This window comes from Alligator mississippiensis, chromosome 1 (genome assembly GCF_030867095.1).
Source record: "Alligator mississippiensis isolate rAllMis1 chromosome 1, rAllMis1, whole genome shotgun sequence".
In the NCBI taxonomy this organism is placed as follows: Eukaryota; Metazoa; Chordata; order Crocodylia; family Alligatoridae; genus Alligator; species Alligator mississippiensis.
This window is the reverse complement of record NC_081824.1, coordinates 411,662,095-411,783,990: the sequence shown is the minus strand read 5'-3', so window position 1 is coordinate 411,783,990 and position 121,896 is coordinate 411,662,095. Positions and strand designations below refer to the sequence as shown.

General features: G+C 43.0%; 2 protein-coding genes across 9 annotated transcripts; both read left to right on the top strand.

Moving 5' to 3' along the window:
* The first annotated feature begins 2,117 nt into the window (after positions 1-2,117).
* On the top strand, positions 2,118-40,472 carry CPB2 (carboxypeptidase B2). The gene is made up of 11 exons (XM_014608367.3): positions 2,118-2,236; positions 22,094-22,169; positions 26,680-26,804; positions 26,896-27,004; positions 30,585-30,686; positions 31,030-31,134; positions 32,147-32,257; positions 33,457-33,559; positions 35,929-36,131; positions 39,972-40,056; positions 40,181-40,472. Exons 1-11 carry the CDS (start codon positions 2,166-2,168, stop codon positions 40,363-40,365), a joined length of 1,275 nt encoding a protein of 424 aa, XP_014463853.1. The 5' UTR covers positions 2,118-2,165; the 3' UTR covers positions 40,366-40,472.
* A 2,222-nt stretch (positions 40,473-42,694) lies between these two features.
* Positions 42,695-108,129, top strand: ZC3H13 (zinc finger CCCH-type containing 13). 8 transcript variants are annotated; one of them, XM_006275998.4, is made up of 21 exons: positions 42,695-42,988; positions 49,280-49,406; positions 50,354-50,476; positions 50,895-51,004; positions 58,195-58,306; positions 66,884-66,992; positions 70,525-70,664; positions 71,431-71,591; positions 72,976-73,173; positions 79,154-79,327; positions 81,230-81,540; positions 83,337-83,801; positions 85,229-85,411; positions 88,459-89,008; positions 90,424-90,527; positions 90,956-91,981; positions 95,729-96,238; positions 100,489-100,632; positions 101,733-101,933; positions 106,882-107,045; positions 107,641-108,129. In XM_006275998.4, the coding sequence occupies exons 1-21, from the start codon at positions 42,705-42,707 to the stop codon at positions 107,809-107,811; spliced, it is 5,367 nt and encodes a 1,788-aa protein (XP_006276060.2). In that variant the 5' UTR covers positions 42,695-42,704; the 3' UTR covers positions 107,812-108,129. The 8 variants fall into 8 exon arrangements, with proteins under 8 accessions (XP_006276060.2, XP_059583352.1, XP_059583409.1 ...); XM_059727369.1 differs by having other exon boundaries at positions 100,486-100,632; XM_059727426.1 differs by lacking the exon at positions 79,154-79,327 and having other exon boundaries at positions 100,486-100,632.
* The last annotated feature ends 13,767 nt before the right edge of the window (positions 108,130-121,896 follow it).

Below are 121,896 nucleotides of genomic sequence, written 5' to 3'. Positions count from 1 at the left end.
TCAACAGAGAATTGCTGAAGAATGTGGATCACTTTGCCTATCTTGGAAGCCATCTTTCATCAAAGGCAGACATCGACACAGAAATACAGCACTGCTTAAAATATGTGATCACAGCCTTTGGATGTCTGAGTAAGAGAGTTTTCTAAAATCATGACATCCTTGCTGCAACAAAGTTCTTGGTTTATCGAGCCATTGTCATTCCAACTCTCCTGTATGGCTCAGAAACTTGGACCACATACAGAAGACATCTCAAGAGCTTGGAAAAGTACCAACAATGGTGCCTTTGCAAGATCCTTTGGATTAACTGGGAGGATAGATACACAAACATCAACGTCTTGGCTGAAGCAAATTCCAACAGCATTGAGGGCATGATCATCCAAAACCAACTTTGATGGACAGGTCGTGTTGTTCATATGCCTGACTCCCATTTTCCAAAGAGAATCTTTTTCTCACAGCTGAAAGAAAGTCAGCATAGTAGTGGAGGGCAAAGAAAGTGCTTCAAAGACACCCTGAAGGCAAACATGAAAAGGTGTAACATCACCATCAACATTTGGGAGACCCTTGCTCAGGACTGACCAAAATGGAGGAAGTCTCTTTGGGAGGGACCTCAACACTTTGAGACAGCTTGTCAACAGGTAGAAGAGGAAAAGAGGAACAGGTGAAAAGAACATCAGAACATCCAATGCAGCAACACAGAGGCCATCCCTCCTGGAAACACCTGTCTTTACTGTGACAAGACATGTGGATCTAGAATTGGGCTATGGAGCCACGTGCAGACTCACTATTAAGATCCAATCGTACTTGTTCATGAGTGATCGCCCATCATCTTACTTAAAATATTATATGCAGAAATGGAGAGAGAAAAAGGACATAATTTTATTCTAATTTTTCCTCCTCAGTCTCTCACACTCACAGCCCTACTGACAGAATGTATAACCAGGAAGCTTCCGTGTTTCCCTGTGGAATTGCAAAAGAAGAAGAATCATATGTAAGAAAGTCAGTACCTTTCAACACCAAGTTAAAAATCTAGAGAAAAACAAACCACTTCTAGGTCCCGAATTCCAGGACACAGTCCCAGGTCCTAGACAGATGCAACAACCATTACATACCTCAGGAAGCAGAAGTAATCTATGCCTCTTCTAGTCCTAGGTAGTGTAGCTGTCTTAGTGCAGCACTGTGACCGAGCTAATTAGTTCTGTCTGTGACTAATTATCCTGGATGCAGCATTTTATGAGCTAATTAGCTTACATGGAACATCATGGCAACCAAGCAAGGTACTGTTTGGCATTACAGGAATGTTTGAGAAGGGTTTGTTCAATTTGGGGATAAAACTCACTTCAGGGACTCTGTGGAGACACCAGGACACAGCTCTGAAATTTGAGACAGTCTGGAAAATTCACAATAGTAATTCAGGTTAATGAAGCTCTCAGTTCATTGTGTGTCTTCCAAGGGCACACTGAGGAAGGAGAGAGGGGCAGCAATGGGAAGCTGGCCTAGAATAGGAGTATAGTAATAAAATCCATCCCTAGTCCTCTCTTTGCTGGAGTTGGCTAAAGCATCCCCCAAAGTAGGCAGAGCCAGGGAATAGGCTCCAGTTTGAAATGAAGGATTCACTCCTAGTACTGGGAAAATAAACTGACTCCTCTTATGCCAGATAATATGACTTCTCTTTGTCCTTGCTTCCTCTATTGGGAAAAAAGTGAAGGTGCCACCCATAACCATGCTGTGGACTTCTATGTATGTCTACACAGAGCAGTCCTCCTGTTTCACATTAGGCCATGTTTTTTTCTAGGTCATAATACAAGGCATCATTCATACTACAGGGTGATGATAAAAAGAACTTAAGTATCAGTGTGCTGTTGTGTTTAGTCCTGAGGTCTGTAGCCACAATAAAGTAATATAAGAGCTCAGAAGATAAAGTGACCTGTCAATATGAGAAGACTAAAATGTGCCATGCCCCTTCCAGGATTTGCTTCATCAATATGAACAGACTCTCCCACAGGAGTTAAGTCATATTGACTTAGCCACAGGGAGGAGGGGACGGTGGCAAGAGATTGTATTAAATTTTAACCAGTCTTTAAATAATGGTTTTTGAAATCAATAATATAGGTCCTGAACCCTTGGCTTCTTTAATTGCACTTGGTTCCACTGCAGACACTGTTGAGATGAAGCTTTACCTCTTTGCTTTTACCCTAGCTTTATACATTCAGCAGAAATATGTCCTCACTCTTCAAAGGTAACCAATTTACTGCTGCTATTTGTATGCTAGTGTGAGGGGCAGGGAAGACTTCCTGACTGAAGCAAGATAACTGGGAGTGCTATTAACAAACATTTGACGAAGGTCTTCAATTATTTATTGCTTTTGTAATTGGATATGTAATTCAATATAATATATAGATGATGTATGCAATGAAATTATTATAGGTTTTCTTTGTGACGATAAATCTTATGTTTTTAATCATATTAAGATATTCTTTTTGAGCTAAGTGCAAATCAATTCTGTTCATTTGATGCTTTGGAATGCCAATAAATGGCATCCTAAATCAGAAAAATAATTTGCTCTGTTTGCCTTAAAACAAGGCCTTAAATGAATTACTTCTTGAAGTGGAGATAGAAACCATTTCTGAAAGTGCTAACAATCTGTTGTCTTTCTGAAACTGTTTTTATGATTGTTTTTCCTGCCATAATTCATTTTAAAAATAACAATTCGTACTTGTACAATGTCTTAAAAGCCACTTTATTGTCACCTATTGATAAGCTTCAGAAATGCCTAGAAACTAAAAAGCTTTGTTAAAAACATGAAAACATGTGCCATGAAAGGAGACAAAGAGTCTGTATTTTCTAATAATCATTAGATTTTAAAATCTGAAATGTGGTAATAAAAGATAGAAAGTGTTGTAACAATGTTGAACAAACCCAGGGACAACCATAATAATGAATATATAGTACCTACTATTGTTGGATCCCCAACCATTACAGAAAGATGAACTAAGCTTATTATGTGGCTTGCTCAGATACACACATAAGTCAGTGGTAGAACTGAGTTCAGAATTGAGTCCAGTTTATTTAGGTCTCTAAACACTTGGACGTATGTTTTAAACAGAGGATTGTTTATCTTGTATTTTAATCAGATTTTGCAAGTTACCAAAATACAGATTAGCTTTGTGTAAAATAGGGAGAGAGAGAGGAATGGATTCATATAAATAAACTTTGGGGAATTAAGTGGAGCGATACTGATTTACACCAGTTGAAAATTTGTCTTTTAATATTTAAACAAAACATTTAGGATTTGACCTGGTCAGCAGAAATGCCATATTGCCAGCTCCAAGCAAGCAAAAAACCACAAGTCAGCCTTCCCACCTAAAGTCAAAAGATTGGCTCATGACAAAATCATGAGATTGGCTGAAAAATCAAAAAGCTAATAAATTTGCACCAGTATTTGACTATTAGCGCTGAAGCAATCAGGATACATGATTACAACATTCTTTCTGCAGCTACAAAGACTATATAGCATTTGATGAAGCAAGCTCTTGCTCACAAAAGCTTATGAATCTCTGATTCAGCTAGTCTATAAGGTGCCTCTCTGCCCTGCCTTCTATGAAGACTGTAAGTTAAATCCAGCATCTATAAGAATAATATAATTTATTGCAAAAGTCTGAATAAAGTTGTGAGGCTTGGTAAGGCTTATCAAACCATTTAAGAAAAGGGAGAAGGCTTACAAGTGGGGAACAGACTCCTCTACTTGTAACTCTTGTTCTCCACCCACATGGAACCTTAAACATCATGGTTTCTTGTCATGGAGAAAAGTTTGATGTGCTAAGGGAAAAGCTATGAAGAGTGATGGAAAGAAAGGCACACGTTGAATGGAACTAAGGGCATTCATAGCTTCCAGAAAGAATCAGTAACAAATTCCAGGTCACTATTATTATTATTATTGTTGTTGTTATTATTATTTTAAAATACATTTTGCAATACCCTGCCAACTGGGAGCCCTGGTCATAGCAGGACCCCATTGAAATAGGAGCTGTACAAACATACAACAAAAGCCTGTCCCTGTCCTGGATGGCTTTACAATCTAAGTATCAGCAAGAGAATACAGACAGATACAGACAGGTACACAGAGGAATTTGAGGAAACAACAAAACAGGATTGGTCAGCATGACAAGCATAAGAACAGTATGTGTCAAAGGCAGTTGACAGGTCAAGAAGGTTGAAGATGGCATGGTGGCCCTGAGATTGGGTTAAAAAGGACCGTTAGAGCCTTTAGTAAAAAAGAAGCTCAGTGAAGTGCGAAGGTCAGAAGCTACATTGGAGAGGATGAAAGACTGAATTGGGAGACAGAAACAGAGAGTGAGCAGCACAGGCATCACTATGTTGCAGACCATGGCATCTCAAACTTGGTTGCTGTAGGAGATACAGAACTCAGTTTTCCTGCTTATCAAGGTAAAGCACCTCTGAAGTAAGTTATAACAGAATCCCACTGAACTTGAGGCTTTGTTACTGACTACTGCATATCAAAATGACACTGTTATGCATATGCTACTGTATTTTAAAGTACTATCAAGAGTCAAACTACAACAACAAATTACCAAAATTAATTCTGTGATGCACTAGCATTGGGTTGGTTTGTTTTCTTTTTCTTGAGTGTGAGATGCCTGCAGGTAAAAGCGCTGGTCAACCTGGTACTGGCAGCAGGGGATGACCTAATCAGCAACCTAACAATCGAAGGGAAGCTAGGTGACAGTGACCACGAGCTGATCACCTTCACCATCTGCCGGTAAGCTGGCAAGTCACTCAGTAATACAGAAGTCCTCAACTTCAGGAAAGCTGACTCTGACAAGCTCACAAGGCTTGTCAGTAAGGCCCCAAAGGACCACAACCCAAAGGGGAGGGGAGTTCAGGATGAGTGGCTGCTCCTCAAGGGAGCGATCCTGGATGCACAAGCTAAGTCTATTCCATCTTGGAGGAAAGGCAGCAAAAGGGCACAGCAGCCCCCTTGGCTCTGCAGGGAATTAGCAGACCTCCTGCATCTAAAAAGAAAGGCCTACAAAGGATGGAGGACGGGATCCACCTCCAAGGAGGAATATTCTGCACTGGTCCAGACCTGCAGAGAGCAAACCAGGAAAGCCAGGGCTGCAACTGAACTCCAACTAGCTACAAGTATCAAGGACAATAAAAAGTCCTTTTTTAGATATGTGGGGAGCCAGAGGAAAAGCAAGAGTAACATTGGACCCCTGCTAAACCAGATGGGACAACTGACAACCAACACTCAGGAAAAAGCCAACTTGCTAAATGGGTACTTTGCATCAGTCTTTCATCAGTCCCAAGGGACGCCCCTGCCCATTATGGGACAGGAAAGCCTGGGTGGGGGAGATTCCTTACCCTCCATCAATGCTGACCTTGTGAAGGAACACCTTGGGAGGCTGGATACCTTCAAGTCAGCCGGCCCTGACAGTTTACACCCCAGGGTACTCAAGGAACTGGCAAGCATCATAGCCCAGCCCCTGGCACGGATCTTCAAGAACTCGTGGTGCTCAGGTGAAGTGCCCAAAGATTGGAAGGAGGCCAGTGTCGTGCCAATCTTCAAGAAAAGGAGGAAAGTAGATCTGGCAAACTACAGGCCCATCAGCCTGACCTCTATCCTGGGGAAGGTCTTGGAAAAGATTATCAAAGGGGCCATCCTTAACAGACTAGCTGATGGCAATATCCTGAGAGATAGCCAGCATGGTTTGTTGCAGGTAGGTCATGCTTGACCAAACTTATTTCCTTTTATGACCAGGTGACCTATCACCTGGACAAGGGAGAGGAGATTAATGTCATATATTTTGACTTTAAAAAAGCCTTCAATCTGGTATCCCATGATCACCTCTTAGCAAAACTGGCCAACTGTGGCCTCAGCTTCACCACAATCTGCTGGCTGGGGAATTGGCTCCGGGGCCGGGCCCAGAAGGTGGTAGTTGATGGAAGTCAATCATCGTGGTGCGCTGTGACTAGTGGGGTCCATCAAGGCTCTGTCCTTGGGCCTATATTATTCAACATCTTCATTAATGATGTGGACAATGGAGTCAGAAGTGGACTGGCCAAGTTTGCTGATGACACCAAACTTTGGGGTAAAGCGTCCACACCTGAGGACAGGAAGGCAATCCAGGCTGGCCTTGACAGGCTCAGGAAATGGGCATTTGAGAACCTGATGGTGTTTAACACCGAAAAATGCAAGGTTCTCTACCTTAGGAAGAAAAACCTGCAGCATGCTTATAGGCTCGGCAGTGCTACGCTGGCTAGCACTAAGGATGAAAGGGATTTGGGGGTCATGATTGACCACAAGATGAACATGAGCCATCAGTGTGATGCTGCAGCTAGTAAAGCGAGCAAACTGCTGGCTTGCATCCATAGATGCTTCTCAAGCAAATCCCGGGACGTCATTCTCCCATTGTACTCAGCCTTGGTGAGGCTGCAGCTGGAGTACTGCGACCAGTTTTGGGCTTCACAATTCAAAAAAGATGTGGAGAAGCTTGAGAGAGTCCAGAGAGCCCCACACATGATCAGAGGTCAGGAAAACATACCTTATGATGAGAAGCTGAGAGCTATGGGACTCTTCAGCCTGGAAAAGCACAGGCTCAGGGGCAATCTGATGGCTGCCTATAAGTTTATAAGGGGTACTTACCAGGATCTGGGGAAACGTCTGTTCACCAGAGCACCCTAAGGGATGACAAGGTCAAATGGTCACAAACTCCTCCAGGCCCATTTCAGGCTGGATATACGGAAGAACTTCTTTACTGTCCGAGCCCCCAAGGTCTGGAATAGACTGCCGCTGTAGGTGGTTCAAGTACCTACTTTGAACACCTTCAAGAGACATTTGGATGTTTATCTTGCTGGGATCCTATGACCCCTGCTGAGTTCCTGCCCCTGGGGCAGGGGGCTGGACTCAAAGATCTTCCAAGGTCCCTTCCAGCCTAATGTCTACGAAATCTATGAAATCTCTGATCACTTCACCTGCACTGGGCCAATTAATCCTTTTTAGTTCAACATCGGATACTCAAACAAGAAATCAAAAAGAAGTAGAAATGGGAAAGAAAGTGTAAAGGAACACTAGTTTCAGAGTGACAAGGCTAAGAATACTGATACCAAGCTGGACCAGAAATCATGGAAAGCCAAAACAGATTAGGACCAGAGTCTTAAAGTGTTTACCCAGGTTGTGACAGGTGGTGACTCCCAAGCCTGGTCTCAATACTGGCCCACCCACCCGTCTGTGGAAAAACTGCCGACCTAACTCACCTGCTGTGCCTGGTTTTTAGATAAGTACATAGATGGTATTAGGCAGGAGGCTGCCCTTTGAGCACCCTGATAACAAAGGGCGGTTTTTACATGACTCCAGCCTACCCTTATCATGTCCCATGCCTTGCAGGTATCGTCCAGTTTGTTACCACTCTGGCTTGAAGTCAGGCCAAGCTCAGATCATAGTTAGGCCTCTTGCATACTACCCTGTTCGGGGCCTCACACACTCTGTCCCTCTCTCACAGGGGCCTCTAACATTCAGCCCACTCTCACCAGGACTCTGTCATTCTGCCCATTCCTGGGCCACACACACACCACCCTGCTCCCTTGAGTGACCACGAAGGCCATCAGGTTTATCTCTATACTCCTTGGCCAGGCCTGGTGCAGCCTTTTGGGTCTCTCCCATGACACTCAACTGCATGGTGGGTGGGCAGTTAGCCAAACTGTGGACTGACTTTGCCCCTAGCCCCTCACCAGGCAACTAATCAGTCTCTCCCCCCCCCCCCCCCCATTTTGGGCCAACGCTCCACCCCTTATGCTGGGGCTCTGCGGTCTTCCACCCCTATGGGTTCAGGTGCCTCCACTCGACGTGCCTGGCCTGCCACTCTGCCCTCTCAATTAAGGCCTGAGTTCTTACACCCCTGTGGGCTCAGGTGCCTCTACCTGGTGTTCCTGGCCCACCACTCCAAGGTCCAACACCCCTATAGAGCTCAGGTGCTTTTGTAAGCATGCCTGGCCCTACCTTGCTCTCTCAATAACTTACCAAATGGTGGGGGCTGGGGTTAAGGTGCCCCTACCCGTCTTTCACCGGGGTGTTGTGGGGGGAAGTGGGCACGCTAGAAGGGAGGAACAGGCTGCAATCGGACCTAGACAGGTTACAGGGGTGGGCGGATGAGAACAGGATGGGTTTCAGCACTGACAAGTACAAGGTACTGCACCTGGGGGGGGGAAGAACCAGCAGCATACCTCCAGGCTGGGGAACTCCTTTCTCATCAGTGCAGAGGCAGAAAAGGATCTTGGAGTCATTATTGATGCCAAAATGAATATGGGCTGACAGTGTGGGGACGCGGTCAGGAAGACCAACCATACCTTGTCATGCATCCACAGATGCATCTCAAGCAGGTCCAAGGAGTTGATCTTCCCCCTCTATGCGACACTGGTCAGGCCGCAGTTGGAGTACTGTGTCCAGTTCTGGGCACTGCACTTCAGGAGGGATGTTGTCGTGGAAACACACACAGAGTACTTTTGGGTCAGGTCAGCAGAAGCTTTTATTCAAAAGAAACTACAGCTGTAGGGGGAGTTCCAAAGTGACATGGATTTCCCAAGCACTTGGAAGGGGTCCCCCCCCAAGAGCAAAATCAGGAGGCTTATATACTTTTTAACAGTCGCTTACAACTCACGTGATCATATAGTGAAATTAGCATGAAAAGCAGCTATAATATTACTTCATTATTTCTTTGCTGTTATCAGGATGGGAATTATGGGGGAGATAGGGTTAGTTCACAAACCTCCTTCTTGCACCTGGAAATCTACTTTGTACATACTTTTTTTTTTTTACCTTCAAGGCCGCGGTAAGCGAAGCATTTGCAGAAGAGTTACAAAGAACAAACACTTGCCCTTATCTGTTCTACTGTACCGAGCCAGCAATTCTACACAAAGCGGTTATGTCATCTTATAACTAAAATAATCAAAGTTTAAGGCATATATTTTTTCTGATTCCACAGCCCCCCCCTTTGAGACTATTTAGTCTCACTTTAGCCTTAAATTTCCATTCTCATGAGCCCCTCTATTTCATCATGCAGCCTTTCATGTTTTCTTTCAATCTGCTCACACTTTTGTAACACCATTATTCTAGACTCTGCTGTGGGTTTTCTTGCCTTGCTAAAGCTTCCCCTGCTGGCTTTCACGCAGCAGAGGATCAGTTGCATTAAGACATAGAACATTATCAGAACTATCAAGACAAACAATATTCCATACAGGATTTTCTTGCCAAGGGCCCCGAAATCTGGGAGCCAGGAGGTTAGCCAAGACCACATTTCTTCTAGACCCCAGTCAGTATTTTCTGAGGCCACTTGATGTAGGACCCTTAACTGATTTCGGATTTTGCGAATGTCAGTTTCGATTCGCATGTCCTGATTGACATAGACACAACAGGTGGAGTTTACTAAGGCACATACTCCTCCCTGGGATACCAATAGGTAATCTAGGGCTATGCGGTGTTGTATAGTTACTTGTGAGATCTGGGAGATCTCTTTTTGCAGAGCCTGAATTGCATCCGCAGTGGCATTTCCCATAGCTTCCATTGTGGCTGAAATGTTAATTATGGCTAGTTCCAATTCTCTTACTCCAAGCCACGGTATGAAGGTTCTCACAAATCGATGGAACCCTGTGTTTCTGGTAGCTAAGGGGTTAACCGCCCTTTTCATGTGATGGTTGAAATTTTTTACTTGTTCCAGATATATTGCACTATGCATTTCGAAACCAGGGATAACACGTCCAAGAGTGCATGCCCCCACCCAATTCCAGGGCAAGATTTTATGAGCCCTGTTTCCGCAGAGCCAGTAAAGGCCTGGGGCAGAAAGGGTACTCAAATCTCGACAGTTGTTGTGCCCTATTCGGCACTTTCGATTGATATGCATCGTATAGGACGGTCCACGTTCAGCTGTTATTCTGCTGGACCGAGATATATTACAAGAAGTAAAATTGGAGTGAATGTAAAATTCTGATCTGTTTGCAATGAGAGCAACATGAGGTTCCTTAGAAAAGTTGTAGACCATGAATCCTGTACAATTGAGAGAGGGTACGTTACCCAACAGGATTCCACTGGTGCTACTAGGGCTATAATCTAGAGTAGTTAGGCAATGAGGGTAGTGTCCTACAGGTGTGGCTTTATTATAAGCTCCAGTGTTGTTGGATCTGTAACAGAAAGGCGCCTCTACTCTTGGGGAGATTATCCAGTTAGCAGGGGCGGCCCTCCATTCTTTAGGAGCGGACCGATGGGCAGCTAACGAGTAGTGTCTAACGAAGCCGCCGTTTATTGTTCCCCATTGCTGGAGGGATATTGGTACTCCGATCATTGGGATTCCTTGGTGTAGGTGTGCTGGGCTGTGAGAGCATATCCAGCAGTCACTTTTATTTCCAGCTTGAGCCACCGCATGGGAGATCTGCAAATACAAATTTTTCTCCCACCCCCCTTGGGTGATACTGAGATACCCAAGTGTGATATATAAGGATATCAGTGCCATTTTTAGATACAGGAGGGACAAAGAATCTTAACAACAAACATAACCAGCACCAGTAAGAAAAAGAACACTACCAGCCAAACCCAGGATGGCAGCCAAAGTCTTTCTTCGTCCTCTGGGCTCAAGTTACCTAAAGGACTGATAATGTCGGCTCTTGGTCTTGATCGAAGTGGTGATCTTCCGAATGGGAGCGTTCACTTTCTTCGAGGCCGAAGATGATATCTTCGTTCTTCAACTGATGAATCCGGCTGGGCTGAGGTGTTGGGTGCAGGGGAGAGGTTACTAGCACTTGCACCCTGATGCTCCTCACTTGCCTGAGTGAGGTCCTGAGGGTCTTTGTCCTTGGCCTCAGGGAAAGATCCCAACCTTGGTTGGAATACAGCTGCTTCGGGGTCCAATGGAGGTGATACCTTCTTGCAGTGCGAGGCGTGAGTCCACGTTTGGTGACCTTGGCAACGAACAGCAGAATTAGTGGTTAGAAGTACCTGGAAAGGTCCTTTCCATCTGGGTTGAAGTGCGTTTTTCCGTTGATAGACCTTTACGTAGATCCAATCCCCTGGTTCGAGGTTGTGACAGGGAACATCCAGTGATTGAGGTAAGGCTTCTTGGACCTGTGAATGAACAGACCTGGCATACTTCATTAATGCCTTGCAATAATTTAGTACAGTTTCATCAGTTAATTGTAGGTCTGTTTGGTGAGGGGCAACAGGTGGTGTAGCTGGCATCCTCATGGGTCGTGCCATGAGTATTTCATAAGGGGTTAGGCCATGTTTTCTGTTAACAGTGTTTCTAATGTGCATAAGAGCAATGGGCAGTGCATCAGGCCATTTGAGGCCTGTTTCAGCACAAATCTTCGAAATGCGCGTTTTTAAATCAGAGTTTTTACGTTCTACAGCACCACTTGACTGTGGATGATAACTACAGTGTAGGTGTTGCTGTATGTTGAGTGCTTGGCAGATGTTTTTTACTATCTGTCCTGTGAAATGGGTGCCACGGTCACTATCTATTGTGAGAGGCAATCCAAATCTAGGGATGAATTCTTTGAGCAATTTCTTTGCTACAGTGATGGAATCAGCACGTACGCATGGGTAGGCTTCCACCCATCCAGAGAACACATCAATAATAACAAGAATGTATTCATAAGAACAGCACTTAGGTAGCTGCACAAAATCAATTTGCAGATTTACAAACGGTCCCCATGGAGGGGGATGGGCTGCGGGTGTCGTTTTTACCCGTTGCCCAATGTTGTGAGCTAAGCAGATGGGACAGGAGCTACAGTACTGTTGTGCCATGGAAGGAAAATTTGGGGCAAACCAATTTCTTTGTACTGTAGCAATCATTCCTCCTTTGCTCGTATGGGCCACAGAGTGGGTTAAACGAGCAAGATGTGGCAAAAGCTCTCTAGGCGCCACCAGGCGGCCGTCCGGGGAGCGCCAGAGAGAGTCGGGGTGCAGTGAACATCCTGCACGCAGCCAGTCATTTATTTCCTTTTTTGGGGCCTGATTTTGAAGAAGGGCCAGACTTGAAAGGCTAGCCAAAGGAGACTGGTCTGCTGAAAAACAAACAAAAACAGAGTTAGGAGCCTGTGGGCCAGAAAGGGCCGCATTTCTGGCAGAACGGTCTGCCAGATCATTTCCTCGTGTGACATCATCAAACGGTTTCTCATGAGCTTTACATTTAACAATAGGAATAGCAAGAGGCAATTGAACAGCTTCTAAGAGCGCTTTTACATAACAACCATGACTGATTTGGGTCCCTGATGAAGTGAGGAACCCTCTTTGTTTTCAGATTTGTCCAAAATCATGAACAACACCAAAAGCATACTTAGAGTCAGTATAAATGGTTGTGGTTTGATTTTTTGCAAGAATGCAAGCACGTGTTAAAAAAATGAGTTCAGCAACTTGAGCAGAACGAGCTTGGGGTAAAGAATAGGCTTCCAAAACAGCATACTGAGTGCATACTGCATATCCCGCAACTAATTTGCCTGCATCATTTCTAAGACAGGAACCATCAACAAACAAAACAAGGTCAGAGTTCGGGATAGGAATGTCCTTGAGGTCAGTTCGAGGGGTTAACAATTGAGTTGTGATAGACAGGCAATCATGAGGCTCACCATCAGAGGCAATAGGCAGAAGTGACGCAGGATTCAGAATTGAACAGCGATTTAAGGTTACATTTGCAGCTGACAGTAGAAGTTTCTCATATTTAGTAAGACGGGAATTGGAAATGTGCTGAGTTTTGCCCTTGAGCAGAAGGGCCATCACAGCATGTGGAACTGCAACTGTTAAAGAGTGTCCCAAAACTAGAGAATCTGCCTTTTCAACCAACAAGGCAGCAGCTGCAACTGAACGGAGGCAAGGAGGAAGTCCCGCAGCTACGGGATCAAGGGCAGAGCTGTAATATGCAATTGGGCGATGCTTTTCACCATGCAGCTGAGTGAGTACTCCTAAAGCGATTCCTTCCCGTTCATGACAAAACAAGGTAAAGGGTTTCTTATAATTAGGAAGTCCAAGAGCAGGAGCAAGAGTGAGGGCTTGCTTAAGGACCACAAATGCTTGTTCGGCTTCAGGAGTCCAAGGGAGGGGTTCCGGGGTGGTATCATGAGTGAATGCTTGCAAGGGTTTTGCGAAAGCAGCATAACCCAGGATCCACTGTCTACAATAACCCGTTGCACCTAAGAATCCCCTCATCTGTTTTCTAGTCATAGGTTTGGGAATGTTGAGGATAGCTTCAACTCTACTAGGGGAAAGGTGTCGTTCTCCTGCTGAGATATCATGCCCTAAATAATGTACCTTAGACTTGCAGAGCTGCAATTTAGATTTTGAGGCCTTGTGGCCTTTCTGAGCTAAAGCTGTGAGGAGTGTCAAAGTATCTTGCTCACAGGCCTCTAAAGTGGGTGAGGCTAACAATAGATCATCAACGTACTGAACAAGGGTGGACCCCCCTTTGAACGTGATAGGATCCAAATCTTTTTTTAGGATCTGGGAAAACAGGGTTGGGGACTCTGTATATCCCTGAGGGAGTCTTGTCCAGGTATATTGAAATCCCTGATAAGTAAATGCAAACAGATACTGGCTATCCTTATGAACGGGGATAGAGAAAAAAGCAGAACAAAGATCCACTACTGTGAAATATGTAGCATCTGAAGGGATACAGGAAAGAATAGTGGCAGGGTTAGGGACCACGGGGAAAGCGGGTAACACAGCGGCATTTACAGCTCGAAGATCTTGCACAAAGCGATACGTATCTTTACCAGGTTTTTTGACAGGTAGGATAGGTGTGTTGCAAGGGGAGCGTATTGGGACAATAATCCCTTGCTCAAGGAGTGAGGAAACGACAGGCTTGATCCCTTCCTCAGCTTCCTTTGAGATAGGGTACTGTGGGACACGAGGAAGTGGCTTGGCAGGGTTCAGGATGATACGCACTGGTTCAGCACTCAGCATGTGCCTCACTTCATTCGCATGGGTGGACCACAGCTGTGGAGGTACTCATGCCAACAGTTCCTCTTGCAAGAAGGAAGTGTCAGAATCAGAGTACTCCTGGGTTAGCAAAGCCACAAGCTCGGTTTCCCTATGTTCCGGTACCTCAAGGTAAACACCATCTGGGCTACAATAAATCACGCATCCCAGTTTACACAGCAAGTCCTTACCAAGAAGGTTGACAGGTGCACAGGGGCTAAGAAGAAAGGCATGATTTTCAGACAAAGGGCCAATAGAGATGGAGACAGGTTCAGAGACGGGATGTGGGATAGGTTGTCCGCCTATACCGACAGCATTTACAGTTTCAGGAGAATAAGGTAGAAAAGGAAACTCAGCAGCCTTTAGCGTGGAGCGGGACGCTCCGGTGTCGACAAGACAGGAGACAGGTTTACCAGAAATAAGGCATTCAACAAACGGACCAGATTGGTCAGTAGCAAGCAAAGGAGCAATGATGTCACTGTCCCTCAGGCTGTCCTATTCAACACTGGGAAAATTGACAGGAAGTGGAGGTGGGGGCTGGGGTCTGGGTCCTTGGCCGGGGCGGTTGGGGCATTCTGATTTCCAATGTCCTTCTTGCTTGCAATAATGACATTGGTTCCCATAGCCTGGGTTTTGTGGGCTCAAGGATCTATCTCTTCCCCTGAATCTACCCGGGCCTCCCCTTCCCCGTCCTCGTCCCCTTCCTCTACCTGGACCCTGCAACTGAGAAATCTGTAAGGCCATTAACTTAAACTCGGCACTGTCTTTAGACCGTTCCAATTTGTTATGAAAATGGTTAGCCGCAGCAAGGACTTCGGTCAAATCTTTAGTTTCCCAGCCAATAATTACTGTTTGAATTTTCTCAGCAATTTTAGGGTTAAGTCCCTGGACGAATGCTGCCACTATTGCTTGTTTAGCATTTCCGACTGGGTTATCCATTCCTGAGTATTGTTCAAATGCCTGTTTGAGGCGTTCTAAATAGTCACTGGGGTGTTCATTTTTGTTTTGTTTACAGGTATTTATTTTGGTCCAGTCTGCCTTTTTTGGGCAAATTGTGAGAACTGCCTGAACCAAAGCATTTCTCTTGTCAATAAAGTCTTGGCCAATCCCTGGGTTTTGATCTGGCCAAGTACAGGCAGCGTACAGACGTAGCATAGTCTCCTTGGGCAAAATGGATCGCATGAGCTGATTAATGTCAGCCCATGTTGGATTATAACAATTTATAACAGTCTGCAATTCTTCCTGAAATTTTTCTGGGTCTTCCCTGATTTTTGGGAACTTTTGAGTTAAATTGTAGAGATCACCTGGAGTCCAGGGTGCATGCACAGTTACTATATTTTGTCCATCGGTGCCAATGCCTGGCATTTGTCTTAGGGGGTAAACTTGTGCAGTTCGGGATCTCAGATTGATGGGAGATCTTTCCATGCCTATTCCCATTCTTCTAAATACACCTGTGGTGGGTTGTGACCCAGGAGTAAATTGCCACACTGGTGATGATTGAGTGGCAGATATGGTGGATGAGTCCGGACTATTAAGCTCCGTGGATGGATTTACTGAAGGAGCTTCAGCTAATGGGTCACTAGCCTGGGCTGCAGCCTGATGTTGAACCGGTTGTTGCTGATGTGGGAGTCCCAGGAGAGCGGGGTTCGAACAAAGGTCAAGGATATCCTCTGCTGGCTCCGGTGGTGGGGGCGCCCCGGGCAATGCTGGATACATTGGAGCGGTGGCCAGCGTGTAATTTGGGGGAGCAGCCAATTTCTCCCGAACAGCTTTTAACTGCTGTTTTAATTTTTCTTGAGAGTCTTTTAGGCTCCTAGTTTGAGATTCTGTCCGCCTTTTGGACATTTCATCATACCAATAAAAGAACGCGTCCCACTGGTTTTGTGGTGTTTTGGATCCACGGGACTCTAACGCCCCTCTCAAGTGCACTATTTTATCCTGATCAAATGTTCCTTCCTGTGGAAAATGTTTCACAGGATCATCCCTAGTATACCAGTTCCACTTATCCAGGTACTTGCAAGTCTCGGGAGAATAGTGTGTGTACATAAAGTACGCCGGAGTCCCCTTAGGGGGGACAGGAACCTGTTTAGACTGACTTGTTCCCATTTTCAGTCACACAGGGAGACGTAGGAGAGGCTTATTTAGGATGTCCGGGCCGCTCAGTGCCTTGCCCCGCAGTTTTTCACTGCCCAGACAAAAGGCTTCTGACCTGACACCGGCTCATAAAATGGAAATGGGGAGGGAAACACTAGAGGGATCCTTTCACTCCTGCTTTCGGCAGAAGCTACTGGGACGAGGGGTTTGGAAAAGACAAAATCACTCAGACGCCCTGTCCACTGGGTCACGAGGTTCCAGTTGGGTCCCCTTGCTTTCAAAACTGCCCTGTCAGGCAGAATTGGGGCGGCTGAACCCAACCGTAGTCTCAGTCCTGGTCAGTGGCTCATATTTCTAAATACACACACACATTCATTCAATAAGCCCTGTCCACTGGGTCACGAGGTTCCAGTTGGGCCCCCTTGCTTTCAAAACTGCCCTGTCAGGCAGAATTGGGGCGGCTGAGCCCAACCGTAGTCTCAGTCCTGGTCAGTGGCTCATATTTCTAAATACACACACACATGCACATTTATTCAGTCAGCCAAACCTCCTACCCCACACCGCCTTAGTTAATTAACTACAAGCCCGATGTGCTGTTGGATGAAGGTGCCTCAAACAGTTTCTCCCTAAAACGTACGTTACCAGACACAAAATGGGATCCTTTACCAGACAGAAAATTTTAGCCGGCAGTAAGGTTCAGACTGACCTGTTTTAACAAGGTTCAGATCCAGTTACCACGGCCAAGTTGGGAGCCTACAGGCAGTCCTCCTCCGAAACCCCAATAGAGATTTTGAATTAGGTCTCTTACCTCTCAAGTTTGGCGCCTCAGGGTTCGGGGGGGGGGTAGCCTGCGGTCCTCCTTCCTCAGCCTGTGTTCTGGATCCGAGTCACGGCACCAGGAATTGTCGTGGAAACACACACAGAGTACTTTTGGGTCAGGTCAGCAGAAGCTTTTATTCAAAAGAAACTACAGCTGTAGGGGGAGTTCCAAAGTGACATGGATTTCCCAAGCACTTGGAAGGGGTCCCCCCCCAAGAGCAAAATCAGGAGGCTTATATACTTTTTAACAGTCGCTTACAACTCACGTGATCATATAGTGAAATTAGCATGAAAAGCGGCTATAATATTACTTCATTATTTCTTTGCTGTTATCAGGATGGGAATTATGGGGGAGATAGGGTTAGTTCACAAACCTCCTTCTTGCACCTGGAAATCTACTTTGTACATACTTTTTTTTTTTTACCTTCAAGGCCGCGGTGAGCGAAGCATTTGCAGAAGAGTTACAAAGAACAAACACTTGCCCTTATCTGTTCTACTGTACCGAGCCAGCAATTCTACACAAAGCGGTTATGTCATCTTATAACTAAAATAATCAAAGTTTAAGGCATATATTTTTTCTGATTCCACAATGTGGACAACATGGAGAGGGTCCAGAGGAGGGCCACCCTCATGATCAGGGGGCAACAGGCCAGGCCCTACAAGGAGAGGCTAAGGGACCTGAACCTGTTCAGCCTCCACAAGAGAAGGCTGAGGGGGGATCTAGTGGCCGTTTACAAACTAGTCAGAGGGGACCAGCAGGCATTGGGGGAGTCCCTGTTCCCCCGAGCACTACCAGGAGTGACTAGAAATAACAGTCACAAGCTGGCAGAGGGTAGATTCAGACTAGACATCAGGAGGCGCTACTTCACTATCAGGGCGGCTAGGATCTGGAACTAACTTCCAAGAGAAGTGATGCTGGCTCCTACCCTGGGGGTCTTTAGATGTACACCTTGCCGGGGTCATTTGACCCCAGTACTCTTTGCTGCCATGGCAGGGGGTTGGACTTGATGATCTGCTCAGGTCCCTTCCGACCCCACCAACTATGAAACTATGAGGTAACTGGCATGGCATTTCTTGGGGACTCCCTTGCCACAAGGAGTCCCACCAGGTTGCCCTTCCCCAGCAGGGTGCAGTTTCCAGTCATACCCAGGACCAGGAGCCTCCTGACATCCCCATAGCCCCTGCCATTACTTCTAAGATGTTCCATGAGCAGTAGCTCTAATGTTACTCCCTCAATGGCTGGCAACAAACTGCTGCACCAGGCCAGGGGGCCAAACTCTAAAATGGCTGCCCTCATCAAGCACTTGCCGGCTGCCTCTTCCCAGCCCTCAAAGTGACAAGAACCCAAAAAGGTGCATTGTCACACAGGTGAACTCATAACTGCTGAAAATTATGGGAGACATGACAAAAACAAGATAAGTCAGGCAACAAAACTCTGAATAGAAAGCAATAACTTGAAGTAATGGGAAAACCAGTTACCTAAGAATTATAGGAAAAAGATAAAGTATCGAGAACATGACTAAAATTGCTGGCTGGTGAAAGAGAGGGGCCAAAGTCTAAAAATGTTACAACTATAGAATGGAGGTGTTTTGACAAGGGAAGATATTGTGAAAATGGCAACTGAAAAGACACCCCAAATTCCATGATGGAGAAATCATGGTAATAATAGGTAGGAAGCTGGAAGAAAAAGGAGGGAGTCAAGTGTATCAAACAGGCTAGGGACAGAAATTCCACATAAATCAGTATATATAATTGGAAACCGGTTCAAATTTGTAACACAACAGAAGTTCAGTGTACATAAACTGATTTAAAAATGGCTGAAACTGGTTTAAGATAAACCTGGATGGATGTACTATCTAACTTAACTGGTTTAGGTTAAATCAGCTTACTGAACTTCTGTCCCAGAACCCCTGCATATTCAAGTTAGCTCACAGTCCTCCAGCATCTCAGGATGCTTTGCACCTGCCCCATAATCCCCCCCACCCTCACCTCCCTTGCAGGGTGGGCAGGCTAGTTTTGGCCCAAGCTATCTGCTCCAGCCAAGCAGGGAGGTGTGCTCTAGCCCCCTCATCTTATGGCCTGGGTCACTGCAAGCATGTGGCTGCATTTCTAGAATCAAAAGTGAATGTGTGTTCAGTTGCTTATCGGTTCAATCTCTGCAGCTTAGACTAACCTGTGAAGATTGAATCAATTCATCCTTGGGCTTTTTGACCGGCTGTACTTAGTCTTAGTAACTGTTAGTAGTAATGCTTTGGTGGTGTCTCTGTTTAAATTCCCTGTCCTCAGAATGCAGCCAGGTCCAGCTGAACGCTTGCACAAAACTTTCTAATGGCAAAACTAATCCAATAACAAAAATGGGGGAAGTAACATTATGTTCTGAGAAAGGATCAATAGATTTAAAGGCCAGAAAGAATCACTGAGATTATTATGAAAGGAATTATATGACATGGGGTATGTGACAGCCTGGACTGAACTCGGTGACTGAAGAGGCCCTTTCTTTTCCTGTTTTCCTATTTCAGAGTACATCTGATTTCATGCAGCAGAAGGCAGGGGTACAAATACATGCTATCTGCTTCATTATAAATACTGTCTACTTGGGTGCATCTACACAAGACATTTACTGTGCAGTTAACTAATTAGCTATTCAGTTAACATCTTGGCCTCTACACATGCACCCCTATTAGGCTGGAGTAAACTAATTTACTCTGAGGCAGTACTTGTAAGTACAAGTACTATCCTGCTGCAGAGTAAAAAAACCTGTAGCACTGCACATGAAGATGCTGGAGGAGCTGGCTGGGGCATGAGGGTACTTCAGTGCAGGGGCAGCTTGCTGGCCCCCTGCACTGAAGCACCCTCATGCTCCATCCAGCCCGTCCACAGCAAATGAAGCTGGGAGGAGCAGCCCCTGGCTGGTAGGCTGACTCTGTGGGTCCTCTCATAGCCGGGCTGCTCTACCCTGGTTCAATGTGGTGACCATGAATAAACTGCAGAGTTTATTTCTCCAGAGATTATTGTTCCCAAACACACATTCAAATGATGTGCCCAGCAGCAATAAACTGCAGAGCAATAAGCTCTGTTGTTTACTCATGCACCATAACTGCATGTGTAGACATGCCCTTACAGGGCAATTGGAACCACAGGAGAAAATACATACAAAAGACCTGTCTGGACACCCTCCAAAGAGAATCCCCTTAGTGGATAGCAGCATGAAGAGACAAGCTCACTTTTTAAACAGCTCTAAACACAAGCTACATAGGTCATTTGCCTTGAGAAGCAAGTTGGTAGCCATGCTGCATATCTGATTGCTCTTTGATGCTCTGCAGTGTGATGGTGAAGGCAAAAATAAGACTACCAAGTTGTTGATTCTGCATGGAAAATAACACTGACTGTCTGGAATACAGCTAAAAGCAGTAAATATAAACTGTCTGGCTGCCAGCCTCTGTCAGACCTTTTCTAAGAATCAGTCACAACAATGAGTTGTGACAATCAGAATCCATACCTTGTAACTACCTGCTTTGAGAGTCATGTCTCTTTGGTTTTAAGGACAATCTTCTAAAATGGGGGGGGGGGGGGAATCAGGCTTGTTTTGTACTGTCAACAACTCCATGATATTTCTAAGCCAAGAGGTGCCCTGCCTTCCCATCTCCCCTCCAAGAAAAAGGGAATGGCCTGAGACATGCCTCCAGCTCCGTGCCATCTATTGATCTAAACACCCATACCATTTCAAGCTTTTCCTAACTCACTGACAAAAGTGTACTGAGACCAACACTGTTCTACATTCATGTAGGAGTCAAAATCTTAAATGGTAACTCCCAGTCAGCTATGTATTAGCAGTGTGCATCTCAGACCTGCGTCTCTTCCTTGGCCCTTTTCTACAGTTGTTAACAAGCACAAATTTAGGTGAAGTATAGGTTCAGAGGAGGATCACCTAGCACAAAGCAGAATACTTGGCAGACTGTTCTGCATGGCACTGCTTTGGCCATGTGTTTCAGGTGTAATGAAAAGTATCAGTAACTACAGAGAGAGGAGTGGGGTAGTAGTATATGGTGCTCCAAACCAGAAGCAGTTAGACAGCTGAGGTTTTAAGGACAATCTTCTAAAATGAGGAAAGGGAGGGAGAAGGTAAACCTTTGATATGTATAATAAAGGCATATTCATGTCTTACAGTCACCAAAGGGCTCAAGACCTGACACGTTTTACACCATTGTAACCAGAATCTGTAGTTAGGAAAGGCAGGAAGGAACAGGTGTTAACAGCAAAAGATGCTACTGATCAGATCCTTCTTCTGTAGAAGGAAGATCTGAGCAGTTTCCCTTACAGCTGAGTGAGAAGGAAGGAAGGAAGGAAAAAAGGAAGGAACAAAGGAAGGACAGATGGACCAAGCCTTTATACTGGTGTAGAAAAGGAACAAACACATTATGCCCAGACCTAAATCAGCAATTATACCTAGGGAAAAACCAAGGGTTAAGCAACAAGGTCATAAGATATATCAGTATGGTTGCTATCAGCTCAGTATAGTTGTCGGCAGTTTGATCAGGGCAAAGAGGATATTACCTGCTCCTTCACTACCATAGCAAGATGCAGTAACAACAGCTTACTGCTTCCAGCTACCCTGATATAGCCACTTATCTGTCTGCTTCAGATCTTAGTATGATTTATGTTAGCTTACAAAACTGATGTAAATGACACTGGTGTAAATGTGCTGTGCCCCAGGATGTGCAGTCAGAAGATCACTATATGTTCTCAACAGATAGGGAGAGAAGTGCAGCGTTTCTGTTGTGCTGTGCCCAGTGAATTTGGGGAACAGCAGCATGCCCACCATCTCCCTGACCTTGAGATAAGCTTTCATCAGCTCTGGATCATTTCTGAGTCCTTGGGGACTGCTCTAAAATATGCCAGGCAACTTACAATGTTACTCCCAATATATAGCGCATTCTAACATCAGAGCTGGCTGCTACAGCTCAATGCCTACTATTGGGCAAAGCAGTGCCTTTTCAGTGATGCAAAGGAGCCTAGACGAGGAGGGCTAGCTGATATGTGGCCCAGCATTTTAATTGCTCGTTCATCCTTTGTGTTCATTCCAGGTAAGTCAGAGGAGGCAGTTGAGACTTGGCCTGGCTCTCTAGGCTGGTATGATCTAGATTATTACTGTGTGTGCTCACTCACTCAGGCCTATGCTGTGTTTAAATATCTTATCCTTTCTAGTGACCAAGTTTTGTCAGCTCTCCCACGAACAGCAACACAAGTTGAATTCCTCCAGAATTTGACAACCAATTTTGAGGTAATTGATTCTCTATGAACTCTGGGTAACTTCTCACTACTGCAACTGTGCCATCACATTGGGAGGAAGATTTAGCCCAGTATGGCCACTTCTACACACAAACCAGCCCTGCCTGGTGGTAATGCCCTCAAACATGCTGTGCTACAGGTGGCTTTCTAAACCAGACACAGCGTAACTGTATCTACATGGCACCTCCATGTAGGCTAGTTAGCACTGCTGAGTGACAGGGCCATGCCCTGCCCCATGGTTATTAGAAGGGATCCTAGTTTTCTCTGTTTAAAAATTGCAAATTTTCTGATTAAAAAACCCAAATCTACTTTTTTCTGAAACACCACTCTATCTATCTATCTATCTATCTATCTATCTATCTATCTATCTATCTATCTATCTATCTATCTATCTATCTATCTATCTATCTATCTATCTATCTCAGTTGAACACAATGTTTTATTGATATATTTACCATTTTAAAGCAATTCGGAAGCCTACCAGTGCCTCAATCATTATAATAAAATACATTCTAAATACCTATATATTTTGACATTTGATTTTGGTTTTTTCATCATAGAAAATCAGAGCTCCCCCTGCTCTCTCTGCTCACCAGGATGTGGGTCCAGCCGCAGCTGTCCTCCCCACTGCCCTGATATGCTGGTTCTCTGCCTCTGCCCATGCTGGTGTCCCTCACTCCCAACCCACAGCTCCCTGGCCCTGCCAGTGCCCATCGCTCCTGATCCACAGCTCCCTGGCCCTACTGGTGCCCCTCACTCCCAACCTGCAGACCCCTGCCTCCATCCCAGCCCTGCCAGAGGGGGCCCCCAGCTGCCACGGCTATGGGATCAGGGTCAGAGCCCACAGCCTGATGCCTACCCCAGCAGTGCCTGAATCCAGCTGCTTCATGTGGAAGGCAGCACTTGATGCAGCCAGAATGGAGCAGGGGGGCATGCGGGCTGCCCACTAAGGGGCTTGGGGCTCCCTGCCCTGCTGCCCTCCGCCCTGGGTGCCTCTGTGGCCCAGCAGAGCCCTGCACCAGCTGCACTCCATCTTGAGGCACATGACTGGCAATGCATGCTGCAGGACGGGGGGTGCCTTGCCAAAGCAGTACAGGTAGTGCAGGGTTCCAGGCGGTGGCAGCAACACTGAGACTCTCTGTCCTGCCACGGTGGGTCCTGCTCTCTGGGCTGCAGAGGCCCTGGGAGGAAATCAGCAGAGTAGGGAGCCCTGAGCCTGCAGTGGGGAGCCCACATCCTCCCCTACCCTGCACACTAATCTGAGGAGGCACATGCTGCCCCATGCCTCCTTCCCTGGGAGTGTGCACAGCAGTGGGGAGCCATCTCCCACAGTTACTCCCCAGATGAGCCACCTATGGCTCCATCCTGCTCCCTGGACACCCCATGGCTGTACATTCCCACTCCAGCCCCAGGCACCACCCTGGCTGGGCAGCACCCTCAGCCCTAACCCCAGCCCCCAACCCTGCCCAACTCCCTCCATCACTGTAGGGTCCTCAATCCTCCCCCTAACCTACCTGCAGGCAGCTGCAGAAGCTCCTCTCCACTGCTGCCTGGCTGTATTACTGGCCACGTGCATGTGTGCGTGTGCACACTTACACCTGTCACCCCCCCGTGTCCTGCTTCCCCCCAGCCTCAAGCAGCCCCTTGCAGGCTGCAACTCTGCCAGTCTGCAAGGGGAAACCTGCTGTTTCCCACATTTTTCTTCATAAAAAGGAGAAAGGAGAAATCTCTTTTAAAGGAGAAAATCCACTTTTTTCTCCATTAAAGGAGAAAATCCATGTTTTTCCCTGTTTTTCTGCAGTGAATGGAAAACCCAGATTCCTGGTTATTAGCCTGCCCATTGCATCTCATGGATAGGGTCTCACTGTTTCTGGTTGAGGAAACTTCCTGCACAAAACAGCATGGTATAGTTGCAGGGTGTGAGTAGATGGTGCATCTGACATGTAGCCACAGCCTACGTTTCACTTTCATCTCCTAATACATAGCATATATACCTATATAGGTTATAGTGGCTTAGTAGAAGCTTTTCCCACCATTCTACTGATTTAGATGAGCAGATCCTTTAGATTGATAATATTTAATTGTTTTATACCAAGCAATCCAATTTAGAATTATGCAATAGATTTTGTGTATGAGAAACAACACAATAAAGGTGATAAAGTACTCACATGTGACATCTGGTTAACGTCCCAGGAGTTTAGACCTATGCAAGTGGTGTTTTTCTTAAGACAGGATTTAGATGATCAAAATCTCTTCAGCTATAACTAATAACTTTGTAGAACTCCAGTGGGATTTTGTGATGCCTATTTGTCATTAAAGGAAAAAAGCATTTAATTAAAGGAGAGCATCCATATTCATTTAAGAGCATTTCCCCCTCTTCTCCATCACACCTTAGTCTGAAGTCAGCTTTACAGTGAAAACTGGAACCATTCCTCCAACCAATACAATTGAAGAGATCGATTCTTGATGATGTGCCCCAGAGGACTGGGAGCCTCTGATTGGCTTTTGCCTGTGTCCTGTCTCTGTACCATTCTGCTACCATTCAACTTTTTCTCTCCTCAGTTCCTAACATCCTCCTCCTCTCTTCATTCCCCCGGCTCCTTCTCCCATCCTCCTATGTTCCTATATACCCTGCTAGCCCCCTCATCTTCTATTTATCCCCCATCAGCTCCTGTTTCTTCCTCCTCTTATTAATCCTCACCCTCAGTTCCAGATCACCTTCCCCAACACAGCTTGGCTCCTGTAACACATCTTATACTCTCACAACCCTCACACCTCTTGTGTGACTCATTCCTTCTTTCCTGCATGAGAACCAGTGTGGAACAGCGGGAAATCTCAGCCCAGCTAGGGACTGGCTGGAAGCTGCCCCAGAAGTGGGACAGCTCCTAGTCAGCCCCCAGCTGCATGGTGAAGCAAAGAGCTCCCCAGGCCTGATGCTGCTCGCCTCCTGGCTCCTGTAGGGGGCTGAGCAGAGCTGAGGCAGGTTGGGGTAGAGAGCTACCTCATTCCAGCACTGCTCAGCTCCCAGCTCCTGGTGGGAGCCGGAAGCTAAGCAGTGCCAGGACTGGCTAAGTTACCCATCCCTTGTGGCCCCCTGGTGTTAAGGCTGACTGGGAGCAAATTTGCACTACATATGCACTACTATGCAGAATCTACTGCAGTTAGTTTACTACCTGTATTTACAGGTAGTAGCTAACTGTGTAGTAGACTAATTTACCACACAGTAAATAGTGAGCACGTGTAGATGGTGACACTTTACTGCACAGTACATCAGTCTACTGTGCAGTAAAGCATCTCATGTAGAGACTCAGTGTGTTGCAGCCATACCCAAGGTAGTTTTAAAATAGCTGTCTTAGGTACTGGTAACAGTTACTCCAAAGGCAGCACAGACCTCATGAGTGGCTAATTTTGCAAGCATTTGTTGATTCTTTAGTAGATTTTATAGTTTGGTCTGAGCTCTGTGATACCATGGCTAGACTCCTACCATACCTGAAATAGCTATCTTATAAAGTAAGCTCAGGTACGTCTATAGTACATTACAATTCCAGTAACAACATATCATTAGGATAACTTTACCAGGGGGTATCGCTACACTGAATATTCCAAAGTCTTGGTTCAGAGCATCTGTAATATCTTGTTAGGATATTAGAGATGCCACCAACCTCAAAATTAATTGAAGAAAGATGGGGAGTTGATACATTTCTGGTAACATGGGGCCCAAAAACAAATACAGTATTCAAGGTAAATTGCACCAGAAGTAAGTAGAAAAGAAACGATTATCTTTGAGCAACTTCACAACACATCTCTTTAAGGATGCAGATAAAAATTACATTGGTCTTTTTCATGTTATTAATTCAGTTCTATTTTGCAATTCACTATCTCCTTTAGGTATTTTCAGCATTTTTGCTTCCCAAGTTTCAATCTTCCATTGACTACCAGGGTCTCAGATTATTTTAATGTATTAACTTTCATTTTACCAAGATCAATCTCATTTTGTTATTTTCTGTTCTTTTTGTAATCTTTCTAGGTCACTTTTTATTTTGGCTTCATCTTGACTTATCCCAAAATCCCTTTGGGCATTTATTTCTTCTCTGATACAAGCAATCACTGAATACAATAACTGCAAAGACTAGTCTGATCCTCATTAATTCCACATATGCCCTCAGGGAAAATAATGCTCCAGAGAGTTGAAAATTTGGATTGTAATAAACACCTAAACAGATAAACTAGTAATATTTTCTCAGGAAAGATTACATTTCTGCCTGTGTTCTTGATTTATGAATTTATACATAGCAGTTGTTATAAAAATGTTTAACTACATACCATTCATTTTCAGGAATATCATAAGGCTACATAGTTTAGGAAATCTAAACCTGCTTGTCACACATGGCTCATTAAACTGAAGAAATGCATTATATTTGGTTATTTTTAAAATAATGACTCACTGTTAACAAAGTATTTTTTCTTTCCTTGATGAAAAAATGTTCTTGGAAACTTTCTAGGTTGTCCTCTGGCAACCCGTTACAGCTGAAAACATCAAGAAAGACAAAGAAGTCCATTTTGTTGTCAATGCATCTATTATAAATGATGTGAAAGCTGAACTAAAACAATCCACCATCCGATATAAGTATGTTTTTTATTTCTTGTGAAAATCAGAAATTCAAGCAATTTGGTAACATTCTCATTTAAAAAGAGTTTATACTCTGTTTGTTGTTCAGAGTTTTGATGAACAATGTACAAGACCTTATTGAAGCACAAGCTGTCAATGACACAGCCCACCCACGCAGCTCTGTATCATATTATGAACAGTATCACTCTCTGAAAGAGGTAAGATACCTTATGTTGTTTCATGATCCTTTATAAATGATTTGTTATTATACTAATAAGAGATTTAAAATGATTAATTGCTGGTAATGGTGATATAGAGTAGCTGTTTGCATTATAGGCTGTTTTAGTAGAGACCCAGAAGGGGACAAAATTATATTTGTATTGCTTAATTAGTAATGCTTCATATTGCTATAATGCTCTTAATTAAGAAGGATTGCAACACATTACAAAACATATATATAGGAATACATATACATAGAATCCCTTTACTGATGGCAACATTTTTAGACAAGCTTTCAAAAATTAATCTAGGTAGACTAGGGGTGTTCAAGCCCTGGCCTACAGGTCAAATGCAGCCTAAGGAGCCATGACATCCAGCCCATGGAGCTCCCTACGAGTTGGGAATTTTGGTGGTAGGGGAGCAGTAGCAATTAATACTGCCCGCCCATCCCTGCTGCCAAATTATCTGGCCCCACACAACCGGGATGGGATCAGGCCACACCTTCTCCCCTCTACATGGCCAGGTTGGGGCTGGACCAAACCCCATTTACGTGTGCCGGATTGGACTGACCCATCGCATCTGGTCTGTGGAGGTACCAGGTACTGCCCATCCAACCCATGGGGCTGAAAATTTGAGCACCACTGAGGTACAGCATCACAGCTACAACATCACTCCAACACTACCACAACTTTCCTGTGCTTAGTACTTTTCGTTCTTTGCTACTACATAAAAATCTACTGGATGGTTTTATGGGTATTTCACATCCCTAGTTTTCCACTTTGGGTTTCTTTCATTCTAATTCTTATAATTCTAATAATTTTCAGTTAAAGCTCAACAGAAGCTGGTCTGTGTACAGGTGATTCTACAGTTGATTCTACTTTGCTGAATTTTTAAATGGATCTGAGCCAGCAACAAAATAAAATTAACTGTCCCATCAACCTTGTTAAATATGTCACAAAAATAGGCAGATGTTTCCTGAAAAATGTGTGTACAATTCCCCAGGCTTATCACTTTGTAAAATACAGAACAGACTAAAAGTAATTGATTAATGCAGGCCATTTTTAAATAAGGACAGAAATTAATTTTATACTTGGTCTGTGAGGACATCTGAGGATTTTCTCCTAAGATTTTGAGTGTGATCTGATGCAGTGCATATTGAAGCCAATGGAAATCAAAATGAGCTCCCTTGCACAGGTTGTACTGAATAGTTACATTGCGCAAAAATAAGTTCAGCATTAATCTTGCAGCGACCTTGCATTATTAATCTTGCAAGGCAAGGTCAAGTACTAAAAATGTAGGAAATGTTAGAATTAAGGTACCTATATAACTGTCATTTGTTCTCCTGGTACACATGCATTACAGGTCTCAGTCCCCTGGCACATGTTATATATACATGTTATATTTATGCTGCAGTTAACATGTTAATCACATCGTAAATGGCAATGGTGCTACATGTGTACCCAATTGAAGGTACTATAAAATAGCAAACCAGCCATTAAAAAAGATTTCTATGTAATGTTCTATATATAATGTAGAACACTTTTGTGGCTGGTTTGTGTAGCACCTTAAATTGAATATATGGCATAGCGCCTTACATTGAATATGTCGCATATCCACATGCCAGAGCTGTTGGTGTGTGTGTGTGGGGGGGAGGGATGTCTGACAATCTGCTGATTGAAAGAACCAGCCCTAAGGCAGCCCTGGATTTCCAACTGTCCCAGGCCTGCTCCAGGGCCAGTGCCAACTACAAGATTATCATCAGCACCTTCTCCCCCTCCCCCGCCCCCATTCGCCTCCTAGGCAGCCCTTGTCTCCAATTGGGCTCAGGACTGCCTTGCAGGCTTTCGGCAGAAGGAGCTGAGAGCTCCCCCACTGATGATTTTAAAAACCTGTGCCCAAACTCCCTCAAGCTGGGTAGCCTGGTGTGGAGAATGAGACTCCAGCAGGGCTTCCCCTGCTGGGGACTTTAAACCCCATGCCTGCAATTGAAACTCCTGGTGGGATAAGCCCTTTGTTTTTTCCCCTGAGGAGCCTATAATATCTCACACCCAGTAGCCCTACTGGAGTTGCCATGAGCCAGTTTAAACTCTCTGGGGGGAAGCTTTCAAACCAGACCAAGGCTGTCCCACACTGGTCCTAACAATTAAATAATTGTCAGCCTCAGTTGTTACAGCCCCAGGTCTCAAACTGTCCTGAGGCTGTCCTGGTGCTAGAGCCAACAAATAGCTAATTTTTGGCTCTGACCAGGACAGCCTCAGTTCTCAAAGCAGGCCAGGACTGTCCCAGGGCTGGGATGACAATCACTTGATTGTTGGCCCAGACCTGGACAGTTCCATGTCTCAAATGAGTCCTGGGGTTGTCCTAAGGCTGGGGTCAACAATCAGCTGATTGTCAGCCCCATTCACAGGATAGCCCTGGGTTGTGGGGGAGCTGCAAGCACCCAGCTTTCACCTTGATCATAAACCTGGACTTCCCCTACACTGGCAAGGAGAAAGAGTGTGATGTAGATCTGATCCCTGGTCCCAAAACCATGCCTTCTGCCATACATGCGTGTCATGGCAGGAGACACAATTGTTGGAGCTGGGGAGTAGATCCCATGACACTATTAAATGAATGTATGCCAGGGGCCTCAGTAATGGCTTCTCTTCACTGAGCTCCCAGCCCTTGTCTTGTGGCCCAAGCAGTCCCTGACTCCACACTGTTTCCTAACTCTCAGAGCAAGTCTCCTTACCCAGCCAGCTTAGTTCCACTCCCCCTCACCATCCTGCCAAATCCCAGTAACAATTTCTCTCCCATCCCAGTCCTTCCAGACCCAGTCTCACCAGACTCTATGTTCCAATTTACTCTTTTTCCTCCAACTGAGTTCATCTTTTGACTCTTCTACATTCTAGTCGGGCAGATGAGAGCAACAGTTACTGGGAAAGTTTGCCTTCAGGCTTGTAATCACAGGCTGAAATGTATACAGCTGTTCTATTTGGAAGGTATATGTGCAGTCTAGCCAGCACAGGGATCTGTGAAGGATGGAGAGGGCACCAGTGCAATTGAGTCACATACAAGAACTGTAAGGTGACATGCTTATAGGCTCTGAAGGGAGGATATGTGCACCATGGGCCAGCGATGGGGCTGAATAGCAGGCTGAGAACTAAAGCTGCTTCTCAGCTTTAATGCTGCGAAGCAAGAGTGAATTAGCCTAGGTGCAGCAAATGTGGCTATGCTACTTCTGGTTTGGGAGTCAAGTCATAAAATTTCATTTATGTGTGACATCTAATATATTCAGGGAAGAATGTATTATCTTTCATTTGTTGGTCCAGTTGTGTGAGATGACCTGGCTATGAGCTATTGATTGCAGGTGGAATCCCAATGAAATATGTGCTCCTAATATTACTTAGCTATTTGAGAAAATGTTGTGGTCCTAGGTTCTGGCCCCTGAGAAAATGTCACCCTGCCCTTCTCAAAGATGGAATAGTTCTTCCTGTTACTTCAATGGAGGTTATGCTTCTGCATTGTGCATTGAATGCAGGGGCAAAATGCTTTTAAAGTGAAACTGCATTTACTGACTGAACCACTACATTTTTGTAGATAAATTCTTGGATGGATTATATAACAGAACAAAATGCGGATATCCTCCAGAAAATATGCATTGGATCTTCATATGAGAAACGTCCACTTTATGTTTTGAAGGTACAGTTGTGATTTAATATGCAATCTTTTTGTAGACCTTAAGCTACAGGTGCCAGTCTTTGTCTGACAGATTTTTTTAAAAGAATCTGTATTATTTCTTGCTCACATTTTTTGAGTGTGATAAATAGGTAGAATGCTATTTATCCTTGGCATCTGCAATGGACTGTTTTTAGATGCACCATAGCAAGTTTGAGTTACTATAGCTTTAAAGTGATATAAATTAGTATATACTTCTTTCTCCTTGACAACTTTATCCAAGAGAGAAAGAGAACATTTTCTTCTCCCCTTTTGTTTCTAATTCTATTTCCACATGCCATTTCAACATGTGACTTCCTTTTGTCAGCTTTTTAAGAGAAATAAAACACCAAAAAATGCCATATGGATTGACTGTGGTATCCATGCTAGAGAATGGATTGCTCCTGCTTTCTGCATATGGCTTATAGGACATGTGAGTAAATAATATATTTTACTACAGTAGTTGAAGCAAAACAGAGTACTGTACCTTGATCTTATTTTCCTTCACTTGTAAAATGCTCTGATATCAGCAGTTTCCTAACCAATTCAGGATTGCTACACCAGAGTGAGGGGTATATGAGAGAGAGCGAGAAAGCAAGCAAGATTAAAGGGGCTGGGAACTGATCTCAGATACAAATATAAAATGTTTAAAGCACCAGCAGGAAGTTAGGCCAAGCATTTCAAATATTTGGAGGAGTGGTAAATATGGGTTATTGTATTTCAAACTAGGATTTTGAAATACAAGAAAGACAAATCTGAAAACACCTACACAGGAGCTGGAATATAGTTTATCCACCAAACAGCTGAATATGAGAAGCAGGATTTGTTCAGTAGTAACACCTGAGGTTTTCTGAGGAAGTTATGCCTGAAAGTTTGTCTAGGAGCTCTCCCAACTATATAGTTGGTCAAAAAAAGATACTGCCAAACAAATCCAGCTTCTCAACTATTCCTTGAACTATTATGGCTACAATGGTATAACATTACTACAGGGAGTTGAATGACATATATAGACCATGGACGAGTTTTACATTTTTGTTGGAACAGGCATTACATTTGTCCTGGGGCTGCTTAAGTGGTGGCATCAATTCCCACTGCTGTCTGAACAGTCCTGGAGAATCCTGCCCAGTGTCCCAGAGCCTTATAGGGACCTTACTACCATGGCCACTTAACCATTGCTGGGACTCTCCAATTTCCATTGCCCTTTAACAGTCAGTCTCTCTGGACTGAAGAAGCCAGTGGGAGTAAGCAAGCTGAACCAGTGAGAAGAGCATGGCTCTGCCAAGAACAGTGTCCTAGGCTCTGGCCCCTGTTGTCAGTGTTATTTATCCAATGACTGTGAAAGGGAGAAACACCACTGGCAGCAGGTACAATAGCCAGGGGGCAGGTTGGTGAGGAAAATACTACTAAAAACACTCTGAATAAATTGTTGTGTCTGTGTTTTCTAGGCAGCCCATTTCCGTGACAGAGACCAGACCTTTTCAAGACTTCTGGAACATTTTGATTTTTATGTTATGCCAGTGATGAATGTGGATGGCTATGAGTACACGTGGATGTCTGTATGTATGGGGTTTATACATATACAGCAGAATATTACAGCATGTTCTGCAAGAATCATGAGAGCTATCCTAAAAAGCATTTTAAAGGGGTTACTTTTCAAAGTGTCATGCTGGAGATTTGAACTCAAACCTGTTAAGTAGGGTATGGAATTTCTGTATCTTTGTCCCTTCATAGATCAACATAGTTACTGTAAATAGGCCGATTTAATCCACTGAACACAAAGATTTTCCATCATGCCTAGTCAAACCAGTGCTTAAGTATGTTACAGCATTACCCCTTGCAGACATAACTCTTTTAGGTGTCAGGTGATATCCACGTAAAGCTTCATCAGTGAACTACAAATACCATGATAGTTCACCACAAGGCAGAAATGTCTAAGCCAGTAACTTATTCCTTCTTACTGTGGTCTAAGGCCAAACAGCATAGTTTTGCAATCATTTTTTAAATTTTGGGTAAATGAATGTGCAGCAGGAAAGATCAGATACTTTATTGATTATAGGTTACCTAATGCACATAGCATTCATAGACTGTCCGCATGCTATGATCAATGGGGCTCAACTAGGACTTGCAAAAGAATATTGTGTGTGAAAATTCTAGATTGGCATATGCCAAATAGGTAACAAAAAATATTTTCAGTTACCTTGGACAGCACAATTGAAGTCAACAAAGTGCCAAGAAAATTTGGGTCATGGAACCAAATCCTAAAGTATTTACTCATATTTAGGAAGTTTGTCTGACTGAGGCTATGAAAAATAATCACAACTTGGTTTGTAGTATGCAAAAAGTACACACACACACACACACACGCACACACAAACAAATTATTTCTGGGAAACCTTTATCTAAATCAATATCTTCCAAAGTTCTGTTAATTATCTCCCTCTGAAATATTCAGCAAAACCATTCATTATTTTGGCTTACATCTGCCAACTTGGGTACTTGGAGAAACTATGCAGTCCAGTTCTATTCAGCTAAGAATAATCAGACCTGCCCAGGCTTTCCAGTATGCAACATCTTATTTTGTTACGTAGCTTGCTGATAATTAGCTAATGTTTTCATAGCCTCCCTAGACCCCCTTTAGTGGCTTATGTATCTAAACTTGACATCTAGAAACTGCAAATGGGAAGTTGCATGTTCATTACCAAGCAAAATGACATTACATTTCCTAAACTTTTTACATAATTGCACATTTTTCTAGAGATCTATGGAGCATCGAATGTGGAGGAAAAGCCGCTCACGCCATGCCAACGACAGGTGCATTGGTACTGACATGAACAGGAATTTTGATGCAGGCTGGTGTGGTATGCTGAAATTTTCTTTTATTTTACTCATTGTCATTTCAGTGTTCAGCGTAAGTACTTTATTTGGACTGTAGAACCACTTTTTCAAACAAGTCCCTCATTCAGAGGTGTTAAGCACTGATAGTTCAGGTATAGGTTCAAGTATAGGTTCTCAGCTCTTCTGAAAAGAAAGCTACAAATGACCTACCTAGCATGTCAAGTCAAAATAACTTGGTTTAACATCTACACATTGAAGGACATGAATACACAACACATGTATAATAGTGTAACTCAACTTTAGGCCAGTGTAAAGGAGTAGACCTGTAATGTATAACCCTATATTGATGTAATGTATTAGAATCCATGGCAGTGATTCCCAACCAGGATGCCATGGCAGCCTGGGGTGCCTTGAGATCCTTTCAAGGGTGCCACAGGGTGCTGGACAATGTTAACACTGTTAGGTGTGCCAACACAATTCACAAGATAAACCCAGAAACTTCACCCAGAGACTTCACCCAGAATCCAGTGTTAAAAACATTCTGAACTGCTGTAGGGTTGTTGGTTGTATCTGTGTTCATCTAAGGATGTAGGCAGGCAAGGTTCTTTGGGCAGATGTGCTATCTTCTATTAGACCAACTAAATTGTTGGAAAAAGGTTCTTTCCAAGCTTTTGGGCACAAACACCCTTCTTCAGGTTAGCTGAAGAAATATTTTGCCTGAAGAAAGGTGCTTGTGCCTGAAAGTTTGCAAAGAACTTTTTCCCCGAATATTTAGTTGGTCTAATAAAAGATATCACATCTACCCAAAGAACCTTTCCTGCCTTCTGACCTGTTGTGGTCTGAGTTATTTGCTAGAGAAGAATTGCTCTACTATTTTTCTGTAGTCAAAAACTGAGTGAAAACTAGGAGCTGGCATTTTCTGAGGAGTGCCTTAAATGTTAAAAGATTGAGAACCACTGATCTAAGGAAAACAGGGTACTAGAAATATACCAGGCTAAGTGACATCCATGCAGCTGCTGTGTATGTGCAGCTATCGTGGAGTATTCATGTGTCAATGCAAACAGGCTGTTACCTGTCTCTGCTATTTATTGGAGAGGTGGCATCATTGCCCCATCTGCAGCAGATAGTAATGAATGATCAGTCATCTGTCCATTTTCAATCCTGGAGTAATTTACAGTGATATTAAACACTGATGCTACTAATGAATTGTGTATCCCAAAGTAAACCTGGAGTTGTACTGCTATTTCTGTCTTCCCCAGTCAGTGGGTGAAGCACCAGTAATTTTCTTGTCCCAGTACTTTTTAGCCAGGGCAAAATCACAATGATTTCTCTAAGGAACAAAATACATTGCATACTGCAATGATACATAATGGTTTTCCTTTATATTAATGAAAGTCACAATTAACTGATGAAATGAGTGGATTTACTTTGAATGTACCCTGTGGAGCTGAATTTGCCTGGAACCTGGAATTAAATTCTCTACATTTTGTTATATGAATTTCTCAGCTGGCTAATTGTATTATAACAAAGAATACAGGAAAGAAGAATATGAGCCCAAGATTGCTTGGAAATAAAAGGGCTTGATTCTTCATGGCCTTTTACCATTGTGCAGTTACTTATTCTTGTGCAAAGCAAGTGTAAAATATTAATATTCTGAGTTTTGTGATGTTTTGCACCCACTGCATAACTAACTACATTCACAGATTCACAGCTGAAAGACAGAAAGGCCCATTAGATCATCTAATCTAACCTTCTATATGTAAAAAAACCCAACCATTACATTTTATCCAGTTACTCCCATATTAACACTCAGTAACTTGTGTTTGATTAAACCATATCTTCTTGAAAGTCATTTGGTCTTTATTTGAAGACATCAAAGGATGGAAAATCCTCTATCTGCTTTGGTATCTTGTTCCAAATAATGAGTTGCCCTCAGTCAAAAACTTGTACACCTTATTCCCAGTTTAAATTTGTCTGCTTTTAGTGCCTAGCCATTACTTCTTGTTACGCCTTTCTCCATGAAATTAAAGAACCATTTGTACCTGGTATTTTCTGCCCATGAAGGCACTTATACATTTTAATCAATTAGCCTGTCAATCTTGTTTTGATAAACTAAACTAAGTGAGCTCTTTAAGTTCTCTCAGTAGAAATCAGTTTTAGTCTTTTTTGTGGCTTTCACACCCTCTTCCATTTTTCAGCACATACAAGATGCAAACAGTGACAAACCATGCTTACCTAACATACAGATACTGAGATATGCGTGATCTTTCCAGAGTGTGTCAGTCTCCATGGTTTTGCATAGGAGCACTGTGTTCTGTTCTCTTACAAGAGCAGAAGGTAATGCTGAGTATAAAAACTTAACAGATGGCATTATTTATTCTGTTGATTACAGGTGAAGGGGCATCTGATAATTCATGTCGACAGACATACTGTGGACCCTATCCTGAATCTGAACCAGAAGTGAGGGCTGTGACCAGTTTTCTCAAAGCACACAAAGACAACATTAAGGGATATATAACTATGCACTCTTACTCACAGATGGTTCTGTTCCCATATTCCTATACTATGAACAGAAGTAAAGATCATGATGAGCTGGTAAGTGTTAACAAGTATTACATGTCATCTATATTTCAAACCCCATTCTCTTGCAGAATTGGGCTCTAAGGAGGTGTGGGAAATGATTGTCATTAAAATGAAACACCACTAATATACAGACCTATATATAGTGATGTTTCTTTTAAACATGGATTTTGGGTTACTTTTTTTTAATCCAAAAATTGGGGGTTTTTTTTATCAGAGAAAAATAGGTTCTCTGCTCATGACAAAGTCCGCCCTGAGTCAATCCATTTAAAATTGGGTCCTTTTTGGGTTCAGGAGTCTAAGATGGCTGGATGTGGCAGTAGTTATATCACTCCCTTGTGTGCTTCTGGATACAAAAAATGGAGTGCCTTAACAATGGAAGGCTTTGGAACAGCTTTGACTTTAATATAAGGCCATAAAGAAGGCTGAAGTTGGAAAGGTTACTGTATGATTAAAATTGGGAATTTTAGTTTTGGAGGACATGAAAAAATAGGGGGTTATTTATTTTGCAGGGATTGGGCATCCCCTTTTTCTGATATTTTCAAGGCATTTCTTAAGGGGAAAAGACAAGGTAATTTGGGATCTTAATAAGGTGTTTACACACATTCAGATCCAGGTTTCTTATAGTTTATACTTTAATTTGACTTGAGTGGATCTGCAACTTTTAAAAATAATGCCTCATTTAATAATAAATTGCACCCATAACAGTGATATGTGATTGCAAACTTAACTGTGGGTTAATGAAGTCTATTTTTCTGTAATGGTCCTCATGGTATTATGGAGATAATCACTATTTGGGTCTCAAAGTGTCTTGATCCAACAAAGCACTGGAAGTCCAGGTAAGGAGGAAGAAATACCTCTTGGTTTCTGTTGGTTATGAACGCCTGTTAATAACATTCCTGAATTTAGACCTGCTAAGACCCGAAAAAAGGAGACCCAGTCCTATGGCCCTCCAGAAGTCCACAAAATCAGGGACTTGCGGAAGTATGGGTTGTGTGGAATCCTCTCTGACAAAAGCGATAAGAAGGATAACTAGGAAATAAAGGTTTCTGCATTTTCACCACTGGCCAGCTCCTCTTCTCCATCTAAGCCCTTGGGTTTATCTAAGTTTAAAAAAGAGCTGTAAGATAGGCTGGGTGAGCTAATGCACATAGATTAATAAAGCTATATGGGTAGCTGAAGAACCTAATCAAGTCCTCAGAGTATGGGAAAGAAGAGAAATTCCATAGAGCAAAATACCCCTTCTCCTGAATCTGAACTCCACATGGAAGAGGGACACTTGCTCCCAAGGCCTCCTGCATGGCACCAGAGAAGAAGCAGGAAAAGAGAGCGAACCAGGAAGGATTTTTCTCCCCTGTAGGACCTGCTGTCTTAGACACAGGACATGGAAGAGGTGGGCATGATGCTTTTTGTACCATGAGACCTCCAGCAGGTCATGGGGATGTTGGATTGCCCCCTGCATGTGCTGCCTCTATTCCCACCTCTCTTTTCACTGCACAGATCTCTTGAAGTCTTTCAGGACTGAATGTCTCCTTACTGGGAGCTCTTTTCTCTTTTAATATATTTGTTATCATTGTGAAACACAGGCATTAACTTATTTGATCAGACCATAAGTCCAATTAGTCTAGTATTCAATTTCCAGCAGTGACCAGTGCCAGATTTTCTGAAAAAGGAAAAAAAAAATCCTTTAGTGGACAAGCATGGAATAACCCATCCACAAAGGAATATAGTTTCTTAACTCCTCTCAGATAATGACTGCCTTATACCCTTAGGGCAGGGGCGGGCAATTATTTTGGGCAGAGGGCCGCCTACTAAGTTTTGGCAAGCCATCGAGTGCCACATGACAGGCAGCCCAGGGCAGATTAATATTCATTTTCTAAATTTTTAGGGGCCCCACGGGCTGGATAGAATGGCCTGGCTGGCCGCATCCGACCCCTGTGCCACGTTTTGGAGGGCACTGCCCTCCCCCCGCCCTCTTCCCCCCCAGTCATGTACCCCACCTTTCCCTCCTTAAGGTATAACCTTTCTATCTCCTCCATTTTTTTTTAATTTTAGCTAATGCACATGTGAACACAGATAAAAGAAAATCTTAAATATGTTGCTTTCTTCTGTGTGGTGCAGAGAAGTGAAATAAACTAATTATTGAATAATTTGTTCTTCTCTTTTGTTGAGGAGCAGAATATAATTTCTCATTATAAAAACTCTCACTTTAAGGTGGAATTTGGTAGGTTTGTAATAAGGCCAGAATGATGGGATAAGAATGTTCAAGTATCAGTCAATATAATGTGTGGATTCAGGTATTGCAATCCCCAGTTGGGGTTGCGAGGTATTTTTTTCTGAGCAGGCAGCATCTAGTAATACCATGCTTTAGAGCAGAGGTTCTGAACCAGGGGTACATGTATCCCCAGGGGGTATGTGACGCCTCATCAGGGGTTATATAAGGTATATTTCATACATTGCCTAACACAGGTCAAAGGGCCTAAAAAAAGTGTTGACAATTTGAACCTGCCGTAAAACATGCATGCGCCATGGGATTACACGCAGTTTGACATAAACAATTAATTTCTGATTGAAAGGGGGTACGTGAAGTCTTACTCTGAGGCCAAGGAGTACATCGACTGAAAAAGGTTCAGAACCGCTGCTTTAGATCTTCTGCTGGTCACCTGCAGGGGCTGAGAAGGAATTTCCACTCTTGCCACCCCCCTTAACTAATGCAATATTAGTTTGTTTCTCAGGGTTTTTTTGCCAGAGGAGAAGTGGGGGAGGGTTTCCTAGAGTTGTGAGGTGTATGGGGATTGGGCTCCTCCCTGCACTTGCAGTACGGTACGATGGGATTTAATGTGTAATCCCACAATCACGCCTTCTGCAATGCACGTGCGGTACAGCAGAAAGTGTGACTGTGCGGATCGTGCATTAGATTCTATCGTTCCTTTACCTGAACATGTAGAAAGGACCTTAGAAAACTCAGAGGTTACTAGCCAAAAGGTCTTGCTTTTCTCTTCAGAGTCAAATCGTTGCCAGATATGGGGTCAGGATGGAATGCAATGGCAGGGCACTGGCTGTGCTCTTGTCTTCCCTACTTTTCACTTATTGCAAACTATAGAGAGGGTTTGGTTTTGTTCCTAATATGCTTTGTGGTTGTTGTGTGAGAAGTTAGAGCATATGATTTTAAGGACTTTTGACACAAATGGTTGTCTGCAAACACAGAGGACTGAACTCAGTGCTGTCAAAACCCATACCAATGCTATGTTCTTACAAAAACACTGTGACAGGATGGGCGTGTCTACATGCCACCCTACAACGGTGCGGCAACGCACTATGTTGCTATATGCTATATGGTGAGCTATGGCGACGTAATGATCAGGTGGGTCTACATGTGATCACCAGCTATGTCACCGCAGCAGTATGCTTCCTGGTTATAGGGCACTGCTATGGTAATGTAATGGCGAAATCTTAATTGTGCGCCATGCGCACGGTGCAGTAACCACTCGTACTGCACCGTGTTTTAGTACTTCCAAAAGGAAGTACTAAAGCACGGCACCATAGCAACATTGCCATATGGCAATGTGCAGGCACACTCAACATAAAATAAACAAGATAACTAAAGAGAATAGATTTAGTTTGGTAATAGTTTGCTGCTGAAAGGTGCCCATCTAAATTACAACATAGAAACAATTTGTACAATGTGCATAAATTAAGGTAACCTTGTTTTAAATACATCTATTACAAACTGTAATACAATCAAACCTGGGGACAACCACTCTTAATAGGTCTACTATCTCCATTGTGTTTGTGGTGTGTATGGATCCCATTTTTACTGGCTAATAAAGCTGACTAATACTTTGTTGATTTCAGCAACTTCTGGCAAATAAAGCTGCTGCTGCTATTAGAAAGACATCCAGAACCGTTTATCAGTCTGGCCCTGGTGCAGAAACAATCTGTAAGTATAGCTTTAAGTACAATAATTAGCATAATAGAATATCCTCTCTAACCTGATGAAGCAGGTTGTTGAACTGAGACCTAAAATGAAGAGTTTAGTATGCTTTCTTTTCTTTCTCCTACAGATTTAGCTCCTGGGGGGTCAGATGATTGGGCATATGATCTCGGCATTAAGTATTCTTTTACCTTTGAACTCCGGGATAGGGGACAATATGGATTTTTGCTTCCTCCTCATCAAATAAGACCGACTTGTATTGAAGCACTTTCTGCTGTGAAAGAAATCGCTTCGCATATCATGATTAATCTTTAATGTATTGTCATTCCATAACTTTAACAAGCATTTTATGTGGCTTGATGAGGTAGTTGTTTGTTTTAGTGTGACTAATTTTAGTTATTTCAAATAAAGAAATAACATACTCCTCGCTTATATGTATTTTTTGTATGGAAGCAAGTTTGACTACTTCTGACCTTGAAATATTGCCTCACAAACTACACCCTTATCACAGTAAGCTAACGCAGGCACCTGCAATAAGGCGAGTGACACAACTGACTGCTATCACCGTGCAAAAGCAACTCCCCAAGCCACAATATCCAAGCATATGCCATTCAGTTTTGGATCCCTTCCTTCAGAAAGGACTTTTACTCCATGGTCAGACTGGTACAGACTCTGGGCGGTTTTGCCTTCTGCTGTGGTAGGGAGCATGTGGTCCTACGGAGTGATGTCTGTGTTGTGTCAGAACTGCAGTCATCTTACTAAGAGTTTAGATCAGAGCAAGGCAAAGTCCGGCCTCTGGGCTGGATTGGGCCCATAGTGGATTTCACTTCCCAGCATCCCCTGCCTGCCATTGCTGTGGCTGGTTTTCATAGAGACCCAAGCAGCAGGTGGGGGCTGGGATCTCGCAGCAGTGACAGTGTGGTTGGGAACCAGGGCAGAACTGTGATCTGCTGCCCTCATGCTCCCCAGCAGAGGTGTGAAGGCAGAGGATCAGGAACCTGCTCCAGCTCTGCACCACTCTGTCACCGCTGCCCTGGCCACAGCCCTGGCCACGGAGCAGTATCCTGCCCAGCTGTGCCTCCTGCCAGGGCTGCTGGGGCCAGTCTCCATGGAAGCTCTGGCCCCCACCTCCTGGGGGCTCCATGGAAACCAGCCAACGACCTGGGCAGGGGCTGCTGGGAAATGGAGTCTGGCCATTTGCCAGAGCTACCATTTTTCCAACCCCTGGTTTAGATTATGGCTAGGGACCTACCGAATTCGTGACTGCGCGATGTTCACGGAAAATGTGAAGTTGGATGGGCTCTGCAAAAAATGGCAGGCACGCTGCAGGAAAAAAACATGACTGAAAATTAAATGCTTCCCTGAGGGAGCCTGCAGTCCTAGTGGCACTGCATCTCACACTGCTGCCTGCTGGGAGACAAGAAGGCTGCGGCATGATGCCCACCATCCCACCCCTTGCTGCTGATTGGCTGAGAGGGCTGCTTCTTGTGGGACCCCACCCTGTCCACCAATCAGTGGTGAGGGGTGGGGCTGCAGGACAACCTTTGCAACCAATCAGCAGCAAGGGGGAGCCTCATGACAGCCCTCACAGCCAATCAGCAGTGAAGGGGCAGGGTCGATGGGGTTGCTCTGCCAATCAGAGGCATGGAGGGACCCTACTGTGAATATGGCATCCGGCCATTAAATCTCCTGGCCAACTTCTCAGTTAGGGTGACCCCTAATTATAGTTTGTACAGGATGGCCTGCGTAGGGATGATTTTGCCTCAGGCAGGCGGTTGGACTCACTAGATGACCTCTGGAGGTCCCTTCCAGCCCAGCTGCTCTGTGATTTTTATGGTTTGCTCCTGGTGAACCTCTGGCGCATCTCCTTTGCACCCACCACCATTTGCCAAAAGGGGATGCTTAAGGAAGTCCCAACTGTTGCTGAAGTGCTGGTGTACCCCACTGGTTAAGTCCTCCCTTGAGCCCCGCAGAGTGGAGCGTGCACACGCTGGCTACGGGCCTGAGCGACACCCAGCTTCAGGGTTTTTAGGTCAAGATCAGGTGGTTGCTGGCCCTAGGGCTGCCAACTCTGTTTGAACCGACTGCAGGTTTCCGGGCCATCGACGTGCCCGCGTGCTCACGTACATCAGTAAAGCACTGCGGTAGCTAGGAAGGCAACTGCACGTTTTCAAAACCCACTAGACTACTGTATAAATTGGATTCAGCATTTGATATTTATTTGAAGGAGTGCCCTATCATTCATCTCCCGGGTGGCTCTCAGCAGTCTCCTGGAGAGGAGTATCTAATTCCTGGAGACTCTGGACAATCCTGGACGGATAGCCACCTGCGCTGGCCCGCACAGCTGCCTCTCGCCCTTTCCGGCTCGTTGGGCCGCACGCGGCAGGGACACCGCAGCTGCCCGCTCCGTCCAGGGAACCCACTGAGGAGACGCATCCTTCAGCAGAAGGGAGGCCGTGGCGAGGGGCTGGCGGGCAAACGGCGCACGGCCAACACGCTCGGGTCTAAGGGCACGCGCCCCCCTCACAGCCAGAGCCAGGCCAGCCTAGGCTCTCTGGGCAACACGGGGTACCGGGAGGGGCTGCACTCAGCCCAGCGCCTCGCTCCCCTAGAGACGCACGCCTCGACCGGAAATGCCCCTGCCCCTCACCATCATGGCGCCGCGGCGGCTTCGGGCAGCCACCTCTGACGTCACCGAGGGCGGGCGCAGGGGACGCCGGGCCTGGTCGGCTGCGGCGCCTCGTTTCCCGGCAGCCCCCGCGGCCCGCGCAGCGCTGTGGGGTTTGGCGGAGCGCGCCGCGCTCCAGTTCTTTCCTCCCCGTGTGGCTCCGCGCGCAGGCCCGGGAGGACGGACTCCCCCCTCGCCCCCTCCCACCCGCTCCGCCCCGGGCGGCGGCGGAGGAGGCGACGCGGAGCGGGCCGGCAGCGGAAGGAGCAGGTGAGTGCGGCGGGCCGGCGGGGGGCTCGGGCCTCCCCGCCCCCCCGCGCGGGGGCAGTGCGCAGGCGCGGGACGGGCGGGGCTGGGCGGGCTGTGCGGGCTGTGCGGGGGCGGTGGGGTCGCTTCCTTCTCGGTGGTCGGGCCCGGCTCCGGCCCAGCGCTGCTGTCCTGCCGTCCTCTGCTGCAAGGACAGGCCTCTGCGGGGGGGGGGGCGCCAGGGCAGCGGGCACCTCAGACCGATCGAAGTAGGTAGGTAGGTGTTCAATGCACACATACACGTATAGACACACACGTATATTAGGGTTACCATATTTCTAGTTTTAAAAAAAGAAGATGCCTGCGGTGCGAGGAAGGGTGGGGTATATGCCGGGGGGGGGGCAGTGATATGGCAGCGCCCTGCCCCTGCCCATTCTGCTGCCCCGCTCCCCTGGTGGCCCTTCCCACCCACAGGTACCAGCCACTGGGCCAGCAACTCCTTGCTGCTCCCTGCCCGCCCTCTTCCCCCTCCCCCTTCCCTGCTGGAGGAGTGTGGGGCGGCACCTCCCCCCCCCCTGCAGCTCCGCCCCACCAGGCAAATGCACGCGCATATGTGCACACACGCCTCTTGCATCCAGTCCTGAACTGCTCCCACTCCTTGACTGGCTACATACTAGCCATATATGTGCGTGTACCCTGCCTCCAATCGCCCATCCCCAAGCAGCTCCTTCCTGGGGCAAGCCAGGAGCAGAGCAAAATCCCCGACATTTGATTTTATTTTGATCAACCGCCCAGACTGATATCAGAGGATCTAAAAAGAGGACATGTCTGGGAAAACCTGGAGGTATGGTAACCCTAGTAGACGCACACATGTGTAGACACACACAGAGCTGGTGAGTGCAGTGGACTGGTGGGGGGTAGCTCCGGCCGCTGTGTGTCATTGTGTGTAATGTACATTCATACGCATATCTACTTAGATATATTTTTGTTTGTTCTGCATATTATATAGGCATGTATATAGTATATATGTGCCTCTGTAATGCGTATAGCACATGACAGCTTGTGCTATATCTAAAAATATTTATATCTGCCTAGATATAGATGTGTATGTCTAGAGCTTCAGTCCATTAAAGCTTGTGCTTTATATACAGACAAGCTTTTGTGGGCTGAAGCTCACTTCATTAGGTGCCCAGGGCCCAATGGAAGCTGTCTGTTAGACCGAAAAACTTTGTTTTGGAAAAACAGGTTTTTCAAGTGGAGATGTGAGGAGCATCTTTCAGGGCAAAATGGTAAAGCGGACAGCCTCTGTACTGTATTTTAATTATTTCTGTAATAGTAGCACTTTCACTTCAGCCTTCTAGAAAGAGCAGGTCAGTCATGACTTACTCTTGCAAAAGTTCTGTTAGGAAGCACTTACCATTCCTGATATGTACCTGTGTACAGACCGTATGTCATGTATATCTGTATAAAGATCAGGCATGAATAAAGATGATAAAAGGAATAAAAGAGGTGAGCCTAACTAAAGGAGGAGGTATAATCATAATACGGTACTGTAAAAATTCTGAAAAATACACATTCTGAATAATTATTTCTGTATACTGCCAGGTACAGGGTTTGTCATTGGTACTGCTAGATTGGGTTTATTTTACATAGGAATCAGTATTTTGGATGTTAGGCGTTTGCAAGGTAGCTTTATGTCTAGGAATATATATAACATTTACCAATTTTTAGCATTGTGATAGAGAGAAGAGGTTTTTTAAAGTTGAAGATGACTTTACTTTGCCAGTGTTGTGGTATGGAAATGTTATGGTATTGATTGAGAAAGGACTTGTTTTTTAAAAGGGTACTGTATCATTTTAAAGTTGGGTGCTTTTCATTGTTTCTAGATAACTTGGATAGTGTAGCAAAAGATATATTTATACACTGCCTGCTCCTGTTAGTGACAGCTGAATATTTTTTAAAACTTTATCATATATTTCAGTAGCCCTGGAATGATGTTGTAGCCATACTGCTCCGGGAGATATGCACAAGGCAAGGATGTTTGTGTATGGTTATCTTTTTTTGGACCAGTACAGTTCAGCAAGGATGTTTCTGGATGGTATATTTTTTTGGACCAGATGCATGTTGGGATAGACTTAGACAAGTTTTTGAATGCAGGGAGAAGGTCCATGAAGAAGAACGCACTTCATTTGAAAGCTTGTCTAAGTCTATCCCAACATGCAATTGGTCTGAAAAAAGAGATAATATTTTTCAATATATGCTGTATCTAGCCTGAAGGCCCAGCCTGGTACTTCTGTGGACCAGCCCTGCATGCTCCTTGCAAAAGATGTACTAGCTCCCAGCACTGCACTGTATGCAGCACATGCTGCACCTGGGCCCATGTTGGACTATTCTATGGCATGCACTGCATGTGATGCCTGCACTGAGCTGCCCCTGCAGGCTGGATCCAGCGAATGTTGAAAAATAGTATCTTTTTTTGGACCAACTTCATGTTGGGATAGTTTTAGACAAGTTCTTGAATGCAGTATGTTCTTCTTCAGGGAACTTCTCCCTGAAGAATAATACACTACATTCAAAAGCTTGTCTAAGTCTATCCCAACATGCAGTTGGTCCAAAAAAATATACTGTCCAGAAATATCCCTGCCGAACTGGACTGGCCTTGGATCCAGTGCACAGCCCTGGTCTGGCGTGGATGCTGCATGCAACAAATGCTCCAGTCTGGCCCTGTGTGCTGCATACAGTTCATGCGCCAGCACTAGTCCCTGTGCATTGTGCAGCCTGCCCCATGTGGGCTCCATGAGCTGCATGCAGTGAGCAGGGCTGGGGCCAGCACATGCTGCATCCAGTATGTGGGTGCAAGACCACAGGCAGCACAGTGGGCCATATGATAGGCCTCTACAGGTATCTTTGACACCTTTGAGTTATGGTTTTCTCTTTTCTAAAAGCAGATCAGTAGACATTTTAATGTTTTATGGGAACATTTCTTTTAGGGCTTTTTGTTTGTTTTATTTTTTCAAAATGTGAACACTGGGTGTATTTGACCTAAAGATGTAAGCTTACATCCAAAGTATCAGAGTACATTTATATTATGTCCTTTTATTTTGTAAGTCTGTTGTATCAAAATACAGCAGTTGCTGTTATTTAAGTGAGTCTCACTGGGTATAGTATTCAAGTGTGCGTTCATTAGGAGAAGTAACATGCTGAGGTACAGTCTCTTTACTAATTTAATATCAATAAAATTAATAGGATTCGCTAAATGATGATTGCTATTTTCTCTTGGAAAAAAAATGCTAAAAATTACTTGTCCCCCAGGATGATAAGTAGGAAGGTCTTTAAGGTGTAATGATGTCAGTAGTACCATATTGAACTGCATACCATATACACCTTTCCCCCCAAAAATACCCCTTCAAAATTGGTGTGCATGTTCTAAGTGAAGATTATTTCCGTACTGGGGTGGAGGCATTGGCATGCTAGAATGGCTGTTGGGGATTGACTCAATGGTGGGCATTCAAGAGGGAAAGAGTCTACTCTTCAGTGTCAGCCAAAAGCTGCTGCCACTTTGTTGGTGACTGTGACAGGGTTAAAGATACCTGCAACAAAAGAGCGAGTGGTAAGTGAAGGGTGCATCGTATCCCTGTTGCAGGCCTGCATTCAGCCATTACTCTGGAAAAAAAAATCTTGATTTTGTCTTCTCAGAACAGGTTGCATGGTTTACTGGGGCTGTGTGGTATGGAGAACATGTGATATATTCCAGATTTGTTTTAATTATTCCCTTGGCTTATATTTACATGGAAAATGAAAAAATATTTCTTAATGTTAAGTAGAATAAATCTCTAAGGTCAGTATAAAGTTGGCTGATTTCTTTCCCTATATTCATGAGTTTTTGGGTGATAGTAATAGAGAATATTTAGTTACTAAGTTATGTCACATCACCAAAGTATGTTTCCTTCTAATTATAGTATTTAAAAAATTAGTTCCCAGTTACGGAAACTATTGAGTGCTTCAGACACTCAATAGGAAGGAGATCTGGAAATAGACTCCATTAGCAGGATGTGTGAATTTGACAGCAAGAATGAACTGCACTGGTGGTCAGTGGAGGATTGATTTTTGGATTATGGTCAGCGGGGCTAGGAGTACTGTAAGAGAAAACAAGAGAGAATGAAAGTAACTTGGAAATTTTTATGGGGATTTTGTGTTTCATTTGCTTTTGGTTGTTTGTTAAATTGCTGGCTGGGTATGTCAGAAAAAAACTTCCCTTCCCTTCTCCTGCCTGCCTTGAAGTTTATGTAAAGAGGGTGGGGGGAGGGCATTTCACACTTGCCATAACCTAAATGTAAAAGGAACTTTTATTTTTTCATTTAAAATCTCTGCTGCAGGTTTGTAATAATATACATAGTAATCAGTAAGTGAAAAATGTATTGTGCATTCAGATTTCCTTCAGTTTCATAATTGTGTGTATTTTACATATGGATGTTAAGATGTACTTGCTTCTATCTAGAGAATTGTAACTGGGCCCTGATCTTGCAATAAGCTTCAAATAGGTGAACACCGTTTCCCTACCCCGCCCCTCCCTCCTCCCTGAAGAAGTCTAACTGTGAAAATCTAATTCCAGGATTGTTACCTTCATATGTACTTCAGTGGATATGAAAAACAGTATGCCATGCAGTCATATCCTGTTGTTTTCACTTGCTCTATAGTTGTCAAACTTTTTTCTGGTTACTAAAGCACATTGAGAGTTAGATGTATGTCAGAATTTAAGAATGGCGCTGATCTTGGGTCATCTGAATGAATGCACACTAAACTTATGTTTAAAAAGCAAACAAAAAATATTTAGTGTGACAACGACCAGAAAACAAAAGAAAAAAGTGGCTGCATAGAATTTTTTAAAAACTTTCTTTTGGCTCAGACTACAAAGAAATTATAGGCCAAAATGTAAGTTGAAAGGTTTTAAGCTCCTAACAGGGAGTTAGAATGAAAGTACTTATTAATTCATAACTGCACTATTATTACCACCATCTTATAAAATAATTATCCTTTCTAAAATCTGTTCAACACTTTAATTTTCTGTGGCAGTGAATTCCAAAAACGTAATAATTGCTCTGTGAAGTATAGTTTTAAAAATCAAATTTGTTGCCTTTGTTTCATTGAAAATAAAGGGCCATTCTTATTACAAGGAAAGATGAATGGGGACTCCTTTTATACCTTACATCATGATGTATACTTCTGTCGTGTTACTGTACTACTTTTGCACTAAATCTCATTTTACTCACCTCATATGTTGAAACCCCTTTCCCATGCCATAATCAGTGCTGTTCTTGTAACCTTTCCTGTTTCAGATGTCTTTTTTTAATGAAGCCTGTTAAAGTAAATATTTGATGTGTCCTATTAATCTATGCTTTATCATTTTAATATGTTTTGTAGCCCTGATCAAGGATGTAATTGCATGATATTTTAGTATGGATGAAACGTGGGATTTACTTAGGGAATGACCTGACTTGGAAGGAATTGAGCTAGGCTAGATTTTATGTTATTTCATCTTCTTACTTCAATTATTTATCTTGTTACTCTTTATAACCACTGCTGCACATTGAGCTGTCCACAATAACTCGTAATTTTTCTCAAAAGGCTGGACTAATTTGAACTCATTGCGTATCTAATAATCAACATAATTTCTTCTGGTGTGCATTACATTACATTTATTTACATTTCATCAACTGTTGTATAACTTTAATCTTCTAACTTGAGTAAATCTTTCTTGGTTTTCTAACTATTCTCTACAGTTTTTACTAATCCAAATAACTTCTTAGTGGCAAATTTAACTATTCTGCTGCCTATTTCATCCTCCAGAACTAATATATGTTGACCATTGCTTATAATCCCTATTAAATCCCTATTTAATGAATATTAAATGGTTAACTTCTTCCTTCCCTGAGGGTAAGAAGGATTGTTGCCTAATACAAATTTGGTTGTCTGAAAGTTACTTGGGAAATAGATTTTTTCAGATAATCAAGGATATGGATAAGCCATCTTTGGGGGTGGGAAAACTTGAAAAAGAAAGAACTTAAACCCTTTTTTCCCCCCCTGAAGTTGTAAAAGAGTTAGAGCACTTAAGGACTTACGTAAATTGTTTTCTTTAGAGAGAACTTTGTTTTGAAGTCAGACCTCTGAGGAAATAGATAGTGAAAATATCAGCTATATTTAAAATACAGGTTACAGGTGACATTTTTGGTTGATAGTGCCATTTTTTTAAGTAGCAGTGGACTTCTCAGATACAGACTGGCCTTCTTGAGTCAATTTTTTTTTTTTTTGGTATAGATTAATAGTGCTTGAAACAATGGACATTCATTTTTGGGGTCCATTCTGCTCCCTTTGCAACCTCTGTTTCCTGCGTGATATCCTCTTTTCCCCTTTGATATTCTATTTAAAAGGCTGCTCCTCCCAGGTAAGACAGTTTGTAATTTCCTCATTTGTTGGGCTTATGCTGTATCTGTTTATAAAATGTATAAATGCCATCTTTCATTCTTTAAAAACTCAACAGTTGTAGACAGTTTTACATTGAACAGTATGCACAACAATGATTGATAGGGATGGATAAGTGGAAGGACAGAGAGTACAGGGCAACGGAGATGGCTTCCAGTGGGTTGCCTTTAACAGTGAAGGGAGAAATACGAGTTCCCTTTCAGAAACCTAAGGCTGTATATACATGTGCTCTGGGAGTGGGCATTGGGGAGGCACTTTAATTAGTGTGGCTTCAATAGCTGCTCTAATTAAAGCACCTGGAGGGTCACGTGCATCAACATTCTCACACTGAAAAATGGCGCCCCCCATCGCCATTTTTCAGCATGGGGATGCTTGAATCTGCTCTGACATGCTGTAATTACAGTGCATGGGAGAAGCCTCGCTGCACATGTATAAGCGCCCCTGGCTTCTAAAACTGAGAGCGAACTTTACCAGTCAAACCAGTTTTGAGGCCTTGGGTAAATACCATATAGTGGTGTTTTATACTTGAAATTCCAAAACTGATGCCCAAAAACATGTGATCAGAGAAAACTGCTTTTTGCATTTTGTTTTTTGCCTGAATAAACAGAGCATCACCTGAGCTTTTTCCAAAAGGCAGGCAGGGAATCTAAAGCTGGTCATAAAATAAAATGAAAAAAACATAATTCTAAATGTTCAGTTGACTAATTTGAAACTGTTTTATTTATCATTAAAGTCATCCCCTCTGCAATTAGATACATTTTACTCATTTATGACCTCTCTTGTTTCTTTATCCATCACCTCTGCAGCAAGTCATACAATTTATAGTGTAATATTTTATCTTTATGAATTTCGTGTCAATAGCCCCAGATTGAAGATTTTACAGTTTTGCTTTTTTTTTGGTTGAAGTAGTACAAAATGTCAAAAATTAGAAGGAAGGTCACAGTGGAAAATACCAAGACCATATCCGATAGCACATCCCGAAGACCCAGTGTGTTTGAAAGGCTTGGACCCAGCACTGGAAGTACTGCAGAGGTGAGTTGTAAAAGTGTTTTTTCTCTTCCTCACTTTCCCAGTATCTTCTCTTCCAGGATATAGACAATGTAGTAGAGTAGTTCATGATTAGTAAATACCCAATCACTGGTGATATTAGTGGAAATGAAGGGAGCCCCATAACTCCGGGTGTTCATCAAGATATGAATTAGTAGATTTTTAAATAACTTGTGTTGTACCCTCTTATGTGAGGTGCAGTAATAAGGTTGTTTAATAGCATTTTTATTATTTTGCCAGACCTTTATGCTAATTGTTGGTTTTTATGAAGTAAATTATTGGCAGAGGGAAATCTCAGATAAATGGAAATAAATGTAGAATAATTTGTGTATTCTGCCACATGCACACCAGTGGTCTTTCCAGAAATGAGTGTGAAATTCACCCAGTAATGTCTGTCTCTTAGACACAGTGCCGTAACTGGCTGAAGACTGGCAACTGCCTCTATGGGAACACATGTAGATTCGTACATGGCCCTTCACCACGAGGTAAAGGCTATAGCAGCAGTTATAGAAGGTAAATCAAGAACTCACTTTGAATTGTTCACGTGCTGTAGGAAAATAGCTTTTGCAAATGTCTTCTGTGAAAATTGGAAATGCTGTGGTGTGCCTAATGGTATGTTTGATCAATAATCTTTGGGATTGTGAAGCTGCTAAAAACAACAATTTGGCAAGTTGCACTGGCATTAAATTACCCTGATTTTTGTGTCTGTGAGATTTACAAAAAATATTAAAATGTTCTGGATGCAGATTAACTTCCTTTGCTCAATCGTACTTTCATGAAATAGGAAATACAAGTGGTTTAGTATGTGAATTTTTGTATAGGCTCATTACAGCTTCAGTATGCCTTTGTCTTCTGCCAAACTGCTGTTTTGCAACTGCTTAAGTCAGTACTTACAAAATCAGAGCACATCCTTTTTTGCCTTCATCAGTAACAATATTGTTGGGTGGTTGAGGTAGCTATTCTTCTTCCAGTTATGAAAAGATTCTAGTACATCAAAATGTACTTTTATAACTATAGTTCTATATGGACAAATCCTCTGCATCACAAGAGATCTGAAAAATGTAAGCTTATTTTTAAGAAAAATGAATACATTTTGTAACTTGCCTATTCATCAGTTATAATCATTATTAAAATTCTGTCTTTGAAAAGTGTCTGGTTTAGAGAAACTCCAGTTTCTCTTCAAGTCGTATAACTTCCTGTTCACTAACTGAAAGTAAAACTAATGATAAATCTGAATCACTTCTGCTATAGAAAAAATATTACTTCATAATTTTCATTTCAGTCCTTTCATACAAAGATCTCAGGTTACAAACAGTAGTTATTCTACCTAACAGGACTGTGATGTAGGCGATATCCTTCGTCTGAAGTGAGGATAAGGTAGTTGATGAAGGTCAAATAGGAGACCCTTTCTGAGGTTATGGTTCTGTTTCCTTTTTCCTTGCTTTTTATCTGAAGATGCTAAACTACACTTACTTGCTCTTTTTATAACTTCCAGAAGTGTAGCAGTTTGGATATAAAATATAGGGTACCTGTAGGCTTTTTCCAATGTGCAAAGGATCTTACTCTGTTCTGTCCTATATGTCTCAAAAATCAAAGGGAAAAAAAGGTTTTATGTATAAGTGTTTCTTGAGAATTTACTGGTACATATTAAGTGAAATTTTCCCCTTGACACTGTGTTTGGAGGATATTCAGTATATACTCCTACTTGGTGATTTTAAAGGTAACTTGCTGCTTATGGCTGGATTTTTGGTAACTTTCTTCCTCATGTAAAGCTATAAAATTATCGCTGGCTCTTAATAATGCTGGTTTCTCTCTTCATTTTTTATCACTTTCCTTTGAGAGAGAATGAAAATCAAATTGTGTAGCATGCTGTTAACTTGTTTAATTGGGTAAGAACGTATATTAAGAGAACGTATAGGACATCTAGATATTTGCTTGTATGTTGTAGTAATTCTTCTGGTAGCTCTTGGCCAGACACAGACAAGTCTGTTCTGCATTAAAGAATTTTAGCATCTCTAGTAGTCTTCTAGGTGGCAGGGACACTTGTCAGGCTGTTGGAAATGTGTCCTGGATGTTCCAAGTCCCAGGGAAATTGTCAGCTCTCTGCAATAAACATGTTACTTTCTGCACCAGTTCAGTTCAGACCACTGCTAATGCTTGAGTGTCAGGGAAGTCCAGGGGTGGTGGTTACACTTTTGTTTAGTTAATCTTCTCAGTGCAGTCCTGTGACTTTTGCAGGCAGCTTTAGTAGCACAAAGCACAGGCTGTCAACCATTTCTTCCCCCTCCAGATCCATGTCTGCCTAGAAGAAGCCTTTTTTTCACGTCACCTTTGCTCCTACTCTTCCCAATTAAGGCTTTCCTCCTACAGTAGGAAAACAGGGCATCTGATGGTTCATTTAGACTTCAGAAACTCTTTTAATGTAAAATGTTATTTGAGCTTAAACACTCCCGTCTCCCCCTTGCACACCATGTATCTTGATCTGTTCATGAATTACACAGCATGGAATAGGTCCAGTATGCATGTGTTAAGTTGCTATTGAGATTTAATAACAAACCAGTATATTACTACCTATACATTATCAAGGTCTTGGCCCTCAGTAGACAGCCTCATCTCCCAAATAGCTGAGACTTGAAGGGCAGGGGGAGAGGGGGAAGGATGGGATGGCAGAAGGTGCTGCGGGACAACAGAAAAGGGATGTAGTAAGAAGACGCATGACAACATTCCTCCATGATCCCAAAGTGAATCCTAGCTTTCTTCCTACCTGCTCATGGTATACTGAAGAGCCAGTTGTTTGGTACTTCTATAGCATCCAAATGTCATGTACACCTCATAGCATGGGATCAGGGAATAAGAACAGGGTGACAATCTAGCTTCATCAGCTAGCCCAAAATAACAACCTCCCTCTGTATCTTGGGTTATCGTATAAGAATTTAGATAAAGAGTCATCGGGGTATAGGAACACCTGTTGGACTTTTCTGGTAGTGACTGTATACAACTGTTTGAACCCTTGAGCCTATGCTTATCACACATTAATCAAGCTACTGGAAGCAAAAAGTAAAACAAATCATTGTAAGAAACCAAATACAATATAATGTTAACAAATACAAACGCATGTATTCTGACAAGCTCAACTAGTATTAAAATGAAACTGAGAATTGATGCATCCCTTATAGTGATCTCAAGATTATCTCATCATAATATACACACCAACTGTATGTGTCAGTCAGTGGACAGATATCAAACATGCACAGCAGCATAAGCTCCTGGAACTGTCCCTGATGTTACAGGGATTGAGGCCACAGTGTAAAGATAAAGGTGATTGGTATGCTTAGTGGTCACACTGCACTGGTTAATACAAGCCAAGCTGCTTGATGAGCTAAAATGCTGCTGGAAATAATGCTTAGCTGTAACGGTGAAATGGTGAAATTCTGTAGTATAGGTCAAGTTTAAAATATGGAAGATTCCTGTATCTTGCAGAAAACACAAGGCCTCCTATAGAATATTTCTTTAGGAATTCCTTTTAAATAGACATTGAGACAGGCAAGAATCCCTTATACTACAACTTGCATTTCTAATTGCAATCTGGCCATATTGTTACTTAGTTTAGACCTCAGCATCTCATGTTTTAACTTGTGCTGTAAGGCAGATATTAAGGTTTTGGGGTGTTTTCCCCATGTACTACTTGCAATATATAAACATTTTTTAAAGGGGGAGGGGGATAAAACATTTAAGACAGTGAACTTCCAGTACACTAGAAATAAACTTGCAATTTCCAGTAATTTTTCTATTATCTTCCAAGCTATTTTCTGTATGTAAAACCAAAGTACTTTAAAACAGGCAAGACTTCCTAAACAATTAAATATAAATGTGGTGAAATGTGCTTATTGGTTTCTACTGCCTCTATATTGGGTTTTTTTATTAGAGAGATGGTTACTGACATTTCATCAAGTGCCTTTTTCCCCTGTAGATATAAGGAGTAACAGTCCCATCATGCTTTGTTCTGCTTCTTGTTTCCTGTTCTTTTCCTCATCTTAAAGTTTTGAATAATTCCTAAATATACTGAGCTGCTTCTAGTTTCCAGTTTCCCTCCTCACCTATGGTATACTGAGAGATTGTGTTTGGAATGTGTCTCTTCCTTTTCCTAAAACTTAGAGAAATGCTACATATTCTAGAAACACCAAGTAGAGTATTATTTCTTTGGCTGGACAGTACTTTAGCTGCCTTTTCAACAAGTTCTGCTAATCTGTCTTATTCTCAGGAAAGCTCCTGTTGATAATGCTTAATCTGTGTTTTGCAGTCAAAGTATTATCTATAGATCATATGCAATCCTTTTGCTTTCTATATTTGTCAGTTCCATAACTCAAGATCTTTTTTTGTGTAGGAGAGGTGGTAACAGAAGGAATTTGACTTTTAAATAAAATACATATAAAGAATATTCAATTACTACTTTTTGTAATGCTGGAAGGAAGTTATTTTTGGGGGTGGAGATTCTGAACAGCTATTTCAGAGATGGTTTTGATATTTCAAGTAATTCATTACTGAATTATTTTTCAGTACTAAAAATATACTTAATTGAGCTATAGCTTCACAAAACCATAACCATTAAAAAGCTGCAAGTATGGCCACTTTGAAGATGACTTATGCCGGGTAATTATGTTGATCAGTGTTGTTTTGAAATATGGGTAAATGACAATATATTTAAGAAGTTATCCTCTTCCTCTGACTTACAGCATCCTATGGGTGTGCTTTATTGAGAATTAAATATATATTCAGGCATGAGGAGGGTACATCTTTGTTTCTCCTTAGACCTCTCTTAAGACTGAACATTATGACCATATTTAACATTTTTAACTATGGAAGTTATTGCAAAAAAAGGAAGTGAAACAAATGAGCAAGATTTAAAATGAGAAACAGATCCTTTTTTTCATAAATATTTGTATATGTGGGATAGCCAGAAGGAAAGAGTTCGACTCATTTTAGAATGGGGAAAACAATAATGAAAAATATGGAAATACTCGAACTTGCTGTTTCTAAAGGCAATATTAATCAGTATAAAACGAGCAATGTCCTGAAGCAACTGGAGGTTTCATTATTTCAAATCTCGGGCAACCCGCCCCCCTCTCACCCAGCTCAAGTAGCTAATCAGTGTTTTCTGTTTAGCTTGAACGAAAGTGGTGAAGAAACAAATGTTTGGAATTTGTGGTTTGGAATTAGCAGGAGCTCCACAGGATCTGTGCTTAGTATTGAGATAAGTTTGCTTGTTGAGAACAATAGTATGTCTAGACTTGAAAGGCTTTGAACAGCAGCTTCTTCAGCACTTGTACTTGAAGGACTTATCTGAAGCACACGTTATTTTGCCTCAATTCTTTTATGATGAAGTCTTACTCACCTCTGTTGTTGATGCAGTTGTAAAGATGCCTAATACTAGTTTAGTTTTTTTCCCCCTAAAAAAGGGAGGAGTATTTCAGGGCAAAGACACATGGAAAAGTGTACTGAGAAACAGAAAGGGGCATATATTTATCGTGCCTCAGATCCATACTAATTGCCCATATGCTTTCTTTTCCTCTGTGGAAACTGGAAGCTAATCTGATTTTAGCCTTCTTTCATTTAAGGATAAAATACTGCAGGTTAGCTTTAAATTTATATCAGGCTAAAGCAGCTGAACATGGTTAAATCCCACACTTTTTTCATCTCGTGGTACTTTGGTGGTCTGTCCATACTCTACTGTATATAGGGGCTTACCTAAGTTACAGTGAGGTAAAGGCTTTTGTGCGGCCCACTTGTGGCATGCAGAGCTAATTTTTTGTGGGCATTTCAGTGACTTCTGCTCTTGCTGCTGATTGGTGGATGGGCCCTGGCAGGCTCACCCCTTGCCATTGATTGACAGAGGGCGCCTTCACTCGTTCTGTGTCTCTACTGCTTTTTTTTTGGTTGGTTTTGTGGGAAATCGCAGCCAATGCTGGATTTCCCAGCAGTTGTGGACCACACATTTTTGCGGTTTCCGCAAAATCCACAAAATGTCGATTTAGATAGGTTCCTAATTATATATTACATTATTACTATTATGTTAAAGATCTAAGGTCCTATTCATCCCAGTATACCTAAGTGCTTGCTGGTTTGTACTACTATAACCGTGTCAGTGAACAGATCCATGCTGCTGTTCATTATAATTTGTATGGGTATAACACGTGTGTAGCCCAGAGGTGTCAAACATACAGCTGGCAGACTGGATTGACCTTGGGGAGCTATATAAGCTGGTCCATGTTTTTCTGGACTGACCTCACTGTACTGCTTGAGGCACATCTTTGCCCCAGCCATGCATGCTGCATGTGGTGCCAGGAGCTGGACTGAGGGCATGTACTGCATATGGCAGAGGAGGTTTGGTCTGGGGTCCGTGCTGTATGCTGTGCCTGCACCGGACCAACTCTGTGCACTGGCTTCGGAGCTGGTTAAAATTAAACGAGTATGCAGGGCGCTGCATGCAGCACATGCCCTGTGCTGGCCCCTTTTGCCATGTCTAGCACTTGCAACCAGTCCAGCCCTGCACTGCATTCAGCATGCACTAGTTCCAGGGCTCACTCTGCATGTGGTATGTGGGCCGGACCTGGCTCTGCATGCAGAACGGGGTCTGTCTAGAAGAGCACGGGCAGCATGTGGGGCCCTATTAGATTGGCTCTGCACCCTGGTTTCAGGGCCAGTCTGGTCTGGACTGGGCGGGGGGAGCCAGCATGCAGGACTGGCCCAGCAAGGCACTGCATGCAGCACTGGATCTAACCTGCATGCAGCACAAGCCCATGCAGTTGGGGAGTGGTGTGGATGTGCTGCATGCAGCTGAACCTGGTGCAGTGGACACTGCTCATGGTACAGGGATTGATTCTGATCTAACCTGTAGATCAGCCCAGTGACCCTTACCCTGTCCACAGGGCCAGCTTATCTTGACACCTTTGGTGCAGACTAAGCCTTAGTGGGAGGGTTGCTGATACCTACATTTGCTATAGCTTTCCTTTTTAAGAGTATGGCCAAGACCAAGGGAACTTGGAAATTTTGCATGAGTATGACCTCAGATCAGAGCCCTGACTTATATTCGCTGATGCATTGGTATAACTTTTAAATCTTTGTTCAGACGAATTTAGATTTAGTTAAAGCCAATGCAGAATCATGTGTGGATGCTCTTAATGTGTCCACACAAGGTTTTAGCCTAGTTAAACAGAAGTTACAGCTTTATTTGACCAGTGCAACTTTGAATATAGATGGGGCTAGGGTAAGAAGGGTGTAATGGGGTCATGAGTGGTTATTACATTAGGGGAAGGCAGACATGAATGGAAACCGCTTGGCTGGGACTTTAAACACTGATCTGAAATAGTGCTGCACTTTTGACTTGTTAGCTATACTGTCCCTAGTAAAGAATGTCCTACATAAGATTAGTTGGTTTAGTAAAGCAGTATTGTGCCAACTAATTTTTTTCCCCCTAGAAGCAGTTTTCCTTGACTGCTTGGAAACTAGTACAACTTTTTAAATTTAAAGACAGTTTAGCATTATTGTACTCACTAGATTTCATTAGCTTGTATTCTGCTTTGGTGGAGAACTTAGATTTTTTAATAACGAACCATGCAAAAATCATTGAAGGAATATTATTATTCTTTTAAAAAAGAGAGAGAAATCTGATAGAAATGGCTATATTCTATTTCTACATTATGCAGGTCACCAGAAAGGCCCACTGGGGATCTTCGGGAAAGAATGAAGAACAAACGTCAAGAGGTTGAAACTGAGCCACAGAAACGAAATACAGAGGAATCGTCTTCTCCTGTTAGGGTAAGATTGGAGTTCACAGAAACTCCAAACTCCTTCAGTAGCAGTCAGGCAGCATGTCTTAAAAACTTGGTCATGGCGACTTTTAAATTAACATTGAATGTTAAATACAGAAAACATTTTGTATAATGTAATACAAAATTTATTAAAAATTCTTAACTTTTAATTGCGTTAAAGTATTTTAATGATTTTGCAATTATATGGCAGTTTTTCCCTCTCAGGTTCCCAAATCTCTTTACAAGTTCAACATACATGTTACATAATATAGCAGCCTGTGGGATGAAGCATGGCAGCTACTTGATATACACTATTACTTTTTGATGTTCTTAAATGTGCCAGCTGAGGCAAAAATCTGCTAGTCGTGTACCCTAAGTGAAGTGCACAAACCACCCAGCCTTATTTACACTTATTCCAGCCCATCATTTACTTGCACCTCATCCCGAGTTCTATTTTGTTAATCCCGAATACCTTTCTTCATAAGCTCTTATTAATTCATACACCCTTAGCTCATTTTTCTCCCTTTGTAGCAAATTCCATAGTTGAAATTCTCTTTTCTTCCCTAGTCAAAACTCTCCTTTCCTCCCTTTGCCCATCACTTCCCCTCCCCCCTCAGTAAAAAGTTTCACCTTCTCCATTGACATTACTAATGAATAGAGACAGGATTGATAAGACTTCTCTGCAGTTGTGCAACTGCCTCATCCATTTATTCTTGGGTCACTCCTTTTCAGACTATCTTTATCCTCAGATCTGCTAGAAGATTTTTTTTTAAGGGGGGGGTTTTGCTTCTGCAGGTATTCATAGCAGTCTTTCCTCAGTTATTTCCTACTTGCTGCATGTAAGTGGGAATTTGCTTGAGAAGTAACAAGGGAATTGTTGACAATTACTACCATTAAAGTTGCATAGTAGTTTCCATTCTAATTTGTGTTTTCAGTTGTTCCTAACTTGCTGCAGTTTTCCAGGGTTTCAGTCTTTTACTTGAATATTCTTACATTTGATCAAAATATTTCAGCTGCTCTTGAAAACAAGGAGAGTGGGAATGTGTGGTTTTTTCCCTATTATTAAAAATTATGATTCCTTTTTTCATGAGTGAACATTAATTTGGTTTTTTTTAATTCTGAGATCTTAAAACGCATTCATAACCTTCTGTTAATGTAGTAACTAAAGAAATATAAAAAATAAAAAGTGTGTCAGAAATAAGAGTTGTGCAAGATAATTGTTGGGTCTGCTGAATAACAGAGAGTAGGAGAAGCTATTAAGAAGAATAAGGGTTTTGCCAAGAATTGAAATAATTCCTCTGCATCAGTCTCCAGCACAGATGATGGTGGGGAAATATCTATGCTTTTCAGTTAATGAAGATGAGACATAGACAGAGTGAGGTGTCAAAAAGAGCAGGTTCTGAAACGAGTTGAAAAAGGGCAGCAGGTCACCACAACCAGATGGTATACAGCCAAGCGTTCTGAAAAAACTGAAGAATGAAGTGGCTGAGTTGCTGACAGAAATAAGCACCCTGTCATTAAAACAGCTATTATATTTCAGGATTGGAGGGAGTAGCATTTGGGATTAACATGAGAATTGTATCAGTAAGCATTAATTTAAAATAGGTAGTGAGAGACTTAAGCACTTCTTGGAATATGATATATGGCGGAGAAATGAGCATAACGCAGTTAAGTGAAAATTGTTCTTTTGCGTTCTGTTGGAATTGAAACTCTTCCACAAAGATAGGGACTTAATGAAACTTGTTTGACATATAAGTAGCCTCATTTGAAACAAAAGGTTTCAGAGTCTGAACAGTCTAAAGTTGAAAGGTGGTAAAATAGAACGGTAGAATTTAGAATTGTAAAATTAGAAGCTGCCCAAGAGAACAAGCAATGAATAAATGGTTCATTTTCCATGTGACAAAAGGTTAAAAAGTCTAACCCACTGGTTCATTCCAAGACTGGGCTACAATTAATTTGTATATTGAGAATCTGGAGAAAAGTTTGAAATTTGGATGGCCAATTTTACAAAGGATATAAAAATATTTGCCCAATCAAGAGTAGGGAATATTTGGAGGAACTCCATATGGACCTATAAAAGCAAGACAGAAGAAACTCACTGTTGACAAATGCAAGGTAATGCAGAGTGAAGGAATAATTGTAAACGATTCATTCTCATTACTGGGTTTTAAAGTAACACTTAAGTACTCAGGAGAAAATCACAGCAGTTATTGTGGACAGCTCAATGAAAACATTGTTCAAAGTGCAGTGGCAACCACAAAATGTATAAAATGGAATAGAGGATAATAAAATTTGTCATTACATAAATTGATGGTCCAGTCTTATCTCAAACCCTGATTATGGTCATCCCATCTGAAAGAAGATACAATAGAAGATGAAGGTGTCTAGTGGAGGACAAGGAGGTGATTATTGGACTGTTTTGAAGAGGAGACAAATAAAAGGAGACATGAGAGGTATATAATGCATAGTAGGAAATATAAGATGCTCCTGTTTTCTTTAAGGTAATAGATGGGGTCACCAAATGAAACTTAAAGGCAACAAATTTATAAATAATAAAGAGAAGTATTTCTTACATCACATAACTAAAGTCTGGAACTCATTGCCACAAGATACGTTCTGAGAACTTAGTAGGCTTCATAAAAGGATTAGACAGCTGCATTAGATAGTATAAAACATTTCTGGGAGGAATATAAATTTTTATGCTTCATGATATAAGATAATGAGTAAATGCCTGGATTTAGAAAGAAACTTCTGCTGTGAACAGATTGTTCCTTAATTGTCCATTTTGGGGTTTCTTGAGTTTACATTCTCATCTAGTACTGTCCACTACAAGAGATCATTCCCGACTATGTTGACATTTGCTCTGATTTATTATGGCTCTTCTTGTGTTCATGGATTTTTGTTTGTTTGTGATATTACCCTAATGCTGTAAATCTACTAAATAGTTTACAAATAAGAGGGCAAGATTTCTGCTGTACCTGTCTAAGTTAGATTATATACTTGCATGGAAAAAGTAGTTCAACTGTATCATGAGAAGGTGAATTCCTTGCAAAGCTTGACATTGGAATATATTTCACAGTAACTTATGAAGAATGTTTGTGGCTAAGGGGCAAAGTTGAAGGGTTTTCCCATGATTAAAGACCACACAAAGTTAACTGTAAGAGAAGGTATTTAAGCATACGCTTAGAAACTTGATTCCAAAGGAATGTGCCATGTATTTCATATTCTGAAGCTGTCTGTCACTGTAGTATTTCACTGACTGTGAGAAAGGAACGGATGACAGCATATGATCATCAGGTTTCCTGGTTTTCTCTGTTTAAAAGAATTCCAAAATTCTCTGATCTAAAAGCCCCAAATCTGTACTTTTCCATGCTTAAAATAAAACACCACTCATATCTATATACCTCAAGGTACCGGGTGGCTTGTGAACGCTGAGATGGTGGGGCAGATGAAACGTCCCACAGCAGCGCAGGTTGGGCCCCCCCTGCATGCTCCGTGGCAGACCCGGAAGTGGATTGGAAGTACTTGTGGTCCACTTCTGGGTCCACCACCAAGTGCGCGAGGCCCGCGCCCCCCTGGCTCAGCAGTCGACTGCAGGAGGACCCAGGAGGCACCAGTTGCCGGGAGGGGGGTGCTCCACAGCAGACCCGGAAGTGCACCAGAAGTTCTTCTGGTCCACTTCCAAGTCCACTGCTGAGTGTGCTGGGGACCCTACCTGTGCTCCTGTGGGATGCTCCATCTTCCCCACCATCTCAGCAATAATGAGCCTCCTGATACCTTGAGGTATGTAGAAAAAACATTTAAAGCTGCGTCTACGTCCGAATCGTCAAATCTCTCTGAATTGATTCAGAGGGTTCCGATTGGATTCAGAGAGATCAAAGGGTCTCCTGATTCAATTCAGAGATTTGGCCGCTGAATCGGGCCAAACCTTCACTGAATTGAACCAGCAACCAAAGCTTTGCACAGCCCTAATAGATAGATATAGATATATATATCTTTATCTATATATATCGGTTGAACACACTGCTTTATTGATATACTTACAATTTTAAAACGATTTGGAAACCTACCAGTACCTCAATTAGTATAATAAAATAAATTCTAAATACCTATGTACTTCGGCATTTGATTTTGGTTTTTTTGTCATGAAAAATCAGAGCTGTCCCTGCCTCCTTTATAGACCCGTGTCCTGGTGAGCAGCTGTGGATATCGTTCCCTCTCCCTTCGGCTTTCTGGCACTGAGCAGCCTAGATATGCCTGTTCCTTGCCCATGCCGTTCTCCCTCACTCTCAAGCCCCAGCCCCGCTAGTCCTGCCAGTGCACCTCACTTCCAACGCATATTCTCCCCACCACCCCAATCCTTGCCGGTGCCCCAAACTCAACAATCTGCAGCACCCCTGTTCCCGCCAGGGTCTCTCACTCCTAACCTGCAGCCTACTGACCCCACTAGCCTTGCCAGAGGGGGCCCCCACCTGCCAGGGCTATGGGATCTGGCCATTGCATCCTACCCGCTCCCTGTTCTTCGTCTTGTGGGCGCCAGCTGCAGCCGGCACAGCAGCATGCAAACCGTGGCTGCCATGTGCATGGCGGCAGCAGCTGGGGCCGGAGCAGAGGGAGGAATGCGGAGCCTAGCCCTCACCCCTGCCCACAGTGACACAGCTGGAATGGAGCCTGTGGGGAGTAGGGGGAGGTTGCAGGGTGCCTGCTGTGGGACTCAGGGCTCCCCACCCTGCTGCCCTTCTCTTGGGGGCCTCTGTGGCCTGGCAGGTGGAGCCTTGTGTAGGACGGTGGAGTGGGACAGCGAGATTCATTGCTGGCGCCGAGAACCCTGTGCCGCCAGTAGTGTGAAAAGTAACTGATGGGGGGGAAGGGGCACTGCGCTGCCCTCCCCTCCTCCTGCCGTCACCAGTGGTGGGGTGGGGAACAGCATGGGTGGACTGAGCCCAGGAGCGGCACCTGGGCCACAGCTGTGGCATAGAACTGTGGCCCATCGCATGAGCGGCTGGTGATGGGAGGAGGTAAAGTCAGTGAAACCCCCATTGGTCTGTTATTCCTTGCGTTGATGCTGGGGTTCCAGTGGTGGCAGCAATGAGCCTCACCGCTATATTCCACTCTCCCGCACCTGGTCCCGCCTGCTGAGCCGTGGAGGCAACTCCTGTTTATGCCAGTTCAGCTAGGCTGCAGCCCCATGGCTACTATGGGCACACAAATCTGGGGGTGAGGACATGCCCGTCCCCTGCAACCCATTGCATCTGCATCACCATGCCTCATCTATACCCTCCCATAGACTTACTTGTGGAGAGTTGCAAGAGCTGCTCTCCACCACACTGGAGAGCCATGTGCATGGTCTTCACTTCCCTGATCTTCACTTTCCTGCTCCCCCAAGTCTGCCAACCTGCAAAGGGAAAACTGTTTTCCCATGTTTTCTCCTTTAAAGATGAAAATCCATGTTTTTCTGCAGCAAATGGAAAATTGAGATTCCTGGTGATAATACAGATTACCAAACGTTCCCAGCTGGAGTTACCGTGTGATTGGTATGGAGCATAGTTTAAGTGAACAAGTGGTGGAGAAATAAAGCACCTCAGTTGTAATCCAAGGGTTATATTAATTTGTTGGTCTACAGAAAGTCGCTAAGCTTTTCTGTTTTCCATCATCTTCTCTATAAAAAGTGGTCAGTATCTGCTTATCTTACACTGGAGCTTTGGGCATTAGTGAGTATTTGCACAGTTTTTTGAAATTTAAAGAATATTCGGCATTTTAAGTAGTACCAGGTTTGTCCAGAGGATACTTGTTACAATCGGCAGTGGCTTGATTGTTCTAGATTCTAGACATTCTGTGTGTTAGAACTCCATATACATATTGGTCTTTACATGTGTAATGTTAGCTCGTTGCTTCTCTAGATTATACAACTTCTCAAAAATTGCAGAATACAGGAATACTGTGAACGTTTTCTCTGTTTGGGTTAGCGGGTTAGTGAAACTTCTCACTGGAAGTCCGTTTTACTTACTAGGGTCAGACTTCTAGTACTTTGTCAAACTTCGTTGATTTGAGAAAGAAATTGGCTTAAGTATGCATGAGGCCATTTGAACACAACTCTGAGAGATGCTGATCTCTCTTGGTGATGGCAGAGCTCTTTTACGTCCTGTTAACTATGTTAAATATACGCCATACTTTTATGGAATTGGGTCCATAAAATCTAGTGCTGTTTCTGTTTAAGCAATGACTTCAGTTAACTTCAGCATCAGGCTACGAATTGTACTCAGATGTACAGGCAGCTAAATTCTTAGCTAACAACCCATTGTGCACCTGAAAACTTTATTATAACTAAATTACTTAATGCATTTAAACCAATAAAACATTCATTCTAGAGGATAAATATTTTAAACTTTTTAACTCTTGGCCCTTTCACTGTCTTTTGGGCAGTACAAGGACAAGTTGGTCATGATCCCAGACTTCCCCCTGCACTAGCAAATGGAAGGGATGTGGTTGAGATTCCTGATCTCAAAATGTGTCTCCTGCCGTGCACTTGTGGCATGGAAGAAAATACAACTGTTGGGATCAGGAACCAGATCCTGTCTTGCCTTTAAATGAATGTGTCCCTGGGGCCTAAGCATTTGAAAATGGGCAATTCTACTTACATTTTAAATACAGTAAAAGCTTTGTTATCTGGCATCCCCGAGGCATGAGGGATGCTAGATAACAAAATATTCTGGTCAATTGAGCAGCCCCGAACAGGCGTCCTTGCCTGTTTGGGCTGCCGCTTCTCCCGCCATGTCCAGGGCGTCGCCACCCCTCCTGCAGCATTGCTGCCCTCCCACGGGCTCTGCAGGCCCCACAGGACAGGGAGGCGGGCCCTGCGCAGCCTGTTATGCCCCTGGGCCGTGTGGGCTCGGCAGCACAGGCTGCTTTGCCCGGGCCATGGGTGCTCGGAGAAACTGGAAGTGCCACAGTGGGCACTTCCATTTTCACTTTTCCTTACAAGCCAGCATGCCGGTTACTGAAGATTTTACTGTAATGTACCAAAGTTTAGTGACCTTAGTTGTGCCTTGAAATAAATGTATTTCATTATTTGTTTGTTTGCAGTAGCAAGGAGGCATTTTGCAATGTGTTCATAAGTGCATTTAACTTTTTAGTTAAAAGACATTAAAATCTTAAGTGATGGTAAGACACTGTTTTAAAGTTGCTAATGTAAAAAGCAAGACACTGTAGAAATTTGTGCAATTTGAACACCGGTGGTTTTCTTAGCAGATAGTTATGTTTTTAGCTTAACTGCATCAACTACTAAGCTGCGCTACTTGGAGTTAGTGCAGGGAGGAGAGCAGCAGATGAGCAAGCTGCCTGTGGCAACCTTATTTCCTGTGATGAGAATATACTGGTTTCTTTGTGGTTCCATAGGGTCATCTGCCCCCTCTGCAAAATAAGGACTCTGTGGCTGACAGCAATTAATTTAGTTATAAAATATATATTTCAAGTGTAAAGCTGTCAATAAATCTAGATGCTATTGTGTAGCTTTGAGTTCTCCCCAAGCCCTCCTCCCCATGAGGCTTTTTGATACTTTGATTTCCATTATCAGATAAAGTTAGGCATTATTGGAGTGTGAAACGGGCTGTATTCGATTTGGATTTGGATTCGGATCACTGTCCCAATTCCATTCGGCCAAATCTGAAGATTTGATGCTGATTCAGAGAATCAGCCATTTGGCTATCAGCCGCAGGGGGACCCCAGGTGCCCCCCCAGACCCAGGAGGCCTCAGTCGTCGAGGTGCGGGGGGGAGGTGGAGGGTCCCCTGCGTGCTTCCTGGCAGACCCAGAAGTGGACCAGAAATGCTTGTGGTCCACTTCCGGGTCCACTGCCAAGCATGCTGGGGACCCCCTCATGCTCCCATGGGAAGCTCCATCTGCCCCACCATCTCAGCATTCACAAGCCGCCTGGTACCTTGAGGTATGTAGAAAAAACATTTAAAGCTGTGTCTATGTCCAAATCATCGAATCTTTCTGAATCTCTCCAAATCAATTCTGAGGGTTCCGATTCGATTCAGAGAGAATAAAGGGTCTCTTGATTCGATTTGGATTCAGATTCAGCCACCGAATCGGGCTGAATCTCTGCCGAATTGAAATAGCGACTGAAGCTTCACACAGCCCTGTTAAGCATGCACCCATTACAGCTGGGACCTCAGAAGCTAAATTACATAAAAACATTCTCGTTTCCAGTTGCAGTGCCCATTCTCTACCTGCTTTAAATATATTAAATCTGGTTTAAACCTGATGCATACTTTCAGAAATTTGCTGTAAACACTGCTCTTTAACACATGCTTGTCAGCTGATTCTTGCCCTGTCTTCCAGTCTCTATTTTACCTTCTTATAAACCTTTCATCTGCCTTGCATACTAATTCTATCAAATAATACTAAAAAAATTCCCAATAGAATTTCTAGATAACTCGGAACATATTTACTTTTCAGATTAAAGAAATATATTTCTACAGCATTTTTTAGAAAGTGCAAAATAAATTTTATCTACCTTGGGCTTCTCTTTTAAAAGGTTGTTGCTCTGATTTAGTGTGCGGGTTTTTTTCCCCTCTGTGCAGAAAGAATCTTCAAGAGGAAGGCATAGAGAGAAGGAAGACATCAAAATTACCAAGGAAAGGACTCCAGAAAGTGAAGAGGAAAATGGAGACTGGGAAACAAATAGAGAAGGTAAGTGGAATGCAATAAAGACTCCTCTTGCTCTATTACAGTGTTCCACGTACTACCAGATTATCAGTTAACGGAAAGTTGAGGATTTTAAAGTTCACTTTCCTAAACAATACATTCATGTAGTAGCCACTCACAGATAACTGTGAAATACTGAGGCATGTATCTGTGCGGGAGAAAGGAACACAACAATCCAAATTGGATCAAGTAATATAATGTAACCACTGACTTTTTCTTGTTTTGTATTCTGTCAGAAAATCTGTTCTGCATCTTATAGAACAAGACTGCAGTCATAAAATTATTTCATTTGTACAGTAAAGAAAAGGAGATAGGTCTGTTGCCACTTCCTGGTTGGCAGAACCTTTCAAATCCCAAATTGTTTCTTTGAATCTAAATTGCATCAGTTGTTAAGAGCTGATCAGTAAATGAATTTAAAGTAAAAAATCAGATTTTGGAGTAATTTTTACTTCCATCTTATTCACAAGGACATAACTCAGGAAATATAAAAACGCATTTACCTTTGCCTTTACCTTGAAGTCGCATTGAAGCCCAGTAGCAAGGTGATAAATGGATGTTTTCATTACTACTACTACTCTCTATTCTGTGCTCATAAAAGGATTTTGATGTCTAAGATACTAGTGTGTCTTTCTTTTAACTGCATAAATCGATTTGGACACTTTTTTTCTTTCATAATTTTTCTATTTCCTCTTGTTAGCATTATAGGTGACTTGACTTACTCTGAAGTTGTGTGATGTCTGCATGATAATGAGATCTCTATTCTGGCGTAATTCTTATAGTAGCAATGATGATGATTTTGTTACCATTGCATGAGCTCTCATCATGGATCAGGGCTCCATTCCATAGGCGTTGTACAGAGTAAAGAGAGTCCTTCTGCTAGAGAGGTTTTTTGAACTCTATTAATTTTAAATCTGTCGATGGAGATAGTTACAGGGCATTAGTGAGCGTATGTTTCTAATATGTAAATTGTGTTAAAACTATTGATGAAAATTTACTCCAATGTGGATTTAATCATTCTTCTGCTAAAAATGGTTTTGAAGTGATAAAATATAGAACTGTTGGCATGTTTCATGTACTGCTGTGGCAGAGTGTTCAATCAATTGGGAGTTTGTCTCAATAGTGATCATCTACTATGCATTTCTGATTTGAGAATTTGCTTCTCGGCCTTTTGGCTAAGATCAAGTGCGCTAATACATAATTTACACTAATTTTGTAGTTTAAAATAATTTCATGCCGAATTAAAGCAAAGAAATTTCTTACCTTCTAGGAATCCTTAACATTATTTTATAACAACATAGACAATTGATGTTTGAAATAATACATTCTGAAGCCAGTTCTGAGTAAGCAGGCAAATGCAGTGATTATTTAATTAAAAGATTTATAAAGTTTCTTGTAATATAAAAAAAAAAAAAAAAGCAAACCTGCTGTCCCTGACCCAAGTGACAGATTTGAAACAATCGGGGGGGGGAGGCAGGGCAACAGGGAACAGTGGAACTTATAGTGAATTCAGGTGGAATTAAATTATCTGTAGTAGAGCAGAATTGGACATAATTTTAGTACTACACAGGGTATGACTTCACTGCAAGAGTTTCATTGTGCTGGTATCTTATTTACTTCTTAAAAATGTGCTCACATTTCTTTTATCTGTTAACATTACTTTATTTTCTCTCATGCCACATGCACTCAGACAAGACATGCACCTTGTTTTTTGAAGGGCACCATGAAGAAAAAAAATACTTTTCCACAGTTTTGGCTACACAGAGCCAGGGACAAACCTTAATCTTCAGCTTCCTCACCCTCCCTTCCCTGCTTAGTCAAAAACAGATTGTAGCTGCTGCTGAAGACTGGACTTTGTGGATGGATCTGAGATTTTGAAAAGAGCTAAAAACAGCCTGCAGGCCTGCGAAGTAGGATGAGAGAGACAGCAAAATTGACAAAGAAAGGATAGCCTGATTAGTGAAAAATCAAGACTATTAAAAAAGTAGATGAGGCCATTAACACCTATTGAGTGAGTAGTGATTAGGAGGGATCAGGTAGATTATCTGAGCCATAAAAGCAATCGACTTCCACTGTGCTATCTAAATAGTAATACCACAGTTGCTGCTGACTGCAGCAGGAATCAAAGTGAGGTTATCGTTGTACCTGCCCCAGATCTACCCTGCTGAAATCTGCCCCCTCCTTCCACACAGGAGCTGGAGATTAGAAAAGTAAAAAAAAAAAAAAAGCAGTAACCATTTTGCAGTGTCTCCATGCTTTTATTCTGGGCAGAAAAAACAGCCTCCTCAATTAAGACATGCACCCTAATTTTGGAAGCCTAATTGTTGGGGAAAAGGCGAGCATGGTACGTGAGTAAATATGGTATTCAGCAGTTTCTTACGCACCATATTTGAATAGAATGTTAAAGAAATTCTTACGTACAAGGAGAGGATTAGTAAGAGTAAACTATAATTGCCAAATGCTAGTCATGTTTTAAATATATTATTGGAAGGTACTCAGACTGTGCAGTAATATTCTTAGAGCATTCTTAGTTACGTCACTGTTAAACACAATCTGCATTTTAAAATGATGTGAAAATATTTTTAAATGGTGATCTGATGAACAGAATATAACACTGATTTGCTGTGTGATTACACATCCTACATCTTACCTGTACTCAGAGTCTTTCAGCCAAAGGAGCTATGAAGCTCTTTGAACTGTAATGCTAACTGACTGTGATATGGAGAAAGTATTGTATTCCATGGTGCTATTATGAATGTAAATGTTAGCATGTTAAACAAATGAAAATAAAATAAAAATAATTTTAAACAGAGGAAAAAATGGTTCCCTCTTCAATAAGCTTTCACTTTCATGGTGGCAATGATATTATACTTATTGTCTTCCAAGTATAAGCTGCCAAGTAAGACTGAGGAGGTTATATTTGGATTTCTAATATAAAAATCAAGAAGAAATAAGACTTTATAAAGTAAAAACAAACAAATCCAGTATTCTCCAAGTACATTTTAGTATATAATTAATTTATATAATAAAGAAACAAGGATAAAAACCACATTTCTTTACAATTAACCTCCAAATAAGTCTGAATAACTGAAATATTTCCACTGAGCAAAATCAATATCCTCATCAAAGAGAACTCATTGATATTGTGCTGGAGTTTGCTGAAATTGAACATTCTGGTTTTTATGATTTCAGTTTCTTTTAGTGGTTGAGCGACTAGAAAGTAAACAAAAATAGTTCCCTATTTGCTTTCTCCCTTCTTACCTTATGTAAATCTGCCACAAAAAAAATCTTATTTTTGTGCAACCAAGATAAGGGTATTATAAATCAGATATTATAGTTACATGATGTTGTTCAAGTTATTCCAGATTTCCACCACTTATACCAGAGATCAGACTTTGGCTTGTTGAGGTCCCTATATGTATGTTTGCTTGTTAAATAGCTAACCTACATGTCTTGTGTTAAGTATACCCGTTTAAGACTACTTATTTCATATATTGCCTATCACATTTTTTTAATAAAGACTCTGATAATGGAGATGTTAACTACGATTATGATCATGAGTTGTCTTTGGAAATGAAGCGCCAAAAGATTCAAAGAGAACTAATGAAGCTGGAACAGGAAAACATGGAGAAGCGAGAGGAAATAGTCATTAAGAAAGAGGTTTGTATTTTGCAGAGGAACACATTCTTGTGGCTTGCCAACAGCCATTTCATGGCCCCCTAATTATTTCATGCATGTTTGGAACCTCTGTATGCTACTATGAATCAGGTGATAAAGAAGTATTCTTGTTTATGACTTTGGAATCAGGACAGTACTCCAGCTGACCTTTTTTCTGTAGGGAAGGAGACAAATAGGAAAGAAGGAACTACATTGTTATATGCTCTGTCTCAAAATCACTTATCAGGCTTGAAGTCTTGATTTCCACTGCTTTCCCTCCCTCCCCATGCCTTTACTATTCACATTGTTCATGCTTCTTCTAAGTATAAACTTGGTAGGTAGCTCGTAAGAGGAACGTGTGTGCTGGTTTGAAGTCTGTGTGTTATGGGTGGAGAAGCCAGAAGACTGAGAATTTGAGCTGTAAGTTAATCTTGTGTGATTTTTTTCAGGATAAGTGATAACTTTGTAAGAATCTGAATTGTAGCGGGCTTGAGCATCAGTTAATTTCATTGTATATCATTCATTCATTTAAGCACAGCATTTTTATGCATCACATCACTTAGAGACATTATAATACTAAGATATATTATTTTGGAAAAAATATATGGTTGGTATGTCTAAGGTGAGGTAATTGGTTATCATAATCTAAAGTTTGGATGATGGCTAGCATTAATTTCTTGTTCAGGATGCATGTGAGCATCAGATGAGGTCTTTGAGGATCAAGACTAACATTATAATTGCAGTTGAGACTACTTTCCTTTCTCTCAAGATTTCTCCAGAGGTGGTTAGATCTAAATTATCACCATCACCTTCACCGAGAAAGTCTAGTAAATCTCCAAAGCGAAGATCTAGTCCCAAATCTTCCTCTTCAGCAAGTAAGAAAGAGAAGAAGGTTTCTACAGTGTCTTCACCACTTTTGGACCAGCAGAGGTCAGTATGCAGGCATATATGGAAGAGGATGTTTCACGTTGACGTATTTATTCATCATGAAGCATCTCATGTTCTAATTAGTTGGGTATAAGTTTTTTCATTGTTTTTTTTAGATGGGGATTGTCTGACTTTGCATACCTGTCAGTGTCTAAACTGTAACTTCTTGCCAGACGTAATCTTTGGGGCATGTCAGTACATAAAGGTGCCTGTTAATTAATGTAATAATAATGTTTAGATTTTTGCATTGAACGTTATACTTTACATCAGAACAGGTGTGGAGGCTGAGAGGAGCTAGAGAAATAAGTAAAAATAAAATTGCACTAGAGGATGTTAAATAGCTGTTAAATGTGAGTTCATCCTAACCAGAAGTAACATTCTTAAATTTGGCTAGTCAGGTGTTCTGTTGTAACTGCATATTGCTAGCTAGGAAAATACTGTTTGATATTCTAGATTCTAGGAGCACCCTGTAGAGTTACTGGACTGGGGAAAGTAGAAAAGATAGGTGATAACGTTAGGCAAAAATCATAGGCTATTACAACTGGGCTTCTTGCCACTAAAATCAATCAGCTAAGACTTGTCTTAAGACTTTGCTGACTTCAGAACTTCTGAATCAATTTTTGGCTCCATTAGATGTAAAGAAAATTACAACCCCACTACAAGCACAGATACCTGTATTTGCCAAACCCTTTCTTTGTGGCAAGTTCTGCATAGATGAGGCAAAATATTTTATTTACTCTGCAAAAGAAGTTTAAAAAATTGCTGGTGTCTATGCAGTGTCATCTGGCTGCTGCTATTTATATTTATAACTTAGTTGTATGAAAAATACATATCGGTGTAAAGGTACAGGTTTTATTTTCTTGTAATGAACAGTGGAAGTAATAGAAATGTTAGTTCATAACACACTCAAAAGTATTGTTGCTGCTTTAGAATGAGAGGTGGTTAGTCCAAATTGCTTAAAATCCAAAGCACTGATCCTGCAGTTCATTTTGTGTGGGTGACTGGTATATTAAATTTTAGAATTTGAGTTTAAGCAGACAGACTGTAAAAGAAATTTTTTGCCTTTTGATGCATGCAGGCTTACAAGGGCATTGTATTTTGGGAACAGTTCCAGATGTTGCAAGCCTGCCTCAGAAATAAGGGTTATAAATTGAAGTGACCATGCAGTACCTCAAAGGAAAACTTGACATGAATTTTCTTTTTTTGAATTCACAATTCAGTTAAGTTTAGTTATAGATGCCAGTGTCTGCTAATGGCCTAGAGAGGTCTGCCCTAAAAGCTACAAAGCACTTTGCCCTATAATTTCAGTAGCAACAGTACTAATTAAATCATGAAATAAAATACTCGTTACTCTTTCAAATATTATTTTCTGGTTATTTATATTTAGGAGTTCAAAAAACAACCAAAGTAAAAAGAAAGGGCCTCGCACTCCCAGTCCTCCCCCTCCAGTCCAAGAGGAAGCTCCCCTGGGAAAGAAACATAAAGAAAAACATAAAGCAAAAGAGCGCTTAGAAGAAAAAACAAGAGAGGGAAAAGAAAGAGGACGTGATTTTGAAAGGCACAAGGAGAAAAAAGAGAAGCAGAGGTGGGTTATGTTGCATTATTAGGTTTTTAACAGTAATGTAACCTGGCTTAGGTTGTCTGCTTTTGAGCTACAGTTCATAGAGCACTAAATATAGAGGGGTTTATACCTGACTTGCTGCCAACTTTTTCTGAATTCATTAAATGTCATAAAGGCATTGGATAGTGGATTAATAAACTACAGCTAATAGCATTGTCACTTTAATAAAAAGAAATAACTTGGCTAGATGCCCTTTGGAAATAACCATTATATTCTCCATTAGTGAGTAAAACCTTGCGTAGTGGTCCAGTCCAGTTTTGTCACTAGTTCATGCTAATACTATAAGTTAGTTGAGAATGTGAAGGTGGATGGTAACTTGGATGACAGTGACCACAAAATGATAGAGTTCAAGATCTTAAGGGGAGGAAGGAAGAAGAGCAGCAGAATAAAGACATTGGACTTTAGAAAAGCAGACTTTAAAAACTCAGAAAATGTTGGGCAGGATCCCCTAGGGAAAAGTATAAGGGTATTGCGTGGGCATGCAAGAAGAAAATTAGGAGGGCCGTGGCATAATTTGAAATAAACTGGCAAGGGACAGCAGGCAATACAAAGGGATTCTACAAGTATGTCAAGAATAAGAGGAAGACCAAGGAAACTGGGTTCCTTACAGAATGCAGAAGGCAATCTAGATGTTGTAGAGAAGGCTGAAGTATTCAATGCCTTTTTTTTAATTCAGTCTTAATGAATAGGATCAGCTAACAGTTGACGAGTGCAGTTAACAGCAAAGATAAGGAGTCAAACAGCCTAGAGTTAGTGATTCTTAACTAGGGTTCCCACAGCATCTCAGGGTACTGCAGGATCCCGCCAAATGTGCCATGTTGCCTGCCACCGGTGCCAGGAGTAAAACAATTGTTGCTCTTCCTTCTATCCAACGCTAGGCACCCAAATATACTGGGGATAAGCAGTACATCCAGCTGCTCCCTGTCTCCCACTCCAACACTGGCCGCCTCCATGCTCTCAGCAGCATGCTTTGCCATGCATAGATAGATATGTGGGCACATGAATGTGGAGCCGCCAGCCCATATTTTTCAGCTTGGCTCTTTCTCCTCACCTTTGCCTCCCAGGCCCTGTGTTCCTCCCATGCTCTTGGGGCCAGTGGGAAGGATTGTAGGTACATAAAGCTTCCCACTCTTTACATGCAAGATCAACTCCCAGACTACTGCACCTGGTAGCACAGTTTGGGAAGGAGGTGAGCAGCCAACTGTGGCAAAAGAACAGGTTGGGGACTATTAAGAAAACCTGGACATATACAAGTCCATAGGACTGGACAGGATGGACCCAAGGGTGCTGAGGGAGTTGGCCTATTTGATTGCAGAGCCACTGGCCATCATTGAAAACGTGATCAGGAGAGGTCCCAGATGATTGGGAAAGGGTAAATATAGTGCCCATATTTAAGAAAGGAAAATAGAAGGATCCAGGGAACTACAAATAGGTCAGCCTCACCTCAATCCCTGGAAAAGTCATGGAAAAGTTCCCCAAGGAATCCATTTCTAAGCACTTGGAGGAGAAGGTGGTGATTAGGAACAGTCAGCATGGATTCACCCAGGGAAAGTCATGCCTGACCAACCTGATGGCTTTCTCTGATGAAATGACCGTCTCTGTGGATGTGGGTAGACCAGCAGATGTGGTATACTTTGATTTTAGCAAGGCTTTTGATATGGTCTCCCACAAAATTCTCACAGGCAGGCTAAGGAAGTACAGGTTGGATGAATGGACTGTAAAGTGGATAGAAAACTGGCTGGATCATTGAGCTCAGAGGGTAGTAATTAATGGCTTGATGTCTAGTTAGCAGCCAGTATCAAGTGGAGTGCCCCAGGGATCAGTCCTGGGGCCAGTTTTGTTTAATATCTTTATCAGTGACCTGAAAATGAGCTGGCGTGCACCCTCAGCAAGTTTAAGCTGAGATGACACCAAGCTGGGGGGAGTAGTAGATACTCTGGAGGGTAGGGTTAAGATTCAGAGACATCTAGACAAATTGGAGGGCTAGACTAAAAGAAATCTCATGAGGTTCAATAAGGACAAGTGCAAAGTCCTGCACTTAGGACTGAATGGTCTTATGTACCGCTACAGGTTGGGATTGGACAAGGTAGGCAGCAACTCTGCAGAAAAGAACCTGGGGGTTACAGTGGGCAATAAGCTGAATATGAACCAACAGTCTGCTGTTAGTCTTCTTCGCAACAAAGGCAGCCTGGGCTACATTGGTAGGAGTGTTGCCAGCAGATCAAGGGTTTCTGTACTGCAGCAGTTCTTCACTTGGTATCTGAGTGGCTCTTTCAAACGTGCAATCTCTCTCTCTGGAGATTGGTGAGGTGGCAATCCCGGGTGTTCTCTTCAGTGCAAATTCAGTGGTATCTGAGGGCTTGGCTGTATATCACAGCTTTTTTGGTGTGTTTAGGGTGATTGCTGGTTCTGTGCAGATATGTATGTTGGTCTGTGGGTTTCTTGTATAACATGGTCTGTATTTTATCATTCTGAATACTGATCATCGTGTCTAAAAAGGAGATGTTGGTGCTGGAGTATTCTAGAGAAAGTTGGTTGGAGGGATGGTGATTGTTGAATTTCTGATGGAACTCAATCACAGGTTGTAGGTTTTCAGTCCAAATGATGAAGATGTCATCAATATATCTTAAGTATAGCAAGGGTTTGATGGTGCAGTTCTTGAGGAAGTCTTCTTCCAGGTGGCTTATAAAAAGGTTGGAATACTGTGGGGCCATTTTGGTGCCCATAGCTGTTCCCATCATCTGGAGGAAGTGTTGATTATTAAAAGTGAAATTGTTTTGTGTGAGGATGAAGTGTATAAGGTCAGTAATATCTTTGGGTCTGTATTCTGAGTTGTAATCTTGTTCCTGTAGATATGTAAGGCAGGCTTGGATGCCATCCTGGTGCGGGATGTTGGTATATAGGCCGGTAACGTCCACGGTGGCTAGGAGGGTGTTGCTGGGAAGGTGGTCTATGTTTTTAAGTTTCCGTAGAAAGTTTGTAGTGTCTTGTACAAAACTTGCTCTGTGGGTGACGAGCGGTTTTAGGATTGATTCAACAAAACCTGATACTTCCTCAGTTAGGGTCCCATGGTTGGATATGATAGGTCTGCCAGGGTTCCCTTGTTTGTGGATTTTAGGGAGCATGTAAAAAGTCCCCGGGTTAAGTAGTGTGGGGATCAAGGTCTGTAGTTTTTCTCGTAGTCTTGATGGAAATGATTTGATGGTATTGTTGAGTTTCATGGTGAAAAGGGGAGTAGGATCTTCTTGTAGTTCTTTGTAGTAGGTGGTGTCAGAGAGCTGTCTGTTGCCTTCCTTTATTCCTTAACCTGGGGACTTTTTACATTAGACTGGCTTCTTTACTTTTCATTCCATCCAGGAAGAGCACACACCAACTGCAGAGACTTCCTTAGCCTGGTGAAGGGTTTTTGAACCCGAAAGCTTGCTTAATAATTGTTTTCCAACTATTTAAATTGGTCTAATAAAAGATACCAGATTCACCCAAAGAACCTTGTCTGCCTATGTCCTTAGACCAACACGGCTACGACCTACACTTTCTGGCTGAAGGCCTTTTTGAGATTTGTTAGGTGTCAATCATAGGTATTCTCCTTGCTGCAGATTCAGCGGTATTGGAGAGCTTGGCTGTAAATTACAGCTTTCTGGTGTGTTTAGGGTGTTTGCTTGACATGTTTAGGTGAGGGGGCTGGGGCACATGACTTCTGAGGACAGGCTGAGGGAACTGGGCTTATTTAGTTTAGAGAAGAGAAGACTGAGAGGGGATTGAATAGCAGCTTTTAACTACCTGGAAGGTGGTTCCGAAGAGGATGGAGCTAGACTCTTCTCAGTGGTGGCAGATGACAGAACAAGGAGCAACAGTCTCAAGTCACAGCAATGGAAGTTTAGATTAGATATTAGGAACAACTTTTTCACTAGGATGGTAGTAAATCACTGGAACAGGCTACACATATTGTTGTGGAATCTCCAGCCTTTGAGGTTTTTAAGACCTGACTAGACACCCTTGGCTGGGATGATCTAGTTGGGGCTGGTCCTACTTTGAGCAGGGGGTTGGACTGGATGACCTCCAAAATGTGGAGGGACCTCCATGAGGTCCCTTCCAATGCCTAATTTTCTATAATTATTTGATTCTGTGACATTTATTAACAAGCTAAGGAAGTTCAGACTAGATGCAAGTACTGTAAGGTTGATACATAACTGGTTGGATCATCATGCTCAATGAGTAGTCCTCAGTAGCTCAGTGTCAAGTTGGGACAAGGTATCAAGTGGCATTCTTCATGGTTCTGTCCTGAATCTGGTGTTGCTTAAAATTTTTATTAATGATTTGGACAATGGGATTGAGTGCGCACTTAGCAAGTTGTGGATGACTCACAAGTGGGGTTGAGTTGCAGACACTCTGGAGGGTAGGATCCACAGTGATCTGAATAGACTGGAAAAATGTTCCACAGTCAAGCAGATGAGAGTCAACTAGGACAAGTGCAGTCCTGCACTTCAGACATAATAATTGCATACACAAATACAGACCAGGAAATGATTGGCCAGACTGCAGTATTGCAGAGAAGGATCTGAGGGTTATAGTAAATAATAAGCCGGACATGATCCTTGTAGCAAAAAAGACCAGCAGCATACTTGGCTGTATTAACAGGAATGTCACTTGCAGATCAAGAGAAGTGACTTTGTTCCTACTCTGATCATCGTTAGTGAGGCCTTGTCTGGTGTGTTGTGTCCAGTTTTGGTCCTTACACTTCAAGAAAGATGTGGGCAGATTGGAAAAAGTCCAAGGAACAGAAATAAAAATAATTAAGAGGCCTAGGAAGCATGACTTGTGAGGAAAGGCTGAAAGAACTAGGGCTATTTAGTTTAGAGAAGAGAAGACAGAGAGGAAGGAGGAACTTGATAACAGTCTTCATATTCCTGATGGACAATTATAGAGTGCATGGAGACGGGCTTTTCTATGCGGCCATAGGAGACAGAATGAGGGGCAACGGCCTCAAGCTGCAGCAGAAGAAATTTAGGTTGCAGATTAGGAGGAATTTTCTGTCCGTAGGTTTCCATTTAAAACGAAATACATGCTTACTTGTGTTCTCCCCAAACCCTAGATCCATCTGGTTTTGTGTATAGATGGTTTATGGATGAATGGATAGTGTGTGTATGTATTTGTCTATGTAAAAATAGATGTTAAGTATGTATTTAGTGTAGTGACAGTTGAGTTTAGGAAAACCTGTAAATTGTCTGCATTGTGAGTTGATAAAATAAAAGCTCTGCATTTATCCAAATAGAAAAGTCACTGTATCGGTACCTTGTACTCATTTAGTTAGCTTTGAGGCAGCTCTAATGTAATAGCCTGTGATTGGTTCCTTGCCCTTTTGGGATGAATTGATAGCAGTGGTACTTCCAAGGTACTGGCTGCAGCTTTCTGTAAAAAGGGCAGTGTTCTTTATGTGTTGTGTTTCTTTTAAAGATACTTAATACTGAGGACAAATTATAGCACATTCTTCTGAGGGTCTGTAACAAGGAAATGATGGTTGCAGATGGTATCAGATCTTTCCATCTTTCCAGGAACCATGATTAGTATTTGAAAACTTGTCTGTGCACTTCAGGGTTTCAGTAAATTTCGGACTTTACAGAAGTTATTAAATGAGGGCAATAAAAAAAAAATCTGATCATACAAATGTCAGAGCTGCAGAAGGGTGTTCAGTCTTGCATTGTATAGTACAGTTAATGAGATACTTCTGGAACTAAATAAGACAATAAATTATGTAGATATTTCTTCAGCTCTGTATGATGGAGGTAATTTTTTATCTGAAACCACAAATGAACAAATTATTCTATCAGAAGTAATTCTTTATCTTTTAGCACAGGTGCTGTCTTGGGGTTGTTTTTAATCTCATGGAGATGTACTGATGCCATGTTGTGCATATTGAACAAGCTGCTACTTGTATGTTTCCCAGGGATCCTTCTGAAGGCTCCCATAGACAGAAGCGTTCTCCTAGTCCTGCAGATCATTCTGGCAGCAATTCCTCCCCTTCCAGAGAGTATTCACCGCCTGCTGCAAGGCGAAGACAGGCCTCCCGAGCTCCAGCCAAGTCAACCACTCACAAACATAATTTTTCACCCTCTCGCAGGTGGGAGGATAAGATAATCGCATAGTTTCTGTTTCCCTAAACAGTTCTAACTTCAAACAAGATTTCTTCCTAGCATGGCAGGAAAATTTCTAGTCAAGCTGTATCTTTTTTGGAGGCAGTTGAAGCTTTTGATGCAGATTTCTTTACTCTAGTAGAAGTGTTAAAAAACAGCCTGTTCTAATTTTCTGTGTTTTTAAGAACTTGTTAATGTGAGCAGCTCTGAATCATTGCTCGCTAAAGAGCCCTGCTCTTGCAAACTCCTTTGTTTGCTTAATGTTAAGTAGATGAATAGTTCTGTTTCCTCACTTGAACTACATGTAAGAGTTTGCAGCACTGAGGCCTAACTTTTCTAAAGTCTTAGACAAAGAAGGATGTCGCAGTGATGGGTCATGCCTGGGGACCTACCAAATTCACGGCGGAAGTGGGGTACACAGCAGCTCCTTCAATTTTTCATGTTCCCTGTGTGCCCCTTCCCCCCCTTGTTTGGCAAAGGGGCCCACCACACCCGTCTTATCAGCAGAGAAGCGAAAACCACAGTTTTAAATATGCTGTGTTTTTTGCCTCCCTATCAGTTAGCAACAAGCATTGGGGCCGCCAGGGCCCCTCAGCCAGTCAGTGGCAGGAGACAGAAACAGAGCCACATTTAAAACCACAGTTTTCACCTCCCCATCGATCAGGAGCAAGCTGCAAGTGTGGCCCCTCCACCAGTCGGTGATGGAAGGGCACGCTGAGGGAACCTGCAAGATTAAAGGAGCTGCAGTATACCCCACTTCCACTGTAAATTCGGTAGGTCCCTAGTCATGTCCAATAGATAGAATTCAGAAATACAAAAATAAGAAGCCAGCTTTACAGACCACAGACAGAGACAATACCTATGATGTACCTAAATAAAATAGAGTGCATGCAAAGCAAAAATGTGTAAATTGTCTGTCTTGCTACCATGAAATCTTGACCTTGATGAATAAAATGGCCAGACCTGCGGAAAAATGTTTCAGGTTAATCAAGTGCTTTGTCTATTCATTTGTGCCTTATTGCTCTGAAATCTGTAGGTTTTGAGAAAATGATTGTGCTTTTGATTTATCTAAAGCAGGGGTTTCAAATATATGGCCCACGGTCGGGTCAAGTCTGGCCTGTGAAGCCTGCAGTACTGCCCACAGGTCTCAGACTAGATCTGGCATGCTGTATGCCAAGGGTGGGCAAAATGCAGCCCGTGGGCCAGATGTGGCCCGCCAAGCCATTCTATCTGGCCCGCAGGGCCCCTAAAAAATTTAGAAAATTAATATTCATCTGTCCTTGGCTGCCTGTCATGTGGCCCTCGATGGCTTGCCCAAACTCAGTAAGCAGCCCTTTGCCCAAAATAATTGCCCGCCCGTGCTGTATGCGGTACATGCCTGGACCAGCCCTGCATGTGGAGTCAGGCCAGATCTGGTCCTTGCATGCAGCACCCACAATGCTGGACTGGCATGTGCACTGCACGCACCACACAGAGGGCTGGATTGGTACACGTGCTGCATGCAAAAACCCTCACCAGACAGCTCCACTGGCTCAACACTACTTATCTGGCCCACAGATAGCCCTGTGCTACTCATCCAGCCCCCAGGGCCAGATGAGTTTGACACCCCTGATCTAAAGTTTTCACTGTGAGCATCAAGTAGTTAACCATATCATACAGTCTATTTATATATAAGCATGAGAGGTGATCGATTAAAATATTGTAGAAATAACATGGCATTATTTTTCTTAGGTGGATTAAAAGGGAAGAATGTAGAAATGCCTACTTTTTTTCTTTCGTTCTATACATTGAAGTAGTAGTAGTAGTAGAATAATAATAACCCCTCCCCCCACTTCCTTATATTATTATAACATGCTACATATGTGACTTTTTAATGATGTTTCCTGTAGGTCTGCTTCCCCATCCGGTCAGCATCATTCTCCCATATCCTCTCGACATCATTCTTCTTCATCGCAGTCAGGCTCCTCTGTTCAAAGACACTCCCCTTCTCCACACCACAAAAGAACTCCTTCTCCATCCTACCAAAGGACAGCTTCCCCACCAGTGAGGCGTTCGTCCTCTCCTTATCCCCCGCGTTCTTCCTCTTCTCCTCAGAGGAAGCGAAGTCCTTCGAGGCATCGATCTCCTGGGAGAGAAAAGGGAAGGCATGATCGTGACCGAACTTCACAATCGCGTGATAGACGCCACGAAAGGAGAGATGGTATGATCGAGAATACATATTTCACAAATATTTTATATTGCCTCCAAAATGTGGTCGACTTTAAACATTTTAAAACCTAAAGTTGGTAAATGTACTAGTCATCTTGTAAGCAGTCAGCAAGAGGCCAACAGGAAGCCCTAGTGTCGTAAGTAACTGTTGCGCTCCCCCTTTTCCACAAGGACCATAAGCATAACATCCCACCCTCTCTAATTGCTCACTCCAGTGTTTTTTAATGAAGACTAGTGGATTGTGTGCAAAGAAAGAATATAGCAATCCTTCAACTAGAAATCGGTCGCGTTTGGATAATTTTTGATGAACAAAAATGCCATTTTGTCCCAAAGAAGTCATGTGAAAAACACTTTCGTTAGAGGTTTTGTTTTTTTAGACCAGCCATAAAAACAGGAGCATGCTGTGATAAGTCAGGGGTTAGCATAAGTAGAGAACATAAAATTCAGTAGCATGGTCGCATCCATAGATTCCATTTTTTATGTGTGTACATAATAGAGAAAAGGGGAAACTACCACAAGAAAAGTGTTTGATCTCTGTGTCCTGTAAAGGATCATTATTCCTGTCCCAAAGTTATGATGAGTCTTCCTGATACGTTTAGAAGTAATTGAATATATTCTATCTGTAAACCATTACATTTCATACTTTGTGGGATCACAAATTCAAATCCATGGGGGAGATTTTTTTTAAAGCTATAAAAGCATATTGCTACAATTTGTGCCTTTGCAGATCTCTGTGGATTGTGCTTTTGGGCCAGAAACCCAATTTGGTAGGGTATTTGGTTTTTTTTAAGTGACTTTCTTTGTTTGATACTTGAAATTTAATATTGTCGACCAGGGGTAGGCAACATTTTTTGCTAGAGTGCCGAAAAACACCACAATGCCTACCTTGGAAGGTGCGGAGTGCCCGCATGGCAGAAAAACAAAATGAAGGCAAGGGGTACATGGCAGGATGCCCTACTGCCCCTTGCCCCCTAGCCAAGGTCTCTGCCCCACAGCGGGCTCTGTGGCTGCCAGCAGGTACCCTGGCTCTGGGTAGCTGCTGGAGCCTGAGCTGATCCCAGCAGGGCTTGCAGCATCCCAGCTGCCTGCCGGGAGCAGCCCGGGATCCCAGCTGGCAGCAGCTCCCCAGAGCTAGGCCAGCTGCAGCCAGGAGGCTCCAAACAGCTGTGCCGGGCTCCGGCATCAGCTCCACACCGGCGCGTGCAGGCATGCCTCGGAGTGGGCAGTGGGGGAGGGGCCTGAGGCAGCGCAGCCCCTGTCTCTCCCCCTCTCCCGGCTCGGAGGTGATGAACCTGGCGCAGATGTTTGTAGCCAGCCTGGGCTCTGGGCAGCTGCAGCAAGCAGGAGGCAGGCTGCAAACAGTTGTGCCAGGCTTATCACCTCCATGCCGGGAGCTGGGTAGAGACCAGGGCTGCACTGCCTCAGGCCCCTCCCCCACTGCCCTCTCTGAGACGTGCCTGTATGAGCCGGTGCGGAGCTGATCCTGGAGCCCAGCACAGCTGTTTGGAGCCTCCCCGCTGCAGCCGGCCCCAGCTCTGGGGAGCTGCTGCCAGCCGGGATCCTGGGCTGCTCCCGGCAGGCAGCTGGGATGCTGCCAACCCTGCCAGGAGCAGCTGAGGCTCCGTCGCTGGCAGCAGCTACCTGGAGCCGGGGCTGGCCGCAGCATGCCAAGCAAAATGGCCTTGCGTGCCACACTCTGCATGTGTGCTAGGGGTTACCAACCCCTGTTGTAGACTTTCCTCAGACTGAATCTTGAATTTAAATTTGCTTTTACATCTATTTTTCCAGAACCTAGAGGAAAAAGAGAAAAAGACAGAGAAACCAGAGAGGAGCGAGATTATGATCAAGAGCAGAGTACCTCCAGAGATCACAGAGATGACCGAGAATCTCGTGATGGAAGGGATCGTAGGGAAACCAGAGATAACAGAGACCGCAGGGAGCCAAGGGAATCCAGAGACACTCGAGATTCCAGGGATACCCGGGATTACAGCAGAGATAACAAAGATGGCCGTGATCAGAGAGATTCACGTTCTACACGTGATACCCATGACTACAGAGACCGAGAGAGTCGTGATGCCCATAAAAAGGATGATCAGTACCAGGAGGATTCACGCAATTATGGAAGATCTCATGGCAGAGAAGACAGTTCCCGTTCTGAAACAAGGAATGACTCTAGAAATGAATCTAGAAATGAAAGCCGAAATGATCGGACTGGCAGAAGTAGGGGCAGAGGTCCAGAATTATCTGACAAGGGTACTATTTCATTTAAAATAGTCTTTTTACTAATGAAGATTGGAAACTGATTTTCCTTATATTATTTCACATTGAATTGCTGCCAAATAAGTTCATGCTTTTAAAACTATATTCAGGTCTATTTTCATTAACATAAAACTACTCTTCCTTAAATCTTTATCAATTCTGAGTTCTCCATTCATTAAAATAATGTAGCATCGGCATTCTGCCATGCTGCTTAAAAAAATGAATTCTATACCACTCTCTTTAATGTATTTGCAACTTTAGGTGCTCCCAAGGGCCGAGCAATACAAATAAGATGCTGAAGTATAATAAGAGACTTGCATGTAATGAAAGACTAGCAAAGGCAGACTTTAAACATATGCATATTTCCTTCCCCCTCAAATGTGCCTTCATGCTCACACTGGTACTTGCATACAACTTCTGTCATGTTTACTGAGAATTGAAGGTCCTGCATATTTTGTGTGTCTTTAATTTAATGTAACTCATACTTGAAGAACTGGTGGGTTTTTTCTTCATTATCAATATTTGGTGTTTTTTGTTGTGGTTTTGGTTTCTCAGTTTTCTTTGCAACATTTCCTTAAAAAAATGCCTCCATTTTGAAGAAGAACCAGCCTATCTTTGCAACTTATCCTGATAACTTTTTCTGCAGAGTCTGTAGGGTTACATTTTCCTAAGGACAAATTTCAATTTTCTCTCACTAGTCGGAGATACCCATATCCTAATGAGAGAACATTGGTTGCTCCTGATAAAAAGTATGTTATGTCATTGTGGTATATTTAGTTTGTAGTTGTCTGGAACCAGAAGTACAGTATTGCATTTCTACTTTTGAAAAGTTAATTTATTATTTTATTTGAGAAACTTTTTTGTACTATATACAATATCAGACTTGATAGCTATACATTTTTAAGCCCTGGAAATGAGGAGTAAAGCTTTGAAAAACATTGTGTGCCAGGAGGGTTTTTGGTTGTAGCCATGTTGGTCTAAGGACGTAGGCAGTCAAGGTTCTTTGGGTAAATGTGGTATCTTTTATTAGACCAACTGAGTAATTGGACAAATGTTCTTTGCAAGCTTTCGGACACAAGAACCCTTCTTTGGGCATAAGGAGTTTCTGCTGTTCTGAGATCTCCAAGAAATGAAAGAAGCTAGAAGTGTGACAGGAGGTCAGAACTGTTACACTTGTAGCTTTTTATTCCTTGAAGATCTTGGAACAACAGCAGAGATTCCATATGCCTGAAGAAGGGTGCTTGTGCCTGAAAGCTTGCATAGAACACTTCCAACTTCTGTGTTGGGAAGAATTTTGAATGCAATTTATTTTAGTTTTAATATTTCAGCTGAATATAATAGCATAATATACTTGAATTGATATTAAACGTGAGTTTTCTTAAGCATGTGCTCTTTTTGCATATGGATATATTTTTTATTAGGAAGTCGGGGAGCAAGAGGGTCTCAAGTTGACAGTCATAGCAGTAGTAGCAATTACCATGACAGCTGGGAATCACGAAGTGGCTACCCTGACCGGGATCGCTATGACAATCGAGAGCAAGCAAGGGATTCATCCTTTGAAAGAAGACATGGAGAAAGAGATAGGCGTGACAACCGAGAGAGAGGTATACACATCTCTAATTTATATATAGACAGCTGACTTGATATCTGATTCTGACATCAATCTCGTACTGATGTTAATGTAAATTAGCTTTCTTAGCAAGATTGCTCATTAGCACACTTATAACTATATTGTTTTTCTCCCCTCCCCTTACTAGTTTATGGCAATCTGACTACTGATTTTACACAACCAGTACATTTTAAGCAAACTGAACTTCAAGAGATTTCTTTGTAAACTGGTTATATTAAAATTGTATTTTACTGTTTTTTGATACCCAGTAGATTTTACCTACCTATACATGAGAATTTGCCCAGCGTTCCATTTTACTGCCACTGTTGTTTTTCCATATAGAAACACGTTTATCTTTTGTGTCTTTAAATTTGCAGTTGTGAAGGTCTAGTTAACCTTGACTAGCTACTAAAGTAAGGCACAGTTTAATTCTGTGATTAATACAGTATGAAATTTTATTGGCCAAGAAATTTAATATTGATTAATGTTTGCTGTGGTCAGTACCAAATAGCTGATAAATCTTGGTGCAGATGCTGGTGTGGGTGAGAAGACGATCATCTTCATAAGATTGAGTTTTTGCACTTGAGACATTTCACTCATAACAGAATGAGCACTGAAGTTGTCTTTAAAAGAGTACAATTCTGCCAAATAGTCTAAAGAGTGCTCCTGGGGCAGCGCAATGCCTTACAGATTCCCAAGTGCTGAACAAGCACTAAGTACCAGAATCACTATATAGCCACATTAACACAGTGCTCTGTCCAAGCTAAGTGTAGTCCTAATGACAGGCACTGTGATAACATGGCTGTACTGTTTCCAGTACCTAAGATAGCTCATTCAGAGTCTGTGCAAGTATCTCTACACACCGTGATTCAGTGTTGTGCAGACAAAACTTTAAAGTTAGCTTCTGAAACAGTACTTGACCACTTCAGTAAGAAGACAGATGAAGGCAAAATCAGAATTTTGGGGTAGTAGAGAGACTAAAATATACAGGGATTTTTTTGGTCTTCTGAAAGGGTTTTAATTTTACTAGATATAGCAGTTATATTCTAGCTGCTGCTTGTTTTAGTCCTTGAAAAAGGCATTTAAGATGTTGCTCTGTCAATTTTCCTCTGCTCTCAGAGGGTTATAATGCCATGCTTCCTTCACTTATAAAAGACTGCCCTCTGCTTTAGCTTTTCTCCTGCTGTCAAGTAAGGATTTTGTTCAACCTGATCTGCAGCTCCCTTTTTACCACTAGCTAAAGGACTGCAGTCTGAATGTTTCTAGATGTTGGCGACCAGGTTTCATATCTAACTGTTATGCTGTAACCAGCAGATAAATTATATAGCAATTTTGACTTTCATGTCATATTAGGTTCTGCATAAAAATCTTAGAAGTAAATAAAAATATGCCATTACAATCAAGGAAATGTATGGGAAGCAAGTCCATTTTGTTTTAGAGTGAATTGCATTTCATTAGCACAATAAATATTTATAAAGAGCTTTAATGGAGTTAGGAGTCAGGGTTAAATGACATTTTCTCGTCTCCTGTCATTTCATCCTTCTTTGTTTCTAAAAATCTGGATGTTTTTTCTAACATTAAATTGTGTTTAGTATGTCCAGTCTAAGTAGAGATTTGCATTATGATTGAGAAATGTCAAATGTAACCTTTAAAAAGGCATAAAAAGATACATTTTTACTTCTACTCACATCTTTCAAAATTGAGTCCTTTTAGTATGCTTTAAAATCACATTCCCAGGGTTAGGAAAGGTATGTTCAGTAAACATTTTAATTAAAACTATTCCCAAACACAAGTACAGTGTTTGAGGAGGAAAATGAATCCTTCCCTACCTACATGTATTTAGCTAATGCATTTCCCAGTGTGTCTGTTGTGCAGATACTTTATGCCACCACCAAAATTATCAAGTGAAAAACAATGTTTAACATGGACTTTGGATATAATACATGTGCTGAGTACTCCAATAATGGGATCACAGTGATGTGAACATATAAACATAATAACTACACTGAAAGAATGTACCCCAACTAAAGATTCACTTACAAATGATTGTTTTGGTTGTAGCAGAAAAGTCGCTTCTATTTACTTTTAATTGTACTTGAAAGCAAGAGAACATTAGGTAATTATTAATTCAGTCACAAGTGAAAACTGATAATACTGATGGGAATGTGTTGGGTTTTTTTTATTGACTTTAGTTCTGTTGAAATTTCACATGTGCCCCTGAAGGACATTCTCATATTACATGGAGAGACATAGCTGTGTTAGTCTGAAGTCAGGCAAAAAGTGGGTTAGAGTAGCACCCTATATCACATGAAAGAAATAGCCTCTCAGCTCTGCTATATAATGACCAAAACATTCAAATCTGCATTGTCCTTTATACATTTTTTGTTTCTTCCACCCCTTTTATATAATGCATTTAGTATATACTAGGAAACACTTTCCCATGTTCTTTATTAAAATAGTTAACATCAATTTAGTAATTAATGTAAAGTAGTCAAAATTTACAGCAATTTAAGCAAGATTTTTGGATTTTGGGTACCATATACATAGATGTGTGGGAAGTGCTTTGTTTGATTTTTTTTCTAAGAAAAAGCAGTTAAAACCTTAATTTGGCCCCTTTTTATAGTCTTCCCATAACTACTGTAAATACATCAAGCTCTAAGGGTTTCCATATTCTAAACTGTTGTTATTGCCTGTTTACAGGTATTCCTTTTTCCAGCCCTAATTGCCAGTGCCTGTTTCTAAAACTTAGAAATGTTGTTTCAGAAGTTTTACAAACACAAAGAATGTTTGAAAGATTTTCATGCTGAGACTTTTCATCTCTCCCTTATTTTGGAGCCTTTTCCTTGAAATCAATCATCCCTTTGTTTCTAGGAATCTTAAGTTGTTTTTTTAATTCTCTTCTCCTGTGTGATGAGTAGAGCCACTGTGCCAAACTACTTTTGTAAGAATACAAAAGCATCTACTCCAATCAGAAGTTATTAATATATTGAGAGTGGCATAACTAATTAATTAACTGGCAGTTAAATTTGACTTCCTTTACAGATCAAAGACCAAGCTCACCAGTCCGGCACCAAGGAAGAAGTGATGACATTGAACGTGATGATAGGAGAGAGGAGCGAAGGGTAGACCGGACTGATGATAGGAGAGATGAAAGGGCCAGGGAACGAGAACGAGAGAGAGAAAGGGATCGGGAGAGGGAAAGAGAAAGAGACCGGGAGCGAGAGAGAGAAAAGGAAAGAGAATTAGAACGAGATCGTGCCCGGGAAAGGGAGAGAGAGCGTGAGCGGGACAAAGACAGAGAACGTGAACGTGAACGTGACAGAGATCGAGACCATGACAGAGAAAGGGAACGGGAAAGAGAAAGGGAGAGAGAAAAAGAACGGGAGCGCGAGAGGGAAGAACGGGAAAGGGAGAGAGAACGAGAGCGAGAAAGAGAGCGAGAACGGGAGAGAGGCCGGGACAGGGATAAGGAAAGAGAACGTCAGAGAGACTGGGAGGACAAAGAAAAAGCAAGGGAAGACCGCAGGGATAAAAGAGAAGATGTTCGAGAAGAGAGAAGTACAAGGGATGTCCACGAAGAGAGGAAATCTAAGTAAGTGATGCTGATGGTGACTTTTCCTAGCAAAAATATAAAATATACCATTCCCTAAACATTTCATATTATACAGCAGTCTTTCATTATCGTACCTTAGGAGACCCTTTATATACAAATAGCATATGCCTGCTACTGACTGTTTCTGGAAAATCATGCTGGGGCAGAGCCTCCTGGTAGAGTTAGTTTCTGTCATTTGGATTCAGATTCTTTCAGGTTGTGTTGAGGTGTTCATTTTAAAGAGATAAGAGGTGAAATCTTTTGTAGTGATGGAATAAGAGTTTATTCTTTGTAAACCTGAAGTATTTAGTCTATTTGAAAATTCAAGGTGTTGGGTGTTCTTCGGGTATCTTAGAAACCAGGCACTGAGCACCAAGTTCTGTATTGTAAAGACACCTTTGGCACTATCTAGTTTTGTTTCAGTGGAACCACAATATGCAGAATTGCTCCATTCAAGGAGGACTGGAGTGAAAAACAAAGGTCTGGTAGGCAAGGGAATCCTTACTAACATCATCACTTCAATTTCAACCAAGGCACTTATTTCAAGGTTATTTCTCTATTGCTGTTGGTTACTTTTCGAGGAGGAAAAACAAGGCACAATAACTTTTTTTTTTTTTTAATACCAGCATTCTCACTGCTATCAAGCACCCTAACAATTGAATACAGCTGTAGCTGAACTAATTACCATGGGTGCTACCATTACTGGCTACTTTTCTGGCATATATACCCTTCACTGCTAATCAGTAGGACACCTGGTCTCTCTAGCTGGTATGGGATGAATGGCTTAAAAAACTAATCTTAACATCATCTCCTCAGCAATACTTAAGCACATGAATTGCCTCTGTCTATGCAATGGTGATTTTAATGTATATTTTATTCATGTTGTTCAAAGCTGGGATGTCTCATCGATTAAGGCAGGGCTGTCCAAATTCTGAGCATCTGAGAGCAGGCCCCAGGCCAAACACCCTGGGGGCCTCACACTGCATGGTCAGCATGAGCTCCCTCCCCACCCCCCAGGCACTGGCAGTAGGTTCACTGGGCCCTCTCCTGCTGTGCTATCCTGCCCCAGAGACCCTGGTTGGGAGGGGGAAGGGGGGGAGCAGCCAGGAGGGAGCCTGGGTGCTCCACATTAACCTCTTACAGGTCAGATGCAGCCCATGGGCTGCCAGTTGAACAGCCCTAAATTAAGAGTTCTTTTATATTTTAATCTGCATGTGAAAGCTGATTATACTTGAAGCTTTGTGGTTAATGACCTAGAAGATCACAAAAATGAAGCATCTTTGGCATTTTGAATGAAGTGCAGATAGTCCTAGGTTTCACTCTCTTGATGTTTACAAGGGAAATAAACTCAGCCATTGAGTTGTTTTAAAAAGCAATTTGTAAAGTGTTTTGTTGCATTTATTTGTTCAATATAGGAAGCGTCACAGAAATGAAAGTAGCCCAAGTCCTCGTCAATCACCCAAACGCCGCCGTGAACATTCTCCTGATAGCGATGCCTACAACAGTGGAGATGATAAAAGTAAGTAAAAGTGGGTTATCTTTCATTCAGTATGCAGGCTAACTTGTGGCTATGAAAAAGATTCTTTGCAATCTAAAATAGAATATGATGGATTAAGCTTTTAAAAGCATCTTCCTCTCAGTTTTTTCTATGCAAGGTTATTTTTCTTGTAGAGTGTTTGGACTGTCTATTGATATTTATTTACATGCCCATTTTATCATAATATATTAACGCTGTCAGGGGGCAATAGCCCCAACATCTGTCTTCAAATTCCATGTTTATCAAAAGTGAAATAAAATCCATTGTTACTATAGCTGTAAGCTTGAAGCATGTTAACTGGGAAGGCTGGCTTTTTTTGATTGATGCTTTCTCTTGATATGCGCAGAATGTTCAAAATTCCCTATTCCCTTTCATGGACAAGAAAAATACTTACATTTTACATTTTGTAGATGAGAAGCACAGACTTCTGAGCCAGGTGGTACGGCCACAAGAATCCCGATCACTGAGCCCCTCTCACCTTACAGAAGACAGACAGAGTCGGTGGAAAGAAGAAGAACGAAAGTCTGAGAGAAAAGAAAGTTCCAGACGTTATGAAGAACCAGAGTTTAAAGAGAGGGTTTCTTCAGGAGACAAACAGAGAGAGCAAAGAGAGCAAACAGAAGTCGCAGAAAGTTCAAGGGCCAGGGTCCAAGAAAACTTAGGTCATCGCCCTTCTGAAGAACGAGATGCATCTGATCGAATGCATGAAGAGAACAAAAAGAAGTCTAAAGTACAGAAAAAGGCCACAAAGAAAAAGAAAGATGATGATAATGGTGTGGAAAGGTACTGTGAGCCAGCAGCAGAGGAAAGCCAGGTCTTTTCACCCAAGAAGGGTCAAAAGAAGAAAAATGTTGAGAAAAAGCGAAAGAGGTCCAAAGGTGATTCTGAGGTGTCTGATGAAGAAATTGTTCCACACCCTAAGAAGAAAAAAGGTCCAAGAACACCCCCTGTAACAACAAAAGAGGAAATGGCTGAAGCAGCTCCTGAGAAAGCTGTAGCAGGAGAACCTGCCCCAAAAAGAGAAGAGACAACGTTTAGCGACTGGTCTGATGAAGATGTTCCAGAACGTGGTGAAATCATCGTTCCTGAAAGAAGCACTGAGGAATCCCACAGAAAAAGCCACAGAATAAGAGGAGAAAAGATAGAAACTCCTCATGTTACCATAGAAGATGCACCTCATCGCAAACCTGTGGATCAGAAGCGCAGCAGTAGTCTTGGTAGCAATCGGAGCCATACCTCAAGTAGACTGCGATCACCATCCAATGAATCTGCTCATCGCAGTGGAGATGACCAGACAGGGCGGAAAAGGGTCCTGCACAGCAACTCTCGGGACAGGGACAGAGAGAGAGAGAAAAAAAGCTTAGAAATCACTGGGGAACGAAAGTCCAGGATTGATCAGTTGAAACGAGGGGAACCCAGTCGCAGCACATCTTCAGGTAATAGAATATAGTCGGAATGTGATTGACATATCACGCTTTGTGAAAAATGAGACGCTACCTTTTCCAAATTATTATAAACCCTTTTTAAACCCTTTAGTTCCACCAGAGACTAAAGGAAGGCGCTTCTATATCTATAGTAAAATCTGAAGGATTTAATATTCCTGCAAATAATGACATTAGAAAGCTCATGTCCTCAGTGGACATGTATTATACCTTTGCTGATACCTGAATATCAACAGGAAATAACTATTTATGGTGTTGGCGGAGAGGGGGCAGGCTGTAGAACACACATATGGCTCTAATTAAACTTGTAAATTTAGAAAGGTTTTTATGCTAACACTGTGCAGAGGTAGTTTTATGATAAACTGTTCTTTTCAAATTATAGACAAATTGAAATTAATTTTAGTATTGAAATCTGAAATTATGTGCATGAAGTTAAAATGTACACGCCTTCTCTCCAGTTCAGTGTTTATTGCAGGAAACTTGCACTGAAGTCAATAGGCTTTGTGGTTCTTGGTGGGTAAATTTTAATGCAGGAGGTGTGGTTGTGGGATCCGCATCAGATTTTATCGCACCTTATTGCTGGTGTAGGGGCACCCCAGGATTCTGATCCCAGGTTCCCCCTGCACTAGCTCCTGCTCCTGCTGAGACTCCCGTCTGTGTCAGCCCATGGGATGGTGCCATGACTGGGAGTTCCCTCAGCTGACTTGGCTCCCAGCTGTGGGGGCACAGCAATGCTACACATGCAAATTAATGCTGGATAGAAAACAGCTATCAAGTTAGTACATATTTTCCAGCTCTAAATTCAGAGCTCGATGGATCTTTTTTAGAGGTGCACTGATAGAGATTTTTGGAGCTGATACTGATGGCCTATTTTTAAGGACGCATATCGGCTGATATCGATCTGATTTCTGATGCCAGCCAGCAGCTTGGAAAGCTTGGTGCAGCCCCGGCCCTGCGCAGATCTGGGGGCGCACCTTCTTCTCCCTCCTCCCCTTCCCCCCCAACCCCGCATGCCCTCCCGGACGAGAGGCAGGAGCCAGCAGGTGAACGCCTAACGAGCCATCAGGCCATCAGCTCCTGCAGAAGTGGCACACAGCGGCAGGAGCTGCCCCTGCGCCCCCTGGATGGCCCATGGCTTAGTCCCAGGCCTGCCCTGCTCTGGCAGGGTAGCGCTTTCCCCAGCACCTGCCCCAGTCTCCACTCCTCCCTCACTGCGAGGGCCTTGATCTCCCCCACATGCCTGTTCCCTTTCCCATCCACCACACCAGCTGCGCTGTGGTTGCGCACATGCATGGGCCATTTATCGACCAAATTATTGGCCATATCAGGCAGATTTCCGATGCAGACAATATTCTTTATAGCGGTGCCACTCTGATATCGGATTGATGTATCAGTGCACCTCTAATCTTTTTATGGCATGATAATTAATTTGCACGTGTAGCAATTATTAGATGGTCTAAATTAACTGTGCAATTATAACTAGGGCTGTGCGAGGCTTTGGACAGAGCTTCAGATCCAGAGAAGCGTCGGACGCTTCAGGATCCGAAGCAGCATATTCAGGTTGAAACACTGGCCTCGTTAGGCTTCCCGAAGTGGTTCGGAGCCACCTCGGAGATCCGGCTATAGGGTACAATGGGGAAACAATAAAATATCTGTAACTTTGTTGGTTTGTGTCCAATTTGGATGAAAATTTCAGGTTTGGTGGACTCTGCAGAGAGCATGAAGCCTGCCAAGTTTCAAGAAGATTGGTGCAGGGGTTTGGGGGAAACTACACCCCAAATTCTTGAAAGCAAAACTCATGTCACATCTAGGTGTTACAACATAGGGGGGTGAAAACTGCAGGGGTGGTAGCTCTTGCTGCGGCTACAAAGCCTGCCAAGTTTCAAGAAGATTGGCACAGGGGTTTGGGGGGAACTGCCCCTCAAGCTGCAGACAAGCAAAACTCGTGCTATGGGTAAAACTGTGTGTGTTAAGGCGCAGTAGGGTGACAGCTGCAGAGATGGTGGCCCTTGCTGCAGCCACAACGCCTGCCAGCTGTCAAAGAGATCGGTGCAGCGGGGTTCTGGAGCTCTGCACCCCTAGCTGCTGACAGGCAAAACTTGTGCCATGGGTGTTTGTGGGACTGACTGTCTCTGTCCTGGGGCACACTACTGCAGGCCTGGCTGCTAAGCTACTATGTTACCAGTTACCAATCAATCAATCATGATTCACTCAGGGACCAGTTCAATACACAGGACCTAGCTAATGTAGCCAGTTAATTGCCATCAATTAGCACCTACAAAACCAGACTAAGGAGAGGAAAAACTCAATACAGACAATCAACTGCCCCAAGACAGACAGTCTTGGCACGAGTTTTGGCCATCAGCAGCTAGGGGTGCAGGGCCTCAAAACCCCCCTGCACCCATCTCCTCGACAGCTGGCAGATGTCATGGCTGCAGCAGGGGCCACCATCCCTGGAGCTGTCACCCTGCTGCGCCTTAACACATGGAGTGTCACCCATGTCACAAGTTTTGCTTGTCCACAGCTTGAGGTGCAGTTCCCCCAAAACCCCTGCACCGATCTTCTTGAAACTTGGCAGGCTTTGTGGACTTAGTAAGAGCTGCCACCCCTGCAGTTTTCACCCTCGTGTTGTAACACACAGCCATGACATGAGTTTGGCTTTCATGAATTTGGGGTCCAGTTCCCCCCAAACCCCTGCACCAATCTTCTTGAAACTTGGCAGGTTTTATGCTCTCAGCAGAGGCTACCATCCCTGCAAGTTTCATCCAAATGAGACAAAAAAACAACAAAGTTACAGATATTTTATTGATTTCCCCCATTATACCCTATGGCCGGATCTCCGAGGCGGCTTCGAAGCTGCTTGGGCCGGATCGAGGCACAAACCCGATCCAGAGCTCCGGATCGGATTGCTGCCATCCAAAGCGGCCGGATCCAAAGCCGGATTGGATCACTGCCGACTCACACAGGCCTACAATTAACCAGGTAATTATGTAGTACATGTAATGTGTAGAAGGGGCCTAAATTTAGTGAAAATTACCCAGGAAGTTTGTGGCAGAGATGAGAGATGCGGTCCCCATCTGAAAAAAAAATAAACCAGCAACAAAAATCCTTTTAATTCCAAATTAATACTTAGATGCCTTTGACAAGGTTTCTGATACCAACATTCAGGAGAAAATTCCAGATAAGGTTTTTTTTTTTCCGTATTAGGATTCTTCTGCTTTTAGTATTTTTGTTGTGGTTTTTTTTTCCATTTAGGCTACTTTTTTCACAAAACCAGACTTTAAACTTCTGATAGTTTTATGATAACAGTTCTGTGAAAAGCAAATGGTATAAAAATCATCTTTTGCTTGGGTAGCAAATGATAATAATACAAGCTTTACTGCATTTTAACATGGCAGATTTTTAAAAGTGATTGCATACTTTTTTCCCTCTTGTTTAAAGAGGCAAAATATGAAAATGTTTCTAGCTTCTAAGGTAGTGTTGTAGCTACTGAAAAATGTTTGGTCTGTAGGATAAGATTTGCCAAGATTGAAATTGAAGAAAATCAGATACATATAAGTGATTTTTAGAAAGGCATTTTAAAATTGTGTTTAATCTTAACATGTAATATTCAGACAGCTTCAAAGATCAATTTTGATATCATAGGCTTTACAGGTTTGGATTTTGCCTACTTTGGTGCAGCTAAATGTATACAGCATTTACTTGCTCTAATTTTGCATCTTTTTAAAATATTTTATTCAGATCGTCAAGATTCAAGAAGTCACAGTTCAAGAAGAAGTTCTCCTGAATCGGATCGTCAGGTCCATTCTAGATCTGGGTCCTTTGATAGCAGGGAGAGGCTTCAAGACCGAGATCGCCATGAGCATGATCGTGAACGAGAAAGAGAAAGGAGAGATGGAAGGCAGAGAGAATGGGACAGAGATGTAGATAAAGATTGGCCGCGGAACAGAGACCGTGATAGAATCAGGGAGCGTGAGAGAGAGAGGGAAAAAAGGAGAGAGATGGAGAGAGAGCGCGAGAGGCAGCTTCCTGATACTACAGAAAGAGACAGAGACAGAACTCTTGACATTTCATCTCAGAAAGAGTCAACAAAACACAGTGAACCCAAACTGGACAGAGATCATGAAAAGGAGTTTGATGGGACTTGCCGGGACACTGCAACTTCAGAGAAGGAAAGGACAGAAAAAGACTTGGGGGCTTTACAAGGATTTGAAGATGGGAATGAGGCTGAAAAAGGAGAGAGTGTAGAAGGTGAGATATTCTGGAAAGAAACTAGATTGTTGGTTTTACTTCTTCCCCTTTTAACATAACACTGAGTTACATTATATTAGAATAATTTTCTCCTTAAAGGTCACTCTTTGATATGCATATTGGCTCCAGCTTTTTCACTGTGAAAACAGATACCATACAAGAGAGTTCCTATGAGCATCTTTTTTAGCATGTGCTTCACTAATTGCATGCTTCTAAAGGCAAATAAGCATAAATGAAAGAAGGTATAATTTGCTCAGGCACCACACTTCTGAACAGTCAGTTGTTTAAAGAACAGAAATCCTCTTTTTCTCATCATCCTTGTACATTATTGGCCTTTTGCTTAGTGTGGCAATGAGTGTATTGGTGAGGACAGTCAAAATGGAGAACTGTAGAAGAAAAGGCATTTTAAGTGTGGAAGCAGATGAGCTTCCCTTTAAGTAACTTTTGCTTATTGTCCTACATCATATTTTGAAAGTTGCTGTATTAAAAATAGCATTTGTTGATATTTGGGAGACCCAGTTGCCACAGAACTAATGGTTGTATTTTATAGAATGAAGATTTCTGTAGTTCTTGACAGTGGCCTTGTGCAAGTATAACTCCAGCAAAGTCAGTTTGTTCAATGTTACTTGAATTTGCTAGCTTTTTCTGGCACCAGAAAAAAAGAGGTTTTGATTTAAAAAAAAAAAAAGAAAGAAATGCAGGGAGGGGGCTGACGACTGAGGAAGACTTGAGTAGCTTGAGTGTTGCAAATGTAAAGATACACAGCAAAAGGCAACACCATAGAGAGAGCCTCAGGTACCTCCATGCCCATTAATTCTGGAATCAGTATAGATGTATTAGTGCAGCAGTTCCCAGCCTCGAGTCACGACCCAAATGAAGGTCGTGGGGGCAGTGCTGGCTGTGCCATGCACGCAGAATGAGCCGTGCCACGTGCCGGGAGCTCCCCTGCTGCCACTACACTCTGCTCCCAGCAGCGGGACACAGCAAAAAAAGGTTGAGAACCATTGTATCAGCACAACACAGTGCCTTGGCTAAGAGGTTCAGCCTAAGCACAGTATTGTGTTAATTCAGTTATACTGCTTTTGGTTCTGGAGCTAGGGTGCATGGACCTATATCCAGTGTATGGCTCTGTGGTGCAACCTTGGTCTGTGTAGAGCACGGGTTGTCAACCAGGGGTACGCGTTATCCTGGCAGTACTTGGGAAGGCCTCAGGGGGTACACGGCAGCAGCACTGAGAAGTGGGGGCACTTCCGGTTTTGCCTCTGCCACTTTTGATTTCGCTATGGGGGATTCCCCCCCACACACACGCACTCATCGGCCGCCAGGGGTACACTAACCAAAAAAGGTTGAAAACCCCTAGTGTAGAGGGATGCAGGGTGATGGTGGTGGACCAGTTGTGTATATGTTGTACTGTTAACTGTTCACAGATTAGTTCCTCGGTATACGGCATAATTAAGAAACTTTCTGGTAGGTCATCAGTGAAATGGTTATGCTTGTCCATACAAATACAGGTATTGTCAAAGAGAAAGACGGGTGAATGTGGGAATCCTTAGACCTCCGTGTCCATTATTCGTAGGAGTGGCAGGTTTTTAAGGATTAGAAGAGGCTGTTAGATCTGTGAACAGAAGAATCTGAACGCAGTATTCTGGGAAGGTCTTTTGGGAAAGCTTAGACAGGGTGATGAAAGGCTTCCATTATATCAAAGAGGGGACATTAGCTGGATATGCCTTGGATGTTAGAAGTGTTCTCAAACCTAGCTCTCAAGGAGACTGCTTGCAAAGTGATTTGATATGAATTCCCATTAAGTATTCTCTGGTAGATCTTGTGTTGCATTCCGAAAGGCTCTAAAACTGCATTTGGGAGTTATATAAAACTAGCACTCTTAAAAATGAGGCTATCACTAAATGTCTATATAAAACTTAATATTTATGTCCTTAATTGTATGGCCTTTTTTAGCAGACTAAAATGCTGCTGTTAAATATTTAAAACTTTAATTAAAATATGTTTTGGTAGGTAGTAAATTGCACATATATCCATATTTAAAGTATGGTCTTCTCTGCTTATGTACATAGGTGTGGGAAAATCTGCTGACTTCATTATGTAAAATAATGAATATTAAATCAAGACCTAGTACAAAATGTAGAGTAGACCCCAGTATCGCCCTTTGGACAATTTTCAAATCTGATGAAGTTGGTGCAACACCAGCTATTTTTTTAGGCCAGTGACTAACATATATCTAACGTAAAATGTGTGAAGATTTAATTACTTAATTATGATGATGTGTTGAACCTTTAATGTGTTTGTTTCAAGGGTAGGCTTTAATAATGCAAAAGATGCGGTATTCCCTGTAAAGCAATGACAGGTGTTCTGAGTAGTTAATTTACACTCATACGATCATATCTTTCACTTAGTTTTCCACATTGATTTCTAGATTTTATTTTTTTAAGCAAATTGTATAAAGTGCCAGCAGACTGTAACCTTGATGCAGCTCTGCACAGAGAATTTCACTTCTGGGGGTGGAGGCAAAAGCATTTCTGCTCCATTCTGGAAGGAAAAAGGTAGCTATAAATTCTAACTGGTGTCATCTGAGCAGTGTTGGGAGATACCACCTTTTGCACATGCCTCTTCTTGGTGGTGGACTCTGGGTTGCAAGCAGTCTGTGCTTGATACCCTTTTTGTTTTGGATAGACATTCAATTTTGAAGGGGGAAAGTGTAGCCCTACCTTTTTTTTCTTAAATTGTAAGATGACCATAGCTGTGTTGTAGTTGAGTAATGTGGTTTCTCTTGTAAGGAACTGTAAGGATCAAATGTCAGGCATTTATTCTAAGTACATAGGTCACAAATTAATAAACACAAAAGAAACTAAGGAAGTCTGGTGTAACTTTATTCAAGCCCTGCACAAAGGATTTTAGAGGTTCAAGTGAAGGTATATGTGGAATGAAGCTACTTTAGCTTGCACTGGTCTTGTTTTTCTTGCTACTATTCTCTTTTTTTCCAGACCCAAGAAGCCAAATTCTAGTCTTAGACTCCTGGGTTGAAGCGGCTCTGAAAAGAATATGGACCTTGATGTGTAACATGAAATTGGACTCATGCACATTAACCTTTAGGCAGGGCAGAGTTGTATCTTACAGACTAATTAATTTTGTGTTGCATAACCTTTCATGAGCAACAGCTGTCTTCCTCAGATGCCATGAAAGGACTAGCAGAGGACAGGTGTTCAAATAGAAGCAGTGATTTAAATATAAAAGATAAGGAAGAGGGGAGTAAAGGAGAGAGGACACTGCTGAAAGTGGTAAGGCAGTAAACAAAACAGTAAAACCATTGGGACTTAGGGGTTACAAAAGGTAATGGGTTAAAAATTGATAGTCTGTTTAGACCAGGGTGCTCAGCCTTCAGCCCATGGATCAAATGAGGTCCACGGGGAAATTTGACTGCAGGGGGACGGTGGCCAAACCCCAAGCCCCATGCAGCAGCTTGGGGTCAGGTTGCACTCCCTCCCCCTAGCAGCTGAATGAGGCCAAGCTACTTTCCCTTTCCCACCCCCTGTGGGGCCAGGTCAAACCCTCTTTCCCCCATCTGTGGGAGTGGGTCAAGCCCCCTTCCCCTTCAAGGGTCTGCGCCATGCTACCTTTCCCCACAGGGCTGGGTCATGATCCCCTCCACCCCCCCCCCCAGCCAGGTTGGAGCTTCTGCCTCCACATGGCTGGATGAGACCTTGCCACAACAGCTTCATGCCATATAGGGAACCCAAACTAGATCCGGCCCGTGGATGGCCTGGGGAATGCCCTAGGTAATGCCCATCTGGCCGGCCTGCCAAAAAGGTTGAGCACCACTGATTTAGACCATATACACAATCCAGTCTGTGAATGATTTCTTCTGCAATTTCATGTTGTGTAGGAGTGAGGTGGTCTGTTGCTGGAGAGATGTCTGCATGTTGCTTAGCCGCCAAGCACATGCCTTATGAATCTGACCTTGTGCATGCATATTGCATACATTTTTTTTTCAAGGAGAAGTTGATACAAGCAAATGAAATTCCACCTTTCATTTGCCACAAGACGGGTAAGAAAAAGTGTTTTATCCAGTTCCAGGATTTAATGCATATCCTTGTGCTGTGAATGCATTTCCACTCTCCCCCACTCATCCCAAAGGAAAATGTATTTACTTGCTCGAGCCTGTATTTACTCCAGTTTTTTGCAGTGTTTAAAAATCAAGAAAAATCAGTTTAACGCTGAATTTCTCTCTCTAGAAGAAGATGAAACCAAGATAGATGACGTGCATTCACTGGTATCTGGTGCTGGAGAATACGAACCAATCAGTGATGATGAACTGGATGAAATCCTGGCAGGAGATGCTGAAAAGAGGGAGGATCAACAGGAGGATGAGAAGATGCCTGGTAAAATATAGCAAAACTTTTTTCACTAAGGGTGGAATGCAAAGATCTTTCTCTTTGGAGTGGTGCTTTGTACATTGGTGCTACTGTAAAAATGTCAAGTTGAAACAAGGCATAAAAGCTGTTCTGACTACACAATAGAGTTCATACACTTATTAACATAATTCTTAATTTGTTTTGTAGTGATCAGTAAAACCAAAAAAGTATTATGCATTTCCCAAATACAGTCGGGGACCTATATTTTGAAGCGTACTTAGTTTTTGTTCCATAGGTGCTAAAAGAGCAGGCTGTGCCTTTTATAAACCATTGCTTCATTTACCCCATTCATTAGTTAATATTGATTGGAACTGGGTTTATTTTAAAGGAATGGAAACTTCAGAGATGCTGTACAGATTCCTAGATTCATCTACCTTTTTGAATGGAATGCTTATCAACCTAGTATAAAAGCCTTTTCTACTTCTACGACCTGACAAAAAATATCTTGCATTTGAAAGCTTGTCTAACTTTATTCCAGCTACATAGTTGATCCAGTAAAATATATCACTCTAAGAAATCCTTGCCTCACATCTTTTCTACTTCTTCTAAGTCCTATGTGGGTTCGTCAACCTTATTCATGTTGGCTGTAACATACCTTATGCATCAGACAAACCACAGCGCTAGTGCTCTTCAGTAAGCTACATATGTCTTAGAAGACAGCTGGTCTCTTGAACCTGCGCCAGGGACAGAGCAGAGTAGCAGCTTAAGTTAATGTGGGCACCAACTACTTAAATCTTGTTAATTCATATTGGTTATACCAGGTTCTGAGTTTTAAGAGGGTATGTAAGCCATAGTAAGTTTGTTTTTTATACCTTTGAAGGTTTGTTTCCAGATCAGCAGAACCAGAGAGGTTTCACACAGAGTAATATTAAAAATAGAAACTGGCTTTTCTTTTAAATGCATACAAATTTGATTGGAACCTCCTGATTTCAGTTTTTCATTGGTATAAATGCTCTAAAATGTCAGAATCCACTTTTGGAAAGTGTTTCAGGTGAAAGTAACCAGCTGTATGTCTAATAAGGGCTGATGATGCGAGAGCTTAGTTTTCTGTTTGAATGTCTTTACAGATCCTGTGGATGTAATAGATGTGGATTGGTCAAGCCTTATGCCAAAGCAGCCGAAAGAACCACGGGAGCCTGGTGCCGCACTCTTAAAATTCACACCAGGTGCTGTGATGTTGAGAGTTGGCATTTCAAAACGATTGGCAGGCCCTGAACTCTTCACCAAAATTAAAGAAACCTGCCAGAGAGTGTTAGAAAAACCTAAAGGTAATTGTTTTGAGGAATAAAATGTCTAATTATGATTGGTAAGATGTCTGAAAATAACAAACGAGTTGCTGTTCTACATAATACCCTCATTAAAGATTGAACTTAAGAGGAACAAAATGTGAACAGGTGAAACAGCTTTTGTTTACTCACATACCTACACAAACCCTTTCCCCTGAAAATTAGCTCTCCAAAATTGGGATGTGTATCTTGCAAGAGCAAACTGATTTCCACACTGGAATGGCATCCAGGGGATGTGATCCTCCTTTCTCATGCAGGAGGGACAGAGGCCACTCATCAGCCTCACTCACTTGCTCACTGCTCCTCCATAGCTGGAGTTTTAACCTCACATTTGGGAAGGGGTGGGGGTGCGGTGCCTCTCCTGAAAGAGGATACAGTGTGGGCATGGCACCTAAGTGCAGTTTGCTATGGTGTGGTTCTGTAGTGTAGACTGGGCTCTGCTTATTTTTCCTCTAATCTATCAGAAGGAAATGAGCTGCGTAGGACAACCTGTGAGAATGTCTATGACATCACATTTAAGGCAGAAGGCAGGGTAGATTTATACTTCATAAACTAACTAAATCAGCGATATATAACAGGCTTTTGCCAGCCTGAGTTTATTTGTGCGCCTTGGGCTTACAAAAGTTTATGCTATATATTTCTGATTTAGTTAGAATGTAAAATGCAAATCTACTTTGCCTCTTCCTTGACTTCAGACTAACACATCTAACTGCCTCTATCTCTGAAATGTAAGACCACATATATGGTTATATCTTTCTTTTAATATTTGAAGATGAGAAAATTATAGGTGCAAATAAAACACAGAACATTAGGGATAACACATTTTTCTGAATTCTTTATTCTTCTGCAATTTTGAAACCTTCATTTATAAAAAAAAAAAAAAAAAGAATCAGTTTGGATTCTTCACAGTGTAAATCAACGTGCTTCTGCCTTGTTAACTTAGCCTTCTCAGAAAACTTGCTGTCAGACAATAGAGAAGAATAGGAAAAGGAACTTGTTCCTTCCAGTCCTATTAATCTCTGTGAATGTCATTGCTTACATGAACCATATACCCATATTAATCATGGGCTGTTTCCATTGCTTCTGTTTTTTAGCCAAGGAAATTAAATGCAAAAACTTTTAATACAACATTAAGAGTGTACCTTGAGAAGCACCCTCCATTCACTTGCCATTGGCAAATGGCAGTTTTTATTTTATTGTGTGGGGTAGGAGTTCTTTAAAGGAAAAAAAAGTTTCCAGCTTACATGCCTGTGAACATGGTTTTTTTAATGCAAGTTGATAAAACGGGGCATCTTTTTGACTTTGCAAACAGTCTGAAATGGTAAAGAGAGTGGACAAACCTGTGTGTGTTTGGTTTGGGTTTTTTTTTATCAGTGCTCCTGTTAAGTAGTTCATCTGCATTTTAAGTGACTCCTTACCACAAGAGTTGAAATGTAAAGCGATCCTGTAGACTAATGTAGAATGAGGCCTGAAATAGTGTGATCTGACTTCCTCTGGGGCTAGGGATATGGCCAGAGAATTAATGTTAGTAGGAGTAAGATCCTCCAGCAGTGCACCCGTTATTCTATGGGTACAGTCCTGCTCAATACAGCCTTATAGAACAAGGGGAAGGCATTTGCCCCATGAGGCATTAACTGTCTCCTTTAATTTCAATAGGGTGCAGACCAGTGATTCTCAACCAGAGTGCTGCAGTGTTAGCACTGTTAGACATGCAAACAAGATTCACAAAATAAACCCAGAGATTTCAAATAGGAATCCACAGTGTTAAAAACATTGTGACCTGTTGTGGTCTTTGAGTTCTTTGCAACAAAATAATTGCCCTGTTATTTTTCCACAATCAAAAAACAAATGAAAGCTACGAGCTGGCATTTTCTGAGGGCTTCCTTCAGTGTAGCAAGGTTTCAGAAGCACTGATGCAGACACTCTTTATATAGATAGGTAGTAAGTTTAAAACTAACAAAAGGAAGTTTCTTCACACAGCATGCAAGTAAAGTGTGGATCTTGTTGCCACTAGGGGCAATGACAGAAATGCAGCTCCCCTCTGTAACTGAGAACACTTTGTAGGAAGTGTTCTGAGTTACAGCGATCCTCTGGACCAAACAGAAGTTCACTACTGGTTCCAGGGGGGAGGGGAATCTAGCTGCAGCCTGTTTCTTCTACCAACAGCCCCTCTTCCCTGCCAGCCTGTCCTGTTTTCAGAATGGGAAGCCGGAAAGGGGGCAGGGGGAGCTCATTCTAGGGTTTCCCCAGCCAGCACTAGAGGGCGGGGTGGGTGAATTGGAGCCTCCGTTCCTTGCAGCGACTCTGATACACCCACCCCACCCTCCAACAGGGGCTTCCCCCTCCCACCCCCAAACCAAATTCCCTCTGCTCCCTTCCCCCCACTCCCATTCTGAAAACAGCTGAAGGCTGGGAGGTAGTGCAGACACAAGTTACAAAAGATGCTCTGTTTTGAAACATCTTTATCTGATCCCTCATGCAATGAGGGTTTAGCTTTTTGCAATCAGCCATTTTTGAAGCGGGCTGCACCAGTGTTTGGTCATAGCTATGACCTGCTTTCTGTGGCAAAAAGTGTCACTTCTGTCTGCACCCAAGATGTTGTGGAAGCTGACAGTTTAGCCAGATTCAAAGAGAGATTGGACAGATTTTTGGAGGAAAAGGGTATCAGTAACTATTGAGCATGCAGCCCCTGAATCAGAGCTTCCTAGACCTTAAACGCTGGAGGCTGCCAGTGAGAGGAACAGTAAAAAAAAAAAAAAAAAAAAATCCCCTGGTCGTACCCAGTTTACTCTTCTTTTCAGCATCCACACACTGCACCTGTGTGACGTAGAATACTGGGCAAGGTGCACCTATGTTCTGACTCAATAAATGGCAGATCTTATGCTATTTATACCCCGTGCTTCAATTTTCAAGAAGCTTAAGCCCTGCATGCAGTTGCTCTGTGTAAGATTCATTTTTTGGCCAGTGCCTGCCTAAATGAAGATCCCATTGTAGCAGTCATTCAGCCATTATACATATATTCTAGATTGAGACATAAATTTTTAATTGACTAAAAAGTAATAGGAAATGAGTTAGATATACCTGTGAGTTGATATTGCAATGGGGATGTAATATTTTCACTTCTCAACTTCTGCATATTAATATTTGTAAGTGTTAATGCTGCCATCACTTAGTTATTACATCTCATTATAAATTCCCCACAGAAAAAGATGCTTACACATTCTTATGTTAGCTCTCTCGCTTCTATTAGTGGGTTGATATGCAGAACACAGAAAATAAGTTTGCTTTTGACAGTCATACTAGTATTTGCTTTCTGTAGAACGAAACTGTAGCATGTGATGAATTGAAATCTATAGTTGTTTCATCCGCCTCTACTATTTACTGCCATTTCCTCATAGGAACCAGGCACTCAGCTGCAAAACATGCTCAGCATCTGGCACCTTGGCAGACTCCACAGGCTGTTAGTGTTAGCTTTTGAACTTGCTTTTTGTGTCTGCCACTCACTTGGGTTGCTTACTGGCCATCTGGGTTGTCTTGGCAACGTCTATACTATTTTCATTGACCTATCCTTGATACCGAGTAATCTTTCACTTTTCTTTTACCTTGTCTGAAAAATGGCCTGGTCAGCTTGGTTAAAAGATCACTCTTGAAGTGAATTAAGTGTCTCCATATTCCTGTATGTAGTCTCAGTGCATTAGTCTCCACTTTGACTTACTCTATTTATTTGGGGTCTTTTGGTTGTACAATACCAGTGGTGAACAAAATACAGGCTTGATACGGCCCTCTGGGGGCACCTGTCAGTTGAATGGATCCGGCCCACAGCTGTCCCTCAGTGCTTCGCATGGGGCCAAGCCCTGCCCGAGGCAGCCTGAGCTGTGCCCCCTGCCTGAACCTGCTGTCCCTGGCCCAGCCAGCACGCACAGCTTCCCAGTGGGGCTGCTTCTGGTGCAGCTCAGCTTCCCCTGCCTCCAGCAGCTCTTTCTCCTCTGTGCATGCTGTCTGGGCCAAGGTAGGCAGGTGAAGTGGGTGGAAGGGAGCTGGAGCTGGAGTCTCGTGCACTGAAGCGGGAGCTGCCTGGCTCTGGCTTGCAAAAGACCAGAGGAATGTTGAGAGTCTGAATCCTTGCTTCTCAGGGTCCCTTTTGAAAAGCAGCGGCCATGTAGATGACACATTTGTTTTGTGGCTACCATGCTGCAGCTGACTGCGACTAGTTGTATTGACAGACCTTTGTTTCCATTTCAGGTAGCATTCACAGATGCTGTTATTTTGGGCCACAGGAGGAGTGTGCTGGTTAGAATGTCTGCTTCCTAACTTGTCCTCCAACCCTGACTACCCTTGTCCTTCCATCTGCATTGCCTTTCTGCAGTGGTAGGGAAGTGGCAACCACACGTACAGGGAGAGGAAGAGTATTCTGTCTCTTTGTATTTTGCCTTTGAGTAGCCAGATGTAGCCCAATTTCCCATTTTTGTCACATAGAAAAAGGCAATATAGGTTGTGTCTGTTTTGTTTGATTAACAGTGATTGGAGAGTATTACTTCTGCATACCCACTTAGCTGATGATGAACAGTGTTTGGTCTTCCATTCCAGACTTGTGTCCAAGTATTTAGTCCTCAGTTATGGCCACCATCCTAGCATTTCCTTCCAGTGCTGAAGAACAAAACACACTCACTGCTATACTGCCTTCTCTATGACCAAGAGTTATCCTTGTCAGTTTCCTCCAATACCAAGTTTGATATATAGGGCTTGTTTTGGGGAAGAGCCTTTGAAATGGCATATTGGTTTTAAAAGGCTAATGAGAGAATCTCCAAATCTGGTGCAGGACAGTTCTTAACTTTAATACTTTGGGGAGGCGATGCATGTATTTCATGACTTGCAAAGTATTTTGGATGTGCTGATCTCTGCAATTGTTTATTTATTTTCTCTTTTGTAGATACAGAAAATCTTTTTGAACATGAACTTGGGGCCTTGAATATGGCTGCACTAGTACGGAAAGAAGAAAGAGCAGGTCTTCTTAGTAACCTTGGTCCTTGCTGTAAAGCACTGTGCTTTAGAAGAGATTCTGCAATTCGCAGGCAGCTTGTGAAGAATGAAAAGGCTAGTGCATTTGTTTACACAGAATATTTAAAACATGGAAACATATATTCTTTACTTCAAAATATTTCTGCAGTTAGATCAAGCTTTTTTCTGATACAGCATTTGCTGTTGCTAGTCTATTAATTTACATTCCCTCTACCCTCTAAATAATTGAGAGATGGTTTGTTTTTTATTTTACTGGAGCCTAAGATTAATTGAAATTTGTGACCAGGCCACTAATGGTAGGTTTGATTTAAATTCTGGGGGCACACTTACGCAGATTAGAATTTGTATAATTAGAATTATTTTTTTAAATGTTATTTTAAAGATGGTTAACTGAATGATCTTTGATGTTTTAGGATTCTATGGTCTTTCGCACAAATTGTTTTTTAAAGTATCATTTTCAAGCCTAAGGAAGTTTACTAAACACTTTTTCCTGTAAACTTTTTCAAGCTGTTGCACCAAGCTGAGGTTTCCTTGTGTGCTAATATAGCAACATAGCTGCAAGAATTAGTTAGAAGGGACCATGTTTAAGAATGTATACTTATACTTTTTAATTTATTGAGGATACTTATCAAAAGCAACTAATTTTGAATTCTTTTTTTAATCCAAGCAGGGTACAACAAAGCAAACCTACACAAATCCTCCAGTGATGGACAGTGACTTGTTAAGGTTGAGTCTACGGTTATTTAAACGCAAGACTGTCTGCCAAGGTCCAGGGCAAGAAAAAACAGAAGAGAATAAACTTCCACAACCAAGTATCCAGCAGGAAGTGTGTGTGTCTTAAACCTGTGACCATAGTGGCATTCTCTCTAATTAATCTCCAACCAGTAATTCTGCTCTTGATATTGGGAACCTTTTGATTTAGGAAGAAACTGTAAAAGATGGAGGAAAAGACTCTTCTTACACATTCTTACGTGTCTGGGAATAAATAATTAGCAGTAAAAGTACAAAGACCTCTGTTTGCAGTTCACTGCAAATTTTATATCATTGAAATCGTACACTGTAACATAAACCAACTTTATGGTGCAACAAGTGTAATAATGTGAAGATGTCTGGTTTTAGCAGTCTATTACATTGCCTGATATTAAACTAAAGAAAACTGTTTTTGTATCTTCCCTGTATTCTGAAAAATATTGTTCATGGGACCATTAATTTATATGATGTTATAAACATACTGATTTCACTTGAAAATTATCAACGTAACTCTGAAATGTTGCTAGCCAACTCTGTAAAATGGCAGCACAAAGTATTTTTAGAATCCTTTCCCTAGTAGACAGGCATCCCGTTCTATTACAAAAAAACAAAATGCTTTTTACAACATAACTCTTAATATGCTTTTTAGGGAATCCTTTTTTTTAAAGAACATGAATATCTTTGTCTGCTTATATATAAAAATAAAAATCCCATATTCCTGTATCAGATGCATCTTGCATTAGGAGCTTTACCACTTTGGTTCTGTTTGTTAAGTTTAACTATGGCCTATGCAAAACTTTATGCCTCTTTTACTTGAGCACTTTTTGAAGAAACTTAGTGACTAGTATTATTTTCATTTTATCATTTTTCCCATGTATTTGATAGTCAGTTACATACTCTAATTTTTTTTTTTTTATATTTAATGACATCTCAGTAGTTTAACTAAGCAAGAGTTAACAAACCTATTCTATCCAGGCTTTTAAAATGCTTTGACTTATTTTATAGCTACAATAAGACTGGCTTTAAGCTGAAAGTATTAGATCATAGCTTCCAATTATGTTAAAGCCTGGATTAATCTCCTTCCCCAAAACACATAAAAATATTTGATTGTTGAAAACAGCCTTGTCTAGGACTGCAATATACAAAATAGATTTGCTGTGTTTTGTTATTTAATTACAGTGAACTTTATTGAACCATTTTCCCTGCAAAACAGTCAAGCTCCATATACACATTTAAGTTAGTATATTTTCAGATCCTCCTTTGAAAATGCTAAATGGAAAAAATTTGAATGACAAAGTAAGCTGTTGCCTATGAAATTTACATTTCTGGAGGAGTTAGTTTAGTCTGTAGGTTAGTCTGTTAGCCTACCTTTCTTTCTACCTGACTTAAGACTAATGCAGTTAACTGCCTGTCTCCAATCAAGGCCCAGATTCCAAAGTTGACTCATACCCTCACTAAATAGTACTGCATAATATTTGGCTCTTATGCCCTAGTTTGCTCTATTCTTTTCAAGGTGATAAGAGAGATGAAGGTGGCAGTGTGTATGGTGTGTTCTGGTGCTCTGTGTGAAACCTGGCTGTTCTGGGAATAGTGGGCAGGGACTGAAAATAGTTCTTTGCACCCTGAGTCAGCCAACAGCATAGTCACTGCAACAAGTGTGCCGTGGGTGTGGCAACCTGAGGGAATGTTATGGTCTTCGAGGATGTAAGAATTGCCAGTTTAAAATAGGCCAGTAGTCTTTTTGCAGGTATTTGAGAACAGCCAGAGCAGAATATCACTTATGAAACTCTATAGTGTACTTAGCTAATTGTTCAGTTTTACAGGAGAATTTCAATTCTGTCCACTCATCTGGCAAGGATGCAACTCAGTGGTTCCCAACCTTTTTAGACTGCGGAACAACAAACCACAGACGGGACGTGACTGCAGACTGTGTGGACCAGCAGCCAACCTTTTTTTATACTCAGTAGTCCACAGTATGCCGGTCACTTCCGGACTTCCAGTCCTGCAGCCAACCCTTCACGGCCCAGGGGTTGGGAACATCTGATGTAACTTATATGACGTAATATATTGGTTTTGGTAATTAATGTCCTGATACGGCATTTCTCTAGCTAGATTTCCCCAACTTCTTTCAATGATGATGAATTGCTTTTTCAATGGGGTACGTACATATTGTACAGTGCTTACATTCTGTTCTAGGACATATAGTTTACCTTGTTGCTATTTGTTCAAAGCATGCTAGGAAGTTTTATATATAAATGTTATGTGTGTGTGTGTGTGTATAAGATGTCTATTTGATGTAAAATAGTGTCATCTTCAACAAGTCTCAACTAGACCCAGTTCACCTTATCTATATTGCAGCCTTTATCAAAGTGATCCATATTTCACTGCTTAGTGCTGAACTCTAGAAATAAGTTGTATCCCAGGTTCCCTTGCACTATGTGAAAAGGAGCCCTTCTAGGAATCAGTCAGGAGATTACTTGTCTCCTGGGCATATTTATGGATACCTTCAGATTCCTGGACCCTTGTCAGTCCAGCATGCACCCTGGACATAGGACAGAGACTGTACTCATGGCCCTGGTCAATGACTTTACCTGGAGATTGGCAAGGAAGTCTCAGAAGCTGGTGATGGGCAAGTGCTCATCATTCCCTTTTCTGTGGGGTCCCCAGAGGTCCATCTTGGTGCTTAGGTAAGATTATATTGAGATTTGGAGTGAGTGCCATCAGCATTCTGATAACACAGCTCTACCTTTCTTTCTCTGTGACTCGGTTTCCGCCATCAGAGTCCTTTTCCAGTGCCTTGTTGGGGCTGGGATACAGGTGAACAAATTGCAGTTGAATCCAGATAAGACCAAGGTAATGGTGATGGGCAGACCAAGTGATCTAGGTGTCCCAGTCCACCTGTCACTGATGGGGTTCAGCCCCTTGTCACTCAGGTTCTCAGCCTTGGTGCTCCTGGATCTTCTGCTGCACCTGGATCTTCAGGTGTCAGTAGTGAATACAACTGCTTTTCTCTCTCTGTCTGGTGAGAAGGTTGCAACCCTTTCTTTCAAGTTCAGATCCATGCCTTTGCAGTAGCCTAGCCTTGAGGTTACAATGTGCTTATATGTATAACTGCCCTTGAAGACTGTCTGGAAGCAGCACCTGGTGCAAAACACAGCATCCCATCTTCTGATGGATGGGTTGTGGAAGTGCTCCAGGGTCTACACTGGCTCCCAATAGTATTCTGGGCGCAACTCAAGGCACTGATCTTGACCTATAAGGCCCTAAATGGTCTGGGCCATGCATATAGTTTCATAGTTGGTAGAGTCAGAAGGGACCTGAGCAGATCATCCATAGCAGGAAAAAGTACTGGGATCAAACGACCCCAGCAAGGTGTTCATCTAACCTCCTCTTAAAGACCCCCAGGGTAGCAACCAGCACCACTTCTCTTGGAAATTGGTTCCAGATCCTAGCTGCCATGACTGTGAAGTAGTGCCACCAGATGTCTAGTCTGACTCTACCCTCTGCCAGCTTGTGACTGTTATTTCTAGTCACTCCTGGTAGTGCTCAGGGGAACAGGGACTCCCCCAATGCCTGCTGGTCCCCCCTGACCAGTTTGTAAACGGCCACTAGATTCCCCCTCAGCCTTTTGTGGAGGCTGAACAGGTTCAGGTCCTTTAGCCACTCCCTTAGCCTCTCCCCTCTGATTCTCACCCTATTCAGCACTGGTGAGGCCTCACTTCGAGTGCTAAATCTAGTTTTGAGCCCCTCACTTCAAGAAAGATGTGGACAAAGTAGAAAGAGTCTATCAGACAGCAACAATAATTAGTGTCCTGTGAAACAACTTGGGAAGACTGAAAGAACTAGAAGAGAAAACTTGTACAGTAGGGATAGAAGAGAATTTGATAGCAGTTTTCAAATGCCTGAAATGGTTATACAGAGGATAGAGCTACTATTCTCTGTAGCTAAAGGGGACAAGACAAGGAGCAATGGTCTTAAGTTACAGCATAAGAAATTTAGTTTGGGTATTAGGAAGAATTTTCTTATTTTGAGGGTAGTTAAGCATTGGAACAGGCAACCCATGAAGCTGCAGCATTGCTATTTTTGGACATTTTTGAGAGCAGGTTACACCAATACTTAACTGGGCTATTGTAGAGTCAATCCTGTCTCAAGCTGGGGTTGGACAAAATGACCGTCTGAAGTCCCTTCCAATCCTGCTAGCCTATGAGTCTATATATGTGCAAAATTTCCCCTGGTGAAGGTCCACTTTTGCCAAAATAAAGTGCACCCTAACCCTTTCAAACACTTAACTGAACAGGGATGAGAGCAATATTTCGATGACTAATCTTGATCAAATGGACAAAAGATTAATGACTATGCAAATACCTGATGACTTGTTGAGCACGTCACTGACTCGAAAGGTAGAAGTATAATCATAAAAGGTGTTTGCTAAACAGCCCTGGAGCTCTTGATGACCAGGAAGATAGAACTCTGATTCAATGAACACAATTGATTGTGAAGTCAGAGGTTTCCCAGAAGTTAAATGGATTACCATGTGAAAATGTGTCTCATCAGAAGAGAGTTTCAAACTGGGTAGTGGGATCTAGCAAAAGAATTGGTGACAAGAGAGCTACCACCCAAAACTTGACATGATTGCTGACTTTGTTGGGATGACGAAGGTCTAATATTGGACATCTATGCTCCCCCACTTTTAGAATGAGGAAATAAGTTTACACTATGGAATGCTGAGAGCACCATTTCAATTGGAACCCGCTCCATATGTAGCATCAAGCATCTGAAGTTTGTAGTGAAGCCTCCCACTGATTAGACTTGTAGAGCTATTATCTTCTACTTCCCTTAATATGCCAAGGAGATTGCTTTTGGCTGACTTTGGCCAATAGCAATGCAATGAGGTGTAAGGGAACAAAAGGAAGAGGAAGTAACAAATCACATGTGGGAACTATGGGTGAGCAGAGCCACGACTGATGGTAGTTCTGCTTAGCTGGTGGCAGTCCTACAGTAGTTGTCATTAATAAATTGTCTTCCCCCCACGCCCTTAATTTTGTGAAGTCCTGAAAATTTTAATTGATAAACATTTAAATAAATTCTGCCATGTCTTTTTAACATCCAAACAAACACTTCATAGACTTCTCAGTGGTCTTTCCAAAGCTGTGGATATGTTTACTTCGGTGAGTGGCCCTCCTTCCAATTTAACAAGTTCTGTTTTACCTGACACCTTCCACCAGGACTGCGGTAACAGGCTCATCCATACAGGGTTGAGATGAATATCTGTTTGTTTGTTTTTTTACTTTTGGTATCTGATGTAGTTTTGGTTATATATAAATGTATTAAAGCCTTCCATCTAGCCTGCCAGTCTTTCCTGTCCATAATTCCAGACACCCTGGCTTATATTTTAAAACAAAATATAGGGTGATACCTTAGGTAGAAGGCAAAGTAGATTTGCACCTTAAAGACTAACTAAATCAGAACTGAATAAGCTTTTGTAAGTGGCAGCTTACTTCACCAGATGTTACAAAGAGTCTGCAAGAATCCTATTCCCATATGCCGTGGGAGTTACCAGCTATTTGAGAGAGACCATAGGTTTCCTAAAGAACCTATCTTCCTTTGACAACATACTAGTTAAGATGAATGTTACATCTCTCTACACCAGCATCCCTCATGAGGACATATAAGCCATGACAAACGTCGTTCTTGACAAGAAAACAGCTGTTTCCATCATGCTCTTCTGCTTTGTCCTTGCACACCACTAATTCAGGTTTGGGTACTCTATAAATGCATGGCACTGCCATGGACACACCACTGTGAAAGTATGCAGTGACCACAGTGCCACCATATTGTATTGGAAACCCACCTGCTACAGCTACCTCCACACAAACAGCTGTCATCCTCAGCATGCCACTAGGCATGCCATCTTCAGCCAAGCTCTGTTACAACTATCTGCTCTGATCCCACTGCCTGGGATGTGTACTTTGGAGCCGGAGCACTGATTCCTACAATTACAATAGAATCCCCAGACTAGCCACTCAAATCAACTGACCCAGACTCAGATATAAGTCTGACCTACTCCAATACCAACCGCAAGAACAACAGAATCCCTCTGGTTGTCACAGCCTTCAACACTGTAGATTCGGGATGGGCAAAATACAGCCCGTGGGCCAGGTCTGGCCCACTAGGTAGTTTCATCTGGCCTGCGGGCACCCACTGTTAATTATACCCCTCCCAGCTGGCCCACTTCACTCCCACCCTCCTGTGTGGGAGGGTCCCAGCCCAGCCCCACAGCTCCTGGGCAAGGCCACTGCTGCAGCTGCCAGGGAACCTGCTTGGCTTCACTGGCTTCCAGCAGCTCCTCTTGTGTCCCTGCCTCCAGTGCTCCCTTGGCATCAGCTAAGGAAGCTGCAGCTGGATGGGAAAGAGCCCAGGGCCCACACCCAGCAGGGTGGCAGGAGCTCAGAACTCAGGTGGGCAGGGTGTGTATGAGTGCGGGGGTTGTGGTGTGAGAGGGCAGTGGGGGCCCTCCATATGCCTCCTCCCCCCCACCCAGCACAGCCGCCATTGGCAAGAGCAGCAGGCCCTCAGGGTGCTTGTGGCCCATGCAGGCGCAGCTGCCCAGCAGCACGTGGCTCTGGCCAATTCTGCAAGCTTCATATGGCAGAAAAGAGGAGAGTCAGGCTAGCCTGCCTTTTATCACATGGGGCTCACGTGCAGCTCCAGGGACTTGCATGCCACCAGGGTGAAGCCTCTTGCAGTGGGGTTGGCTGCTTTCCCCATCCCTACTGCAACGTGCAGGTCGTGAGACTGCTGAAAGTGGCGGGGAGCCCCAACCCTTGCTTCCTTGCAGAGTCCTGTGATCTGCACATAGTGGCAGGGAGTGGGGAAGGCAGCCGGCTCCATCCAGTGAAGATTTCCCTGGTGGCGCATGAGTGCTGGGAGCTGTACTTGAGCCTCACACACTAGATGCAGGATGTCCCGACTCCGGTCCTTGCCACCACATGCAGCTCCTGGAACTAGCTGGAGCTGCATGCTGCTGGGCGGCTGCCCCTGCATGGGCCATGAGTACCCTGAGGGCCCCTGCCTGTTGCTGCTGCTGGCAGCAGGGGCTTTGCGCCGTGGTGGAGAATGTGTGGGGAGTCCTCACCTCCCTGCCCTCCCTCACATCCCACAAACCACATAGATACCCACACCCTGCCTACACCCCCACAACCCTTCCAACATACCCCACATGCCCTATCCACACACACATACCTCCCCACCATGTCCCACACACTCCCCCCCCCCCATGCCCTCCCCCACAATATACAAGAGTAAGATTATTTTTGACCTATTACGCAATCACACAAATCAGGACAAAAGTATTTTTTTATGTAACCCAGGTGGTATGTGGAAGGTACCCCCTTCCAATTGAAGGGATGTCAGTAGTACGCTGTGGGAGCGTGGCTACCTAGCTATAGGCCAGCTCACCTCCTTTTTTCCTACTGAGTAGAGCAGAGACCCAGAACACTCAATGATATTTGACCATTTACAGGTTTAATATACTATAAAACATATAACCATGAACTCACATACATATTTATATATATAGATATAACTATACACACACACACACACGCGTGTTATTTACAGATATAGGTTTACACAGGCAATAAGTCTTTTTTTAACCTCGAACTCAGGCACAGGCCTAACCTTCTATGGCCTTCTGATTAGTCTTTAGCCTTTCCCCCTTGACAGGGCCCTCCTGGCAGCAGGCGAAGGAGTACTTGATCATAAAGCATAGGTTAGTCTACAAATTAATAACAAGAATATCTGGTAGTGATGGGACAATAATTTGAACATCCACAATAAGTTTACACCAAATGAGATACACATATATGCAGATAACCCATACAATGAGTTCAGATATAAAAACAGCTTATAGTCCTTTACAGGACAACCATATGGATGCAGGGTTACAACAGGAATCCCAACAGTGTAAGGAACCAGACCACAACAACGGCACAGCAGCTGTTCCCAAAGAAGAAATGGCAACCCCGGGAAAGATCCCATTGCCTAACAGAACATCATTACCCTTTCCCAGGTCCCTCAACTAGGAGGGGTCTGTAACTATGACACCACCCTTAATAAACACGGGCCCTAGACTCCCCTCTGTGCCCAGGGGCGAATTGGCCCCACTCATCAAGGGCATCCCCTTAATCACCCACAGTGAAGAAGGTCCTTCCTCCCTGGTGGGAATCTTCTTTCCCTGGGTAGCTCATGGCTCCCAGCATCAATTCTCACAGGGGTGGTCAACTTATTGGGTCACTGCTCACAGCAAGAAGGCCCAAGCTGCCTTGTGCAGCCACCAGGGCCTTTCAGCCCTCTCTCAGCCCACCAACCCACTCAATGATGTCCTGGTTCCTGTCTCGTGCAGGGTTGGGGACCCACGCTGTCTTGTGCAGCTGCTTGGGTCCCTCCCAGCTCTTTAGCCCCCTGCACTGATCTGTGCACTGAGGGCTCCTGCCTCATGCAGGGTAGCGGACCCATACGGACTCATGCAGCCACTGAGGTTCTGTCCGCTCCCAGACCCTCTCCAGGCCTGTGCACTGATCCGTGCACCGAGGGCTCCTGCGTTGTGCGGGGTTAGGGACCCATGCTGCCTTGTGCAGCTGCTGAGGTCCCATCTGCTCTCCACCAGCCCCGTACACCGCTCTGTGCCCCAAAGGGGCTGGACTCCTCTCTCATGCAGCCACCAAGGTCCCCTCCACTCCCAGACCATGGCAGGGCTGGGGATGCAGGCAGTTGCTGCTCCATGCTAGGCAGCAGAGTCTTCTGGGCGCTTCTGGGGAAATTGCTCCACCCTGCTGGTTAGCTCTACCAGCTCCTCACAAGCCCCCGTCTTCGTCATCCCTTGCCGACAGCTGCCCGTGTGCTGGGCACATGAGCTTTTATCCCTTCTGGAGGCTCCACCCCCAGATTGAAAATGGACCAATAGGAAAGCCTGAGGGGTTAGTTTCCCCTCAGATCCTCTTCTTCACCCTGCCCCTGGGTCAGGGTGGGGCAAGCTTGCCTCCTGCCTCCTCCTGATTGGTGGAAATGCCCCAGCAATCGGTCTGAGCCACTTCAGGCTCAAATTAAAAATCTGGGCTGCCGGTGAGCCCACCAGCCAGCCTGCCACATCAAAATGAAATTAAAATATGTTATAGTAGATGTTTGACTTTTAGTATATGATTTTTCCAGTTCCAAGATAGCAACCCCCCACTCCCAAAAGAAGTACTCCTGGGGACAAGGAGAGGGACTTCAGGTGGCAAGAACCAGGAGTTAGGGGATGGGACTTACAGTCCTAAGGTGGCAACCAGGGGACAGGGCACCTGTCAAGGGGCAAGGCTACCCTTGTGGCCCTTGACAGCTCACCAAAACTCATTAAGTGGCCTTCCAGCCAAAATAATTGCTCACCCCTGCTGTAGATGCATCATTTATGACCTCCAACCCCTCCTGGAAAATAATGACCATCTCAGGGACCTATGGGGTACAAACTTGTCCTGGCTTATAGACAACCCCTCTCCCCACACCCTCCCAACCTCAAATAGCATCTCACCATCAACAGACTGCCTAGCTCCTATTCTCACCAAAGCATCAGAACTTATTCTGAACCCAGATGTCAGCTGTGCCCCCTCATTATCACAAACTGTATCATCACTGATTTAAATCACATGGATTATAACAGCTGAGGTTCATTCAGCTACTCCTCTACCAATATCATATATGCCATCATCTTCTTACAGTGCCCCTCAGCTGTCTACATGTGATACACAGGGCAATGCCTACAATAAAAAAATGAATGGACGCCAATTTGACATCAAGTCCAGAAAGCCACACAAGCCTGTGGCAGAACACTTGAGCCTCCCTGGCCATTCTGTCATTGACCTCAGAGTAGCTGTTCTTAGATGCCCAAACTTTAAAACTTGACTTGAACAGGAAATTGCAAAACAAGAAATCATTCACAAACTGGATGGTGTTTAGTGTGGTATTAACCGAGGCTATGGATTCTTATCCCATTACTGTATATAGATTCGTTTTTATAACCCCTGTCCCTCAATGGGTTAACTGCTTTGTTTTTCTCTCTCCTACCCACCTTGCTTCTTCCATCAGTGCTCCCTGATTTTTCCTTCCCCTTCCTGACCCTTCGTACTCTGCTCAGAAGCTCTGCTTCCTGCAACTCCTTCATAGCCTCTGATGAAGCAAACTGCTGCTTACAAAAACATATGCATCTGAATTAGTCTATAAGGTGCAAGACTACCCTGCCTTCTGCCTGATTTCAGTCTAACAGTTAACTACCTCTCTCTGGGATATCTTAATCATCATTCCAGAAAAAGGTTCTTTCATGGAAATTAGTGCATTCTTCATTTTATTAACCTACTAATGCCTCTTCTAACAGTAAACTTGGCAGAGTATACAAGCATTAAAGGCTTCCTGACTCTGGAGTGGGAACTGAGTGCTGTTTTAGGTGAAGTATTCTAGAATTTTGGGGGGTCCTTGCTCGACCGTCCACCATCTCTTCAGACAAGGGATAGAATCATAGAAAATGAGGGTTGGAAGGGGCCTTCAGAGGTCATCTAGTCCAACCCCCGCTCAGAGCAGGACCATCTCCAACTAGATCACCTCAGCCAAGGCTTTGTCTAGCATGGAGATTCCTCAACCTCTCTGGATAACCTGTTCCAGTGCTTTACTACTCTCCTAGTAAGGTTTTTCCTAATATCTCACCTAAACTTCCCTTGCTTCAATATGAGACCATTGCTCCTTGTTCTGTCATCTGTCACCACTGAGAACAGTCAAGCTCCATCCACTTTCAAACCATGCTTCAGGTAATTGAAGGCTGCTATTAAATCCTCTCTCAGTTTTCTCTTCTCCAGACTAATAAGCCCAGTTACTTCAGGCTCTCCTTGTAAGTCAAGTGCCCCAGCCCCCCATTTTCATTCCCCTCGGCTGGACTTTCTCCATTTGTCCGCAACCTTTCTGTAATTGGGGGGGCCAAAACTGGATGCAGTACTCCAGATGGGGCCTTGCCAGTGCCACATAGAGGGGAAGAATCACATCCCTTGATCTGCTGGCAATACTCTTACTAACAAATCAGTATGGCATTAGCCTTTTTCGCAACAAGGGCACATTGTTGGCTCATATTCAGCTTATTGTCCACTGTAACCCCCAGTACTTTGCTGCTAATGATGAATGTGCCCAGATGTTGTTGTGGATGCATTTCTAAATCAATAGAGGATGTAATATATGTTTTCCCTTTTCTACTAACCCCCAGAGAGCTCAAGAATATACATTAGGACAAGGTTCAGGTAATAATGATAGCTTCAAACTGGGCATATCAGATTGGTCTTGGGACCTGAAACATCTTTCAGCCTACTTCTAATCTTTCCAGACATTTCATAGGTCCATCATTTAGTGATATAGCATGAAGGATTATCAGTCAGCTCCTTAAGGGTTTGCTCTTTGCATACTGTCTCCAGATTGAGGGCCACTGTTTGTTTTTTTTTCCCACCAGTTTAAGAGCTTTTTTCCCTCCTGGATCTGCCTTTTCAATCTATGCTGTGTTCATTTATCTCTATAAAAGCATTTTAATAGCTGTTACTTTCACTTGTAGAGCGAGAGAAAGACACGTGGGAGCCATACAGTCTGTTCTATAAAGAAGAGAGTTATGCTTAGGTCTTATCCAAAACTTTTGCCAAAATTGGATTTTATCTTAAATCAGTTATACATTCATTAGCATTTTTTGCAAATATAGTCCTGAAGAAACTAAGTTCTTTGAGATTCCTTTGTCCATACAGATCTCATGACCCCTGTTTTTCCATTAATGTGGAATCATTTACCAGGATATCTATGTTAGCAAAGAAGCTGAATGGTGGCCAGACCCATTCTGCTCTTCCTACCGTTATGAAGCAGAATACAAGGGCTTACAGGACATGCTAAGCCAAGAGATGCTTCTTGCAAGAAGGTTCTAGATTTGTGTATGTAGGATGCACACATTTACAGCATGATCCATGTGGACAAAGGTATATTTGAATGCTAAACATGGTAAAAACAACCTTTTTTTTGCAGTAGCAGCTAGGGAGTAGGGCTGTGCAAAACACCATCATTTTGTTTCGATGCCCATTTCACCATTTCCAAGGGACAGTGTTTCGTTTTGTCATTTGTTTTGTTTTAAAGCACTGTCCCATTTCGTTCCGTCGAAACTGTTTCACTGTTTTGATGAGTTTTGACATTTCGGCTGTAGGCTATAATGGGGAATCATGAAAATGCCTAAAGCTTTGTCATTTCTTGCCTGATTTGGATGAAAATTGCAGGGATGGTAGCCCTTTTTGATGGCATGAAGCCTGCCAAGTCTCAAGGAGATAGGTACAGAGGTTTCTGGGAAACTGTACCTCAAACTCTTCAAAGCAAAAGTCCTAACACTTGCCAGTAACAGCAGCCTCCTCTCATCCAGTGTGCAGACTGGGGGCCCCACCCTTGGGAGGGCTGCAGGGCTGTGCCAAACTCCTCCTGGGGGTGTGGGCCCCTGGATCTGTGCACTGGATAAGAGGAGGCTGCCTCTGCCAACTGGGACTGGCACTGGGCACAGCCCGTGCCCAGCACCAGAGAAGATTGCTGCTGCTGTCTGGGACTCCTCTCATCCAGCGTGCAGATCCAGAGGCTCGCACCCTGGGAGGAGTCCAGCACAGCCCAGTAGCCCTCCCGGGGGTGCAAGCCCCTGGATCTGCACCCCGGCTGAGAGGAGGCTCAAGCTGCCTCTCCCACCTGGCACTGGCACTGGGCATGGGCTGCGCCCAGCACCAGACAAGATTGCTGCTGCCACCTGTCCCAGACAGCAGCGGCAGCCTCCCCTCATCAGGCTGCTGCAGCAGGGGGCAAGGGTGCGCCGGGATCGCAGCTGGCCCAGCACAGCCCTCCTGTAAGGTTCTTTTGATTGTCTGGGCTTGGGGGAGCAGATTGAGACCCCCACAGTGCAGGAGGGAATGGAGTAGGGGCAGGGCAAATCATTCACCCCTTTGCCTGCCCTGCTTCCTGCTGCACTGTGGGGATTGCCCCGCGACCTGGCCCAGCTGGTATCCCATTCACAGGGAGTGGGGCCCTGGCCAGGCTGGGTTGTGGGGCAATGGGAGCCCAGTGGCTTGTCCAGAGATGTGGGCGGGTGGCTCCCACCGTGTGCACCACAGGGAAGCTGGGGAAGGGGGGCATGTTCCCCAACCACAACTCCCCCGCACCACACCCCTGGATGATCTGATGGGCTCTGATTGCCCCATGACCCCACCCAGCCAGGGCCCCATTCACGGTCTTGGGGCAGTCAGAGCCTGTGGTTCCTCCAGAGCTGCAGCAGGTGGTACTGGGGGGGGGATTTTTGCACAAAGCAAGGGCAGGCTGTAGCTGCACTCTGCATGCTCCCTGCCTCCATGCCTCGCTGCAGCCTCCATGCCTCATTGCCCAACCCACTCAGTGGTGGGACACACATGGCACCGAGCCACTTTTAAAGGCTGCAGTGAGGGGCAGATGTGAGGAGCAGGCAGAGCACAACTGTAGCCTGCCCTTGCCCTGTGCAAAGATTGGCTCCTTGGTGCCACAGCTCTGGAGGAGCCACCAGACTCTTCCCAGGGCAGGGTGGGTACAGGTGTCCCAGGGGCTCTGTTCTGTCTGGCCTGGTGGCGCAGCTGAGGCTTGCCCCACTCAAGCTCCAGGCCCCCCCTGGGTGGTGCGGGACTGGGGGCAGGCCAGGGATAGTGCAGAGAGGTAGCCAGGGTGGGTGTGGGGCTGGAGGACAGTGGACACTGGCACTGGGCAATGACCCCTGGCACAGGGGAAGGGGCCACATGGGTGCACTGCACTCTGGCCCTGATCCCAGCCCAACCCTCACTCCCTCCCCCGCTTCACCAAGGGGTGACTGGTGCCTCCTGAGTCTGGGAGGTACAATTCATGGGAAGGCCAGGGAGTGGGCCAAAAGCCCCATAGCCACTCCTATACTTCTGTGCCATGGCTTAGTGCCCCAACCCAACACGCTGCAGCCCACATGGCAAAAAAACTGCCCTGTCCTGAGCAGTGCAGAATAGGGGCCAATCTCAGGGGAGGCATGTGCCCTGCCTTGCCTCCCCTACCTGTCACCTGTGTCTTCCCCCACAAACTTTCGGGGGGCAGCATAGGTGCATGCACG

Excerpts from the sequence above, each read along its gene's own strand:
- CPB2 (XM_014608367.3), top strand. The coding sequence starts at position 2,166 with ATGAAGCTTTACCTCTTTGCTTTTACCCTAGCTTTATACATTCAGCAG. Across the intron at positions 27,005-30,584 it reads AGTATCACTCTCTGAAAGAG|ATAAATTCTTGGATGGATTA; the intron begins GTAAGATACCTT and ends ACATTTTTGTAG. Across the intron at positions 40,057-40,180 it reads CCCTGGTGCAGAAACAATCT|ATTTAGCTCCTGGGGGGTCA; the intron begins GTAAGTATAGCT and ends TTTCTCCTACAG.
- ZC3H13 (XM_059727369.1), top strand. The coding sequence starts at position 42,705 with ATGGCGCCGCGGCGGCTTCGGGCAGCCACCTCTGACGTCACCGAGGGC. Across the intron at positions 50,477-50,894 it reads GCACTGGAAGTACTGCAGAG|ACACAGTGCCGTAACTGGCT; the intron begins GTGAGTTGTAAA and ends TCTGTCTCTTAG. Across the intron at positions 66,993-70,524 it reads CTGGGAAACAAATAGAGAAG|ACTCTGATAATGGAGATGTT; the intron begins GTAAGTGGAATG and ends TTTTTAATAAAG.